We start from the raw sequence: 144,179 nt of genomic DNA, 5'->3' as shown, positions 1-144,179 counted from the left end.
GCCATGAGTGCGGCGCCGTTGCTGTGGCATGACTCGCCGCTCTTGCCGCGGCATGACTCGCCGCTCTTGCCGCGGCTCGGACTTGCCGCGGGGTGAGGGTGGATGACGCCTGGCCGCGCTGTCCGCGTCCGGCGGAGTTTGGCAGCGCTCGCGCCGCCTGGAGTGCAGGGTCGAGATCTTCATGGGTAGGCGGCGCTGCCCGGGCTGGCCAGGCTGCCCAGCGATTGGAGTCGGCCCTTGAGTCGCCGGACATCGTGGCTGTGGAGCGTCGGCGAGCTGGTTGGTGGAGAAGAAGCTCCGGCACACCCCTACCTGGCGTGCCAAATATCGGATGTGGGGTTCCGGCAAACCCTTAAGGTTCGAACACTGGGGTGCGCGCGAAGTCTTTCCCTCCTACCGATCTACGCCCTTGCTCGCTAAGGTCTCACGGACGAACTCGACGAACTCGCAACACAGAAAGACACGAGATTTATACTGGTTCGGGCCATCGTTGTGGTGTAATACCCTACTCCAGTGTGGTGGTGGTGGATTGCTGATGTCTACTACACAACCTTCTTCTTGTAGACGTTGTTGGGCCTCCAAGTGCAGAGGTTTGTAGGACAGTAGCAAATTTCCCTCAAGTGGATGACCTAAGGTTTATCAATCTGTGGGAGGCATAGGATGAAGATGGTCTCTCTCAAACAACCCTGCAACCAAATAACAAAGAGTCTCTTGTGTCCCCAACACACCCAATACAATGGTAAACAGTATAGGTGCACTAGTTCGGCGAAGAGATGGTGATACAAGTGCAATATGGATGGTAGATATAGATTTTTGTAATCTGAAAATATAAAAACAGCAAGGTAACTAATGATAAAAGTGAGCGTAAACGGTATTGCAATGCTAGGAAACAAGGCCTAGGGTTCATACTTTCACTAGTGCAAGTTCTCTCAACAATAATAACATAATTGGATCATATAACTATCCCTCAAGAAGCAACAAAGAGTCACTCCAAAGTCACTAATAGTGGAGAACAAACGAAGAGATTATGGTAGGGTACGAAACCACCTCAAAGTTATTCTTTCCTATCAATCCATTGGTCTATTCCTATAAGTGTCACAAATAGCCCTAGAGTTCATAGTAAAATAACACCTTAAGACACACATCAACCAAAACCCTAATGTCACCTAGATACTCCAATGTCACCTCAAGTATCCGTGGGTATGATTATACGATATGCATCACACAATCTCAGATTCATCTATTCAACCAACACATAGAACCTCAAAGAGTGCCCCAAAGTTTCTACCGGAGAATCAAGACGAAAACGTGTGCCAACCCCTACGCATAGGTTCATGGGCGGAACCCGCAAGTTGATCACCAAAATATACATCAAGTGAATCACGTGTTATCCCATTGTCACCACAGATACGCATGGCAAGACATACATCAAGTGTTCTCAAATCATTAAATACTCAATCCGATAAAATTACTTCAAAGGGAAAACTCAATCCATTACAAGAGAGTAGAGGGGGAGAAGCAACATAAGATCCAACTATAATAGCAAAGCTCGTGATACATCAAGATCGAATCACCTCAAGAACACGAGAGAGAGATCAAACACATAGCTACTGGTACATACCCTCAGCCCCGAGGGTGAACTACTCCCTCGTCGTCATGGAGAGCGCCGGGATGATGAAGATGACCACCGGTGAGGGATTCCCCCTCCGGCAGGGTGTCGGAACAGGGTCCCGATTGGGTTTTGGTGGCTATAGAGGCTTGCGGCGGCGGAACTCCCGATCTATTCTATTCCCCAATCGTTTTAGGGTATATGGATATATATATAGGCGGAAGAAATACGTCACGGGAGCCACGAGGGGCCCACGAGGGTGGAGGGCACGCCCAGGGGACGGGCGCGCCCCCTCCCTCGTGCCTTCCTCGTTGCTTTCTTGACGTGGACTCCAAGTCTCCCGGGTTGCTTTCCTTCCAAAAATAACTTCTCCAGAAGGTTTCATTCTGTTTCGACTCCGTTTGATATTCCTTTTCTTCGAAACATTGAAACAAGGGAAAAAACAGGAACTGGCACTAGGCTCTGGGTCAACAGGTTAGTCCCAAAAATAATATAGAAGTGCATAATAAAGCCCATAAACATCCAAGATGGATAATATAATAGCATGAATACTTCATAAATTATAGATACGTTGGAGACGTATCATCATCCCCAAGCTTAATTCCTACTCGTCCTCGAGTAGGTAAATGATAAAAGAAAGAATTTATGAAGTGTGAATGCTAGCAGGTGCACAAGTTTGATCAATGATAATTTCAATCACCTTTTCTAGCATCATCATATGTCATATCAGTAGCTCATATCATAAAACTTTGCACGATCAAGTCACAAACTATTCACATGTTCAAGTATAGATCATAACTTTCTTGAAAACTAACAAACCGTGTTATTAGTCATCAAACAATTACAATTCATCTTATTTTCAGGAAGAGTCTATGTCAGTGCTTTGATTTAGCAAACTCCACATACTCAACTATCATTTAATCTTCCATGATTGCTACCACTCAAAGCATATTTTTAGAACAAATAGTATTCATCGAACACAGAGAAAGATAGGGGCTTAATGTTTCGCCTCCCAAACCTTTTACCTCAAGGGTAATGTCAACAGTAATAATTCATGCTCAAATGTATTTGAATGGCCATATATGCCTAGATCTCTCCATCACATGATGCTTGCCAACTAAAGAGTAGGTTGGAATGAGAAGGAATACTACTGACTCTTGCATAAAAGTAAAAGATAGGCCCTTCGCAGAGGGAAGCAAGGATTTGCAGAGGTGCCAGAGCTCGAAGCAAAAACAGAGATAAAAATAATTTTGAGAGGTATGCTTTCATTGTCAACATAACGACCAAGAGTTCCCAATATCTTCCATACTACATACATTATAGGCGGTTCCCAAACAGAAAGGTAAATATTTTGACTCCCCCTCCACCAACAATCATCAATCCATGGCTTGCCCGAAACAACGGGTGCCTCAAACTAACATCAAACCTGGGGGATTTTTGTTTGCAATTATTTTTTATTTGATTTTGATCTTTTGATGATGGGACTGAGCATCCCAATTACCGGCCATTTTCTCGTGAATGATGAGCGGAGTGCACTCATCGTGAGAATAACCCACCTAGCATGGAAGATACTGCTAGCCCCTAGTCGCAACATGAGCGATTCAGGCATACAAAACAGATTATTATTTGAAGGTTTAGAGTTTGGCACATGCAAATTTACTTGGAACGACAGGTAAATACCGCATATAGGTAGATATGTTGGACACTCATGGAAGAAACTTGGTTCAAGGAGTTTGGATGCACAAGCACCGCTTAGTACAGATATTTTGGCTAGCAAAGGATTCTGAATAGCAAGCACCACATGTTAGAGGATCCATAACAATATAACTTCTATACAAATATACCCAAGCATAACTCATTATGTTGTCTTCCTTTTCCAACTTCAACTAATTTGCTCAGGTTTGAAAATAATTAATGGGGATCACAATCATAGAAGATGTCCAAGATAGTATATTTATGTGAAATCTCTCTTCCTTCAATATTCTTTCATGAATTGTTCAAGTGACCAATACAATGTTTGCTAACCTTCAATAAATTTACCACCTCTACTTCTTATATGTGAAGGCATTACTCCCCATGGGAAAGGCATATGAAACATACATAATTTCAGATTTATGACATTCAAATCATTCAACCATTTACTCATAGGATATAAGTGAGGCACACGAGTAAATGACAAACTACTCCAAAAAGATATAAGTCAAGATCAATGAGTAGTTAAATAATTATGTAGCTATGTGAAGACTCTATCATTTAAGAATTTCAGATCTTGTTATTTTATTCAAACATCAAGAAAAGCTAAAGAAAATAAAATGACGCTCAAAGCAAAACACATATCATGTGGTGAATAAAAATATAGCTCCAAGTAAAGTTACCGATGAACAAAGACGAAAGAGGGGATGCCTTTCGGGGCATCCCCAAGCTTAGGCTCTTGGTTATCCTTGAATATTACCTTGGGGTGCCTTGGGCATCCCCAATGTTAGGCTCTTGCCACTCCTTATTCCATAGTCCATCGAATCTTTACCCAAAACTTGAAAACTTCACAACACAAAACTTAACAGAAAATCTTGTGAGCTCCATTAGCGAAATAAAACAAAACACCACTTCATGGTACTGTAATGAAATAATTCTTTATTTATATTGGTGTTAAATCTACTGTATTCCAACTTCTCTATGGTTTATAAACTATTTTACTAGCCATAGATTCATCAAAATAAGCAAACAACACACGAAAAATAGAATCTGTCAAAAACAGAACAGTCTGTAGTAATCTGTATCAAACGTATACTTATGGAACTCCAAAAATTCTAAAATAAATTGGTGGACCTGAGTAATTTGTCTAGTAATCATCTTCAAAAAGAATCAACTAAATAGCACTCTCCAGTAAAAAGTTGAAGCTAATCTCGTGAGCGCTAAAGTTTCTGTTTTTTACAGCATGATCATAAAGACTTCACCCAAGTCTTCCCAAAGGTTCTACTTGGCACAGACACTAATTAAAATACAAAACCACATCTAAACAGAATCTAGATGGATTATTTATTCCTAAATAGAACCAAAAAGCAAGAAACTAAAATAAAATTGGGTTGCCTCCCAACAAGCGCTAACGTTTAACGCCCCTAGCTAGGCATGATGATTTCAATGATGCTCACATAAAAGATAAGAGTTGAAACACAAAGAGAGCATCATGAAGAATATGACTAGAAAATTTAAGTCTGACCCACTTCCTATGCATAGGGATTTTGTGACCAAACAACTTATGGGAACAAGAATCAACTTGCATAGGAAGGTAAAACAAGCATAACTTCAAGATTTTAAGCACATAGAGAGGAAACTTGATATTATTGCAATATGTAGAAGCATATGATCCTCTCTCATAATAATTTTCAGTAGCATAATGAATGAATTCAAGAATATAACCAGCACCTAAAGCATTCTTTTCATGATCTACTTGCATAGAAATTTTATTACTCTCCTCATAAGCAAAATTCTTTTCATTCGGAATAGTGGGAGTTTCATAAGAGACTTGAATACTATAAATTGTTTCCACATTAAAAGAGTAATGTTCAGAAAAAGGGTAATCATAATCATGGCAAGTTTTATAAGTATAGTCATCACTACTTTTTATAGCATAAGTTTCATCACAATAATCATCATAAGTAGCAACTTTGTTCTCATCATAATCGATTGAAACCTCTTCCGAAATAGTGGATACATCACTAAATAAAGTCATGACCTCTCCAAATCCACTTTCATAATTATCACAATAAGATTCAACATCCTCCAATATTGTGGGATCACTACTTCCTAAAGTTGACACTCTTCCAAACCCACTTTCATCAATATAATCATCATAAGTAGGAGGCATGCTATCATTATTATAAATTTGCATATCAAAACTTGGGAGACTAAAAATATCATCTTCATTAAACGTAGCATCCCCAAGCTTGGGACAAACATTAATTGCAGCAAATATATTCTCAAAAACATCATCTTCATCAAACACAGCATCCCCAAGCTTGGACCTTTTCATATCATAAGCATAATCACTCTCATCATTAATAGTATGGATAGCACCAATAGTATAGCAATTATCATATTCTTCCAAGCAAGTGCCAAAAAGATTTTCAAGATCATAAGAAGTATCATTATCTTCCAAATCATAATTATCACAACAAGCAATAGGCATAACGAGATCATCATCAAGTGCATCATCTTCCACAATTATTTTTGATTCATTTTCATGAGGCACAACAATAATAGGAGCAACATTATTTGGGAGAGATATCTTTTTACCTCTCTTCCTTTTTCTTTTCTTCTTCTTCACCACATCATGTGTGGGTTCAATCCTCTTTTTGGAGCTCCTTATTAATGAGATTGGTTGAATAGAAGGCTCCTCCTCGTTACCTGATTCATCATAAGAAATAATAGGAGGATATTGGGAAGTCTCTTCCCTTTCATTAGTATTCCTTTCATCTTCTATTTGTTTTCTTTTCTTCATGTAATTGGCAATATAAGGATTTTCAATGCAATTCACCGCACAATACATATAAATTTCCTCTAGATCAAAACCAAGAAGTTTATAACGGGCAAATTCTGAAAGATGCCTAGTTATATGTTTCATTTCTTCGCAACCCATAAGCAAGCTAAGTTCATTATAATGTGCAAGGGAAATCAAGTCATCACAATTTTTGGACACGATTAGATCATGAAACAATTTGCATCGAATAGCTAAATTTCATTGCAAAGTTCACAAGTATGGCCAAGAAAATTTAAATTTTCAGCACAAACATCTAGCCTTTCTTGCAACAATTTAGTTTCTAAATGCTTATGCCTCTTGCAATATCTATCTTACCTATTTGGTGTGTACTTGCAAACCCAATGCACTCCACAAAAATTGACATGTTTATACGAGACATTTTCATTGTAACTAGTGCAATCATCATTATTACTATGGATATTCAAAGAGTTCATACTAACAACATTGCAATCATGCTCATTATTCAAAGATTTAGTGCCAAACATTTTAATGCATTCTTCTTCTAACACTTTGGCACAATTTTCTTTTCCATCATACTCACGAAAGACATTAAAAAGATGAAGCGTATGAGACAAACTCAATTCCATTTTTTTGTAGTTTTCTTTTATAAACTAAACTAGTGCTAAAACAAGAAACAAAAAGATTTGATTGCAAGATCTAAAGATATACCTTCAAGCACTCACCTCCCCGGCAACGGCGCCAGAAACTGCTTGATGTCTACTACACAACCTTCTTCTTGTAGACGTTGTTGGGCCTCCAAGTGCAGAGGTTTGTAGGACAGTAGCAAATTTCCCTCATGTGGATGACCTAAGGTTTATCAATCCGTGGGAGGCGTAGGATGAAGATGGTCTCTCTCAAACAACCCTGCAACCAAATAACAAAGAGTCTCTTGTGTCCCCAACACACCCAATACAATGGTAAATTGTATAGGTGCACTAGTTCGGCGAAGAGATGGTGATACAAGTGCAATATGGATGGTAGATATAGGTTTTTGTAATCTGAAAATATAAAAACAGCAAGGTAACTAATGATAAAAGTGAGCGTAAACGGTATTGCAATGCTAGGAAACAAGGCCTAGGGTTCATACTTTCACTAGTGCAAGTTCTCTCAACAATAATAACATAATTGGATCATATAACTATCCCTCAACATGCAACAAAAAACTACATGATAGGCGCTCCCACCCCCACCCCGGCGATCGCCACCTCCTCCGATGATCTCCTCCCCTAGCCACCAAGTTTCCTTTCCTCTCCAATAGATCTCTCCGGCGCTCTGAGATCTCCGTTCTAATACCCATTTCCATGGGTTCTGCTGATGGATCCACCCTTGGCTTGGACTTCTCCAAGGGTTTGGTTTTTGCGGAAAAGGTTTTTCAATCTACGGGTTTTCCGGTGCACCCCATGGATGACACGGGCTTCTTCACCATGGTAATTTCTTTTGGCTGGCATGATTTTCGTTTGACTGAGGATTCGGTGGCAGCGGCACTTGAGGCGGCCATTGGAGGTTCTGCTATTGAGTTCATGGTTTTTATGATCAAGGATAGGGTTTTTGGTTTTCAAGTTTCGTGCAAGGCTGTGGCTTTGATCATTCTCAACCTCCGTTCTTTCTCTTGTGATCATTTTAAATGTTTCTTTCATCTTTGGGGTAATGGTGGCCCAAATTGGGGCCGTGAGTTTAAACTTTGGAAATTGGAATGTGATGCTGAATGGATCATTGTTAGTCCTTCCAAACGTCGAGCTACCCTTAGCATGTTGGCTATGCACACCAAGCCGCGTAAATCTTTGATAAGATCATCTCATGCCCCTGCCAAGAAGCTCTCTTTTTCAAAGTTCCAGAATTATCCTGCTTGTCATGGTTATCGTTATCCAGCCACGCAAAATTGCATCCAGACTGTTGAGGAGGCGCGGTACACGCTTTTGGCGCATGAGAGGGTGGTCATCCACCCCCCGCCGCCGGCTGAACTCCGATGGACGTCGATTACCCCCTCCATTTCTTTCGGAACGGTTAGGGATCTTCCAACAACTGCGGATGGGTCGCCATCTATCTCGGGCGGTAATTTTGGTTCTCCGAATGTGGACGTGCCATTCCATGTTGGGCCGTCATCTTCACGTTCCTCGGTCCTGGAGGAGCCGGGCTTATCTTATGGGCCTTCCATTCCTTCCTCTCAGCAAGCTGAAGAAGATTTTGATAACTTGGTATCGGGTATGGTGGACGAAATATTAACGTGTCAGTTTTGCTTGGCTAAGGGTCATTTTGCTGCGGCGTGCACGTCTAAACTACGTTGTACCTCTTGTTTGCGGGTGGGGCATGGTAAAAAGGACTGTAACAAGTTTGCAAGGATTTTGGGTCTGGTTTGGAAACCAAAACCTGGTAACGTTGCAACTTCCGAGGATCACGCTTCCACCGAGAATATCTCTCTGACACAGCTTTTACCAAACTTGGACTCCTCTTGCACTTCCGCATTTACTCCTTCGCCTTGTTCCATCAGTCCTGGTCCCAAAACACCTTCGACCGCGCCGCCTGAGACCCCTCCTCCGCCGGAGTTCTCGCTGTCTGCTTCCAGCCCGGGCTGTTCCCCTCCGATGGCCAACTTCCCTCTCGACCCCTTGCTGTATGTGCCGGCTGGCCATCACATTGTGGATGGTGGAGATGCTCGTTTGCCTCGGACCTACGTGACGCCACATACCCCACTTGTGCGCCGCCATGAGGAATTTATGCTTGCTGAGGTAATGCCCATTCCCCCTCCCGATCAGATTGGTGCTGCTAGAGAGGAAGTGGTTCAATGGTTGCAAGCTCATGGGGTCTTGGTGAGGTTTGCTCAGCCTTGGATTAGATCGGTGGGTCTTTTTGAGCTTCGGGATGCTGCAGTCAGGTTTTCTCTTCTTCAGATGCCGCCCCAACCTATTGGCAACGATCGTTTCGTGCGTTTTATGAAACATGATGAGGGGGAATCTTTTAGAGGTGCTCAGGGTTTCCGTCAGGGTCTGCTCATGTTCTTGGGGATCCCGCTTGATCTTCGCAATTCGGATAGCATTCGGGCAGCGGTCAACACTTTTGGGAAGTTTCATCATTGGATTAGTGAGGATCCATACCTTGTGCGCACTCTGGTCTTTGCATCTTTTCCAGAAGATATTTTGGTGCCACGAGATATAGTGTTCATGGAGTATGCTGCCTGGGGTGGTGCTCGGGTGTCTTGGACGGTGCCTCTGTATATCCTTGGAGCCAATTTTGCTAAACAGATGCCCCAGGATGAAGACTGGATGCCCATCAATGGCAATCCTCATCCTCTGCCTGGTGTTCCCTTCCCGGAGATGCCACCTTTTATTCTGCCTCCATTCCCGGCTCTGGGGTGGAATGATGTGCCGCCACCTCCGCCTGAACCTGCACATAATGAGGTGCATGAGGACAATTGGGGAAACTGGGAGGAACCTGCTGCTGTGCCTGCAGTCGACGATCAAGAATCTGTGGTGTTGAATGCCTCGGCCTAACCCAGTTCTGCTCACCAAAGTTCTGAAGCTCAACCTCAGGTGCCCCCTGCACCTATCGTTCTCATTGATGGGGCTCCACAAGACAACCTATATGATTTGATGGAGATTGCACCAGACCTGGAGGATGCTAGTAATTGGGCTATTGTGGTTTATCAACCCCCTCCTTTTGATGTCCAAGCTCTGGATCCGCCTGTGGTTAAGATCCCCTTTGGTCCCCCTCTGCCCCCTGAAATGATTTGGAGGCGCTCTTTTGAAAACCTGCTGAATGCTCCATTGATGTTCGAGGTGCCAAAACCTTTGCTGCCCAAACCCCTGTCACCTCTAATTTTGGCCAAGAGAAACTGGGACTTTGTGTTCCAGCAGGATGATCTTCCTTTACTGACATGGAAGGAGCCGACACCTGCTCGACCTGTGGCTAGAGCTTTGTTTGTTGATGATGCTGAAATTGTTGCGTCTGTTGTCCCTTCTCCTTCTGCGCGTGCACCTACGAGGAGGCCACGCAAAACTCTAGCGCCAACGCCTCTTGTTGATACATCTGTTCGAAGGTGTACCAGAAGTTCGGCCCAGCGGGATGGGTTTAAGCCCACTTTTCATGAGCTAGTTCTGCAGCCCAAGAAGAAGAAGCCCAAGGCCAAGCCCCTTTCTGCAAAGATGTCTGATGACCCAGCATTTGGAGATGCTCCTCCATCTACTCCCATCAGTCATCTACAAGCTATTGGCAAGGAGCTGGAGATTGATGCAACACTGCTCTCGGAGGATGCACTTATGGTGGACCCTGCTGCTGCTGCAACTCAAGCTTCCAATGAATAGTGTGCTCTTTTGCTGCTGGGTCTGGCAAGCCCATAAATCTGCTTTATGCGTTTGGTTTTCATTTTCTGATCCTTGGATATGTAATAATGTCGGTTTGGAACTTTTATGTGCTTTTGGGCCTCTGACACTGTGTGTCATATGCATGGGAGACTTGGTTATGTTATTCCTTTATGAATAATAACTGTAGAAACTGGAATGTCCTGTGCTGGAACGTCAGGGGTTTAAACTCTGAGGCTAGGCAACGAGCTGTTAGACAAAAGATTGACGAAAGTCACTGTGCTATTGCCTGTCTGCTAGAAACTAAATGTGCTTCATTCGATTCCAGAATGCTTAAAAGTTTTTTCCCCAAGAGATTTGACAGCTTTGCTTTCTCTCCTTCCTTGGGGGCCTCTGGTGGAATTATAGTTGTTTGGAACTCGTCTATTTTTGGTGGGACTTTATTGCAAGTCCAACAATTTGCAGCGGTGATCGAGTTTGTTTCCAGGCAAAACAATGAGCGGTGGACTCTTGTGGTGGTTTATGGTCCTTGTTAGGGGGAGGCTAGGGACAATTTTGTATCCTGGCTGTATCACCTGAACATTCCTGTGGATGAGAATTGGCTGTTACTGGGGGGGTTTTAATTTCTTCCGTTCTATGGATAATCGAAATCTACCTGGTGGTGATTTGAATGACATGTTCATCTTTAATGAGATTATTGGACACCTCGGCCTTTTGGAATTGCCCATCAAAGGCAGGTCTTACACTTGGTCCAATATGCAGGATTCTCCACTCCTTGAGCAGCTTGACTGGTTCTTTACTTCTGTCGATTGGATATCTGATTATCCCATGACTGAAGTGATACCTCTTGCCAGAACTGCTTCTGACCATGTGCCATGTATGGTTACAATCAAAACTTCTATTCCCAAGTCTAACATCTTTAGGTTTGAGAATTATTGGTTGGAGTTGGAGGGTTTTATGGACTGTGTTGATTCTTCATGGCAAAAACACTCCAGAAAGGGCCATATTACTGCCAGGATAGCTGACAAATTTAAGTCCTTGAGGATGTGTCTAAAGAGATGGCAGAAGAACATCTCCAAACTGAAATCTCTAATTTGTAAATGCAATAGTGTTATCTTGCTCTTGGATGAGCTTGAGGAATATAGACCTCTCTACAGACATGAATCTAATTTCAGGATAGTGGTCAAAACCCATGTTGAGAAATTACTTCACCTTCAATGCCTCTATTGGAAGAAAAGATGTACTATCAGATACATAAAAGTGGGTGGTGAGAGCACCAAGTTTTTTCATGCTATGGCCACAGAGAGGTATCGAAGGAATTCTATTGCTAGCCTAAAATTGTCTGATGGTACGGTGGTGACTGATCATTCACAAATGGAGGGTATTATCTGGAATTGTTTTAAGAACAGAATGGGTTCTTCCAGGGGAATTAATATGGATTTTGATCTTTCTTCCCTCATTGAACCAGTGGTGGGATTGGATACTCTCACTAAGCCTTTTGAGAAGGAGGAAATTGACTTGATTGTCAAGCATATGCCAGTTGATAAAGCTCCAGGTCCAGATGGTTTTAATGGTCTTTTCTTCAAAAGGTGCTGGCACATTATTTCACATGATTTTTATGAACTGGCCCAGGCTTTCTTTGAGGGTACTGCTCATCTGGAAAATATCAATGACTCTTACATAACTCTGGTGCCTAAGAAGCCCTCCCCTGAGGAGGTGGGTGACTTCAGACCTATCTCCTTAACTGGAATGGGTCTTAAGTTCTTGTCTAAGATGGTTGCCCATAGGTTTCAGGAGGTGATTATGCAGTGTGTTCACAAGAACCAATATGGTTTCATAAAAAGTAGAACAATTCAAGATTGTATTGGGTGGACCTTTGAATATTTGCACCAGTGCCACCAGTCGAAGAGACCTATTGTGATTCTAAAGTTGGATTTTGAAAAGGCTTTTGACTCCCTTGAGCATGAGGCCATTGTGCAAATTTTGAAATATAAGGGCTTTAATGACAAGTGGATCCTCTGGATGAAGCAACTTCTATCCACAGGTACCTCATCAGTTTTGCTAAATGGAGTCCCTGGTAGGAAGTTCAGGTGCAAAAAGGGTGTCAGACAGGGTGACCCAGTCTCTCCCCTCCTTTTTGTCCTAGCTGCTGATCTCCTGCAGACTGTAATTAATGACATGTTCAGAAGGGGCATTCTTCAGTTACCAATTCCCTGTCATGATCAGGATTACCTTGTGATTCAGTATGCTGATGACACTCTTATCATCTTGCCTGCGGTCAAGGACCATCTCATAGCTCTCAAGGACATGCTCGGGGTCTTTTCTGTGTCCACTGGTCTGGATGTTAACTATCATAAATCCTTCATTATTCCCATCAATGTGGACATTGTTGCCTTGACTGAATTAGCTTCTGCTTTTGGCTGCCAGATTGGGAAATGCCTTTTACTTATCTTGGGTTGCCAGTGGGAACTACTAGGCCTAAAATGGTGGATTTTATGCCATTAGTTGATTGCATGGAGAGGAGAATGACAGCTAGCTCATCCTTTTTGAATCAGGGGGAAAGGCTGCAGTTTCTTAACTCTGCTCTGTCATCTATGCCAATTTTCTTCCTATGCAGTTTGGCTGTCCCAGCTAGAATCCTTAAGCAATTGGGGAGAATCCAGAGACAATGCCTTTGGAGGAGGAATAGGGGTCAGCCTGCCCCATCCCTTGCTGCGTGGGACCTTATATGCAGGCCAAAAAACAGGGGAGGTCTTGGTATTCTCAACCTTGGCTCTCAGAACGTTGCTCTTTTGATCAAACATGTGAATAACTTCCTTAATAAAAAGGAGCTCCCTTGGGTTTCTTTGATTTGGGATTCCTACTATCATAATAGGGTCCCCCAGGGAACTTCTGATTGTGGATCTTTCTGGTGGAAGGATATTTGCAAGGTCATGCATCATTTTAGGGAGTGTGCTTGGGTTCAGATTAATGCAGGGGACACTGCTCTCATGTGGTCAGATAATTTGCAATTGGATGGTCAGGTGTCTACCCTCCAACTCAGATTTCCTAGGCTCTATTCCTATGTTAAGGACCCCTGAATCACTATTCTTGAGTTCTTGGACTCTTAGGACATTTTCCAGCACTTCCACCTTCCTTTGTCCAGCCAGGCTTTTGATGATCTAAATATTCTCCAGTCCATGTTAGGTGGCCTTAACAGAACACCTGGGTCCAAGGATATTTGGTTTTGGAAGGGCACTGCAAAGGGATACTCACCAAAGTTGTTTTACTCTCACACTTTTGCTTCAGCATCTTTCAACCCTTTGACTGCTTGGATCTGGAAGTCCTCTTGTACAATGAAAATCAAAGTTTTTGCTTGGATGCTTATTATGGACAGGTTGAACACCAAGGACATGGTGGATAGGAGACACTGGCATTTGGCGGATGGAGTAAACTGTGTTCTTTGTCCTTTGCAGACTAGGGAAACCAGGGATCATCTGTTCTTCAATTGCAACTTTAGTGTGAGAGTTTGGAACTATCTGCAAATTGATTGGGCTTCTGGTGACTCCATGGCTCATCTGGTTCTTAATGCTAGCAGGAGTTTTAGGAAGCCCTTCTTCACTGAAGTGGTGTTCATTGCTTGCTGGAATATCTGGATCATCAGGAATGCTAAGGTCTTCAGGCATGAGAGGGCTAGATTTAATAGATGGAGATCTGCTTTCATCCATGACATCATTTTAATGCAATATAGAGTGGAAGCTGCCTTCAAAGATGATCTTCTTCGCTGGATTTCATTTCTGCCACCTTGAGGCCAATAGTTTGTATCTTTTTAACTTGTACCTTTTAACTTGTTTTTTCTCCTTCTTCCCCTAGTTACTTTGATTACCTCTTGTAATCCTCCTTTGTACTTGTACTGTAACTCTTTTACTCAATAAAGTGATGATATGCTGTGGGGGTTTCCCCTATAGTTCCCAGTCGAAAAAAAAAACATGCAACAAAGAGTCACTCCAAAGTCACTAATAGTGGAGAACAAACGAAGAGATTATGGTAGGGTACGAAACCACCTCAAAGTTATTCTTTCCGATCAATCCATTGGGCTATTCCTATAAGTGTCACAAACAGCCCTAGAGTTCGTAGTAAAATAACACCTTAAGACACACATCAACCAAAACCCTAATGTCACGTAGATACTCCAATGTCACCTCAAGTATCCGTGGGTGTGATTATACGATATGCATCACACAATCTCAGATTCATCTATTCAACCAACACATAGAACCTCAAAGAGTGCCCCAAAGTTACTACCGGAGAATCAAGACAAAAACGTGTGCCAACCCCTATGCATAGGTTCATGGGCGGAACCCGCTAGTTGATCACCAAAACATACATCAAGTGAATCACGTGATATCCCATTGTCACCACAGATACGCACGGCAAGACATACATCAAGTGTTCTCAAATCATTAAAGACTCAATCCGATAAGATTACTTCAAAGGGAAAACTCAATCCATTACAAGAGAGTAGAGGGGAGAAGCAACATAAGATCCAACTATAATAGCAAAGCTCGCGATACATCAAGATCGAATCACCTCAAGAACACGAGAGAGAGATCAAACACATAGCTACTGGTACATACCCTCAGCCCCGATGGTGAACTACTCCCTCCTCGTCATGGAGAGCGCCGGGATGATGAAGATGACCACCGGTGAGGGATTCCCCCTCCGGCAGGGTGCCGGTACAGGGTCCCGATTGGGTTTTGGTGGCTACAGAGGCTTGCGGCGGCGGACTCCCGATCTATTCTATTCCCCGATCGTTTTAGGATATATGGATATATATAGGCGGAAGAAATACGTCAGGGGAGCCACGAGGGGCGCACGAGGGTGGAGGGCGCGCCCAGGGGGTGGGCGTGCCCCCTGCCTCGTGCCTTCCTCGTTGCTTTCTTGACGTGGACTCCAAGTCTCCCGGGTTGCTTTCCTTCCAAAAATACCTTCTCCAGAAGGTTTCGTTCCGTTTCGACTCCGTTTGATATTCCTTTTCTTCGAAACACTGAAACAAGGGAAAAAACAGGAACTGGCACTGGGCTCTGGGTCAATAGGTTAGTCCCAAAAATAATATAAAAGTGCATAATAAAGCCCATAAACATCCAAGATGGATAATATAATAGCATGAATACTTCATAACTTATAGATACGTTGGAGACGTATCAATTGCCTCTAGGGCTGATGATGAACAGTACAAGGGAAGAACAACCTCCTGAGGTTGAGGTGTTCTTGTGGCTAGGCTCTCGATCGGATTAGATCAAGCTAAGATGAGATGAGGTGAGACCGGCCGTTCCCCTCTCTTTGGTGGCTAGCTCTACTTATATAGGCCCCGGTCCTCTTCACAAATATTGAGCGGGAAGGGAGCCAACAACGGCGGGCAAATTTAAAGGGGGACAGCTAGTACAAGCTATCCTGACAAAAGTGGTCTTCGCCTGCGAAAAGCTCTGGTGGTGAACCCGTCTTGGGCTCCACGATGACCTCCGTCTTGCCGTCCTCCTGGTCTTGGTCTCGTTGCACCAATATAGCAAACTTTGCCTGATGCCTTGGTACTCTTCGCCTGTGCTGGCCTCCTTAGCACCAAAGAGGAAATAAGGACGCTGCACGCGCTGGCGCCCGCCTGGTGCCGTTCGTCATGGCTTACGTCACGAGAGCCTCGTGAGGTTTTGCCCTGCCTTGATATCTGCGCTCCTCGTGAGCCTGTCTGGCTAGGCTACTCAAGAGGAGGTCTTTCGTCATCCGCCTCGCGAGGCTTGGACCCTCGCGAGGGTCTTGGATGCCTTGTTGATGAAGATGGGCCGTACGGCCTGCTGCTTAGCCACGCTGTGGGCCGCAGGCAGGCAAGTCTGGGGACCCCCGTTCCCAGAACGCTGACAAAATCCGTCAATGATGGGATCAAGAACCAATGCGGCCGAACCGCCATGACGGATACAAGTGGGGTGGTCCCTGCGATCGAAAGTGATCGGACAAGAAGACCATGGGTTGAACTTTGGGGCGACTGGCTCCATCACATAGACGTCCCTTAGTGCGCGCTTCCATTCCCTCTTGGGAATAGGGGTTGCATATATCATGTTCACCGTTTTCACTTGGGGAGGAAATTTCTTATGTCCTCCTGTGTTCGCCGGCCAGGGCTCCACCTCGTCGACGCTATGCAGCCCCTTTTCCTTGTTTTCGGTGTTCAACTTGCCGGCCTGCTTGAACACCCAGCATTCTCTATTGGTGTGATTGGCTTGCTTATCGGGGGTGCCGTGAATTTGACACGAGCGATCCAGTATGCGGTCCAAACTGGACGGGCCCGGATTGCTTCTTTTGAATGGCTTTTTCCGCTGGCCGGATTTAGAGCCACTGAATCCGGCATTGACTGTCGTGTCTTCGGCGTTGTCGCTGTTGTTGCGGCGCTTGTGTCTGTTGCGACGTGGTCTGCCGTTGCTATCTTTGGCATCTGAATTGCCAGGATTTCTTGATGTGTTATTGCTGCGAGCCAGCGAGCTGTCTTCGCCCGTGCAAAAGCGGGTCATGAGTGTCGTGAGGGCTGCCATGGACTTCGGCTTCTCTTGGCTGAGGTGTCGGCCGAGCCACTCGTCACGGATGTTATGCTTAAATGCCGCTAAGGCCTCGGCATCCGGACAGTCGACAATTTGGTTTTTTTAGTTAGGAACCGGGTCCAGAATTTCCTGGCCGATTCCCCTGGCTGCTGGGTTATGTGACTCAAGTCATCAGCATCTGGTGGTCACACATAAGTGCCCTGGAAGTTGTCAAGGAATGCGTCTTCCAGATTCTCCCAACTGCCAATAGATTTTGCTGGCAAGCTATTCAGCCAATGCCGAGCCGGTCCTTTGAGTTTTAGTGGGAGGTACTTGATGGCATGTAGATCGTCACCGCGGGCCATGTCGATGTGGAGGAGGAAATCTTCGATCCATACCGCGGGGTCTGTTGTACCATCGTATGATTCAATGTTCATGGGTTTAAATCCTTCTGGGAATTCGTGATCCATCACTTCATCAGTGAAGCATAGGGGGCGTGTGGCGCCTCTGTGCCGGGCTATGTCACGACGCAGTTCGTACGAGTCTTGTCTGCTGCATTCAGCCCGGCCAGATTTGCTTTTAGTATATCCGGCGTGACGATCATCGTCACGCGCTAGGGCGCGCCCCCGTGATCCGTAGATCGATCTTGCATGTCCTGCTTTGTTTTCCAATACGTTTCGCAGGTCCTGCGTGTTGCCCCGGGCCTTGGTGTTTTTGTTTGACTGGCGACGGGGTGCGGGCTGGACTTCGGGTTGATATGCCATTCTGTCTCGGCCATGGGGTGGTCGATCAGCCGCATCATACGCTGGTAGTGTGGGGTTTAATGCTTCCTCCTCGAGTTGGGGCAGCAACCTGCGCTTTGGGTAACTCTTGGTTGGGCGCTCGAGTTCGTATTCCTCGGTTGCCAGGACCTCAGTCCATCTATCCGCTAGCAGATCTTGATCAGCTCGAAGCTGTTGTTGCTTTTTCTTCAGGCTATTTGTTGTGGCTATGAGCCGGCGCTTGAAGCACTCCTGCTCGACGGGATCCTCAGGCACGATGAATTCTTCGTCGCCGAGGCTCACCTCGTCTTCGGAGAGAGGCATGTAATTGTCATCCTCTGATTCTCCGTCTATTGCCTGTTCCTGAGGGCTAGCTTGTCCATCCTCCCGCTCGAGGCCTGGCTAGAGGGGATTGTCTTCGTCTTCGGCACTATCCGGAGCGTTATTGTCTCTTGTGCCGGTATCGCTGCTTTTGCTATGGCGGGACTTAGAGCGGCGCCGCTGACGCCGGTGCTTGGATTGCTTCTTGGGGGGATTATCCTCTGTTGCCTTATCTCCATCGCCTTCTTTGGGGGTGTCCACCATGTATATATCGTATGATGAGGTGGCAGTCCAGCGCCCTGTGGGCAGTGGTTCCTGTTCGTCTCCTGCATCGGCATCCATATCGTCGATGTCTTCGGAGCCGAAATCGAGTATGTCGGTTAAATCGTCGACAGTGGCAATTAAGTGGGTGGTGGGTGGGGAGCGAATTTCCTCGTCGTCCGCATCCCACTCCAGCCGGACATAGTTCGGCCAATGGTCTCCTGACAAGGAGAGAGACCTTAATGAGTTTAGCACGTCGGCCAGTGGTGAGTGCTGAAAGATATCCGTGGAGGAAAACTCCATGATCGGTGCCCAATCAGATTCGATAGGCACAGACCCAGGCGGTTCGGAGCCCGTGGCCGAGGACGAATCCAAGTGTCCGGCAACACAGGTCGCATAGGAGGTGAAGTCAGTATTCGGCTCTATTGCCGCTGAGTGTGCGGCCACCGTGGCGGGGTCCATCCACCCGTCCTCGGACGGCATGATCTGCTCCGGATTGAGGGCCGGAGTAGCTGCAGGTGTGATCTCCTGAACACTGTCCGACGATAGAGCTAAGTCATGCTCGTCGTGACCGTGCGGCGCACCTGACATCTGCTCGATTCCGTCGAAGATCAAGTCGCTGCGGATGTCGGCAGTATAGTTCATGTTTCCAAACCTGACCTGATGGCCAGGGGCATAGCTCTCGATCTGCTCCAGATGGCCAAGCGAGTTGGCCCGCAGTACGAAGCCGCCGAATACGAAGATCTGTCCGGGGAGGAAAGCCTCGCCATGGATCGCATCGTTGTCGATGATCGAAGGAGCCATCAATCCTTTATCGTGACGACACAGTGGAACTTTCAATGAAGCACCAATGTCGGTATCAAAACCGGCGGATCTCGGGTAGGGGGTCCCGAACTGTGCGTCTAAGGCGGATGGTAACAGGAGGCGGGGGACACGATGTTTACCCAGGTTCGGGCCCTCTCGATGGAGGTAATACCCTACTTCCTGCTTGATTGATCTTGATGATATGAGTATTACAAGAGTTGATCTACCACGAGATCGTAGAGGCTAAACCTAGAAGCTAGCCTATGGTTATGATTGTTGTTGTCCTACGGACTAAACCCTCTGGCTTATATAGACACCGGGGGGCTAGGGTTACACAGAGTCCGTTACAAGGGAGGAGATGTACATATCCGAATTGCCAAACTTGCCTTCCATGCAAAGGAGAGTCCCATCCGGACACGGGACGAAGTCTTCAATCTTGTATGTTCATAGTCCAACAGTCCGGCCAAAGTATATAGTCCGGCAGTCCGAGGACCCCCTAGTCTAGGACTCCCTCACCATTTTACATGCCGGGGGTCCAAGAATAAGGGGCAACGCTTTTTATAGGTCCTTGAAGAAAGTTTTGGTCTACAAAAATCCTTTGGAACTTGATACGTCTCCAACGTATCTATAATTTTTTATTGTTCCATGCTATTATATTATCTGTTTTGGATGTTTAATGGGCTTTATTATACACTTTTATATTATTTTTGGGACTAACCTATTAACCGAAGACCGAGTGCAAATTGCTGTTTTTTGCCTATTTCAGTGTTTCGCAGAAAAGGACTATCAAACGGAGTCCAAATGGAATGAAACCTTCGAGACAGTTATTTTTGGAACAAACATGACCCAGGGGACTTGGAGTGGACGTCAAGAAAGAAGCGAGGAGGCAGGCAGGGAGGCGCGCCTGCCCCCCTGGGCGCGCCCCCACCCTCATGGGCCCCTCGCAGCTCCATCGACCTACTTCTTCCTCCTATATATATCCACATACCCCGAAAACATCCAGGAGCACCACGAAACCCTATTTCCACCGCCACAACCTTCTGTACCCGTGAGATCCCATCTTGGGGCCTCTTCCGGCGCTCCGCCGGAGGGGGAATCGATCACGGAGGGCTTCTACATCAACACCATGGCCTCTCCGATGATGTGTGAGTAGTTTACCACAGACCTTCGGGTCCATAGTTATTAGCTAGATGGCTTCTTCTCTCTCTTTGGATCTCAATACAAAGTTCTCCTCGATCTTCTTGGAGATCTATTCGATGTAATTCTTTTTGTGGTGTGTTTGTCGAGATCCGATGAATTGTAGGTTTATGATCAAGATTATCTATGAACAATATCTGAATCTCCTCTGAATTCTTTTATGTATGATTTTTTATCTTTGCAAGTCTCTTCGAATTATCAGTTTGGTTTGGCCTACTAGATTGATCTTTCTTGCAATGGGAGAAGTGCTTAGTTTTGGGTTCAATCTTGCGTTGCTCGATCCCGGTGACAGAAAGGGAAACGACACGTATTGTATTGTTGCCATCGAGGATAAAAAGATGGGGTTTATATCATATTGCTTGAGTTTATCCCTCTACATCATGTCATCTTGTCTAATGCGTTACTCTGTTCTTGTGAACTTAATACTCTAGATGCATGCTGGATAGCGATCGATGTGTGGAGTAATAGTAGTAGATGCAGAATCGTTTCGGTCTACTTGTCGCGGACGTGATGCCTATATACATGATCATGCCTAGATATTCTCATAACTGTGCACTTTTCTATCAATTGCTCGACAGTAATTTGTTCACCCACCATAATACTTATGCTATCTTGAGAGAAGCCACTAGTGAAACCTATGGCCCCCGGGTCTATTCTTCATCTTATAAGTTTCCAATCTATTTTACTTTGCAATATTTACTTTCAATCTTTATCATAAAAAATACCAAAAATATTTATCTTATTATCTCTATCAGATCTCACTTTTGAAAGTGGCCGTGAAGGGATTGACAACCCCTTTATCGCGTTGGTTTCAAGGTTCTTATTGTGTAGGTACGAGGCGACTTGTGTGTAGTCTCCTACTGGATTGATACCTTGGTTCTCAAAAACTGAGGGAAATACTGACGCTACTTTGCTGCATCACCCTTTCCTCTTCAAGAGAAAAACCAACGCAGTGCTCAAGAGGTAGCAGAACTCCTGCCACACGTCTGCACCGCTTTCGCCTTGGAAGGAGAGGTTCCTTGAGAGGAATAGTCTTCAGCTATCTGTACGGAACCGGGCTCGATGAGAGTCCTTATAAGTCCGTAGGATGGATAGGTTTTAATGCACCTGTGGTAAAAGGGAAAAATAATTGACGAAAAGAAAAGGGAAGGCCATATAGGGTCCAACCGTACTATAGGCCAGTCCGTATGATGCCTCCGCCGATGCCCAAGGTATTTTGAGTGCATAATTATGCACGTGCAGTATGAATTTCGCGGATGTATGTGGTGATCGACGGAGGCGAGACTGCTAGTCTAGCTCTGGAGTTACCGAGCTGTCAGCGTGCGGGACTGATCGAACTTGTCTAACAAAGTCCGACGGTTGGATGGCCGCTAAAGTATGCGGCCTGATAGGACTGCTCTGTATTTCGGCCACAATGGCCGCGGTATGCTCCTCCGTATGGAGGGAGCGTTTCGTGTTTCCATTGCCTGTTATGACACCATGTGGGCCCGACATCTTGAGCTTTAGATAAGCATAGTGCGGGACCGCATTGAAATGGGCAAAAGCGGTCCGTCCAAGCAGTGCGTGATAGCCACTGCGGAAGGGGACGATATTGAAGCTCAAGTCTTCGCTTCGGAAGTTGTCTGGTGAACCGAAGATGACCTCCAGTGTTATTGAGCCCGTGTAGCAGGCCTCTAAAGTTAGTTTTAGTGGGCTTGATTCTTGAAGGATCAATTCCCGTTTTGCGGACGGTGTCATGATAAAGCAGGTTAAGACTACTGCCGTCGTCCATGAGGACTTGCGTGAGGTGGAATCCGTCGATGATTGGATCAAGGACCAGAGCTGCCGAACCTCCATGACGGATACTGGTTGGGTGGTCCTTTCAATCAAAGGTGATCAGACAGGCCGACCATGGATTGAATTTTGGGGCGACCGGCTCTATGGCGTAGGCGTCCCGTAATGCGCGCTTGCGCTCCCGCTTGGGGATATGTGTGACATATATCATGTTCACCGTTTCTACCTCAGGGGGGAATTTGTTCTGTCCCCCTGTGCTCGGTTGACGAGGCTCTTCGTCGTCATCCCGCTGGGCGGCCCTTTCCCCTTGTGCTCAGTGTTGAGCTTGCCGGCCTGTTTAAAGACCCAACAGTTTCTGTTGGTATGATTGGCAGGCTTATCGGGGGAGCCATGAATCTGGCAAGGCCGATCGAGTATTTTGTCCAAACTGGATGGACCATCTTCGTTTCCCTTGAATGGTTTCTTCCGCTGACCGGATTTAGAGCCATTGAATCCGGCATTGACCGCCATGTCTTCGGTACTTTCGTTATTGATTGGACGCTTGTGTTTGTTGCGTTGTGGCTTGCCATTGCCGTCCCTGGCTTCGAAGGTGCCGGGGTCGCTGGTGCTATTGCTTCTATGGGCTAGCCAGCTGTGTTCTCCCGCACAAAAGCGGGTCATGAGTGCGGTAAGGGCCGCCATGGACTTCGGCTTTTCTTGGCCGAGGTGTCTGGCGAGCCATTCATCGCGGACGCTGTGTTTAAAGGCCGCAAGGGCTTCGGCATCTGGACCATCTACAATTTGGTTTTTTTAATTGAGAACATGGTCCAGAGTTTCCGGGCTGACTCTCCGGGTTGCTGGACTATGAGACTGAGGTCATCGGCGTCTGGGGGCCGTATAGGTACCTTGGAAGTTGTCTGTAAAGGCTTCTTCCAAGTCTTCCTAGCCGCTGATAGAGTTTTCTAGGAGACTGTTTAACCAAAGCCGTGCTGGTCACTTAAGTTTTAGGGGGAGGTATTTGATGGCATGTAGATCGTCACCGCGAGCCATGTGAATGTGGAGAAGGAAATATTCAATCCAGACTGCGGGATCCATCGTACCGTCATATGATTCGATGTTCACGGGTTTAAACCCTTCTGGGAACTGGTGCTCCATTACCTCATCGGTGAAGCATAGGGGGTGTGCGGCGCCACTGTATCGGGCCACGTCACGACGCAGTTCGGATGAAGTCCATGTGCGACTTTCAGCCCGGGTGAGGTTATGCTTACCGCGCCAGGCCTGATAGTCGTCTTCTCGCGCTGGGGCACGCCCCTGGAATCCATAGATTGATCGGGTCTGATCGGCTCTATTGTCCAGGTCTTGTCGTAGGTCGTAGGTGTATCCTATAGCCGCTGTCGGTGCGCGCTGGTGTTCGGCTTGAGTTGCCACTCTGTCTCGGCCACGTGGTGGTCGGTCAGGTCCGTCAGCAGCATTTTGCGCTGGTGGTATGGGCTCCAGGGCCTCATCGTCGAATTGGGGTAGCAGCTTGCGCTTCGGGTAACTCTTAGTCGGGCGCCCGAGGCCGTATTCCTCGGCTGCCAGGACATTAGTCCATCTTTCATTGAGCAAATCCTGATCAGCTTGAAGCTCTTGCTGCTTCTTTTTCAGGCTTCTTGCAGTGGCTATTAGCCGGCGCTTAAAGCGCTCTTGTTCGAGGGGTTCCTCTGGCACGATTAAGTCTTCGTCGCCGAGGCTTACATGATCCTCGGAGAGTGGTAGATAATTACTATCCTCCGAGTCCTCGTTCCCGACCTGTTCGCCAGGGTTAATTTGCCCATCCTCCCCATCATCCTTGTCGCGACGCGATTTTGAGCGGCGTCGCTGACGTCAACGCTTCGGAGGTGCTTCAGCAGGCCTGTCCTCAACCGGATTCTTCTCACCATCGCCGTTGTCCTCTTTGGGTGTGTCTACCATGTACACATCATATGTGGAAGTGGTCATCCATCGTCCGGTAAACGGCGGGTCTGGCGCTGCTCATCTCTGACATCGTCGGTCATACCGTCGATATCTTCGGAGGCATAATCGAGCATGTCGGTTAGATTCTCGACAGTGTCTATGAAGTCGGTGGTGGGTGGGAGTAAAATTCCCCGCTCTCAGCCCCTAGCATGGTCTAGGAGTAGTTCGGCAGCGATTCGTCTGCAATGGCGAGGGATCGCATTAGGTCCAGGGCCTCGCTTAAAGGCGAGGGTTGGACGGGGAGAGAAGAGCTAAGGTCTTCTGGGTCGTGCCCGCTTGCCATAGTCCTCGAGAGTCCAGAATTAGGATCTGGGGACGAGTCCGGCCCTTTAGTGACGAGGGGAGTCCGGCTAAGCGCCGGCCTGCCGACGACACAGTCCTATCTAGATCTGAGGTAACGAGCTCAGTAATTGTGGAGAGTCCGGTGGGATACGCACTCCCATCTTCGGACCTAGCAGTTTGCTCGGGACCTAAGGCTAGAGCGGCGGTTGGCGTCGCGAACCCCTCGATGATCAAGTCTCCTTGGATCTCGGCGACGTAGTTCAGATTTCCAAAACTGATTTGATGACCAGAGGCGTAGCTGTCGATCTGCTCTAGGTGGCCAATCGAGTTGGCCCGCAGTGCGAAGCCGCCGAATATGAAAATTTGTCCGGGGAAAAAAGTCTCCTCCACGGCAGTATCGTTGTAGATGATCAGTGGATCCATCGAGCTTTTTGAAGACGGCACAGTGGAACTCTCAATGAAAGCACCAATGTCGGTGTCAAAACCGGCAGATCTTGGGTAGGGGGTCCCGAACTGTGCGTCTGAGGATCGAAGGTAACATGAGACAGGGACATGATGTTTACCCAGGTTCGGGCCCTGTTAATGGAGGTAATACCCTACTTCCTGCTTGATTGACTTTGATGAGTATAGGGGTTACACGAGTTGATCTACCTCGAGATCGTAATGGCTAAAAAGCCTGTATGATTATGATTGCCTCTACGGACTAAGCCCTCCGGTTTATATAGACACTGGAGAGGCCTAGGGTTGTACAGGGTCAGTTTACAGAGAAATGAATCTTCATGTCCGAATGCCAACCTTGCCATCCACGCAAAGGAGAGTCCCATCCGGACACGGGGAAAAGCCTTCTGTCTTGTATCTTCACGGCCCACCAGTCCGGCCCACGTCACATAGCCCGGATGCCTGGGGACCCCCTAATCCAGGACTCCCTCAGCCACAGCCGGCGAGACCACCCTGAAGTGGGCGAAGGCGGACTACGTCTGCGAGCAAGTTGCGCGCTAGTGCTGGGAATACGAGGAGATCAAGGCCCCGCGCCGCAGACGTGAGGAGGGCGGCGTCGTCGTCCTCGACAGCGACAAGAAGGACGAGGCCGGGCCGTACACCCCCCCGCGCGTCGGCAACCCTGGTCAGGGGTGCAGTAAGGATGGTAGCGGCTCCGACGGGACGCATGGCAGCGACGACGGCGACGGCGGCGGCGGCGACTACACCCGGTTGTACACGGCATAGCAAGGCTAGGCGTAGTTCTAGGTGTAGTTTGTATGTTTCTCTATTTTTTGTACAAATTTCAATGAAAACCCGCCGAGTTTATGCCAGATTCATATCCGATCGCCGAGTTAGCACGATTTTGGGGTGACCTTGGGGCGACGATTGGGAACGCAATCGCCCCCCACGCCGAAATCAAACGCCGGGTCGGCCTGACGACGCGTTTTCGACGTCCTGAGGGGCCGAACGGCTGGAGATGCTCTAAACGACAGCCAACTGTCTCGCGGTCCAGTGTTGAGACAGTGTATCGTGGCGTGGCCAACGCTGTTGCTGAGTGTACATGGCTTCGACAGCTTCTTCATGAGCTATGTCATCCTGTTCACAAAGCCACCCTGGTCTACTATCTCTGTACGTGTTATATATATAGGCACCCATAAGCTGAATACAATTATGTTGCACCAAATATTTCTTCCACAGGCCGGACAGATTGAACGACATAAAAAACGGCTGAACGACAATGACCCCGCGTGACCGTCGAGGCGACACACGGCAAAAGACGGCCGCTCGATGCATCGTGGGTACTTGAGCCAGCCCAGCCCGAACCCGTCCCCCCGCCCACTCCCACTGGCACGTGCGGCTCGCTCCTCTTGTTCTCGGGAAAGCCAGGGCTGTTTTATTTCCAGCCATGTGGTTTTGCATGGCTGCCGTCGTGACTTAAAGCGATTGCTCCCATGCGACATCCTCTATGCGTTGCGTGCATATCCCCTTGAACCCCCGATGCGCCACTGAGCACTTGGATATGCATAACTAGTTCCACTTGCGGCCTCCCAACCCAACAAATTCCTATATAAGCGCCTCCTTCCGAGGATTCAGTTCAAGCTCAGTTACCCCACTGCTCGCTCAGCAACCATCAGACATAGAGTCACTGGTAGAAAAAGGCCCATTTGTCCTGGTTTATAAGGCCCATTTGTCCCGGTTCGGGAACCGGGACTAAAGGGTCGGTACTAAAGCCCAATACCTTTAGTCCCAGTTCTTATACCAACCGGGACAGATGAGGCTCCACCTGGGGGGCCTTTTGTCCCGGTTGGTAGCACCAACCGGGACCAATAAGCGTCCATGCGTCAGTAGTTCAGGGGCTAGGGTTTTTGTTTTTTTCTGAAAAGGGGTGGGGGTTTTGGGGGGTTTTGTAGGGTTAATTTAGAGGTTTCATATATTGTGTTAGCTAGCTAATAGAGAGAAGTGTCCTCTCTTATCTCCATGCTTGGTCGACGCTACGTACTATACGTATAGAGAGGACTCGACACGCTAGCTAGTAAGCAAATGAAGGAAACCATTAAGTACAGAAGATCGACATGAACATATACAGATAGAAGTGATCGACCTCTCCTTCTCCGAGAGATTGGTCGAACAACAAGTTTTCATATATCTATCCGACGCTAGTTGGTACATATATATATATACACTGTAAGATCCCTTACAATCCCCTAGCATCTGAACTCAAGTTCCACATAGTATGCTCCGGCTTTATTGATGACGTGGTCAAGAAAGAATCCCGCCAATTCCTCTTGAATTGCTTTTTATGCGATCTTGTGGTAGGAGTTCATCCCGCATCTGCCACATCTAATTTGAAGAAGGGGGTCAATACATATATACGAATGAAACTCAACACAAATGATGGTAATAAAATAAAATTGTGAATATTATTGCTTATGCACTTCAAATTGTCTTTTAGAGTAGCCCCGCTTATTCTTGGCCGTCGCGTTGTAGACGAACTCGCAAACGTAGTATCCACAGTAATTATTCCCGGATTCCTGCCACAAGCACTTTACGAGAAATAGAGGTCAATCAAACTGATAATGAAGCATTATAAATGGCATTGATGAAAGTAGCTAGAATCAACGGGAGATGCGCGGAACTAGCTAGCTAGTAGTACTTACTTTCGGGTATGTCCATCGCAGCTCCCTTGGCAGTCCTGGAGCTTGTGCGGTGAATACTTTCTAAACCCTGCGAGACAAAGAAAACAATACTTGATATCAGGAAATGAACAAAGTTGCCGATATGGTGCGATAATGATCGATTGAACTTACTTATCGAGCATTTTAGCCATGTCCGCATAGTCCTCGGGATCCTTTCGTCTCGAGTCTAAGACGATTACTAGTCCCTGCTCAAGCTTAATCTCTAGGAGAATATAGTGGAACCTGCGCACGCATGCATAACTCATCAATTACATTACTGTAACCTCGAGTAATAAGGGAAACCAAATATGCACAAGACAGTAACACTCACTTAAAGTTGTAAGGAAAGAGTATTTTATCTTTGTTTTGATTTATTACCAACGATCGTAGCAAGTTGGCCTCGGTTTCTTTGGCATGAAATGTAACCGTAAATTCATCTATGAGATTTCTGTTAATGAAGCCAATATCATAGATTTGTGCTTTTCTGCATTCGACGATCTTCAATCTGCATAATATAGTGAGGATAATTATGTATACATGCAATGAAAGAGCTGAGCTATATATAGAGACTTAATGACAGAAGTAGTACTTACAGACAGTAGCAAGTGACCGTTAATTTATCGAGGGCCTTTTGATTGAAAAACTGGAAGAACTCCTCAAATGGAACAGACAACAGATCAATTCCTACGAGGTTGTGCTCCTCTTTAACTCTCAGCGTCGAAGTATCCTTCCCAGACTCTCTGCAGGTTTTCATATACCAATCATGGAATCTTCGCATCATCGTTGTTAGAGGAGGACTTCCATCTTTGACGAGAGGCTTCCCGTACTGGCATCTGAATTTGTCCACCTCCATTATATCAAAATGTGCATCGTCGTCGTGCATGTAATCTGCAGGATTGGTTCCGGGCAAGATCCCCGGATGATTAGCAACGATATCGCTAGACACCTTGAGCGGGGGGCACAATTGGTTCGCTTGTTCACCGAGCTGGGGAATTTTTTTCCCACTTCTTCGTTATGCTAACATTCCATCACTGCAAGTACTTCCCGACCACTCCGCTTCGATATATGACCTTTCAATAATGCGCTCATAGTTGGTTTTCGGCGGAGACGGTGGTGGTTTTTTCAGGGCATCGGTAGTGCGCTTTGCTTTCACCGGATCTATCTGCCCCTCCGGAGGTGGATGTTTCTTAGCTCTTTGCGTTTCAAAGAAGTCCCTCACTTGGGCTTGATAGATCTCCGCGTTTTCCTTCTCGGTCATCTCGTATGGTAACTTCTCTAGAGGCTTGAGAGATGGACCGAATCTATATTGCCTCCCACCTCTGGTTGTACTGCTAGATGCTGGAGCAGACAGAGCGGCTGCGGCTGTCTCCTTTCCTTGCTTACGAGGCGGAGAAGAAGGACTACGACGCACTGGAGCAGCTGGAGCAGCGGCAGCTCTCTTCCGCCCTTGCCGACGAGGCGGAGGAGGAGGCTGGCTGCTCGGACGCGCCGGCGCAGGCGGAGTGCCGCCACGCGGCGAAGAAGGAGGCGGAGTGCCCTATCACTCGCCGGAGGAGGAGGCGGAGGAGGAGGCAGAGTGCCCTGACTCGCCGGAGGAGGAGGAGGAGGCGTCCAGTTCAGAAGGTTGATGAGCTCCTTCCGCCATAGACATGGAGTCTTCAGAGCACAACCCAGCCGAGTCTCCCCTTCACCGGTAGGGTGGTCAAGCTCGAGCTCCTCAAATCGCTTTGTTATTTCATCCACCATCACAACATCATATCCTTCTGGAATCGGACGGCAGTGAAAAGTTGTGCCGTGTTCAGGAGGTAGAACAGAGCCAACAGCCGCCTTGACTTTGAAATTCATCCATTGCGTCATAAGGTGACAATCTTGAGACTCCGTGATAGCATCCACGGGATAGCTAGCAGGAGCTATGAAGACAGGCTCCGAAAGCAGCTTGGTGGAATCCACACTGCTTCTCCGCTGAGATGACGGGGTAGCTTCGGGGGTAGCTTCGGCAGGTCACTTGCTCTGAATTGCTTCTCGTTCCTCTAGCGTTTGTACCCTTGCATGCAGCGCCTGCAGTTGGGTCTGCTCCACTTTCCTTTTCCTCTCCCGGCCTTTGTAACCGCTTGCGTCGGGAAACCCAGCCTTCCATGAAATGAGCCTGGCGTGCCTCGTGTTCGTCCAGGGTGTTGGGGATCGTTGCAGAAATTAAAAAATTTCTACGCATCACCAAGAACAATCTATGGAGTCTTCTAGCAATGAGAGGGAAAAGTGCATCTACATACCCTTGTAGATCGCGAGCGGAAGCGTTCAAGTGAACGGGGTTGATGGAGTCGTACTCGTCGTGATCCAAATCACCGATGACCGAGCGCCGAACGGACGGCACCTCCGCGTTCAACACACATACGGTTGGGGAAGACGTCTCCTCCTTCTTGATCCAGCAAGGGGGAAGGAGAGGTTGATGGAGATCCAGCAACACGACGGCGTGGTGGTGGAAGTAGCGGGGATCTCGGCAGGGCTTCGCCAAGCTCAGCGAGAGGGAGAGGTGTCACGGGAGGGAGAGGGAGGCGCCAGGGGCTTGGGTGCGGTAGCCCTCCCTCCCCCCTCTTTATATAGGGGTCCAGGGGGGGCGGCGGCCAAGGGGGGGACTTGCCCCCCAAGTCAAGTGGGGCGCCCCCTCACCCCTAGGGTTTCCAACCCTAGGCGTAGGGGAGGCCCAAAGGGGGCGCACCAGCCCACCAGGGGCTGGTTCCCTTCCCCACTTCAGCCCACGGGGCCCTCTGGGATAGGCGGCCCCACCCGGTGGACCCCCGGGACCCTTCCGGTAGTCCCGGTACAATACCGGTGACCCCCGAAACTTTCCCGGTGGCCGAAACTGGACTTCCTATATATAATTCTTCACCTTCGAACCATTCCGGAACTCCTCGTGACGTCCGGGATCTCATCCGGGACTCCGAACAACTTTCGGATTTCCGCATACTAATATCTCTACAACCCTAGCGTCACCGAACCTTAAGTGTGTAGACCCTACGGGTTCGGGAGACATGCAGACATGACCGAGACAACTCTCCGGTCAATAACCAACAGCGGGATCTGGATACCCATGTTGGCTCCCACATGTTCCACGATGATCTCATCGGATGAACACGATGTCGAGGATTCAATCAATCCCGTATACAATTCCGTTTGTCAATCGGTACGTTACTTGCCCGAGATTCGATCGTCGGTATCCCAATACCCTGTTCAATCTCGTTACCGGCAAGTCACTTTACTCGTACCGTAATGCATGATCCCGTGACCAAACACTTGGTCATATTGAGCTCATTATGATGATGCATTACCGAGTGGTCCCAGAGACACCTCTCCGTCATACGGAGTGACAAATCCCAGACTCGATTCGTGCCAACCCAACAGACACTTTCGGAGATACCCGTAGTGTAGCTTTATAGCCACCCAGTTATGTTGTGACGTTTGGCACACCCAAAGCAGTCCTATGGTATCCGGGAGTTGCACAATCTCATGGTCTAAGGAAATGATACTTGACATTTGGAAAAGCTCTAGCAAACGAACGACACGATCTTGTGTTATGCTTAGGATTGGGTCTTGTCCGTCACATCATTCTCCTAATGATGTGATCCCGTTATCAATGACATCCAATGTCCATAGTCAGGAAACCATGACTATCTGTTGATGAGCGAGCTAGTCAACTAGAGGCTCACTAGGGACATGTTGTGGTCTATGTATTCACACATGTATTACGATTTCCGGATAACACAATTATAGCATGAACAATAGACAATTATCATGAACAAGGAAATATAATAATAACCATTTTATTATTGCCTCTAGGGCATATTTCCAACACAGGGTGCTCAGGATTCCCGAGGGCCTGTGTGAGCTCGTCGTTCTCTCTATCGGGAACGAACATCCCTTGCTGGGCTGCAGCGATATACTCCTGAAGCTTCGTGACGGGTATTCACAGTTGCCCGTTCGTCCAAACGCACTTCCCTGTTTCAGGGTCCAACGATCCCCCAACCCCGAAGAACCCAGTCCTTGAACGGTCTGGCCAGTGCAATGTCTCTGGTTCGACCACTTTATCAAGCATGTCATTCTCAGCCTTGTCCCACAACGGCCGGGCTTTGAGGTAGCCATCTGACCCCGTGCGATGGTGAAGTTCCTTCTTTGCGGCATTTTTCTTGTTTGTCACTGACATCTTCTTACTCTTCTCCGATGTCTTGTGGGCGACAAATGCGTCCCAGTGATCTCTGATCTTCTTAAATCAGCCGGTGAATTCTGGAGTCTCGTCTTTGTCGAAAAACGTTGATTTCAGCTCATTCTTCCTCCTCCTGAATAGATCTGCCATCTTCTTAAGAGCATGAGCCTTGACCAATGGTTCTATAACTGGCTTCTCCGGATCCTTCTCTGGCGGTAGGGTGAAATTTTCCTTCAGCACCGTCTAAAGATTAGCTTTCTGCCTATCGTTGACATAAGACAGCTCAGGGTCTTCATTCTTAGGCTTATACCATTGGTGGATGCTGATCGGGATCATGTCCCTAACAAGAACCCCGCACTGAGTAGGAAATGCTTCCTTGGTCCGGATGGGTCCAATCGGTTGGCCATCGCGCGTGATTTCTGTGATTGTGAACCTTTCATCCTGGCGCAACTTTATCTTCGGGCCTCGTCTTGTTACCGAAGCTTGGCTCGATCCGGAGGGCTATAAAAGAAGAAAGAAGAGAGTTAATATGTGTACATACCAAAACAATTAATGCATTAATTAGCTATAGTCAGCACAGGCTTAATTAATATATGTACCTGGCTGAACTCTGTTCGGTCACCGGAGCCATCATCACGGTGTCCTTCCACCGGCATTCGGTCACTGGAGCCATCATAATCATGTCCTTCCTCCTCTATTGTTTGATCACCGTAGCCTGCTTCACCCTCTCCTTCCAGACCATCGGTGTCGTTGAGATTGTATGAGACATCACCTCCGGCTATGATTATGTCCCCCAACACCTGTTCTGCTTCCAAGTCTCGGTGCTCCATAGTTTCTGCAAATATTACAACATGGCAATTATTATACAAAACATGACAGATGGACATATTAGTGGCAAACGTAGACCTAGCTAGCTAATCACAACAAGGAATCATATTAGTGGCCTCGATGCTTCTCTAGGGTTCGGGGTGGCCTCGACGACAATGATCTTTTAACTTGGTAAATTTGGGCGGCCTCGGCAGCGCTTCTAGGGTTTGGGCCAGACCGCCTCTCTCATGATTGTTCGACGTCCGGACCGACAAGGGATTTAAAAAAATGGCGCCATTCTGGATGTGCATAAAATGGTCCATATTTTTCCTGATCTCATCTACCCTTCTATATGTCACGTTGTCTATTGTCAAAGAATTCAAGAAAACCATGACTTCATCATTAGCAGGAAATGATAGGCGCATAATGGTACGAAGCTCTTCAAAGTTGTTTTGGAATGGAGTTCCCGATAGAATAATTCGCTTTTTGGTACAAATGTCGGCAAGAGCCTTCCGAATATCGCTATTTGGAAGGCCTTTGCTGAAATTCGTACCAAAAGGTGAATTATTCTATCAGGAACTCCGTTCCAAAACAACTTTGAAGAGCTTCGTAGCATCATACGCCTGTTACTTCCAGCTAATGATGAAGCCATGTATTTCTTCAATACTTTGACAGACAAAGTGACATATAGAAGAATATATATATATAGATGAGATCAGAAAAAATGGATCAACTTGTGCACATCCATAATGGGGGCATTCTTGATAAATCTGGACCCTCGACCCAGGGAAGACCCTCGACCCAGGGACGACCCTCGACCCTAGACCGCTCGGCGATCCACGACCCTCTATACCCTAGTTCCCGACCCTCGACCCCCTCATGTCATATTTTTCTAGTGTCAAAGGATTCAACAAAACCATGTCTTCATCATTAGGCGAAAGTAACACGCGCATGATGGTACGAAGCTCTCCAAAGTTGTTCTGGAACGGTGTCCCAGATAGGATAATTCGCTTTTTGGTACAAAGTTCAGCAAGAGCCTTCCGAATATCACTATTAGTAAGGCCTTTGCTGAAATTTATACCAAAATACGAATTATCCTATCAGGGAGTCCGTTCCAGAATAACTTTGGAGAACTTCGTACCATCATTCCACGGTTACTTCCGGCTAATGATGAAGCCATGGATTTCATCAATACTTTGACACTAGGCAACCTCTCAACCGCTCGGTGGTCCTCGACCCTTGGCCCCTCGAGGACCCTCGACCCTCGAACCCTCGGCCCCACGACGACCCTTGAACCCTCGACCCTCGACCCCCCGGTGACCCTCGACCCCTCGGTGACCCTCGACCCTCTAGCCTAGTTCCCGAGGGTTCGAGGAGAAGAAGAAAAAAAAGAGGAGAAGAAGAAAAAAAGGAGAAGAAGAAAAAAAAGATTAAAAATAATCTATTTTTTCTTCTTCTCCTCTATTCCTTCTTCTTCTCCTTTTTTTCTTCTTCTTCCTCTTCTTATTTATTTCTCCTCTTCTTCCTCTCCTCTTCTTCTCCTTCTTCTTCTCCTTCTTCCTCTTCTTATTTTCCTTTTTTCCTCTCCTTTTTCTTCTTCTTCCTTCTTCCTTCTTCCTCTTTGCTTCCTTTTCCTTATTTTACTTTTTCCTCTCCGATCCACTAACCTAAAATCTACTAACCTAAAATGCACTAACAGTACAACTAATAACCGAAAATGCACTAAATCAACTAACCTTAAATGTAACTTTTGCAACACAATTTTTTTTCTAAATATGCAAAATATATATGAACATATACATAAATTGACAAAAAAATTATATGAACAAAAAAATCTTACATCAATGCATACATATCCATGGATCATACATACATCTGCATATATATACATATACATACAACATCCATATATACATACATCAGTGCATGAACAAAGCAGAGAGCAGGCCGGGGCGGCGGCGGCGCGCGGCAAAGCAGAGCAGGCCGGGGCGGCGGCGGCGCGCGGCAAGCAGAGCAGGCAGGGGCGGCGGCGCGGGGGAAGGGAGGGCTCACGGGGCGGCGACGGCGAGGTCGGGGCAGAGGGCGGCCATGGCGAGGTTTGGGCAGAGGACGTCGACGCGCGAGGACGGGGCAGAGGACGGCGACGGCGTCGATGGCGAGCTCGATCGGGCAGCCTGGCGGCGGCGGCGGCAACTGAAGATGAAATCTGAAAAATGCTAAGTGTTGGTTTATATAGCAAATCCATTGGTCCCGTTTCGTGGCACACACCGGGACCAATGCCACCCTTTAGTCCCGGTTGGTGCCACCAACCGGGACCAAAGGTCTCTTTTCAGCAGCCAAAAGGGCGGGAAGCAGAGACCTTTGCTCCCGGTTGGTGGCACTAACCGAGACTAAAGGTTGGCACTGGTCCCGGTTTGTGCCACCAACCGGGACCAAAGGTTGTTATTGGTCCCGGTTGGTGCCACTAACCGGGACGAAAGGGGGTGCTGCTGCCGCGGCCAAAACTTTAGTCCCACCTCACTAGTTGAGAGGGGCTCGGAGTGGTTTATAAGCCCCACTCCCGCTACCCTCTCGAGCCCCTCTCAAATGCAGGCTTACGGGCCTAAACACATTATATTTGCCTATGGGCCTACTGGGCCTTCTACGGGCCTGAATCCTGGCCCATGGGTAGGTTTCTAGTCGTATTCAGGCCGTGGTGGCCCAGTAGGTGGCATTTTTTTTTAATTTTTTCCAGTTTTTTTGTTTGTTGTTGCTTTATTTTTTTATTTTGTTTCTACTTACAACAAAATACTTACCGTTGCTATTTTTATTTATTTTATTAAAGTTTATTTTATTTTAATTCTACTTATATTTTTATTTTTTTTCTACTTATTTATTTTATTAAAGTTTATTTTATTTTGTTTCTACTTATTTATTAAAGTTTATTTTGTTTCTACTTATTTATTTTATTTTCTTTTTTGCTTTTTTATTTATTTTATGAAAATTCTTTTTGCTTTTAATGTTTTGAACAGAAAATACTTTAATAATTTTAGTTGCATTTTTTTTATAATTTTAGTTTCAATAATACAAGAGGTTTATAAAAGCTTTTTAGTTGATTCCTTTAGCTATTAGAGTTTCATTAAAGTTTTCTAGTTCATTCTTTTTTCTATTAGAGTTTCATTAAAGTTTTCTAGTTTATTATTTTTGCTATTAGATTTTCATAAAAGTTTTCCAATTCATTCTTTTTTATATTAGTTTATTCTTTGAGCTAAATGACCCTGAAATTGAAAAGCACTTCAGATGAACTCTGAAGAGGTTGAAAATTGGCATGGTATCATCATTTCAACCACATAGCATGTGCTAAAAAGTTGAGAGCGTTACGGCAAAAACTGGATGCACTTCGTGTACAAAACGGACAATTTCTTTCAAAGTATCAGGGTTTCATACGGAAACTCATCTGTTACAAAGGGATTTCATTTTTTTGACTTATTTGAACTCCAGACTTTTTGTGTGTTCAAGATGCACCATTCAAAGCCACATCATCAATTTTCAACCCTTTCTGACTTCATTTGTTATTTTTCATGCATTTACCGGTTTTTTGAGCTATATGACCCTGTAATTGAAAAGCATTTCAAATGAACTCTGAAAAGGCTGAAAGTTGGCATGGTATCATCATTTCACCCACATAGCATGTGCTAAAAAGTTGAGAGGGTTACGGCAAAAACCGGATGCACTTCGTGTACAAAATGGACAGTCTCTTTCGAAGTATCAGGGTTTCGGACGAAAGCTCATCTGTTACAAAGGGATTTCATTTTTTTGAACTTATTTGAACTCTATACTTTTTGTGTGTTCAAAATGCACCATTCAAAGCCACATCATCAATTTTCAACTGTTTCTGACTTCATTTGTTATTTTTCATGCATTTACTGATTTTTTGGAGCTATATGACCCTGAAAATGAAAAGCAGTACAAATGAACTCTGAAAAGGTTGAAAGTTGGCATGGTATCATCATTTCACCCACATAGCATGTGCTAAAAAGTTGAGAGGGTTACGGCAAAAACTGGATGCATTTCATGTACAAAACAAACAATCTCTTTCGAAGTATCAGGGTTTCATACGGAAACTCGTCTGTTACATGGATATTCTAGATCAAAGGCATCATCATAATAGTTGTGGAGAGAAATTCTTCACTTTTTCTTCGCTTGTGTCCTTTGCTTATTGCGCTATAACCATGGATAATTTTCATCGTTTAACAGGGTGCTTGGGTCAGCCTTGACTTTGAAGGGAGGAATTTCATGAAACTTTTCATCATCTTCGGACATGTCTGTCTTGCCCTCCACTCCCACGATGTCTCTTTTTCCTGAAAGAACTATGTGGCACTTTCGCTCATTGTATGATGTGTTTTCTTCCTTATCTTTTCTTTTTCTCGGTTTGGTAGACATGTCCTTCACATAGAAAACCTGCGCCACATCATTGGCTAGGACGAATGGTTCGTCTGTGTACCCAAGATTGTTTAGATCCACTGTTGTCATTCCGTACTGTGGGTCTACCTGTACCCCGCCTCCTGACAGATTGACCCGTTTGCACTTAAACAAAGGGACCTTAAAATCATGTCCGTAGTCAAGTTCCCATATGTCCACTATGTAACCATAATATGTGTCCATTCCCCTCTTGGTTGCTGCATCAAAGCGGATACCGCTGTTTTGGTTGGTGCTCTTTTGATCTTGGGCGATCACGTAAAATGTATTCCCATTTATCTCGTATCCTTTGTAAGTCAATACAGACGAAGATGGTCCCCTGGACAACGAGTACAGCTCAGCAGAAACAGTGTTGTCACCTCTGAGACGTGTTTCCAACCAACTGCCGAATGTCCTGATGTGTTCACATGTAATCCAGTCGTCACACTGCTCTGGGTGTTTGGAGCACAGACTGTTCTTGTGTTCATCGACATACGGGGTCACCAAGGTAGAGTTCTGTAGAACTGTGTAGTGTGCTTGAGACCAAGAATGTCTGTCCCTGCATATTATTGAGTCCCCTCCTAGCGTGCCTTTTCCAGTCAGTCTCCCCTCATACCGCGATTTAGGGAGACCAATCTTCTTCAGGCCAGGAATGAAGTCAACACAAAAATCAATGACATCCTCTGTTTGATGGCCCATGGAGATGCTTCCTTCTGGCCTAGCGCGGTTACGGACATATTTCTTTAGGACTCCCATGAACCTCTCAAAGGGGAACATATTGTGTAGAAATACGGGGCCCAGAACGACAATCTCGTCGACTCGATGAACTAGGACGTGCGTCATGATATTGAAGAAGGACAGTGGGAACACCAGCTCGAAACTGACAAGACATTGCGCCACATCACTCCTTAGCCTTGGTATGATTTCTGGATCTATCACCTTCTGTGAGATTGCATTAAGGAATGCACATAGCTTCACAATGGCTAATCGGATGTTTTCCGGTAGAAGCCCCCTCAATGCAACCGGAAGCTGTTGCGTCATAATCACGTGGCAGTCATGAGACTTTAGGTTCTGGAACTTTTTCTCAGGCATATTTATTATTCCCTTTATATTCGACGAGAAGCCAGACGGGACCTTCATACTGAGCAGGCATTCAAAGAAGATTTCCTTCTCTTCTTTGGTAAGAGCGTAGCTGGCAGGACCTTCATACTGCTTTGGAGGCATGCCGTCTTTTTCGTGAACATTGCAGGTCCTCCCGTGCCACCGGTGTATCTTTTGTCTTCCCATACGCGCCCAAGAAGCCTAGCAGGTTAAAGCAAAGGTTCTTCGTCACGTGCGTCACGCTGATTGAAGAGCGGACCTCTAGGTCTTTCCTGTAGGGTAGGTCTCAAAATATAGATTTCTTCTTCCACATGGGTGCGCGTCCCTCAGCGTCATTCGCAATAGATAGTACGCCGGGACCCTTTCCAAATATTACATGTAAATCATTGACCATAGCAAGTACGTGATCACCGGTACGCATGGCGGGCTTCTTCCGGTGATCTGCCTCGCCTTTGAAATTCTTGCCTTTCTTTCGACATTGATGGTTGATCGGAAGAAATCGACGATGGCCCAGGTACACATTCTTCTTGCATTTGTCCAGGTATATACTTTCGGTGTCAGCTAAACAATGCGTGGTATCCCTTGTCTGTCTGTCCTGAAAGGTTACTAAGAGCGGGCCAATCGTTGATGGTTACAAACAGCAATGCATGCATGTTAAATTCCTCCTGTTTGTGCTCATCCCACACACGTACACCGTTTCCATTCCACATCTATAAAATTTCTTCAACTAATGGCCTTAGGTACACATCAGTGTCTTTGCCGGGTTGCTTAGGGCCTTGGATGACAACAGGCATCATAATGAACTTCCGCTTCATGCACATCCAAGGAGGAAGGTTATACATACATAGAGTCACGGGCCAGGTGCTGTGATTGCTGCTCTGCTCCCCGAAAGGAATAATGCCATCCGCGCTTAAACCAAACCATACGTTCCTTGGGTCACCTACAAATCAGCCTGGTACTTTCTCTCGATTTTTCTCCACTGTGACCCGTCAGCGGGTGCTCTCAACTTCCCGTCTTTCTTACGGTCCTCTCTGTGCCATTGCATCAACTTGGCATGCTCTTCGTTTCTGAACAAACGTTTCAACCGTGGTATTATAGGAGCATACCACATCACCTTGGTAGGAACCCTCTTCCTGGGGGGCTCGCTGTCAACATCAGCAGGGTCATCTCGTCTAATCTTATACCGCAATGCACCACATACCGGGCATGCGTTCAAATCCTCATACGCACCGTGGTAGAGGATGCAGTCATTAGGGCATGCATGTATCTTCTGCACCTCCAATCCTAGAGGGCATACGACCTTCTTTGCTGCTTACGTACCGTCGAGCAATTCGTTATCCTTTGGAAGCTTCTTCTTCAATATTTTCAGTAGCTTCTCAAATCCTTTGTCAGGCACAGCATTCTCTGCCTTCCACTGCAGCAATTCCAGTACGGTACCAAGCTTTGTGTTGCCATCTTCACAATTGGGGCACAACCCTTTTTTGTGATCCTCTAACATGCGATTGAACTTCAGCTTCTCCCTGTTACTTTCGCACTGTCTCCTTGCATCAACAATGACCCGGCGGAGATCATCATCGGGCACAATATCGTCTGGTTCCTCTTGATCTTCAGCGGCTTCCCCCGTTGCAGCATCACCGTATTCCGAGGGCACATAGTTGTCATCGTCCTCTTCTTCTTCGCTGTCTTCCATCATAACCCCTATTTCTCCATGCTTGGTCCAAACATTATAGTGTGGCATGAAACCCTTATAAAGCAGGTGGTGTGAAGGATTCCGATCAGAGTAAGACTTCGTATTGCCACATATAAGGCATGGACAACACATAAAACCATTCTGCTTGTTTGCCTCAGCCACTTCGAGAAAATTATGCACGCCCTTAACGTACTCGGAGGTGTGTCTGTCACCGTACATCCATTGCCGGTTCATCTGCGTGCATTATATATAATTAAGTGTGTCAAAAACCATTACAGAACATCATGAATAGATAAGTGACCAAATTAATAGACGTTCATCATCACATTAAAACTAAAGTACATACATAGTTCTCATTGAACAACATATAGCTCTCCAGAGCATCTAATTAAACCATACATTGAAAATATGAAAAACATTTCAATGCCACAACAAATGCGATCATAATTGCAAGCAAGGTAACAATTGATCCAACGGCATAATGATACCAAGCCTCGATATGAATGGCATATTTTCTAATCTTTCTAAACTTCAAATGCATTGCGTCCATCTTGATCTTGTGATCATCGACGACATCTGCAACATGCAACTCCAATATCATCTTCTCCTCCTCAATTTTTTTATTTTTTCCTTCAAGTAATTGTTTTCTTCTTCAACTAAATTTAACCTCTCGACAGTAGGGTCGGTTGGAATTTCCGGTTCACATACCTCCTAGATAAATAAAATCTATGTCACGTTGGTCGGCATAATTGTCATAAACAATAAATGAACCAAATAGTTATATAAGATAATATATACCACATCCGAATCATAGACAGGACGTGGGCCGACGGGGGCGGATACCAAAACCATCGCACTATATAATAACAAGCAATAATAAAAGTAAGAAAATTAGATAAGTATCTATCTAATCATACAAGTAAGAATTTTTTTTCTTTCCAAAGGAAGATAAGAACAAGAGGCTCACCACGGTGGTGCCGGCGACGAGATCGGTGCGGGCGATCGACGGCGGTGAAGACGGGGACGGGACGTGACGGACCGCCAAACCTAGACAAATTTTGAGGAAAATGGAGCTTGGAGGTCGAGCTTCGAGAGGAGAAAGCTTAACTAGTGTGGCTCGGGCATTTCATCGAACTCCTCATGTGCATAGGAGGTGAGCTAGAGCACCACAAAACTCTCCCCTCGCCAGCCAGAAAAAATAGAGCAGTGTGGAGTGCTCTGCTCGCCGGCGAGGGGGTATATATAGGCACCTCATTGGTCCCGGTTCGTGGCTGGAACCGGGACTAAAGGCCCCCCTTCTGTCTTGGTTCCAGCCATGAACCGGGACCAATGGTGTGGGCCAGGAGCAAGGACCATTGGTCTCGGTTCGTGCCTGGAACCGGGACAAATGGGTCCAGACGAACCGAGACCAATGCCCCACGAGGCCCGGCCGCGCCCCTGGGCTCACGAACCGGGACATATGCCTCCATTGGTCCCGGTTCGTGACTGAACCGGGACTAATGGGCTGGCCAGGCCTCAACCAAAGCCTGTTTTCTACAAGTGAGTACATGGTTTGATTCGACACTTCAGGAGAAGTAGAAGCATGGCGACCCTGTGGAGGCAGCCGATCCTCGAGTTCGACGTCAAAGTCGTCCGGGTCGCCGGCATCCAGGCATGACTCGAGGGTGGCCTCTTTGTGAGGTACTACGTCTCGGCCGGCGACGGGAGGCGGCGGATCCGCGTGGACACCCGCGAGGTACCGTGCGGCACCAGGGGCGACGGCGTGCTCTGGGGCGAGCACGTGCGCTTCCAGCTGGCGGGCAACGGCGGGCTCGTTCCAGCGCCGGGCAAGGTCGCGTTCAAGCTCCGGTGGAGGTCGCGCCCGTCCTTGTCCGGCCTCGCGACATTCTTTGGGATAGGGAGGCCGTCGTCGTGCGTGCTGGCATGGGCCGAGCTCGCTTTGTCGGCGCGCGAGTAGTCGGCGTCGGCGGAGAGCTGGCTGAGACTCTCGCCGGCGAGCGAGGAGCTGGGCGGCGGGTGCAAGGTGCCCAAGTTGCTCGTCGAGGTCAAGGTCGTCCACGCCGCAGCGGTTGCCGATCGCGTGGCCGTTGAAGCGAGGAAGTTCGACGGCGAGAACGAGTGCTGCCGTGGCGGCGAGTGATACGTCTCCAACGTATCTATAATTTTTGATTTTTCCATGCTATTATATTATCTGTTTTGGATGTTTAATGGGCTTTATTATACACTTTTATATTATTTTTGGGACTAACCTATTAACCGAAGGCCTAGTGCAAATTGCTATTTTTTGCCTATTTCAGTGTTTCGCAGAAAAGCAATATCAAACGGAGTCCAAATGGAATGAAACCTTCGGGAGAGTTATTTTTGGAACAAACGTGATCCAGGGGACTTGGAGTGGACGTCAAGAAAGAAGCAAGGAGGCCACGAGGCAGGGAGGTGTGCCTGCCCCCTGGGCGCGCCCCCACCCTCGTGGGCCCCTCGCAGCTCCACCGACCTACTTCTTCCTCCTATATATATATCCACATACCCGGAAAACATCCAGGAGCACCACGAAACCCTATTTCCACCGCCACAACCTTCTGTACCCGTGAGATCCCATCTTGGGGCCTTTTCTGGCGCTCCACCGGAGGGGGAATCGATCACAGAGGGCTTCTACATCAACACACCATGGCCTCTCCGATGATGTGTGATTAGTTTACCACAGACCTTCGGGTCCATAGTTATTAGCTAGATGTATTCTTCTCTCTCTTTGGATCTCAATACAATGTTCTCCTCGATCTTCTTGGAGATCTATTCAATGTAATTCTTTTTGCGGTGTGTTTGTCGAGATCCGATGAATTATAGGTTTATGATCAAGATTATCTATGAACAATATTTGAATCTCCTCTTAATTCTTTTATGTATGATTTTTTATCTTTGCAAGTCTCTTCAAATTATCAGTTTGGTTTGGCCTACTAGATTGATCTTTCTTGCAATGGGAGAAGTGCTTAGCTTTGGGTTCAATCTTGCGGTTCTCGATCCCAGTGACAGAAAGGGAAACGACGCGTATTGTATTGTTGCCATCGAGGATAAAAAGATCGGATTTATATCATATTGCTTGAGTTTATCCCTCTACATCATGTCATCTTGCCTAATGCGTTACTCTGTTCTTATGAACTTAATACTCTAGATGCATGCTGGATGGCGGTCGATGTGTGGAGTAATAGTAGTAGATGCAGAATCGTTTCGGTCTACTTGTCGCGGATGTGATGCCTATATACATGATCATGCCTAGATATTCTGATAACTATGCACTTTTCTATCAATTGGTCGACAGTAATTTGTTCACCCACCGTAATACTTATGCTATCTTGAGAGATGCCACTAGTGAAACCTATGGCCCCCGGGTTTATTCTTCATCATATAAGTTTCCAATCTATTTTACTTTGCAATCTTTACTTTCAATCTTTATCATAAAAAATACCAAAAATATTTATCTTATTATCTCTATCAGATCTCACTTTTGCAAGTGGCCATGAAGGGATTGACAAGCCCTTTATCACGTTGGTTGCAAGGTTCTTATTTGTTTGTGTAGGTACGAGGTGACTTGTGTGTAGTCTCCTACTGGATTGATACCTTGGTTCTCAAAAACTGAGGGAAATATTTACGCTACTTTGCTGCATCACCCTTTCCTCTTCAAGGGAAAAACCAACGCAGTGCTCAAGAGGTAGCAAGAAGGATTTCTGGCGCCGTTGCCGGGGAGATCTACGCCAAGTCAAGTCAAGTCAAGACATACCAAGTACCCATCACAAGCTCTTATCCCCCGCATTACATTATTTGCCATTTGCCTCTTGTTTTCCTCTCCCCCACTTCACCTTTGCCATTTTATTCGACTTATTTTTCGTTTGCCTTTTTCTTGCCAGATCTATTGTTTGCTTGTGTTACCCTGTGCCTTTTATTTGCTTGCTAAAAATCTATTGATATGGATCCACTTAAATTGTTCTACTTGGATTATCTTCGATCCTTATGCGCTCGTGCTGAAACCCCAACTAGCCTAGTTGATGGGAAATCTTTAGATGAGCCTGCTCATTTTGTGCATCACCGTTTGTCTGAAAAAGGGAGACTCTTATGGGATAAAATAAACAGATTGCTATGTTATGCTTGGAATATTTGTGAAATTTATGATTTTACTTGTTGCTCTAAGAAATCTAAAAAACACCTTCACTACCCATGTGAATTTAATGTTAAAGAAATCTTATCTTCTTATGCAAAGGGTGTTTATAGTTACTATGATATCGAACAAATTGAAGAATTTTTTGCTTTTAAGGGTGCTTATGAAGTTTCTTCTTTGATTCAAAAGCATGATATTACTCTCTATGAATCTGAAAATTTTGACATACATAAATGTTGCTATGAAAACTATGCTCATAATGTCTATGTCAAAGAATTTACTGAAAGAATGACCGTTGCTTCTGAAGAAAATAATAATATGCATGAATCTATTGATAATGATGATTCCCATGATTTGATTGAAATTTCCCTTGATGAACATGATGCTTGCTATTCTTGTGGCCATGATGCCAATATTTATGAAGATGAATTTGCTATAGTTCCTTATGTTAAACATGAGATCGTTGCTATTGCACCCATACTTGATAGTTCCTTCGATAAAAAGCATGATTGCAATGATGTTATTATAAATTCTCTTGATGTCAATTGTGCTAATAATATGCAAAACCCTAAGCTTGGGGATGCTAGTTTTGCTATGTCTACTACTTGTTGCAATGATCATGATTGGGGCGATTCTTCTTATGATCTTGAAAATTTATTTAAGCCCCATGATGAATATGAGATTGATAATAATGTTTGCAATAATATTGAAAGTGGGTTTAGAGAGGTCATGACTTTAGTTAATGATATTCCCACTATTTTGGAAGAGTGTCAACTTTGCATGCATGTGGATCATGTAGAGAAAAGTTTATGTGATAGCTATATTGTTGAATTTGAATATGATCCCACATGTAATTATTATGAGAGACGAAAATATGGTTGTAGAAATTTTCATGTTACAAAATTTTCACTCGTTATGTTGAGATTGCTATTGTTCCTTTCTTCTTACATGCATATGATAGTTATTGCTTGTCTTGATAATTTGTTTGCTTCTAAAATGCCTATGCATAGGAAGTATGTTAGAATTAGATGTGTTTGTCACGTGTTTTGTGATGCTCTCTTTGTGCTTCAATTCTTGCCTTTATGCCTAGCTAGGGGCGTTAAACGATAGCGCTTGTTGGGAGGCAACCTAATTTTATTTTCGTTTCTTGCTTTTTGGTTCTGTTTACAAATAAATATTTGATCTAGACTCTGGTTAGATGTGGCTTTATGTTTTAGTTAGTGTTTGTGCCAAGTAAAACCTATAGGATCTTCTTGAATGGTAGTTATTTGATCTTGCTGAAAAAATCAGAAACTTTCTGCTCACGAAAACAATTGTTAAAAATCACCAGAACGTGATAAAATACTGATTCCAATTGCAGTAGATCAATAAACAAATTATATAGGTCTTCCTATTTTGGTAGAATTTTTTAGTTACAGAAAGTTTGCGTTTGATACAGATTACTACAGACTCTTCTGTTTTTGACAGATTTTGTTTTTCGTGTGTTGTTTGCTTGTTTTGATGAATCTATGGCTAGTATCGGAGGTTATGAACCATAGAGAAGTTGGAATACAGTAGGTTTGACACCAATATAAATAAATAATGAGTTCATTACAGTACCTTTAAGTGGTGGTTTGTTTTACTTCGCTAACGGAGCTCATGAGATTTTCTGTTGAGTTTTGTGTTGTGAAGTTTTCAAGTTTTTGGGTAAAGATTTGATGGATTATGGAATAAGGAGTGGCAAGAGCCTAAGCTTGGGGATGCCCAAGTCACCCCATGGTAAAATTCAAGGACAACCAAAAGCCTAAGCTTGGGGATGCCCCGGAAGGCATCCCCTCTTTCGTCTTCGTCCATCGGTCACTTTACTTGATGCTATATTTTTATTCACCACATGATATGTGTTTTGCTTGGAGCGTCTTGTATGATTTGAGTCTTTGCTTTTTAGTTTACCACAATCATCCTTTCTGTACACACCTTTTGGGAGAGATACACATGAATCGGAATTTTTTAGAATACTCTTTGTGCTTCACTTATATCTTTTGAGCTAGATAATTTTACTCTAGTGCTTCGCTTATATCTTTTTAGAGAACGGTGGTGGTTTTATTTTATAGAAATTATTGATCTCTCATGCTTCACTTATATTATTTTGAGAGTCCTTTAGAACAGCATGGTAATTTTCCTTGGCTATAAAATTAGTCCTAATATGATAGGCATCCAAGATGAGTATAATAAAAACTTTCATAAAGAGTGCATTGAATACTATGAGAAGTTTGATACTTGATGAATCTTTTGAGATATGGAGATGGTAATATTAGAGTCATGCTAGTTGAGTAGTTGTGAATTTGATAAATACTTGTGTTGAGGTTTGCAAGTCCCGTAGCATGCACGTATGGTAACCCTTGTGTAACAAACTTGAAGCATGTGGTGTTCTTTGATTGTCATCCTTATGAGTGGCGGTGGGGGACGAGTGATGGTCTTTTCCTACCAATCTATCCCCCTAGGAGCATGCGCGAAATGCTTGGTTTTTGATGACTTGTAGATTTTTGCAATAAGTATGTGAGTTCTTTATGACTAATGTTGAGTCCATGGATTATACGCACTCTCACCTTTCCATCATTGCTAGCCTCTTCGGTACCGTGCATTGCCCTTTCTCACCTTGAGAGTTGGTGCAAACTTCGCCGGTGCATCCAAACCCCGCGATATGTTACGCTCTATCACACATAAACCTCCTTATATCTTACTCAAAACAGCCACCATACCTACCTATTATGGCATTTCCATAGCCATTCCGAGATATATTGCCATGCAACTTTCCACCGTTTAATTTATTATGACATGCTTCATTATTGTCATATTGCCTTGCATGATCATGTAGTTGACATCATATTTGTGGCAAAGCCACCATGCATAATTTATCATACATGTCACTCTTGATTCATTGCCCATCCCGGTACACCAACGGAGGCATACATATAAAGTCATATTTTGTTCTAGTATCGAGTTGTAATCACTGAGTTGTGAATAAATAGAAGTATGATGATCATCATAAATAGAGCATTGTCCAAAAAAAGAGAAAGGCCAAATAAAAAAAAGAGAAAGGCCCCAAAAATAAAAATAAATAAAAAGGGACAATGCTACTATCCTTTTTTCACATTTGTGGTTCAAAGTAGCACCATGATCTTTATGATAGAGAGTCTCTTGTTTTGTCACTTTCATATACTAGTGGGAATTTTTCATTATAGAACTTGGCTTGTATATTCCAACAATGGGCTTCCTCAAATGCCCTAGGTCTTCGTGAGTGTAACATCCCAAATTTTCAATTTGGAATGTTATACATTAGATCATCATTGCCTAGCATATTTTATTGCACTTTGGCAAAATCCTCGAAAATCCTAAGCAACTCAAGGACCCTCGGAGAGAGTTGGGGATTTTTCGCAGTTTTCATATTTGGCTTTTATCAAATAATGAAACGAGGATTTTAGGTTTTAATTATTTTTCTCTCCGAAAAATATTTTGTATTAAAATAAATGAGAGGAGAAAATATGACTTCTCCAAAATAATTGAAATATTGGAGGAAAAATATTAAAATCAAATATTTGATTTTATTCGGATTTTATTTGCAATTTTATTTGCATTAGAAAAATTGCACGTTTTTAGAACTGCATTTTGGGCCAAGAAAATGTTCATCTCGTCCTAATTATTTTAATTAGACGGTGAAAATTTGTTTTGGCATTTTTGGATTTTTATTTATTTTTCTACGATTTTTTTTAGGTTCAGCGAAATTAATTTAATTAAAAAAACGCGCGAGCGCCCGACTGGGCCGAAGCCCAGCCGCGCGGCCCAGCCCACCCCGCGAGCCGTCTCCCTCCTGGAGACCGCCGCCGCCGAGTCCCGATCGAGGACGACTCCCACCACCGCCCGTCGCCCCTCCCCCACGGCACCCCCTCCCCCTCTTAAATACCGCACCCCGCCGCCCCTTTCCTCACCCCGCCCCCGACCCGAAGCCGCCGCCGCCGAGAGGAGCCGCACCGGAGCCGCCCGACCCCGCCGCCGAAGGAGCCCGCCGCCGCCGCCACGGGAAGCCGCCGTTCCGCCGCCCCTCGTCGCCCCTCGCCGCCCCGACGACGCCCGCACCCCGCCGCCCCTCGCCGCAGCCCTCCGACCCCGCCGGAGCCCGTCCCGAGCCTCGCCGGAGGTTAGCCGCCGCCGCCGTTCGCCGTTCGTTTTTTTTTTAAAACCGCCTCGGTTTATTTTTTCCGAAACCCTAGGTTTATTTTTTTAATAGATCGGTTTATTTTTCTTCTGTTTAGTTAGTTAGCGAACGTTCGCCGATCCGTTCGTTTTAACGAACGTGTTCGCCGGTTAGTCTCAGTTAACGAACGTCTGTTCGTTTAACTGTTCGTCAGTTTTCTTTTTCGTCGGATTATCCTCGATTTTCCCAGATCGCGATTTCTGATCTGTTTTTCGTTTTAGTTTAACTTTTCGCTCGTTTATCGGAATCAGGCGATTCAAGCACCTAGAGTTTCGTCTCGAAATTCTCTTTCCGTTTAACCAACTCAAACAAGTTTTTGCTACTGTAAAAATTTGACCTAGATCCAGATTAGTAAACGAAGCTTGTTTCTTTCGCCGTTTGACTTTCGTTGCTTCGTTTGATTTGATTCTTTTTGCAAACCGGAGTTCTTAAGTTGAACCTTCTGGTTAGTTCTTTTATTTGAGTTTTACCTGTGCATTAGTTGAGTGCTTATTGTATGCTTGTTTGTTTGCGATAGAGTACCCGGAGTGCGCCGCTTGCTACTTCGAATCTCTAGGTTTCACGGATCATCAGCAAGGCAAGTAACACTTTGATCATACTTCTTTTACTACCCAGTTTTATTGCATTAGACCAATCCTCAAACATTGCATGATTAGGATCTAATTAAATTGTAGGTATTGGGAAGTAGTTGAGGTAGTACCTATCACCTGTTTATTATCAAACCTTTGGGAGTTACTTCTACGTTTGCTCATATTGCTATGCCATGCTAGTAGACGTGGATTGGGTTTGAGTGTTACCATGACAGATGTGAGATTATTAATTAATGGTTAACCTTAAGGTGGCAACTAAAACTCACATCTGGGTGGATTGAGGTACCTGGGTATTCCAGGATTGCCTGTTTTTCTTTCGGACCGCCACCCAGGTTCAAAGGGATCATGAGATTATTCATGCTAGAAACTTCCATGTGCAGCCACAAGCTATTATGGGCTCTAGCATAGTTGAGTAGGTTACATGATCTCTTGAAGAGGTGGGCTAGCAGATGTAGGGGAAAGTAGGTGTAACTGTCCACCCGGAGTAAAGATTTATTGTTTCTGAAAGACTGTGTCTCGGTCATCCATTTCTCAAACATCATGTAGTGCGAGAATCAAGCGGAGGCGATCGAGTCTTGTGGGGAAAAGTGCACAAACCTCTGCAGAGTGTATAAACTAATCATGGTTAGCCGTGTCCCCGGTTATGGACATCTTGAGTATCTAGCACTTGGATTATCATGTGAATCTCATCATGTTACTTTAATTAATTTTGTTGGGTTTGATGATGATACTTAATTGGGATTGAGAATGCTGTCAACCATTCTCAATGTTTAACAACCACCATGATAGTTAAATAAAATGTATTCCTTTGCAGTAGGGAAAAATTGGCTTTTCGCAAAACTGTAACCATAGAGCCTTCTACCAGCCATAAATGCATGTAGTATAGCATTATTATGTTCATTACTCTCTATGTGTTACATTGCCAGCATATTCCATGTGCTGACCCGTTTTCGGGCTGCAATGTTTCATGTTGCAGACTTTTCAGACGACGAGTAAGGTGCCTTAGGTCGTGGTCTTATACTCAGTGTTGCCATTGGAGTTGATGGACTCACTTATCTTCCAAGTCTTCCGCTGTTATCGTTTTAGATGGCCTTAAGCCATATTTGTCATACTTATTTCTCTCTTGAGATACTCGATGTAATAAGTGTGTGATTGCTACTCTATTATAAATCCTCCAAGTACTGTGCGTGTCAGCATTACTGATCCAGGGATGACACTGGTGCACGGTAGATCAGACTATTTGATGTCTGGTCGCTACAGTGAGCAAGCAAGTTGGATGCACACCCACTTAGTTTCTTTTGTTGAGCTTTCATACATTTATAGCTCTAGTGCATCCTTTGCATGGCAATCCCTACTCCTTGCATTGACATCAATTGATGGGCATCTCCCTAGCCCGTTGATTAGCCGCGTCAATGTGAGACTTTCTCCTTTTTTGTCTTCTCCACATAACCCCCATCATTATATTATATTCCACCCATAGTGCTATATCCATGGCTCACGCTCATATATTGCGTGAAGGTTGAATTTTTTTGAGATTACTAAAGTATGAAACAATTGCTTGGCTTGTCATCGGGGTTGTGCATGATGAGAGCATTCTTGTGTGAAGAAAATGGAGCATAACCAAACTATATGATTTTGGAACTTTCTTTGGCCATGTTATTTTGAGAAGACATAATTGCTTTGTTAGTATCCTTGAAGTATTATTACTTTTATATCAATATTAAACTTTTAGATTGAATCTTTTCGGATCTGAACATTCATGCCACAATAAAGAAAATTACATTGAAAAGTATGCTAGGAAGCATTCCACATCAAAAATTCTGTTTTTATCATTTACCTACTCGAGGACGAGCAGGAATTAAGCTTGGGGATGCTTGATACGTCTCCAACGTATCTATAATTTTTGATTGTTCCATGCTATTATATTATCTGTTTTGGATGTTTAATGGGCTTTATTATACACTTTTTAATTATTTTTGGGACTAACCTATTAACCGAAGGCCCAGTGCAAATTGTTGTTTTTTGCCTATTTTAGTGTTCCACAAAAAAGGAATATCAACAGAGTCCAAACGGAATGAATCCTTCGGGAGAGTTATTTTTGGAACAAACGTTATCCAGGGGACTTGGAGTGGAAGTCAAGAAACAAGCGAGGAGGCCACGAGGCAGGGAGGCGCGCCTGCCCCCCTGGGCGCGCCCCCACCCTTGTGGGCCCCTCGCAGCTCCACTGACCTACTTCTTCCTCCTATATATATCCACATACCCCGAAAACATCCAGGAGCACCACGAAACCCTATTTCCACCGCCGCAACCTTCTGTACCCGTGAGATCCCATCTTGGGGCCTTTTCCGGTGCTCCGCCGGAGGGGGAATCGATCACGGAGGGCTTCTACAACAACACCATGGCCTCTCCGATGATGTGTGAGTAGTTGATAACCCACAAGTATAGGGGATCGTAACAGTTTTCGAGTGTAGAGTATTCAACCCAAATTTATTGATTCGACACAAGGGGAGCCAAAGAATATGCTCAAGTATTAGCAGCTGAGTTGTCAATTCAACCACACCTGGATAACTTAATATCTGCAGCAAAGTGTTTAGTAGCAAAGTAGTATGGAAGTAACGGTAACGGTGGCAAAAGTAACAGTAGCAGTTTTGTAGTAATTGTAACAGTGGCAATGGTAAAGTAACTAAGCAAAGAGCAATATGTGAAAAGCTCGTAGGCATTGGATCGGTGATGGATAATTATGTCGGATGCGATTATTCATGCAACAGTTATAACATAGGGTGACACAGAACTAGCTCCAGTTTATCAATGTAATGTAGGCATGTATTCCGAATATAGTCATACGTGCTTATGGAAAAGAACTTGCATGACAGCTTTTGTCCTACCCTCCCGTGGCAGCGGGGTCCTATTGGAAACTAAGGGATATTAAGGCCTCCTTTTAATAGAGTACCGGACCAAAGCATTAACACATAGTGAATACATGAACTCCTCAAACTACGGTCAATACCAGGAGTGGTCCCGATTATTGTCACTTCGGGGTTGCTGGATCATACACATAGTAGGTGACTATAGACTTGCAAGATAGGATCAAGAACTCACATATATTCATGAAAACATAATAGGTTCAGATCTGAAATCATGGCACTCGGTCCCTAGTGACAAGCATTAAGCATAGCAAAGCCATAGCAACATCAATCTCAGAACATAGTGGATACTAGGGATCAAACCCTAACAAAACTAACTCGATTACATGATAAATCTCATCCAACCCATCACCGTCCAGCAAGCCTACGATGGGATTACTCACACACGTCGGTGAGCATCATGAAATTGATGATGGAGGATGGTTGATGATGACGACGGCGACGGATACCCCTCTCCGGAGCCCCGAACGGACTCCAGATCAGCCCTCCCGAGAGAGATTAGGGCTTGGCGGCGGCTCCATATCGTAAAACGTGATGAATCCTTCTCTCTGATTTTTTTTCTCCCCGAACGTGAATATATAGAGTTGGAGTTGAGGTCGGTGGAGCACCAGGGGGCCCACGAGGCAGGGGGCGCACCCAGGGGGTAGGCGCGCCCCCACCCTCGTGGACAGGGTGTGGGCCCCCGGCCTTGATTCTTTCACCAGTATTTTTTATTATTTCCAAAAATAATCTCCGTGAAGTTTCAGGTCATTCCGAGAACTTTTATTTCTGCACAAAAATAACACCATGGCAGTTCTGCTGAAAATAGTGTCAGTCTGGGTTAGTTCCATTCAAATCATGCAAGTTAGAGTCCAAAACAAGGGCAAAAGTGTTTGGAAAAGTAGATACGACGGAGACGTATCAACTCCCCCAAGCTTAAACCTTTGCTTGTCCTCAAGCAATTCAGTTGACAAACTGAAAGTGATAAAGAAAAACTTTTACAAACTCTGTTTGCTCTTGTTGTTGTAAATATGTAAAGCCAACATTCAAGTTTTCAACAAAAATTATGAACTAAACATATTCACAATAACACTTGGGTCTCATGTTTACTCGTATCAATGGCATAATCAACTAGTGAGCAATAATAATAAATCTCGGATGACAACACTTTCTCAAAACAATCATAATATGGTATAACAAGATGGTATCTCGCTAGCCCTTTCTGAGACCGCAAAACATAAATGCAGAGCACCTTTGAAGATCAAGGACTGACTAAACATTGTAATTCATGGTAAAAGAGATCCAGTCATAGTCATACCCAGTATAAATTAATAGTAATGGATGGAAATGACAGTGGTGCTCTCCGGCTGGTGCTTTTTAATAAGAGGGTGATGACTCAACATAAAAGTAAATAGATAGGCCCTTCGCAGAGGGAAGCAGGGATTTGTAGAGGTGCCAGAGCTCGATTTTAAAGCAGAGATAAATAATACTTTGAGCGGCATACTTTCATTGTCAACATAACAACCGAGAGATCTCAATATCTTCCATGCTACACACATTATAGGCGGTTCCCAAACAGAATGGTAAAGTTTATACTGCCTCTCCACCAACAAGCATCAATCCATGGCTTGCTCGAAACAACGAGTGCCTCCAACTAACAACAATCCTAGGGGAGTTTTGTTTGTAATTATTTTGATTTTATTTGCTTAGAGCATGGGACTGGGCATCCCGATGACCAACCATTTTCTCATGAGTGAGGAGCGGAGTCCACTCCTCTTGAGAATAACCCGCCTAGCATGGAAGATACAGATAGCCCTAGTTGATACATGAGCTATTCCAGCATACAAAACAGAATTTCATTTGAAGGTTTAGAGTTTGGCACATACAAATTTACTCGGAACGGCAGGTAGATACCGCATATAGGAAGGTATGGTGGACTCATATGGAATAACTTTGGGGTTTAAGGGATTGGATGCACAAGCAGTATTCCCGCTTAGGACAAGTGAAGGCTAGAAAAAGACTGGGAAGCGACCAACTAGAGAGTGACAACAATCATGAACATGCATTAAAATTAATAAACATTGAGTGCAAGCATGAGTAGGATATAGTCCACCATGAACATAAATATCGTGGAGGCTATGTTGATTTTGTTTCAACTACATGTGTAAACATGTGCCAAGTCGAGTCACTCGAATCGTTCAAAGGAGGATACCACCCTACTATACCACATCACAACCATTATAATAGCATGTTGGCATGCAAGGTAAACCATTATAAGCTCCTAGCTAATTAAACATGGCATAAGCAACTATAATCTCTAAGTGTCATTGCAAATATGTTTATTCATAATAGGCTGAATCAGGAACGATGAACTAATCGTATTTACAAAAACAAGAGAGGTCGAGTTCATGCCAGCTTCTCTCACCTCAATCAGTCCATCATATATTGTCATTATTGCCTTTCACTTGCACGACCGAAAGATGTGAATAATAATAATAGTGCACGTGAATTGGACTAAGCTGGAATCTGCGAGCATTCAGTAAACAGGAGAAGACAAGGCAATATGGGCTCTTCGTTAAATCAACAATAATGCATATAAGAGCCACTTCAACGTTTTAATTATGGTCTTCTCCAATCAACCCCCAAAGAAAAGGAAAGAAATAAAACTATTTACACGGGAAAGCTCCCAACAAGCAAAAGAAGAACAAGAAATCTTTTTGGGTTTTCTTTTAATTATTACTACTACAAGCATGGAAAGTAAACTAGCAAAAAGCTACAAATATTTTTTTTTGTTTTCTGAATGTTTCAAAAACATACAAGGAGAAAGCGAGAAAAAGAAAATAAACTAGCATGGATATTACAATGAAAAAGTATGAGCACTGACAACTAGAATGAGTGTGTGAACATGAATGTAATGTCGGTGAGAAATACATACTCCCCCAAGCTTAGGCTTTTGGCCTAAGTTGGTCTAGGGCCATGGCTGGCCTGGCGGATATCCAAAGTTGTAACTGGGGTCGTACTGAGATGCAGCGGCTATTGCATCGTGGGCTGCAGCTTGGAGGCGAGCTGCCCTCGTACTCATTTTCCTCCTCCCTGGTTATGACATAACTCCCCTTTGCCTGAAAATCAAAGAAAGTAGGAGCAGGGAGAACAATATTGATAGCGTGACGCCTGTCAAAGATTAGTCGGTACTAGAGAGGTGGTTCATTCCTCTCAACAAACTGATGGTGAACGTGGCATTAAAATCTAGATAAGCAGGAGGCAATTCCATATCATAATCACGAATAGGTATCTCAAGATAATTAGCTAAATGGGTTGCATAAATTCCACCAAACAAATCTCCATTTATACTGTTATTATGCAACCTACGCGCCACAATAGCTCCCAAATTATAATGTTTATCTCCTAATATAGCACTCCTGAGAACACTAAGATCAGGAACACACATGTGGCATGCCTCATCCTTACCGTTTATGCATCGGCCTATAAAGAGAGCAAAATAATGTATAGCAGGAAAATGAATGCTCCCTATGGTAGCTTGTGTTATTTCTCTAGGTTCGCCCACTGTGGTACTAGCAAGAAAATCTCTAAACTCAGATTTGTGGGGTTCACTAGCACTAACCCACTGCGGGAGTTTACAAGCAGTAGTAAAATCCTCTAGGTCCATGGTATAGGATTTATCATAAAGATCAAACAGGACCGTGTGAGAGTTGCGTGATGATGAAAATCTAAATCTCCTCACAAAGGAATCAGTAAGGTAGTAGTGTTGGAGCCACTTATCTGACACGAAGCCCTCCAAATCAGTGTTACGCACATATGCCTCAAATTCCTCCTTAATTCCTGCTCGGACCATGAAATTTTCTGACGGCCATTCACAGGGCCGCACTTGAGCTTCTCTTGGTGGTTCATGGTCCGGCTCACGTATTGCAAGTCTGGGTCCTTGCTTCCTTGAAGAACCACCTTGGTACATCTTCCTAAACATATTTCTTCCTCTGAAAAATTTCAGAAATTTTTTGAAACTTCAAATAAAAGTGAACCAAACTCAACAAAATTAATAGCAACTACTCCCACAAGTGCCTAGAGATTATATCATGCATTAGAACTACTTGGGACCATATGAATTTGACATGCAAGCTCAAGAACAGGGTCAACTAGGCAGAAAAAATTGCAATGAATAAAGCATTAGAATAAAAACTAATTGGACCATTGGAGGAATCACATACCGAAGAACAATCTCCCAAAGCAGTTTTGTGAGTGGAGCTTTGAGCTAGGAGATCGAAAATAGCAGTAAAATGAGCTAGAACTCGTGCTTGAACTGGTTGGTGATTTTTTTGGGAGGAAGAAGGAGTGTGTGCACTACAAAAAAAATACTCTTCCGTGATGATACCTGTTTGTCACAGTAGGTCGCGTTTTTTGTCATGCATGTACATCCATGTCAAATTTATGACAGAATCAAGATAGTCATACCTGTGCTGTCGTAGAAGTGTTCCATGACATTACCAAAATTATCATCACGGAAGTGTCCACTTCCATGACGATAAATCGCGCATCACAAAAGTGCTTTCGTCAAGGGTGACCGACACGTGGCATCCACCGTAACGGAACGCCGTTAAGCTATCGGGTCGGGTTTTGGACCCGATAACCCGTTAACAGCCCCGGCCAATGGGGATTTTCCACGTGTAAAATCTTCATTGGCTGGAGGAGACACGTGCCAGGTCCGCGTCGGCACAGGTGTCACTCATCCAATGGGCGAGACACGCCTATGATATGTTGACATGTGGACTGGCCCATGAAGTTTAAATGGGCCGGCCCAACTGAAGGCCCATAAGATTTTGCGGACCATAATGGGCCGGCCCAGCTAAAGGCCCACGAGATTTTGCGGACCATAATGGGCTGGCCCAGCTAAAGGCCCACGAGATTTTGCGGGCCATAATGGGCCGGCCCAGGTAAAGGCCCACATGATTTTTGTGTGCCATAATGGGCCGGCCCAGGTAAAGGCCCACAAGATTCTTGCGGATCATAATGGGCTAGCCCAGCTGTAGGCCCACAAGATTTTGAGGACCCTAGTAGGCCGGCCCATTAACTGGCTGCCATGTTTTGGGCCAAATGCCGGCCCATATTTGATCTGGTCCATTAATGGCCTGCCACGCTCCGGGCCTAATAGTGGCCCGTATGAGATCCGGCCCGTTAAAAGCCTACCACATTCTGGGCCAAATTACGGCCCAGATCAGGTCCGGCCCTTTAAGAGGCTTTGGGCTCAATTATGGCCCATATCAGATTCGGCCCGTCAACTGGACACTATGCTTTTGGGCCCACTTGCTAAAGGCCCACTTAGTAATTCGGACTGATATTAGTTTTGGCCTGTTAAAGGCCCGTTTAACATTTCGGCCCTATATTAATTTCGGCCTGTTAAAAGCCCGTCATATAGTTGGGCCTAACTATGGCCCGGTTTGCATCCGGCCTGCTCGCAGCCGATATCTGATTGGGTCAAACAAGGACCGAGACAATTTTGGCCTGTTAAAAGCCCGTGATTTGATTAGCACAATCATGGGCCGGGGTTCATTTCGGGCTGCTGCCGGCCCGTGAGCTGTTCGGCACGTTTCAGGCCCAACTTACATCGTGATTGCATGACCGCCCGATTATGTACCGTAATTTTACGGTTTGGCCGGTTTACAGCGAAGACAGGATATATATACAGTAAAATAACTGCAGCATCGTGAATAAGAAAAAACCTAGACTATACAATAAAGAAATTACGACATATTACATCCACTTGGCATCAAAGTTCGCCACTATGATAATAAAGCACAAGCAGACAGCAGATTACATACACTGGGCATCAAAGATCGCCACCAGTGCAAATAAACACGCCGACAAAATAATATACAAAACCGACAGCAATTCAATAGAGTTCAAGAAAGGTTAGCCCTGCTGGGGAGCTGCAGTGCAAGCAGCTGAGCAAGATGATGAGACTGCGCTTGTTCAACACTTATATCTTCCTCACTCTGAAAGATAAACAAGCAGACAGATGACATGTTTTGCACATAAAAGTATCAGTGCTGACAATTCATCACATTTCTTACTGACGAATAAAGTGACACAGTTTAAAATTGCATTAACGCAATATGGTATTGTTCAGGTCAAGACATGGCAGGAAATGACATTGTGAAGGAGTTGGCAGCTTCACGACACCACTGGATTACAGATCAAGAACTCATAAGTATCAATGGTTAGTGTGCTGTCAATTTATACCATTTCAGATTGGCAAATAAAGAGACGGTTTAAATAATAGTAGAATGATATGACATTGTTCATAGTTAAGACATTGCAGAATATGACATTGTGTTGTAGTGTGTAGGTTCACCACAGCACTGGATTACGGATGAAGAACAGAAGCATACATGCAGTGCAAAAGAAGATCACTTGCTCTGTATAGTTTAATTTACATGGTATGAAGAAGGAACTTGGTTGTACAACTGAAAGCTTAAATTGAGAAAGGACAAACTTTTGTTTATGAACTACATAATAAACTTTAAATAAGCAATTTGATGCAAACACCAAAAATAAATAGCTGTTGCAGTCATGCCTAACCAAATATATACAACAAAGTTTGAAGGCTTGAGATGGACAAACTTACATTATTGGTGAAGACAGGCTCTATGAAGGCCTTGTCCATGCTGATGGGGGGGGGGGCAATTCAAGAAGTTTACCACAGAATCTTCTTCAAAAGCATTGCCTTTATTCTACATTTTGTTAAGAGTAAATATAGATGTGATAATATACGAAAAAATGGAGAATATTTAAGATAAGATGAAGAGTGATGCTACATAACCAAGTAGCTATAAATGTAAGTGCAGCGATACAGGCAAAAGGTACAGCCAAGAGCAATGCACAGCTAAACTTCTTCAGTACCAACCTTATGGTAAGAGTAAATATAGATCTGATGTGTAGAAAATGGAGGGCAAAGGAAAATAAGCTGCAGAGTGATGGTACATGAACAACTACCTATCATTATAAGTACACTGATAAAGGACAGCATGTACTGACAAGAACAATGAAGAGCTAAAAAAACATTGGCATTGGATATATTCAACACTAATGTAACCATTCATACAGATCAGATAATTTGGAGCGAACAATTGATAAGCAAGCTATTATGCATACTGCTGTCACATAATGAACCAGGTATGTATGCAAGTATAGTGATACAGGACAACAGGTACTAACAAGAGCAAAGCAGCGGGCAGCATATTTGCGATATTCTGTCGTTCTTGTCAAACTGGAATTCTTCTTCGAGCAGATTTCCTGCAAAAAAGATCCGAAAGGCACATGCGGAAAATTAGAAGTTCAAATTGTCATGTGATTTCATAGACAGTACCTCATCCTGGGAACGAGACCAGTGCATAACAAGGTTTTTCCATTCAATGTCTTCTAAGTTTAGCACACGAGACTCCACCGGAAATTCGTTTATAGACTTGCCATCAAAGTGTGATTTCCTCAGGTAACACCGATACTGCTGCAATGCTTCCTTGAAAAGCACAAGCAAGCTTTGCTCGTCATGACTATCCAGATTGACCCTCACCTAGTTACAACAATGTAATGTAAATCATTGATGTGTTCAATCAGCAGAAAACAGGAAAATAATAACCATGAATAATAGCACTTACACGTAAGTTGGACAGGAAGATGTGAAAATGGTGTTTGTCTTCACAATAATCTTCCCATGACGGGAATATATGCACGTAGTCCCTAACAACATTGAAAGCATTGTCTTTCAAACTGGGAATAAATGGAATGGGGTTCCAATCTGCATGAATTGGCCGTCTCTGCAGTTGGGATAGGTCTTCGGCCGGTGGACTTGCTATACTTTTTGCTGGAGTGGGATTTTTCTGTGGTACAGCTGGTGCTATGGCAAATGAAATCGGTATACCTTTTGCTGGAGTGCAGGTCCTGTGTGGTGGGGCTAGTGGTGTCGCCAGTGAAGTATGGGTACAGTCTGCTGGAGTCGGTCCTACGTTTTGTGTCACCGGTTGTACAACCAATATAAGTGGGGTGCTGTATGATTTCTCCGGCACCACCACGTTTTCCAAGGACTTTGCTGGTGCTCCTTCAGGTTCGGCAATCACCCTCTTCCTTTTTGATGTCTGATGCACTAGAACAACATTTGAGTGGAAAAACATGGTATGATGATAGATGGAATATGTATTGATAATGGATGGGCATGGCATCTCGACATATATGATGAGTAAACTAAGCAGATGGCGGTGCAACAAAGTAGAAGAAATGCAAGACAACATATGCAAGATACCTGCAATCAATAAAACATTGCCAAATTAGAACAGGCACCTTGATGGGTGAATAGGATAGGCCATCTGCCTTTCACTCCTCGAGGTTAGAATAGTCATTAGGATCATATTCTGAACAAGAATCAACAGGTGGGGAGCGTATGAGTTTCATTGCATCCAGAATGGCACTCAATGCCTTGGTGCCAATTTTGTAAGTCATTGCAGTGTTTAGCTTCAAGAGTGGACTGCTGCTAGTGCGACACAAAGCAGCTACATAGATCATAGTGTAGATATAACGGGAAAACCTTAAGCATCAGAGTAAAATCAGCAAAGTGGAACTTGCTGGAATATATGTGCTAGTATTGTCGGTACGGCTAGAAAGGCTTCGGATACCAGCTCTCTTCAAGTGAAGGTGCTGTACTGTTAATATCAGTGTAACTCTCAAAGGCGACACAGCTCCCCGCATTTCCTTGCTATTCTTATAGGATTCAAGTGGGCAGGCCACTACAAATCCTATTCCTATGTTTACAAGATCCTACGAATCAAAGAGGCTCAAAGTGTCAATCACAACCGACCGTATAGACTTCTACACTGCAAATGTCCCTGCTCATCTTCAGTACAAGGAACATACTGTACTACTATCATACTCCCTCCGTTCCAAAATATAAGTCTTGGTAGAGATTTCCACTATGGATCACATACAGATGTATCCAGATACATTTTAGAGTGTAGATTCACTCATTTTGCTCCATATGTAGTCCATGGTGGAATCTATACAAAGACTTGTATTTAGGAATGGAGAGAGTACATATTAAAGAAGAACGGAAGAGGAACATGGTAAAGAAGAGCAAGCAGATTTTGGATAATAAAATGTTGGTTGCGCAGTGCCCACACATGATGAACCAGAGCGCATTAAGAATGCAACTCCCAGCTGTCTCTCGACCATTTCAGGCGGTTGGATGAAGATCCTACGTCTCCTAACCCTTCTTCTTCCTCGTCTCTGATTCTTCCCATACAGAACACCGCACGGGCCGCCGGCCGGACCACCGGCCCCACCGCTTGTGTTCCTCCGCCACCCCCACCCCCACCCCCGCCCCAACCCCCACCCGCGTTGAGTTTTCTTCGTTCGGCGAGGCCCCACAACCACCCAAGCCCCTTCGATCGCACCGGCGAACTCCGGCGAGCTCTGAAAAATCGACTGACCCAATTTTGAAATTTAGTCTACTGTGATTTAACTAGTGTGGAATATAAAAGGGGAAAACCATAAGCATTGGGAGTATAGTGTTGAGCGTGCCATGGCGGATCTGAAGGTGCAAACTGGACAAAGGCAACTTTGCAACCAAGGCAAGAAATCAGAGTAAAGCAGTGGCGATCTATTTTCTTGCTGCGATAAATAAGTTGAGCAGATACGAAAGAGTACGCCTCTAGTGCGGCGCCGTGTACGCATCTGCTGAGAATTTGACGGTGCTGCGGTAGCGATGGCTGTCGGCAGCGTGGAAGCAGATCTAGGAGGGTAGACGGTGGCGGCGGGGCACGGTGGACGAGACGGTCGTAGGAGCGGCGCCGACAAGGTGGACGACGGCGGGGATGAAGCGAGAGGACGGGATACAAGGATCCCGGTCCGAAGCCGTGGATGAGAGAGGTCGATCTCTTGTAATGGACTACGGCATCGGGGTATCAGCTCCGGCATGGTGGAGGAGGACGGCGATGGATGGGGTGGCGGACGATGTCGGACGGAGGAGGGTGGGTGGAGAGGGTGTTTTGGCGCCCACGGAGTACGAATGGGGAAAAGGGAGGTAGAGAGGAAGGGGGGAACCATGTATTCAGGGCGCGCTTGTCTCAAATGTGAGGAAATTTACAAACTTAGCCCCCGTTTCAAATTTCTACTACATCACAGCAACATTAGTCAGTTGGGGATAGGACGGTAATCTCGCATACACCGAATATTTGCCGACGAGACCTTGTTTTTGGCGCCCACCGTGTATGAATATGAATCGGGGAGGGAGTCGATTTCGGCCGAGGACACACTGTGTTTTGGCGCCCACCGTGTATGAATCCGGGTGAGAGGTGGTTACGTCACATTTGGGTGAAATTACAAACCTACCCCTATCGAAACCTATAGAAATCCAGCAGATAGGCTTTGCGTGGCAGGGATAGGCAGTAGTGATTTCCATCTCGCAGATTTTGGTTTCGGGCAGTTACTGCGACTTTCCCCGCTTCGTTCAAAATTTTCAGAGTGCACGTTTATCGTGCCAAATCAATTCGAATCCCGTTTGTATTCTATTTTTTCAGGCGGGATCCATTTTCAATTGGAATTACATTCTATATACATCATTTTTTATATATACTTTCAAAAGCACAACACCATTTATACATAAATATGGTTTACAAATGGCATGATCTCAGATTCATAAGGTTGTATCCATCAATTTGGGATTTCAAATATTTGAAACCACTTTATGTTGAAATCCAATGTATGCATTCCTCGCTAACTGTCTCCAATTAATGTGTGTTTCATGCGGGTTTTTTTTACTTCTCAAACATGTATAATGTGTTTCACACACGCAACATATAGTGTAATCCCGTTTAGACATTAATTGCATATAAACCATGCATTGTTTGTAATTGAAGAATCTATGGATCACCAATATTGATAAAATATATAACATTACACGTGTGCCCAAATTTAAATGAATATGCATGTTTGATACACCAATTTGCGCTATGATATTATCGATGTCGTGATCTCCAGTTTAAATATTTGAATCCCCTTTAATCCAGATATTCATCTCATATAGCTATCACTCATGCTTATATAGGACTATCTCTCTGGACCTATACGCGTTCATCATCTCTCAGGTATCTCTCGTGCTACCTGTATGTCGACAATGATCTTTTATCTTTGTAACACACTGACGGTACTCTCTGCCTCGACCTTCATCACTCTATCTATCTCTAAGTATATCTCGCTCCCTGCTATGTGTCTCTAACTATGATTCTCCATGTGGAATCTCTTTCTCTCACACAAACACAAAACTTTGTCTCCCGGGGTCTCATTTCTCTCTACTATTCCCATGTGTGCCACTCGCACACCCCTCATATAGATATGTCTTTCGCTCCTTAGATATGAGAACCTACGACTCTTCCTCTTCAATATCTCTTTCTCACACACAAACACAAACTCTGTCTCCCAGGGTCTCATATTTCTCCATTGTTCTCTTGTATGTCGCTCACACACACCCTCTCTCCCTAGAGATATCTTGCGTTCCCTCGTATGTCTCTCTAGTTGTGAAATATCTTTCTCTCTCGCAGACAAAAAACTCTGTCTCTCTGGATCTCATTTCTCTCTGATATCTGTTTGTATGTGACTCACATGCACCCTCTCTCTATCTCTCTCACACCCACACACATAACCCAACCTTCTGATCCACTCGACTCCTATCTCTAACGCACACTAGCTAGCATATTTATCTTTCTATTTATCTGTTTCTCCATCAACCTTCTTTCTCGCCCTCACTCTTGATTCCTATCACGCACACTACATATGTTTCTCTCTACATGCAGTCAAGTGCCCTCTCACACACATATATAACTTCACCCTTTGAACCACCCGACGGGCATCTCCAACACCCAAACTAGCGGATGTCCCTCTAGCTAGTATCTCCATCTCTGTATCTATCTGTAGTTTCTCCGTCAACATTTCTTTCTCGCAAGGAGTCTTTCTTCCTATCACCCATACTATATATGTCTCTCCATACATATGCATTTATAGGTTGGTCTCTTTTGCACAATTGTTGCGCCTCACTCCCTCTGCTCGCCATAGATGCATGCTCCAGCCCACGCCACTATCTCTTAAAGACAAAAACACATGCTCAATTGTCGGGCCTTCTTCCCTGCATTCTCACATGCATGCATATTGTCATACCGATCCGTCTCTCCCATGTCGTTGATCTTATGACTTATGTCTTGTTTCTTTTATCTCGATCATGCGCACGCGCACACACACACATCCCACATATACATGTATACCTCTCACACATGCACGTTCAAGGTCTCTATGTCTCCATACGTTTAATTACACTCAATCCTAACGCCACATCGAATCGTTCTCCTCTTTTGTGCACATAACTTCCGCCTGGATGGGTAAAACACACACTCACACTTAACAATCTCCTTCTAGCTACCCCCCCCCCCCCGCCTCTCACTCTTCCCCTATATCCCCGAAACCAATAAGACCATCCCTTTGTTTAATTCCCGCCTACATGCACCATCGATATATAGTAGTCTTCCTTGGTGTCTCTCGAACAAACACGTTCTCTCGATGTCGACTCCTCTCACACGCACACACCTTCTCTTCCCTCTCTACGTGCATTTTCTCTCTCGCGCCCCATCGTTGGTGGCCTCTGCCATACACATCACCTCTCTATGATGAAGCCATGCACACTTAAATTACATCCTCCACAGAGGACCCCGCGACACACACACACACACACACGCACGCACACACACACGCACACACGCACCCCCCCACACACGCACACTAAGACTCCATCTCTCTCTCTCTCACACACACACACAAACTCACACACACACACGCACGCACACCCCCCCCCACGCACACTAAGACTCCATCTCTCTCTCTCTCTCACACACAAACTAAGACTCCATCTCTCTCTCTCTCTCACACACACACACCCCACACACACTAAGATTCCATCTCTCACACACATGCTCTAGGCGGAGCATTTGTTCCTACCACCCTTCATCCAACCTTACCCGTATGATAAACAATCACCTTTATTTACTTGCATAACATGGACAAATTCCAATTTACTTTAGTAGTCAGCAAACTTATCATCTATACCCTTATAAAAAATGAGTTGGCGGTGATGGTGTGCCTGCCATCTTGTAATACAGACCGTATGATCTATATCTAAGGATAGAAAGCAAACTATGATAATTTTACAAAAGATACCCGCACCTCTCTCCACATCATTATCTCCCGCAACCTCATTACTCAGCAATTAAAAAAGGAATAAGTCTCTAGAACAATCTAGCATGCATGGTGGCCTCCGCCCATTCCGACCACCAGTCACCACCACGCTCCACTCCTCCTCGCCTTATCTCTCATCTTTCATTTTTTCGATGACATTCTCGAGATACCAGTTTTCCGATAAAATTCTCGAGATACCATTAGTTTTTACACATGGGATTACTCCTGCATGGGTCAATCACAACATGTGTTCTATAAAAAAATGCATATTGATGTTCCGTGCAATGCACGAGAATCTTGCTTGTAATTATATAACGCAAATCACGAGCAGGAAGTGACATTTTTTTGACACAACCACATTAACATGGCCACGTAAATCACTAGCTAAAGTAAATACCATTATACTTATATCCCGATGCAAAAGGTTGAGTACATGTCCGAAGAGTAGAGTCGCACACACGCACTCTGTCTCTCAGAATCTCTCTCACACACACACCAGTTACGTGACTCCCACTTAAGCAGACACGTATGTTACAATTTGTGCACCCGCGGGTACACGTGATGCTGCGCATTTATTTAAGCCGGAAGGCGAACCCAAACAGTAGCTGCATTCATTCCCCTCCCGCCGCCTCTTCTCTGGTCGCCGTCGCCCGGTAGCCATGGGCCGGCCGAAGGTAGCAACATAGGCCATACTCCCGCCGGAGCGGCGCTTTAATATGGAAATTTTAGTGGTCATGCATGCATCTTTTTGTGCTAGCACTCCTATTTAAGGGTTGACCGGTCGCTTCCCGTGGACGTGCGTGGGCGGTGGAAGAGGAAGGAGAAGGGAAGCGGGCTGTGGAGTAACGTTTTTTACCACAATTTCTTAGGAAACTAAGTGCAATAATTGAGAAGTTTTGCAAACTACTAGTACTAAACCTGAAACAGTCCAAAACCTGTACTCCCTTGCCAGCGCACGCTTCCCGCATGAAATGGTCAGCGTCACCCTGGAGCGTCAGTGCCGCATTAATGCCCGGCCAGAGTGAAGGCGACCTCTCACTGGCGCCGGCTTTGAAGTGGCGCGACAGCCGAGAGAGCACCGCTTCCCGGTGCACGTGACTGCTCCGCGTCGAGACTGGCCATAGGCCCTGTTTGGATCCATGGGTTAGAGTTAGTTTGAGCTAGTTGGGGATCAAATAGCCCTAAAGTATCCAAGCATGAGGGTTTAAATTGGAGCAAGTTGCACCGAACCCACCAAAAAAACTATCCCACCCAAGAGGTGCTAACTAGAGATAGTTCTCATTGGGACCACTGAAAAAATCACTTTTCTCTCTCCATGAAGTGCATTTATTGTCAATCTAACCCTGTCACCCAAACACCTCTTTGGCTACAGTTAGTTCAGGGTTAGTCATGAGTTAGTCTAACCTCTAGCTAAGTTAGAGTATCAAACAGGAGCAGTATAGGACATGCAAGTTGCTCAAGGCATACAGGCAAATTCGTACGTGAAAGGATTTTTTTCTTTTTGAAAACGGAACGTGAAAGGAATTTTTTTAGAATGCTCTTGGCATGTCGCTAACATGTGATAGTTAACCGACCTCAATAGACGGCAGAAACGCCAGCCCGCCGCACTTTGATAGAGACGAGGAGGGAGAAGCGATACAGGCTGCTGAATTACTAGAGATAGGTGTCGCACGGAAGCCAAGAAATATGGTGATAGCGTGGGTTAGCCATGTACTAGTATTATGTAACTACACTGGGCTGCCGTGTTTCGTACTCTTCCAGTCCATTGTGGAGATGATTGGTTAATTTTATATCGCTGAATAATATTAAATATTATGAGTGCAGACGCTCCACCACGAGGTTCCTTGCTCCTTCTCGGTTGTCCGGAATCTATGTTCTTCGACTCTATTTTTTTACGTGAGCTTTGTTCATCCTTTTGCCAAGAAGCGAGACATCTAGCATCAAGGTGCACGTGTTATGCAAGGATAGTTCCATCTATATGAAGAACACGTGGGACTGGAACTATGAGACGAACATGTAGCCAGGAGTGTACATACGAACCTGAGTAATGTAGCGCAGTAAGTGAAGTAGAAAGGCACAAATGGTATGAAAATGCGTGGCATATAGGGTGTGTTTGGTTGCGTTCTTGTCTCAGCATAGTTGTTCCCTCTTCATGCATGCTCAACTCAACACCCCTCTTCATGCATGCTCTCTTCATGCATGCTTCTAGTGTATTTGTGCTAAACTAGTGTGGACTCATGCACCCTAAGTACTCTACTACTACTATATTAGTTGGAGGCACATATTAACTTTTATATTTGTTTACGTGTATGCCCCGAGACCTTCCAACTAGACGTGTCTTTCTCTCTAGGTCGCACTTTGTATCGTTCATACCACTAAGTACTACTACGTGTGGTCTCCGACCCAGAAGTGGAGACGCTCTTCCTCGCTGTTCTTTTACGCTGGGCTCTACCACGCTGTTCATGTCCCACTCCTTTCGCTGACGTGTGGTCTCCTCGTCATAAGAGTTGAAACGCTAGCATTCATCAGAAATAAAAAATCATTATAAATCGGCAGTGATACTATTTTTTTGCGAACCAATCAGCAGTGATACTATACCACGCGGTTTCCTTGCTCCTCGATATCGGAAAGAATACTTCCGTTCGCCAACATGTGGGACGTCGACCATCCTGGTTCACTTGCCATGCACGCAGAACTCTAAGGGAGAGTCACCCAGGTCGTCGCGCCGCAGTAACAATGACTAATGAGCCGTCAAATCACAGGCCCACTTCCCACTTTGAAGTTGCTCCGACGAAGGAACCATCATGACTTCATTGAATTCCGCTTCTTGAAGAAAACTACTGTACCAGCAGTACTGCTAGCTACAGTAGTTACTCCAACAGAGGCCTCCTTTCGTTCATAGGATAGGAATATGAAAATCTTAGGAAGTGAGATGACATGCATCTCAATTCCTATAGAGAAAGAGATGCCATTTTATGCTTCGGATAGGAATTTTTCCATTTAGTCTAGGCTAATGTACTGGTAATTTGCTCTAAAAACTACAGTAGTAACTAGTAGTATTGGTACATGCTCGTACTCAGACACAGACACACACACTAACTACTAGTACTACTACTTCTCACATGCTGGCCAGACACCATCGTTCTCCTTCCCAGCTTTGTCGGCGACACCCCACCGTGCTTGGATCTCCGCCGACCTCTCCGCAGCAGCGCGTGCGTCCTTTTCTTTCTTGCGGCGGCGGGCCTCTCTTTTCTTGAGTGCTTTCTGACTTTTCCACTCCATCTGTGCGGCTTTGGCCGCCTCTTGCTCTACCGCCCATTCGGCCTTGGCATCTTCAAATTCCTCTCACATAGTTGTGAGGTCGCGAGCGGCGATGAACTCGGCACGGTGGGATGCCATCGCTTCCCTACCATTTTGTGTGCGGTCGTGGGCGGCGAGGAACTCGGCGCGGTGGGATGCCATCGCTGCCTTACCGGTTAGTGTGAGGCGCGGTGGCATGAACGACGCTTGGTGAGAGCTCTGGGTGGAGTGGCCGGACAACCATATAGTGCATTGGTTTGTCAAGAGCTCAAGGACAGAACACGAAGCAAATTTGGATTCCCCTTCAATCCTGGTCATTTATTACCAAGTAAAATGCATTGGTGGTCATCGAACTTGTCTTGATAGCTCACTTTGATCATTGTATACGAGATATGGTGATTATACGGTCACTGGCTCAGCGTATAGCTCCGTATTTGTCTAGTTGACCAGTCAAACAGTCCGCATGCGCCTCATCAGCTCGTGTTCTTTATCTATCTACGCGGGCCTACCTGTCAATGGAGAAAGAAATACTGTAAAAACCAAAATTATGCGTATGTGGGGAATCAAACCACCGACTCGTCGCTGCAACGCACCCTCGTCAGCCAAATGAAAATGAAATACTTCGCGTCAGACACTCACGCTCACGCTGTCAAAGCATGCTAATGCATGCACGTCGCCCTCTAAATCAAAGTCCTGCTCATGGCGCAACGCAAACGGCGAGCCCATCACTTGCGCGCCCCGGCGGTGCCTGACATTACTGTTTAGACGTTTGATGAAGGCCTACGCGAACGCCGAGCATGTATTCACCTGGCTCAACACCAACAGTCATACTCGGACCGCCTTGCTCATGTATATCGTCCATCACAACGACAATCTATAAAACAGCCTAAGCTAGAGAGGGTACTATGGTAGTATGGTACGGAGTATGTACTATCGTGAGCGACCGATCTTAGTGCCACTGCACACCGAAACCCCTTCCATCGCTAGCACGCGCTTCCCGCCTGAAACGGTCACCGTCTCTCCAGAATGTCAATGCCGCATTCACCGGACTTAACTGCAGGTGCAATTGGTGTGTCACTGACATGCGGGCCAGATGCCCGTTGGGCCCACATGTCAGTAACCCAAACGCATCTGCAGGTAAGTCACTGAAGCAGCGTCCGCATTCACGCCCGACGAACCTACTCCGGCGCCAGTTGTCCATCCGTCTGCCGCGGCTCATTGCCATTCGCCCGCTATATTAACTTGAGCCCCAGCTCCCAGCCATAGCCAAAGACCCACACTTATTCTCCTCCGGTCCCTTCCTTCTGTCGGCACCATTTCAACCATGGCCTCCTGGCGCTCCGAAGCTCTCTTGGACGTACTATCGCAGGAGCAGACGAGGGACATCGGCGGCTCCGCTTCGGGCGCGCTCCAAAGCTCTCTTCGACGTACTGTCGCAGGAGCAAACGAAGGAGATCGCCGGCACCCCCCGGCCGCCCTCCGCCACCACGACCACGAAGCCGGCGCCCGTGCGCGAGCGCAGCCGGCAGCGAGGAAGGGTAGTACACGGTAGGTCGCTGCCGCTCTGGTCCCGGGAAGGCCACCGCTACTCCACTAAGTCGACGCCAAGCTTGGTGGGGTAAACATCGGCGGCCGATTAGCCACTTGACGGCGACGTGGAGGCGGAAATCTTCAGAACCTTGTGCTCCGGAAGAGGAGGTTATCGAGGCGGATGAGCAGGAGGCAAAGGCAATGGCCGACTTTCTCGGGTTCATGGCCGGACATGGCGGTCGGGCGCCGGCGATCGTTTAGATTAGGTTCACAGTAGGTTTTAGTACGGTTTGTGCGAAATATGTAATGAATTTCGTCCAGTTTGTAGGAAATGTTTTCGAAATGTAATGAATTTCATCCGGTTAATTTGAAATTTGCTTTGTTTGCACAAATTTCGTCCGGTTAGTTCATATAGTTGTCGAAAGGTATGCGGGCAGCATCGGATGGCATCCATCAGTGTCCTCGGACAGATGTCGGTGTAAATTTGTGGGCCAGCGCTGCCCGAACTATCATGCTATAATCGCTAACAATCCTCCATTATTTGGCAGGGAACAGTTATCCCTCGATCAAAATCAGATCCGCGGTGTTTCGCACTCCTCCCGCGTAAGAGTGTAAACTCTTGCTTACATAAAAATGGAGCAAGTGGACGGCACTGTAGCACGTCATATCACTCGAACTAGCCCGCCTAACGAGCGGGAAAGCACCGCCCTCGTCATTTTGTTCTGGATTTCTATCGATCGATCGCGTGAAAATGTTACGCTTCGCAAGTTCTAAAGGAAAAGGCGGCACACTTACGACTCGTACACGTCGCAACCCCGACAGTCCGGCTCGCACGCCGCTCACCAGAGGGGACACGCGTTGTCTTGCAATTTCACTGACATGTGGGACCGTAATTGAATAAACCGTCGATAGCCGAAATCTAATCGCTCGGCGGGCGTCGGCTGAGAAGAGAGAAATGGGGGAGGGAGAAGAGATCGCCCGCCCGCCGCGCACCGACTCCAAGAAATATATGGTATAATGTGAGGTGGGCCATGCTGGAGTCCGGACCGCTTCCGGAGCCCGCTCTCACCGCCCTGGCCCCTCAAGACGCCACCTGCCCGCCGCATGCGTGCATAGCAAGTAGTACTCCTTATGTGGAGGACAGAGAGGCATTGACAAAGTCAAGGAGTGGGCTCTGCAAGAGCCCGTCTCTACACGTGCTCCTAGGTATAAAAAATAATTCTAAAAAAGGCATAAAAACAATTGTGTCTTAAAAAAAGAAAGGTAAAAAACATTTGAGAGGAAATAGAAAGAGAGAAAGTGAGAAAAAGCTGTAACCTGGGCATTACATGAGGAAGGAGGGAGTGGTGCACATGCCAAGTTCACTGGGCTGCCGTGTTTCACACTCCTCCGTCGTAACAGTGGAGACAATAGCTTTCATCAACAATAAACAATGAATACTTGTTGCTCGTCCTCTATATTGGCAAGAATACTTTCATTCGCCGACATGTGGGACGTCGACCATCCTTGTCCACCTGCCATGCACAAAATTATCCTGATCTACCCCGATCGTATCGTAGGCCCAACCTTTCCCACTGTAAGTTGTTCGGACGAAGGAACCATCATGACTTCATTGAATTCCGATTCTTCAAGAAAACTTACTGTACCCGCAGTACTGCTACCACACGCGAAGACTGGACGGCACTGTACCACGTCATATCACTGAAACCCACTAGGCAAAACTAGCCCGCCTAGGTCATCTATTTTGGAATGGAGGGAGTACGTCTCTGCACTGCTATGATTTTGTGTTGCACGTTCTCTGTACTTTTGCTATGATTTTCCTACCCTATGAACCAAATGAGGCCTGAATGTATGTCGACTATTGTCTGATCGATCGCTAAGCCTATAATTTTAGGAGCTAGGGCTATTGGTCGATCGACGAGGGATAAGTATAAGCATACCACGAGCTCATCAGCCCCAATGTTTCTCTTTGGTGAGTGTTTTGCAAGTACTATAGCTCGCACAGTAGCTAGCCTACTAACACCAAGAATCATCAAACAAGCCCTGCTGATATGATAAACAGTTCAAACTTACATCTAAGCATGCCATATATTACATCAAAAACTGGTGAGGATACATCTGTTTCCATAACTCGGAGAGGGTTCGCATGATTCATCGCATGATTCACTATCAAACAAAAGTAGCAAGATCTGCCCACACAAGATAGTACACTAGCCATAAGATGGTTTGATAACACGCATCGTTCTGGTAATTAAACACAGGGCAATGCAAACTACCCTGAAGTATTAGCGCGACCAACTATTTCTTGTCATCGATCTCTCGGGCAATGACCACAGCACGGACAGCGGCATGGGAATTGATTTCTGGGGCGATGTCCACATGATTGACCGCGACATTGGAATCGATCTCTGGGGCGATGTCCACAGGATGGACAGCGGCATCGGAATCGATCTACGGGGCGATGCCAACAGGACGGGCCACGACATCGGAATCATCAAGGACGTCCACCAGCACCTGCACAACCCTAACATATTAGCAAGCACATTGCAAATAATCAAAAACCACAACTATGGTAATAAGCCATTATTTTTTACCTTGTGCAGCTCACCGGGGGATCTCATCCCTCCGGGGGCCATCTCTTCGTCCTCGATGGGGGCCATCACCTTGCCAGGGGAATACTGCTTTTCAACGACGACTATCTCCTCAAACTCGGTCTTAAGCCTCACATAGGTGGCAATCAGAGTTCCTGGGGTAGGCACGGTGGGGCCCTTGCTGTTCTTCCAACTTTCTTTGATGAGTTCGTCCGCCAACGTCCTCAACTCTTTGGCCAGTACTTGTTTCTTGGAGTTCTTCGTCTCCATGGGTTGGCTCGCCAACATGGTCAACTCGTTGGTCGGTGCTCGCTTCCTGGAGATCGCTGTCTCCAGTGGGTTGTCCGCTGGCAACTCTTTGCCTAGTGCTCCAGGATCCATCAATGAACTGACAAACAAAAAGCAATCGAAAGGAAACCACACTCGCAATGAAAACGGGAAAAGAATAGGATGTGAGAATCGGTCGGTGCTTCGCAAAAAGAAGATTCTTGGAATGAAAATATAGCAGCATAACTGATTCGCCCACCTTTCCTTCATCGGTACAGAAGAAAAATGGCAGAAGTGAGTAGCCTGGAGTGAGGTTTTCTTCAAGAAAGGGAAGAAAGGGCTTGAACGAGCGTTCCAGTGAAATGATGGTTGCTTCGTCCAGTCCAACTTGGAGGCCACCTTACCACTGCTGGTAAAGGTGTGGGTTTTGTGATATGACGGGCCATGATGGCCACACCGGGGTGACAGGTGAGTCTCGACTGTAGCACTTCGCTGTGATTTGGTAGATGGCACGCGGGCCCGGATGCTTTGAAATGTCCCGCATGTAGATAGAGCGGCTAGTCATATAGGAGTGCTCAATATTGTGCACCGCGACCAAGGCAAAGAGGAAAACGAGAGAACTACGTAATTAATGCATAAGTTTAATTAGGGTAGTTTTGTAAAGTACGAGATACATTCCTCCAATCGCAAAATGCCTTGGTTCATGAGATTTGAGATTTGAGCCCTATAAACCGGAAGGGAGGGAGTACTGCACACGGTGTAGTCTAGTCACTTGTTGAAATCTGTAGAAAGGCAAATATTCCTTTCCGGTTTACAGGGCTATACTACTCCCTCCGTCTAGGTGTGTAAGTCATCTTACGAAAACCAAATAGTCCCAAAACACTTAGGTGCGGTGCATTAACTTCTACCTTGTTTCTTGTTTCTTGACATATCAACCAATAAGAGATGAGAGGTGTGCATGCTTTTAATGACTTGCAACGGCTAGTTCATTGCATGCAATGCTATTAATTAGCAAATAAACATTGGTGACCCAGGAGGAAACGGTGCTAAGCGCGTGGACCTATGCAGAATGAGTATCAACCAATGGATAATGGAGTTTAATTGTTAAACAATAGCAATTTTGTCTCATGCAAGAGCCTGGCTAGTACTCCAAGGAACCGCACCACGCGAGCGTTCGCAACTGCCACGTTCGGGTTGCGCTTGGCTCTTCGCCTCTTCGAGAAGACGAACAATGATGTTACTCCTACTTGTACAGTATCAAATCCACTGCTGCATGTCCGTCCTGCTCGTGCGGGAGGGATAGCGTGTAGTGAAAGCTTCTACTTACTGCTCCTGCCTTTGCGTCTATGACAGGTGGGCCCAACAGGTGGTTGGCCCTCCTGTCATGCAGCTAAAGGCAGGTGCAGTTAAGGCATCGGAGCTCAGTCCGCGAGGGAGAGGGCGTTTTAGTAATCAAATTTCTCGGTCTTGTATGAGTTGACGCGACACATCAAAGCACTTCACTCGATATAAGTCTTTTCACACATTTCAAATGGGCTACTTCGTATGTAGGAGTAGACATATTCTGTTTCGTATGTAAGTCACTTGTTGCAATCTCTAAAAAGACTTATATTTGGAAACGGTGGGAGTACAACGTATGCATGCATGCCATGACTTTCCTTTTGATACTTGCATGTGTTGATTTGATGCACCTTGCCAAATTTTAACTATAAATTTAACTCACCAAATTTTCATGCATGTCACAAAAAATTACGGGGCTGTTTGGACTGTGACTATGTTTGTCTTATGTTGCCACATTAATTTTCCCACACTTGCCACACTTGCCTAACCTGAGTTGCTCAAATTGTTAGACACACTTTGGCTTGCCTAAGGGAATCTCGCCACAATTTTTGTGTCTATGACATGTGGGGTTCACTGTTAATAAAAAAATTCTTGTCTTAGGTGTGGCTTATAAAAAAGACTTATATTTAGGAACGAAGGGAGTAGAAAATATAAATAATAATGCATGTTGGGGCAACCCACGTTTCCGCTAATTTTAGCCGTGGGCTTGTTCACAATTTTTACGAGGGGGTGGTTGTTCGTTTAATGGAGGGACTTGTAGTACCAGACTTGAACGATACAAAGTGCGACGTGGCACACCATAACACCACTTGGAACAAGTGGGTAGCTATCTCAAAAAACAATCAACAACTAAAAAAACCGCGACCTGGCATGTAGTAGTACACAATGAAAAAGGAAAACTACCCCACTACGTATATATAGGCCGGAGCCTCCGCGCTTGCTTACTAGGGTTGCTCTATTCACACACTCTCATCCTCTCCAGATCTAAACAAGATAGGGGTAGTAACACTGTCTTTCTCCCTTCAAAAAACACTGGCTTTCAATCCTCACCGCTGGTTACAGATCCGGACGTATCCCCCTCCGCCGGTGAAGGGGAGGAGGGGCAGCGTTTAGGCTGTCATCGACAGCGAGGGAGGAGATCCACTGCCGGCCGCACCGTTATCTCTGGCCGAGCGCCGGCGCGGGAGGTCCTCCGATCCCTTCGTCGTTGCCTGTGGGCGGATCCGGCCTCCCGCCGCCCACCTATCCACATCCCGACGACCTTCAGGTATATCTTCGTTCGAAACCGCCTTAGCTCTACTTCCCCAGCTCGCTACGTCGTTGCATGTGCATCATTTTCTACCTCTCAGCCCCTCTCGATCGGATGGTCCAACATCACATTTTTTTCCTTCTATTTTTAGAGGTAAAGCTACTTCATGGAGTCGAATCTTGTACTCCCTCCGTCCGGAAGTACTTGTCATTGAAATGGATATATCTAGATGTATTTTAGTTCTAGACACATCCATTTTGATGACAAGTAATTCCGGACGGAGGGAGTACTTGGTTCAAACAAGAAATAAAGTGGGGGTGGGGGAATTTAGTATGTACATAGGACTTGGTACAAACAGGAAGGAAAGGGGGTGAAAGTAGTACAGACTGGTCATCCAACCAGTCTCTTGGTCGAAAAGGGAAATATAGGGGTAACGTTGTACACAGTGGTATGACCAGGACTAGATTTGCTATCCACACATAGGAGTAGGTGGCTAGAGTGAACAAAAACGGGACCAACCCAGATATGTTTCTTGGATGTGTGTTTCCCGGGGCAACAAACTATGAATCACCACTTTATGCCCCTGTTTACGTACATGGTGCTGGACTACTGGTGCACCCACTGTCCCATGCCCTTATACCAAATATTTAGGCTCCGTTCGGAATAAAGGGGCAAAAAACATAGGTCTTGATGAAAATAGAGGAATAGGAAAGGAATGTAGGTATAAAACTATGGAATAGCGAACCGGAGGAAACTCTCAAGAGAATGTGTTCGGATGGACTACGAAATGTACAGATTTGTTTTTTTAGAGTAGCATGCTTGGTAGTATGAGGTGCTAGTTGTTTATTCAGCTGCACAGTGACTACTCTTGTCCTCACCTCACGTACCACACATAGGTTGATTTTTTTATTCCAGCAACACAACAGAGCAACCTGTCTAACGCATGGCAGCGAGCGCTTGCCTCGTGCTTCCGCCCAAAAAATGAGCAGCGCGTGGATGTTTCTAATCCTATGGAATCAGTACTACCAGACCATCTTTCCTATGAAACACTATTCACCTTTCCCGTGTTCCGAACGGTTGGAAGGGAAAGAATACCGTAGGAATTGTGTTCCTACGAAAATCCTGCACCAAACCTGTGAACCGAACGCAGCCTTAGCTGTTCTTAATCTAATGTCCCTGGTAAAAATGAAGCCATGCCACTGTTATAAGCCATGACAAGTTTAGCCAAATGTTTTTGCCTGTAATTGTTTGAGACTCTGACTATTTCCTCTGTGCCTTTTTGTGCAAACAGGGATATCCAATTCACCTGGTTGCTGTTGTGACCTTTTGGTGCACTGCACAAAACTCTTCTTAAAAGAAGTGACTTTTGTGTTGTTTAACTGGAATGTCAAAATGGAACAGTTGGTTCATTTTGGTGGAACTTCACAAAGGGAGATCTGTGTTCCAATCCTCATCATCCATATTGGCGCCATAACCTTCCTTTAGGTAAGAATGATATTTAATGCATGTGTTCATCTCTATTTTCCGACTGCCATGAGAAAATAATGTTGTTTTTTACTAGTACACTTGTACTCCCTCACTGACAAAACCAATTCTGAATTAGAAGGCCAATCATGTACTTGGTTTCACCAACTGGTGAGGAGAAAGAGAAACAGAGCAAGAAGAGGAAGAAGAATAAGAATAAACAGTGCCAAGGCGATCTTGCTGAAGCCAGAGGCCTCAGTCGAGGCCATTCAAGGGCTCTGGCAACGACTACCTTACATGTGAGACGATCCTCCAGGCAGCCCTTCCACTTCTGCTCTCTCACTTAATTAATTAGGAGTACTTAAGTACCACTAATTTATTACTACCTAATTTTCCTGTTGGAGTTAAACAAATCCTTAGTAGGACCCTATGCTGAATCATGTACGTGTGTATGTTTGTCAATGGAGGTGAATCATGTGGTGGAGCAGGGAGGGAATATTATTAGTGTCATGACATAATAGTGCTATTGTTTTGCATGTCAATTTATTGGCATTGGTTCAACGAGGCAATGTTTTGCGTATTGTCCATCATGAATTTGGTGCTACTGTTTGAGTAATATGCTAATGTCTTCCTATCCTTTCTCACTAAGCTAATGAAGGTTTCACCTTGTTCCTACTTGTGCAAACAGGGATCATGTTGTGCCAATCATACATTTTAGTGGAACTACACAAGACAATACAATGAACTGTATCTCAGCCAGTGCTTTAACTCTGCTGGAAGTTCTTGATAATCTTTCGATATAATCTCAGCGCTGGTAAACAAGAGTGATTTCAAACACACATTTGAAGTGCACAAAAATATATACTATTGTGTGATTCCTGTGAGTGATTTATCATCTCTTATGGGACTACATGAATAAGCTTTTTTTCTTAGGTTGGTACGGGCCTAAGGCCTTCATCCATATTAGTTTGCTGTCATCTCTATTTATATCGTGCTACTGTCATTAGAAACTCCTTTATCTTTGCACGTTAAAGTTTTGCAACCTATGATAAATGGCAATGCTTTGGGTGTTGAGTTGAGCTAATTGGCACTGATTAAATAAACTAATACCTCTCTTTAAGCAAGACTACTATGTTGCTAACTTTACCCATTAAGATAATGAGGGTGCTTCTATTTGTTAGTGTATGTTTCATCAACTAGTCCCACTATGACAGTAATCTCACTCTCTCAATATATGTGCCAACAGGGATGCTCGATTTTGGTGGAACTGCACAAAAACTTTGGGTGCTTCATTGCCTCGACAGCTTTCGTCCTTTCCTGTCAGTCGCTAATCTCCGCTTGCTTTCTTCCTTTGCTGTCAGTCGCTTGGCTTATCTCGGCTTCCAGTCAAAGGAATTAGTAATTGATATGCTACCTCACATAGGTTTGTACTGGTCTTTATCCTGATTATTGTGCCTGTCATATGTATTGGTAACTTGGTATTGTGCTACTGTTTGCCGATTTCATAAAGGAGTAATTTGGAGCCTGAACTCGCAGGCAAATCATTACATCTGGTGATTTCAGTAGAACTGCACAAAATGATCAGATGGACAGGTACTTATGCTGCTGCTATGTACTCCAAAGTTCCCTCAGACAAGCATCGATGTTGACAAGAAGTGCCTATATTCATTCGAGTATCAACGGGCGTCAACCAATTGTCAAAATCCAAGTATTAGGAGAGTGAACGCCAAAAATATTGCTTGGTGCATAGCCCAGAAAAACGCAGTCCAGTCTTTGGTCCCAACTTGTGCCTTTTGGTTATCGGCACATATGGTAGCGAACTATATGGCATGGAGTCTAAAGATTCCAGACAAGTTGGTTGACGCGTATATTCATCTGGCACTTAATCAGTCTGCACGCCAAGGATGCTCCATTTCAGTTGAACTGCACAAAAAAATTGGGTGGTTCATTTTCTCAACCGCCTCCTTTCTCGTCTGCAATGTAGAATTTTGGCGAGATGCAGGACCAAGATGAGCCAGTAAAGTAGTTGGATGAAAGTAGTGGCCAAGTTGCTCAAACCTCCCTCGGCACGAGGCCACTATTTGAGGATAAACATACAAGCAAAGTTCAGATTGTCTGTGCTGCCTCTTATGTACTCGAAAGTTTACTCGTACAAGAACTAATTTTAGCAAGAAGTACCTCCGATTGAACACCATTTACCAGTCTGTATCCTAGGTAATTAAAGTTTGTCCATGGATCATATTGGCTGTGATCTCAATCATTTGGATGCATAAACATACTGAACATGTGTATATCTGAATCTTTTTGTGAATTATGTATGAATATTGTCGTGTGATCTATCAATCATTTGGATGCATAGATATGCTGAGCTTGTGTATATATGAATCTTTTGAGTTGTTGATAGTGAATGTTGGCTATGAATATGAACGTGTCTTGTGAACCCGAGTTTGATATGAATGTTTACCTTTTCTATTGTATTTGTGTGTGAACTTGTTAGTATGCCTAGTGTGGGGTATAAAACGCAGGTCTCTTATAAAAGTGCTCCTGTGTCTAATTTATGTTTTCCCTTCTAACCACATTATATATATTTATATTATTACTATTATCGTATATTTATAGAGACTTATATATACATTATAAAAACATCCCACGTGTTATTAACTTATAAAAGTAAATGTTTAATGGAAGTTGGCAAGGAAAATCCTGGTTGTTTTTGATTCACAGGCAAGGAAAATCCTGTTGATTGCGTACAAAAGCTTGCGAAGATTTTAAGGACCAATTTAATAATAACGCACTCATTTTTATTTTGAGCAATAACTCGCTAATTTCTTAATTATATATATATATATAATGTGCCTCTCTGGTTTATTCTTTGATATTAATTGCTCCTTCTAACATAACATTATATATATAACAAGCCCACCTAATACGTGTATTTCAAGGAAGTGCAAATGGGCTGGGATTTCTTAGAAAATATAAATGGGCCTGATTGACGCGAAATTATTTGTTCACCCAGCCTAGCAAATGGACTGTACATTCTAGAAAACATGGGTTAAATATATGCCACATTTTTGCAGGCTGACATGTGGGCCAATAGGTCGAAGCCTACGCAGGGCGTTGTCAACTTGGTCAACAAATGATTGTGTCATCCACAGCCATTGGATTTATATATATCCAACAGCCGGCATGCACCTTCAATCTCTCGTCTTCTTCCTCCAGCGTCGCCGGGACCGCCTGGTCCGGCCTCCGGCGGCTAGCAGCTCTGCTTAGCACGCATCGCTGTGACACCCAAAAATTCATTTGGATTTTTCAAAAATTTTATTTGACTTGAGGGAGGTATTTAAAATTTTTCTTCAAAAGAACCCTCCCTTTCAAAATATTTGTCTTCATGGCAAGAGTTTTATTTGGATTCACCCAAGACTTGTGTTGGTCTTGGAGGTTCTTTCTTTTGTTTGGACTCAAACCAAAAATGCTTTGCACTTGGGAAAAATGCCTTTTGGAAATTTCTTTGAAAATGCTCTAGGGCTTTTGGAATGGTGTCTTGCTCCTTTCAACAAATCTCTCATGCCATGACCTTAGTGCAAATCCACTCTCCTAAACCTTCCCTCATCTTTGGATCATGATTTGCATCAAATCCAGCAAGTTGAACCTCCCCATATGATTATTTTCCATTTAAATCTCATCAAAACAATTTCTGCCTTCTATTCTAGCCCTTGGAGATTTACAAAGGAGCTACCATTTCTGTTTTGATTTTTGCCCCCAAACCAATTTCCCGTCCTAGTCCTTTGAGCCCTCAACCAAGATCCATGAAGATCCACTGGTCTCGAGTTCAAATTTTTCAAACTATTCTTACGGCAAGTTTGGACCAGATTTGCCAAATTTGATGAAATTCATTCAAATCTTTCTCCATAATTTCTGAGTAAAATCAGGCAGCCTCTGGGTGCATTGAGAGGTCACCTCACCAAGTCCCAGCTCTAGGAAAAATTTCCTTCACACCAAATCATTATGTCGAACACCTGCAGAGCATTGTCAATGTCAAGTTCAGAGATTCAGAAATACAGTTCAGTGATCTACTGTCGTTTTCTTCAGAACCTGTTGTCGATCTCGACAGTGCCGCGTTGGAGCCTTGCTCCCCGTCCCCTCCCCCTTGTCCCTGCGCCGCACGAGCGCCTGGATGTTTGCGGGCGTTGGCGACGAGCTGGAGGAGGTGCGCCGCCCCGTGACCGACGCCAGCGGCGGCTTTGCGGCCGCCAGAGAGAGGCGCGGCGCAGACGGCGCCACTCAGCGCCGCCCAAGCCACCAGAGATCGCCGCGTGGCCACCCACTCCCCAGTGCGCGCTGCCACCCTCGTCGTGAACCACTGGGCGCGGAGCGCGCTCTCTGCCGCCGTCATGCCCGTGCGGCCACCCCACCGTGGACCGGCGCCATTACGCCAAGACCGCCCGGGATTAGCGGGGGAACGGGACCAGTAACTCCCACTGATGCTGCCTGGCCACCTAAACCCCCTGCCAATCCGCTGCCTCGCCGTAATTGCTCGCCGGAGATTCTCCGTTCACGGCCACCCCCTCGATCCGCCTATAAATAGAGGCCCCGAGCTTCAACTCGAACCCACACCACCTCTGCACTCCACCTAGACCACACCAAGCCACTGGAAGAGCCCCGAGGGAGCTTTCTTCCCCGACTCCGGCCGCCGCGACCCGCCACGTGATCCAGCTCGATTCGCTCCCGTGCGTGCACCTCTACCTCCCATCTCTTGCCAGTAGCTTCCCTATGCATCCACTCTCCTGACCCGCGCTTCAATTCGGAGTTTGCAGCACCCACCGGAGTTCTCCACCATCACCCGAGCCGCCGTCCGCCGGAGAAAGTGTCGCCGTCGACGTGGTGCTCTCCGTCGGTCGAGTCCACCACCCACCGACGCGGAAGGACACGCTGAAGCTCTTGGTACACTCAGATCTCCCTGTCTCGCCGTGGTTCGACGCCGGCGACCACCACAGCCTTCGGGCGCCGGCGAACTTTTTAAACCTGACATGTGGACCCCCTGTCAGCCTCTATTCTCTTCTCCCTCGAAACATTTTCTGTTGGCGCCTTCGGGCAAATACGTTTTCCCTTTGAGCTGGCGCGTTTCTTTCCGAAGCGTTTTCTGTTTTCTCAGTTAAGCCCCTGGAACTTTTCTGTTTCATTACAGATGAGTCCCTGGACAGAAACTCTTATAACTTTTTAATAAAAAGTGATTTTTGAGTGATTCTTTTTCTGACAATCTTATAATTTTGTCTAGTTTTTATGGGATTTATTTGGAGAATTTTTGGAACAACTTTTATGCACGCGTTGGTTTTCACGTTAGTATACTTTTTCGCTATGCCGTAGGTTCCGGAAGAGGTGACGGAGCTGCGAACTTCGCCGAGCTAGACTCCGATTTCTCCGAACCAGGCAAGCATGTTTGAACCTTTGATATGATAGGTGTTTTGCATGTTTGCGTGAGAGGTTCTGCGTGACATATGAGTATCGGTGAGTACCTCGTTGCTTGTAAGGCAACTACCCGCGTGTTCCAAAGTTGCGATGATCTCTGATGAGAGATGGCCTAATCATGTGGTAGCATGAAGGGCAGCAAGATGGTACTGTTGTAGCATGCCATCCTTGCGTCATCCGACAAATTCCGACGTTAACGTGGACAGAGTCACGTTATCGTTCTTTCCCCTTCCGTGCTACCACTTGTTTTCTGCCAGAATGCGGTTTAGTAAGTTGGTAACCTCTTTCCGTGTACACACCAAACAGAGGGGCCGGGATGATGGTTCCATGGCCCTGGATTAAAGCCAGTCATCCGGTCAGGGGGCATGGGTGTTTCCGGTTGGGACCGAGAGGGGGGCACCCCTTAGAGCGCGCGTATAGAAATTTGATCCCATGCTACACGAGGTTCTAGCCTCCCCGTCTCAAGGTTTTTCTTGAACGTTGCCAAGGGTGATTCCTGGCTTCGGATTGTTGAATGGGTGTGTACTGGTTAGATGTGTTTCTTCCAAAACACCGTAAACGGAACTAGTCCCCGTGACTACTGAAATCCGTTGGCTGTGGTTAAAGTACAAACTCTGCAGAGTCAAATCCTTCCGAGTCATCGTATCCATGGTCAAGTAACGTGATCAGTGGATCCATGTCTATGTTAAACCCTCGCGTTATATTTCCTTCCGGTAAGCATGCGGGAGTAGTAAACTTGGCTGAACGTTATTCCTGTGGATGGACTAACCCTGTTGTTTACCTCATGACTGATTATTCTCTTGTTATGATTTAAATTCATGAGCTATTGAGTTATGAATATAAGCCCTTTATGTGATGTCGCTCAGACGTCCGACTGTGGCATGTTTGTCTTTTACTTTCAATATAAGCCCTTTATGTGATGTCGCTCAGACGTTCGACTGTGGCACACACTGTGTTTTATTTCCTGTTATAAGCCCTTTATGTGGTGTCGCCCCGACGCCCGACTGCGGCATTATTATTCTTGCAGTTTCCTCTCGAGGAGTCATTCAGACCCTCGTTTGGCACCCGCGGTATTATTATTCTTGCAGTTTCCTCTCGAGGAGTCATTCAGACCCTCGTTTGGCACCCAGTAATTCATTTTGGGATTTCGGGAGGACTACCGCCCGACTTCTCGGTTAATTTCCCATGCATTATGATCTCTATGTCTGAACGCACTTGTTAATCTGTTCATATGCTTCATGTTTACATTTGTTATATCTTATGTCCGAACTGTCTTGCGAGTACTTTCATAGTACTCACCTAGCTTGTTGATTTGGCCAGGTGTTGACGAAGGCGATCTCTTGGATGAAGAGTTTGATAGTGAGTCCGACGCCTAGAGGAGTCCCAGTCAGTCCCGTGCGATCCTGGATATTGGTCACTTGTTTTATATACGCTTCCGCCACCCGCAATAAGTCTCCTCGAGCCTCACTCCGACGCTCGAAGAGCTGTAGTTTTCAGGAGTCATATCACCCACTCCGCTGTGATATTTCCACCACCGTTGTTATCGTGAGTTAGTAGTTATGCCACCCTATCCGCCGATATGTTTTATCGGTGTGTTTGTAATAAATTGTTGAGCAGTCTCCGCTTAACCTTGTATCATATCCAGTTATCCTGGTATTTTTCTTCTGTGACCAAGATATTGTCTACCAGTGAGAAGGAATTCTTCTTTACTGGTCCATAAAAGGGATTGGTCTCTCAATAAATGTTTTATTGAAAAACCGGTCGTGACAATCGCCGGCCAGCTATCCCTCCACCCCTCGACACCTCCTGCTATTCTCCATAGACTACAGCCCGACGCCGCAACAGAACCAGTTATAACCCTTCTCCTCCTCTCAATCTGCGACTCCACTGCCGCGTTTTCCCATCTCCGAGTCGTTCCCGTCCGGGCCTCGCCGTCGTCCACCGCCTCGCTGCGTTCTGTGCGGCGTGGTCAACAAATGAGAGTCATCGGAAGAGGACTGTACGTGGAGAGCCTGACGGCTGGGACCCACGAGGTCCATGGTTGCACGCAAGGAAAGTTCCTCCTTATTAAGCTGAAAAAAATGTTTCCTCCACCCGACAGCTAGGACCCACCGGCTGTATCTTCGCACGGAAGGAAGTGCCTCCTTGTTTTGCGAAAAAAATTGTTCGTCCCGTTGACAGCTGGGACCCGTCAGCTTTGGTGACTGACTTGTGGGCCTACTAAGCGGACGTGTACGCACGACTTTGTCAACTTAATCAACAAATGATTCTAGCAGCTGGACCGTTGGTTGTTAATCCAACAGCCGTGCTCCTTCTTCAACCTCTGTTCTTGCTCCTGTCTCCCGTGGGCGGCACCGCGGCTGTGCTGCCGCGCACCCGAACCAGTGAAGTTTCCCACTCCTCTCCATCTGCGACTCCACTGCCCCGTCTTCCCCATCTCCGGGTCGTTCCTGTCTGGGTGCGCTCGGCACGGTGTGGTCAACATGGTCAACAACCGAGAGTCACCGGAAGATTACTGTACGTGAGAGGCTGACAGTGGGGACGCACCACGCCCATGGACGCATGCATGCAACGGAACGCCGCAAGGTCAACGTGGTCAAGGAACGACTTCCATCGGAAGTATACTATACGTGGAGAGTCTCAGCTGGGTCCACGGCCGCAACAAGTAAGTGCCTCCTTATTACGCGGAAAATAATGATTCCTCCAACTGACAGCAGGGACCTACTGCACGGGCCACCGTATTTTGCGAAAAAACGTTTGCCCCCTGACTGCTGGGACCCACCTGACGGGCCACCTTATTTCGGGAAAAAAACGTTCCCCCCGCTGTCAGCTCAGACCCACCGGAAGTGCCTCCTTATTACGCACAAAAAATGAATACTCCCCCGGCTAGCTGGGACCCACCTTGGTGGGACGCTGACTTGTGGGCCCACTAAGTTGACGGGGACGAAGGGCTTTGTCAACTTAGTCAATATGAACGATTCTAGCTCCAGTGACCGTACGATGTCCATCCAACGGCCGTAGTGCTTCTTCAACCTCTGGTCTTCTTGCTCCAGCCGCCCAAAGCAGCGCCGGTCGTGCCGCATGCTCCTGCCTCCCGTGGCCGGCTGTGCTGCCGCGGAGGCCTCACCGCCCCCTACTATTCCCACCGCTGGTCAGGCCCTGCGGCGACGGCAGCCTCACACCGCAGCCGAACCAGTGAACCCTCGTACTCCTCTCCGCGCGGGCTTCCACTGCCGCTTCTTCCCCGGCTCCGCGTCGTCCCCTTCCTAGGCCTCGCCGTCGTCCACCGCCGTGGTGCTCTCTGTGCGGCGTGGTCAACGTGGTCAAGGAACCACTTCCATCGGAAGAGTACTGTACGTTGAGAGGCTGACGGCTGGGTCCACGGCCACAACCCAGTTTTTTTGTGATTTGCCAAGTAAGTCGCTTTGTCAGGCCTGTTGGGCTGCAAATCTTTCAAGACGAGGAGAGCTTTCATTCGGCTGGCCGAGAAAATGGCCCATCAGTAAAGAGAAATGGGTTATACATTTTTAGAACACATCAAACAGGCAATTAGTTTCAAATATCTTTTTTTCATTTCAAGATTTTAAATTACATTAATTTTTATGCATGGAGAATTTGTTGGATTTTATATTGATATACATTTACTTTTAAAATCAGTTTGAATGTGAGTCAAAATTTCGGGATTAAAAACAATTCGGACCGCACCGAAATATGCAAAATTTCGTATAATTTTTTAACCGTGGCCACAATATGGGTTGTAATGCTAACAAAAAGAATATGGGCTCCAAAAAAACCTTAATAATTAGCAAATGGGCCATAAATTATTAGAAATAATGGCAGATGGGCTGTATGCTGTTTTCCACAGATTTGAGGCTTTCCTAAAAAAAAGGTTGACGCACAAGTAGTGACTATTGGATGGCCATCCAACGGTCGTCGTGCTTCTTCAATCTCTGCTCTTCCTGCTCCAGCCGCTCAAACAAGCGCCGGCGGGACTGCCTGCTCCAACCTCCCTGCGGCCGGCTCTGCTGCCGCGCAGGCCTCACCGCCCCACCGTACTCCCATCGCTGGCCTAGCCATCCCTCTACTCACCCACACCTGCTGTTATTCTCCGGCAACGGCAGACAAACCAGTAAACCCTCGTACAGTCGTACTCCCCTCCGCGTGGGAAACAACTGCCGAGTCTTCCCTCCCTCCGTGTCGTTCCCTTCCTAGGCCTCGCCGTCGTCCACCGCCCTGGTGCTCTCGGCGTGGCGTGGTCAACGTGGTCAACGACCGACATGCATCTGAAGTGGACTGTACGTGGAGAGGCCGACAGCTGGGTCCACGGCCGCACGCAAGGAAATGCCTCCTTATTACACGCAAAATAATGATTCATCCACCTGACATCAGGGACCCACCGAAAGGGCCTCTGTATTTCGCGGAAAAAATGTTACCGCCGCTGACAGCTCGGACCCACCAGCTATATCTTCGCACGCAAGGAAGTGCCTCCTTATTACGCACAAAAAAATGAATACTCCCCCTGTTAGCTGGGACCCAGTATAGTGGCATGCTGACTTGTGGGCCTACTAAGTTGACGGGGACGGAGGGCTTTGTCAACTTAGTCAATATGCACGATTCTAGCTCCAGTGACCGTACGATGTCCATCCAACGGCCGTAGTGCTTCTTCAACCTCTGGTCTTCTTGCTCCAGCCGCCCAAACCAGCGCCGGTCGTGCCTCGTGCTCCTGCCTCCCGTGGCCGGCTGCGATGCGGCGGAGGCCTCACCGCTCCCTACTACTCCCACCGCTGGCCAGGCCATCCCTCTACTCACCCACACCCCCTGTTATTCTGCGGCGACGGCAGCCTCACACCGCAGCGAACCAGTGAACCCTCGTACTCCTCTACGCGTGGGCATCCACTGCCGCGTCTTCCCTGGCTCTGCGTCGTCCCCTTCCTAGGCCCCTAGACGTGGACTGTACGTGGAGAGGCTGATAGCTGGGTCCAGGGCCGCAGCAAGGAAGTGCCTCCTTATTACGTGCAAAATAATTATTCCTCCATCTGACAGCGGGGACCCACCGGACAGGCCACCGTATTTTGCGCAAAAAAACGTTTGCCCCTGACTGCTGGGACCCACCAGCTACATCTTCGCATGCAAGGAAGTGCGTCCAGGCAAAAAGAAAAACGATTCGCCCACCTGACTGCTGGGACCCACCAGCTACATCTTCGCAGGCAAGGAAGTGCCTGACAGTCGGGACCCACCTGGTCGAAGTGTACGTAGCGTTGTCATTCTGGTCGCGAACGTGTACGTACATATATACTGGTGGATGTAGAGGCGCGCACGTGTCGTAGTAGAGGCGTGTACGTGTCGTAGTAGAGGCGTGCACGTAGCATGTACACGTACGTACAATGGCCAGGGTGCAAGAAAGAAAATACGGCCACGTATGTGTACATACGGGCGGGGTCTCGAACGCCTACTCGCGCATACGTACGGCCAGGGCTCGCATACATGGCTGGGTCGGAAGGGAGAAACATCATCGTCGTTGTGTTCATGGGGAGGCAACAGAATGCGTCGTGTTCACGGGGAGGCAACGAAATGCGTCGTGTTCATCAGGAGGCAACGGAACGCGTGGGAGCCAACCGGCTGGGTCGGAACGGAATGCGTGGTCGTGTTCATCGGGAGGGCTTGGACGGAACAGGCGTACCGCACAACGGAGGAAACGGACCTCCTACGTTCGGAACGGGGTCCTGTTGATCGGGAGGGGTGTGGCGTACCGCAAAATGGAGGAAACGGACCTCCTACGGTCGAAACGAGGGTCCTGTTGATCGGGAGGGGTGTGGCGTACCGCAAAACGGACGAAACGGACATCCTACGGTCGAAACGGGGGTCCTGTTGATCGGGAGGGGTGTGGCGTACCGCAAAACGGATGAAACGGACCTCCTACGGTCGAAACGGGGGTCCTGTTCATCGGGAGGGGTGTGGCGTACCGCAAAACGGGACTCCACGGGATACAGTTCATCTCCACCGTCGACCTCCTCCAGCCTCCACGGGCTACCGTCGACCTCCTCTAGCCTCCACGGGCTCCTGTTCATCCAGCCTCCACCGCACGCTACTCCACCGGCTACAGTTCAACCACCCCTCCATGGGCACCCCTCCACCGTCTACTGTTGATCCAGCCGTCCACACCACGGGGTCCTGTTCAACCACCCCTCCACGGGCACCCCTCCACTGTCTACTGTTCATCCAGCCCTCCACCACACCACGGGGTCCTGTTCATCCAGAGGCAACGCCACCGCTCACTGTTCATCCAACCCCCCCCCCCCCGCAACACTCACTGTTCATCCCAGAGGCAGCATCGATCGGCTTCAGTTAGTAGCAGTAGCGAAGGAATCGCTCGATCGGGTTCAGTTAACAGCCATCGATCGATCGCTCGGGTTCAGTAACGCGTAGCCTGCAGTGCAATCGCTCGGATTCAGTTAGAGCCCAACGCCTCGCTCGGGTTCAGTTAGAGCCAACGCCTCGCACACACGCGCGTACGTGTACGAGAGAAACGCGCATCGCTCGGCCCCCGACCTCCCACCATAATCGGGAACTCCCCGAAATTTTCCTCGCCCTCGCTTCTACCACGGTTTTTTCCGTCATGGACGACCCAAAGAATGTCATGCAGCTGCGTCTCTGGCCCGCCCAGGACGAAAAGCCCATTTTCTGTCATGATTTTTTGTCATAGAAGTAGGAGCCCACCACATCTATGATGATACCTGGTTTTGTCACAATTATCGTCATAGAAGCGTCATATGTATGACAGAAAAAAATTCGTTCGGCCCAAAATGTCACGGATGTGTCTTTTTTTGTTGTAGTGGTGGCTGGAATAAGTGGAGGGGAGCCACCATGGGCCCACGAGGCAGGGGGCGCGCCTAGGGGGTGTGGGCGCGCCCTGGTCCCTCGTGGCCAGGTGCTTGCCCCCCTGCTGTGTTCTTAGTGCTAGATATTCTCAAATATTCCAGAAAAAATCATATTTCATTTTCGAGGCATTTGGAGAACTTTTATTTTCGGGGTATTTTTTATTGCATGGATAATTCAGAAAACTGACAGAAAATACTATTTTTGCTTTATTTATTCTAAATAACAGAAAGTAAAAGGAGGGTACACAGAGTTGTGCTTTCTAACTTCATCCATCTCATGCTCATAAAAAAGAATCCACTAACAAGGTTGATTAGGTCTTGTTAACAAACTCATTTTGAATAATATGGAACTGGAGAAATTTCGAATAACACTATGTTACCTCAACGGGGATATGCACATCCCCAATAATAAGAATATCATATTTCTTCTTGACAGTAGGCAGAGGAAATTCAAAACCTCCAATAGTAATCGATGGAATTTTTCCAATAGAATTGATACTGTGGACTTGAGGTTGTTTCCTCGGAAAGTGTACCATATGCTCATTACCATTGACATGAAAAGTGACATTGCCTTTGTTGCAATCAATAACAGCCCCGGCAGTATTGAAAAAGGGTCTTCCAAGGATAATAGACATACTATCGTCCTTGGGAATATCAAGAATAACAAAGTCTGTTAAAATAGTAACATTTGCAACCACAACAGGCACATCCTCACAAATACCGACAGGTATAGCAGTTGATTTATCGGCCATTTGCAAAGATATTTCAGTAGGTGTAAACTTATTCAAATCAAGTCTACGATATAAAGAGAGAGGCATAACACTAAAACCGGCTCCAAGATCACATGAAGCAGTTCTAACATAGTTTCTTTTAATGGAACATGGTATAGTTGGTACCCCTGGATCTCCAAGTTTCTTTGGTATTCCACCCTTCAAAGTATAATTAGCAAGCATGGTGGAAATTTCAGCTTCCGGTATCTTTCTTTTGTTTGTAACAATATCCTTCATATACTTAGCATAAGGATTCATTTTAAGCATATCAGTTAAACGCATACGCAAAAAGACAGGTCAAATCATTTCAGCAAAGCGCTCAAAATCCTCATCATCCTTTTTCTTTGATGGTTTGGGAGGAAAGGGCATGGGTTTCTGCACTGATGGTTCTCTTTCTTTACCGTGCTTCCTAGCAACAAAGTCTCTCTTATCACTACGTTGATTCTTTGATTGTGGGTTATCAAGATCAACAGCAGGTTCAATCTCTACATCATTGTTATTGCTAGGTTGAGCATCAACATGAACATCATCATTAACATTATCACTAGGTTCATGTTCATCACCAGATTGTGTTTCAGCATCAGAAATAGAAATATCATTGGAATTCTTAGGTGTGTCAACAACAGGTTCACTAGAAGCATGCAAAGTCCTATCATTTTTTCTTTTTCTGCCTCTTAGAAGGACTAGGTGTATCAACATTAGTTCTGTGAGAATCTTGCTCAATTCTCTTAGGGTGGCCCTCAGGATACAAAGGTTCCTGAGTCATTTTACCCCCTCTAGTCATAACTCTACCAGCATTATCATTTTTCTTATTATTTAATTCATTGAGCAAATCATTTTGAGCTTTGAGCACTTGTTCTACCTGAGTGGTAACCATAGAAGCATGTTTACTAATAAGTTTAAGTTCACCGTTAACACTAGACATATAATCACTCAAGTGTTCAATCATATAAGCATTGCATTTTAATTGTCTACCAAAATAAGCATTGAAATCTTCTTGCTTAACAAAAAAGTTATCAAACTCATCTAAGCATTGGCTAGCAAACTTGGTAGGCGGGATTTCAGCTTTATCATATCTATAGAGAGAATTTACCTTTACTACCTGTGTTGGGTTATCAAGACCATGTATTTCTTCGATAGGTGGTAAATTAAGGCCATGTATTTTTCCAACAGGAGGTAAATTCTTGACATCTTCAGCTTTAATACCTTTTACTTTCATAGATTTCTTTGCCTCTTGCATATCTTCAGGACTGAGAAATAGAATACCCCTTTTCTTCGGAGTTGGCTTAGGAGTTGGTTCCGGGAGAGTCCAATTGTTTTCATTCGTCAACATATTATTGAATAGAATTTCAGCTTGATCAACAGTTCTTTCCCTGAAAACACAACTAGCACAGCTATCCAGGTGGTCTCTGGAAGCATCGGTTAGTCCGTTATAAAAGATATCAAGTATTTCATTTTTCTTGAGAGGATGATCAGGCAAAGCATTAAGTAATTGGAGAAGCCTCCCCCAAGATTGTGGGAGACTCTCTTCTTCAATTTGCACAAAGTTATATATTTCCCTTAAAGCAGCTTGTTTCTTATGAGCGAGGAAATATTTAGCAGAGAAGTAATAAATCATATCCTTGGGACTATGCACACAACCAGGATCAAGAGAATTAAACCATATCTTAGCATCACCCTTTAATGAGAACGGAAATAATTTAAGGATATAATAGTAGCGAGTTTTCTCATCATTAGTGAATAGGGTAGCTATATCATTCAATTTAGTAAGAAGTGCCACAACAGTTTCAGATTCATAGCCATAGAAAGGATCAGATTCAACCAGAGTAATTATCTCAGGATCGACAGAGAAATCATAATCCTTATCAGTAACAAAGATAGGTGAAGTAGCATCAGCAGGATCATATTTCATTCTAGCATTCAGAGATTTTTCTTTCAGCTTAACTAATAATTTCTAAAGGCTACTTCTATCATTGCAGGCAAGAAAATCTCTAGTAGTTTCTTCATCCATAACATAACCCTCAGGCACAACAGACAATTCATATCTAGGGGGAGAATCTTCATCATCACTTTCATCAATATTATCAGTTTCAATTATTTCATTCTCTCTAGCCCTAGCAAGTTGTACATCAAGAAATTCACCTAGTGGCACAGTATTATCAACCATAGAAGTAGTTTCATCATAAGTATCATGCATAGCAGAAGTGGCATCATCAATAACATGCGACATACCAGAATTAATAGCCAAAGCAGGCTTAGGTGTCGCAAGTTTGCTCAAAACAGAAGGTGAATCAAGTGCAGAGGTAGATGGTAGTTCCTTACCTCCCCTCGTTGTTGAGGGATAAATTTTGGTTTTCTCGTCTTTCAAGTTCCTCATAGTGACCAGCAGATACAAATCCCAAGTGACTCAAAGAATAGAGCTATGCTCCCCGGCAACGGCACCAGAAAATAGTCTTGATAACCCACAAGTATAGGGGATCGCAACAGTTTTCGAGGGTAGAGTATTCAACCCAAATTTATTGATTCCACACAAGGGGAGCCAAAGAATATTCTCAAGTATTAGCAGCTGAGTTGTCAATTCAACCACACCTGGATAACTTAATATCTGCAGCAAAGTGTTTAGTAGCAAAGTAGTATGGAAGTAACGGTAACGGTGACAAAAGTAACAGTAGCAGTTTTGTAGTAATTGTAACAGTGGCAATGGTAAAGTAACTAAGCAAAGAGCAATATGTGAAAAGCTCGTAGGCATTGGATCGGTGATGGATAATTATGTCATATGCGATTATTCATGCAACAATTATAACATAGGGTGACACAGAACTAGCTCCAGTTCATCAATATAATGTAGGCATGTATTCCGAATATAGTCATACATGCTTATGCAAAAGAACTTGCATGACTTCTTTTGTCCTACCGTCCCGTGGTAGCGGGGTCCTATTGGAAACTAAGGGATATTAAGTCCTCCTTTTAATAGAGTACCGGACCAAAGCATTAACACATAGTGAATACATGAACTCCTCAAACTACGGTCATCGCCGGGAGTGGTCCCGATTATTGTCACTTAGGGGTTGCCGGATCATAACACATAGTAGGTGACTATAGACTTGCAAGATAGGATCAAGAACTCACATATATTCATGAAAACATAATAGGTTCAGATCTGAAATCATGGCACTCGGGCCCTAGTGACAAGCATTAAGCATAGCAAAGTCATAGCAACATCAATCTCAGAACATAGTGGATCCTGGGGATCAAACCCTAACAAAACTAACTCGATTACATGATAAATCTCATCCAACCCATCACCGTCCAGCAAGCCTACGATGGGATTACTCACACACGGCGGTGAGCATCGTGAAATTGGTGATGGAGGATGGTTGATGATGATGACGGTGATGGATTCCCCTCTCCGGAGCCCCGAACGGACTCCAGATCATCCCTCCCGAGAGGGATTAGGGCTTGGTGGTGGCTCCGAATCGTAAAACGCGATGAATCCTTCTCTCTGATTTTTTTCTCCCCGAAGGTGAATATATAGAGTTGGAGTTGAGGTCGGTGGAGCACCAGGGGGCCCACGAGGCAGGGGGGCGCGCCCAGGGGGGTAGGCGCGCCCCCCACCCTCGTGGACAGGGTGTGCCCCCCGGCCTTGATTCTTTCGCCAGTATTTTTTATTATTTCCAAAAATAATCTTCGTGAAGTTTCAGGTCATTCCGAGAACTTCTATTTCTGCACGAAAATAACACCATGGCAGTTCTGCTGAAAACAGCGTCAGTCCGGGTTAGTTCCATTCAAATCATGCAAGTTAGAGTCCAAAACAAGGGCAAAAGTGTTTGGAAAAGTAGATACGACGGAGACGTATCAGTAATTTACCACAGACCTTCGGGTCCATAGTTATTAGCTAGATGGCTTCTTCTCTCTCTTTGGATCTCTATACAAAGTTCTCCACGATCTTCTTGGAGATCTATTCGATGTAATTTTTTTGCGGTGTGTTTGTCGAGATCCGATGAATTGTGGGTTTATGATCAAGATTATCTATGAACAATATTTGAATCTCCTCTTAATTCTTTTATGTATGATTTGTTATCTTTGCAAGTCTCTTCGAATTATCAGTTTGGTTTGGCCTACTAGATTGATCTTTCATGCAATGGGAGAAGTACTTAGCTTTGGGTTCAATCTTGCGTTGCTCGATCCCAGTGACAGAAAGGGAAACGACACATATTGTATTGTTGCCATCGCGGATAAAAAGATGGGGTTTATATCATATTGCTTGAGTTTATCCCTCTACATCATGTCATCTTGCCTAATGTGTTACTCTGTTCTTATGAACTTAATACTCTGGATGCATGCTGGATAGCGGTCGATGTGTGGAGTAATGTAGTAGATGCAGAATCGTTTCGGTCTACTTGTCGCGGACGTGATGCCTATATACATGATCATGCCTAGATATTCTCATAACTATGCACTTTTCTATCAATTGCTCGACAGTAATTTGTTCACCCACCGTAATACTTATGCTATCTTGAGAGAAGCCACTAGTGAAACCTATGGCCCCCGAGTCTATTCTTCATCATATAAGTTTCCAATCTATTTTACTTTGCAATCTTTACTTTCAATATTTATCATAAAAAATACCAAAAATATTTATCTTATTATCTCTATCAGATCTCACTTTTGCAAGTGGACGTGAAGGGATTGACAACCCCTTTATCGCGTTGGTTGCAAGGTTCTTATTTGTTTGTGTAGGTACGAGGCGACTTGTGTGTAGTCTCCTACTGGATTGATACCTTGGTTCTCAAAAACTAAGGGAAATACTTACGCTACTTTGCTGCATCACCCTTTCCTCTCCAAGGGAAAAACCAACGCAGTGCTCAGGAGGTAGCAGCGAGCGTTGCGGTGGCTGCGGCTGGGTCGGAACCGAGGATGACATGTTCCTTGCGGCGATATTTACTCAATAGCAGCCGCAAGATTGTAATGGTAGGTCAATTTCGTAGGAAGGAGGTGCACGGTACATATATGGTTTTGTCATTTTTCTAGTTCTTCCTGTAAGAAGTTGTGGATTTTTTTCTCGAATAAGCATAGCATTCGTATCTTGCATTATAGAGAGAAAAGGGTAAAGAACCCTCCACCAAGGGTGTTACAACACACCCATGCCACCGTACATCAGCCTAGCCCTACGTCTCGTCAGTTGCCCACATGTGGATCCGCCCAAAGAAGTGCTCCATGTACGTCCTTATGAGGCCCGCCATCTTCCAGGCTCTACCCTCCGTAAGGCACCTACCAACTAGTCTACTAAGCGAAGGGGAATCCCCGTCGAACACAATCCCGTTGCGGTGCTTCCATAGCTCCCAAAGAGAAAGTATGATGATGGCCCGCACGTCCTTATCCGGCGTGCCCTCTATGTTCTTCTTAAGCAACCACTCCCGCAACGTGTCGTTTGGTCCTGGAGTCCACCCTGGTTTGCCCAACGCCGTGCAGATCTGAAACCAAAAAGCCCTGGAGAAAGCACAGTGCAACATGATATGACTCATCGTTTCCTCCTCCTGGTCGCATAGTGGGCCAGCGTCCTGGTGCGGCAGCCCCCTCCTAGCCAAGTGGATTTGAGGTGTGTAACTATGAAGCGATCTTGAACCAAGATCTCTAGTTTTGCATCACTCTGTTTGAGTATTTTTGAGCATCCTCGTTACCCTTGGACTGGATGTGTGGCTCACATGCACGTGTAGACGATGCTTCTTCTGTGCTGCCTGGCGCTGGGCTCTGCGCTGTGCCGCTGTGTGCACCTCCGAGACGCAGTGAAGCTTGAGCATAAATTAATACGGGGTCGAACTAAGTGGATTATGCACTAACTCCTTTTTTAGTTAAGATTACGATAGTTCCAAGTTGGGTTTGGCATCACGCTAGATCATAAAAATCTCGTTTCCCCGTTCAATTTTATTTTAGCGTAGTGCTCATTTTTTAGCGTATATTTGACTTCATTTCACTTACTCTTGCATCAATTTTGCACACAAAATATATAAGAGCATCTTCAACACTGACCCGTAAATTGGCTCCGGCATCTGTCCGCAGATAGGGGGGCCAGTCCGTGGACATTGATGCCGGAGGCCGCAATCCAAGGCTGCTCGCATACATTTTAACAACATTTGGAACTAATGGGATTAAATTCATGCAAACACGGCATATTTAATTTAAGTTTGGTTATAATTTAAATAGAAAGGTTGATATTTTGATCATTTAACAAAAAAGCTAGAAAATACATAAACCCTATACCGGACGACCACCTCGTACGCGTGCCGCCCTGCCCTGCCGCACTGTCGTTTCCATTCGTGTCATCGTCGTCATCGTGGTCTGTCAGGACCCCGATCCTAAGTCACACTGATCTAGCATGTAACATATCATATCACTTTGCGGCCTCACACACAGTATTCCCACGGGTGCCACCTTACCTGGCCCGGGACCGTTTGCGCCTTTTGGCTCACGTATATGATAGTGTCGCTAGCATCCATATGACAAAGAACCCGGGCCGACATGATTAGTCGTAAACCCAAAGTGGCACCAACTTACAGGGACAGGCATACATGACCCAACAACGAACGTGTCGGTCATCAGCGAGTGAATCCGGGCTATAGCAGCTAGGCTAACAGGACTCCGGAGAATTCGGGCTGTAGCAGGCTAACAGGACTCCGGTAGACACCGTGTGACATTTCCCCGAAGGGACAGACACAGGAACAAAGAAGGACACATGCCGGCCAGCCTAAGTGTTCCGGAGCAGTAGAAAGCTACCATGGCTCAGTGGAAGCACTTGGAGACATTTCCCGGTAAGAGAGGCTACCAAAGATAAACAACTAGGTTGTTGGATCCCACAAACACCAAGAATTTCAAATCATACACACAATATGCTCGATATGTGCAAATACAACATGGCATCACAAGAAAACTCTACAACTCAAAGCATTTATTCATTAGGCTCTGAGAAGCCAAGTATTACAAACATGGGTCTGATGACCCAACATACAGAGCATACAAGTAACAAGCGGAAGCATAAACATGTCTGAGTATAGACAACTAAAAATGATAAAGGCTGAGAAGCCTGACTATCTAAAAGACCATGCCGAGGTACAAGATCGTAGCTGAGGTAACAAGCTAAACGTTGAAGTCCACGCGAAACTACTAGTGAGACTGAAGTCTCTGTGCAAAAACATAAATTAAGCACACGTGAGTACAAATGTACCCAGCAAGACTTACATCAGATCTAGCTACATATGCATCAGTATCAACAAAAGGGGGGTGGAGTTTAACTGCAGCAAGCCAGCTTTGACTCAGTGGCTATCCTGAACTACGACTGTAAGTAACTCTTTGAGGTGGCACACACGAGTCCACATATTCACCATATCAATACAACAATGTGGATCCGCTCCCGTCTCCCTACGAGAAGGCCATCCATAGCACTCACGCTTACTTGCGCATTTTAGAGTATCCACTTTCACTTGTCTATGAACTGTACAGGCAACCCAGAAGTCCTTTACTGCGGACGTGGCTATTCGAATAGATCATTAATAACCCTGCAGGGGTGTACATCTTCACACATGTTTCCACCACTTAGCGTCTGCACACGACATGTGCTCGGCAGACATCAAGCGAAAGCCGACGTGGGTGTAGGCCACGACCTGACTAACCACACAAGTCCCTAGTCTAGGTTTAGCGCCTATTCAGGTTCCATCCGCAGGGAGTCCGACCGAGGTTTCCACATACGGCCCCGAACAATGTGTGCAGGGTTCCCGGGTCACCGAACGGGCAACTCGGTACACCGGGCCACGTGCCTACCGCATCACATCCCACCCCTCGGGTCAGCGCTGCGCACGGCCTCCAGCATACTACAAACACCAGAAACTACTTGCAACTCCTAGACAGAGGACAGGGGCGGTTAATAAGTCGAGTGGGGTCATATTTCAGGGCCCAACATGTGGTAGTAGCTGTTCATGGATTACAAACACATAACTCAATTCCTGAGGACAGTTTCAACGAGACAACCCACCATGTACTCCTACATGGCCTCTCACCGCTACCTTTACCAAAACGTGTTCACACACTTAGCTCACACACAGTAGGACATGTTCATCACCATTCCAATTCATCCCCGATGAATCAGACCTGACTCAACTCTAAGAAGTAGCAGGCATGACAAACAAGCATGAATGAGTAGGCACATCAGGGCTGAAACAACTCCTACTCATGCTAGTGGGTTTCATCTATTTACTGTGGCAATGACAGGTCATGCAGAGGAAAAGGGGTTCAACTACCGCAGCAAGTAACAGATGAATCATTGTTATCCTAATGCAGTAAAAGAGAGCAGGAGCGAGAGAGTGGGATTGTATCGGAATGAACAAGGGGGTTTTGCTTGCCTGGCACTTCTGAAGATAGTATAGTTCTTCATCGGTGTCATCGATCTCATCGTTGGAACCACGTCTACTGAGAGGGGACAAATACCGACAACAGAGAAGGAACACAATCAATGCAATGCAACAATATGATGCATGATCATGATATGGCAACATGCTATGATTTGAGCTAATGCAATAGAGTCATTTTGACTGAAGTGGAATTCAAAGCTAGATCAAATTCCAACTCCAAATCTATTATCAAATTTGTCCTAATCATGTTTCATCCTAAACAGTGAGGTTAACTTGCTCAAACATGCATGAAAATGGTACAGATGGATAGATTGGATTTTTCTGATAATTGTTCATATATAAATCTTTTCATTTTGAGCTATAGATTATTTTCTATGATTTTCTGAAGTTCATAACATTTTCTGGAATTTCCTAGTTATTTAAAATAAGCTAAATCCAGAAAATGCTTTATTGCATCAGCATTACATCATTGCGACATCAGCGAGTCAACTGGCGCGGTCCAGGTCAAACCTGACCAGTGGGTCCCACTGGTCAGTCTCACGGTGCTGGCTCGAGTCACAGACAGGTGGGACCGGTCAACGGCCACGTCATCAAAGTCAATGCTGACGTGTGGGTCCCACTGGATTATGAACTAATCTAAACAAAAAATTAAATTAAGTTAAGTAGGCACAGGGCCCACATGGCAGTGGCACTAGGGGTGTTTAGCGGGGTCATTAGTGCTAACTAAACCGGCGCCATGTCAGCAGTTGACGCCGGCGACCACAACAACGGTGGGGACTTGCCGGAGTTTCTCGGGACGGAGATACAGAGCACCACTTCGCGCGTGATTTGCGGCTATGGCGAGCTGGCGGTGCGGCGCATCTAAAGGAGGCAGCGGCAGGTGCCGGGGTACAGTGTAGCGGCAGCGGCGACAGGCGGAGCGGCGGCCGGAGTTCGGCCGTGAACGGGGAGGCGGTTCTGACGCACAGCAGGACGAGCGAGTGTGTGCGTTCGGCTCCTGGTAGCGTGCTGAGCACGAAGACAAGCTCGAACGTGAGCTTTGCTAGCTCTGTCCATGGCGGCCTCATGACCGGCAGCGAGGAGCTTCGGTCACGGTTGGGGATCGGGGCTAGAGCACGCGCGGAAGTGAGCGGACAGGGGGAAAGAAGGAGGAGCTCACGGCGATCTCGATGCCATCGTCAGCGAGCTCGGGGATGCACTGGGGTCGACGAGGCAGCGGTGGCGACCTCCGGTGCCCGGGGTAGAAGACGACCACGGTGACGGTGTTCGGAGGCGTCCGGTTCCGCGTGGCTCAGCGGAGAGGGCTAGGGCGAAGAGGCGGAGCTTCTGGACTGCTCGAGGGGACAAGGGAGAGGTGATGGCCGCGGTGGTGCTCGTCGGCGGTGGGGGGCACGTTCGGTGTGGTGGGGAACATCGAGGGAGAGAGCAGGGGGATAGTGAGAGAGGTCGGTGGATCGGGATGACACCGGGACGTTCATCCACGCGTCCAGGGGCTCGGCGGCAAGCAGGACGTGGTGAGGCACGTGCTCGCGTTCGGCGGCCACACACGCTGTCCTCCTGGCGGGAGGTAAGTGATGACTGGCAAAGGCCAGTGGGCTGGGCCTCTGCTAGGCCACCAGGTAAGTGCCCGGTTCTTTCTCTCCCTCTCTTTTATTTTCTGTTTTCTAATTATTTTGATTTGTTTTGAATTAGTAGAAATACTAACTCATTTTGTAAAATCCTGAAAATAATTGTGGGCACTATTTGAATTATTTCCAACAGCCCCCAATTGTTTTCATAAGTATCGAAGCATTTAAAATATTTATAGGCATTAAATGCTCCAATTCAAATACAATACTATTGAACTCAAAAATCCATAAATGGCCAAGAAATATGCTCATCATTTTTGGCAGAGGTTTTCATCCTTATCAGAAATCATGAACATTTTCAAAGGCATTTTGGGTTATTTGAAAAAGATATTACTTGAACCTATTTGAATTCTTTATGGTGCTAGGGTTTGATCAATCCCCATTCCAAATTTACATAAAATTTAAACATGATACAACAGAAAAGTATTAGCCTAGTGCAAGGTAAAGCTAGGGATGTGATAACTCACCCCCACTAAACAAGAATCTCATCCCGGCATTCAAGACGTGAGGTAAGTAGAAAGAGGGGACACAAAGCTAACACGATCTCATGATCCACCTTCCCTTCTCGAAGATGTTGATTCATTGCTTCATATTGATCTTGACGTCCTTGCTTTCGAGATCTTCATCCAATACGATGACGATAGATGGAAATTGTCGTGGTTTTGTCATGGCAGATGTCCTAGAGAAAGGACTTAGTCGTGGAGCCATCATGACGGCTTAGCTTAAAGGGGTTAAAGAGGACAAAGGACGCAGAGAGTTTATACTGGTTCGGCCCCTTGCGGTGAAGGCAAAGGCCTAATCCAGTTGTTGTGGAATTGCTAGGGTTTCGATGACCAGGGAGCGAATTCGCTATGCCTGGCTCTCGAGTTGTTTTTTGTTGTCCCTAAACCGCCGCCGGGTCGTCCCCTTATATACATGGGTTGACGCCCGTCGGTTTACAGGATCCCGAGGCCGGCTCATAAACGTGTCCGGCCCGGTCTCTGCTCTTTCTATCTTACAACGCAAGTATACATTATTGTCGGTTTACGTCTACAGGCCTTAACCCGCCTCTGGGCCATGGGCCTCCATAAAGCGCCATCGTCTTCATCTCCTCGGGCTTCAAATATAGATAACTTGTCATAGGGGTAACCCGGCCTCTCCTGCCGTTTTACGCCTAGTAATATCCCCAACATTAGGCCCCGGATTGATCTGAACTGGTTCATGTCAATCTTCAATACTTAAGAAAATTTCTTCTTCAGCACTTTCGCATAAATCTTGTAAACCGCCCTGACATCATCTTCCAGTATCATGATAGACCACCATGACGCCATCTGTATTTAATAATTGCATATAACTCACCTTCATTAATGAGCCTCCGACAATCGAGGCGACAACTCCGCCACATATCCAGCTTTTGGGCTGCTCGACTTTCACGCCTGTCACTTATCCATTCACCTTATAAATAAAGCTGAGGGGTCCTCTTCATTTTTCCCCTTCGTGCCCCTTCACTTCGTCCTCTTCCTCGCAACGCCCGACCATTGGAGCTCCGCCGCCGCCGTCGACCTTCGCTTTTGCCCCAACGTTGGCTGCTGCATCAACCTGACCGTACCAGAGAAACGCGACACTCCACTACTCCGTCAGCTTCAGTAAGTTCCTCCTTTCCTTGCTTTAGATCACCATTAGGGTTTCGGTGTTCATCAGAGTTCATTAGAGCTTCGGCGCCGTTCTTCCCTGTTCTTCTTAGTAGCATCATCAGCTAGTTTGGATCTGATTACTTCTTGTGCGGCCGTAGCCATAATCCCCTTTTTCCTCATTAGAACATCTCCGTTATAGAGGAAAACTCATCCGAACTTGATGAACTTCTTAAACACCTGAAGTTTAGGTCTTAATATAATCTAGCTTTCCGTCATACTGCAGATCTGAAATTATCATGCCAACTTGTGAAACTTGTTTTTCCCTCACTTAAGTATTTTTAGATCTGTACCTTTCATACCAATATAGGCGGTTTATCTTTTTGAAAAATGATAATCCAGTAGGTACCATTAGTCCCCTATTAAACTGCCGATTCATTTATCTCTGCATCTTCTCCATTGTCAGACTCCGGTTTAGTAATATGAAACTCCGATTTAACAATATGCATATACCTCTGTGTCTGCTTATCTTGCATTGCTGTATGCTTGTCCCTTATAAATCTTAAACCGGCAATAACTATGTTTCAGCTTTCCATTGAAATGGACAAACAAGTTTATGAGTGCAACTGGGTTCCTTCCCGGGTTACGGAGGCACAGCTAGAGGGATGTGTCGCCACTGGCGCTTTAGCGAAGAAAGAAGTTATCCAGTGGAGGGTTCCTGGTCTGGAGAATCCTCCTAAACCTAAGGATGGAGAAGTAGTCATTTTTGTTGACCATCTGGGTCGAGGCTTTAGTCCTCCCGGTTCAAAAAATTTCCGAGACGTGCTTGCCAGCTTTCAACTCCACCCTCAGGACATCGGCCTAAACTCTGTGTTCAACATGTGCCATTTCCAAGTCTTTTGTGAGGCTTATCTTCAAGAGGAGCCCATAGTTGAATTGTTAGGGATTTCTTCCATTTAAACCGTCGCACAGAGTTCACAGATGGGCCCAATACTGAGCTTGGTGGAATGGCGGTTCAAAAGAGGAAGGATGTCAGTTTCCCTCATGCCAAGCTTCACAGTCACCCCAAGGAGTGGGACCAGACTTTGTTTTATTGTAAAGACACATCTCCAACTGATGAAAACCCTTTGCCGGGCTACCTCCCTCACCGTCTTAGCAATACACATCCCTTTCCTCAGAGATTAACTGCAAAGGAAAGGTCCAACTATGCTCCACAACTGTCAAAGCTTAGAGCCTTCATGGCAAACGGTTTAACAGGTGTTGACCTTGCTTGTTGTTGGATAACTTGGAGCATATTGCCCTTAAGCCGACGCCCCGGTTTAATGTGTGAATACACCGGGACTTTGAAGGACCCTCAACGACACGTTGATATTCAGCTTACAGATGCTGAAGTTACTGAGGCTGTGAAGAAGATACTGAATGAACCGGAGGCTGTCTGTAGCCAGACCGGATTAAATCCCTTCTGCACCTCCAACAAACCGCCAACTGTAAGGATCACATAACTTTTTTGTTCTAACTTGCTTCTTTCAAATATTCTCTCAAAATTTTGTCCATCTTTGACAGGGCGATGATCCGTTCTCGAAGAAAAAACCACAGGATAAACCGGCAAAACCGCAAGATAAACCAGCAAAGCCACTTCGCCAGAAGACCAAGGTAGTTAAAAAACCTGCCAAGAAGAGGACCACTGCGTCTTCCGAGCCGAATGCTGATGCCCATTTTGCTAATCCGGACTCAGAGGTAGAACTTGACTCTCTTGGTTCATTTTTCATACATCTCATTGACAATGACCCTTATCAGGACGATGCCGAAGGCAGCCAAGCTGATGATGTAGAGGTAATTATCCTTTCCTCTGGTTCTGATCCTTTGCCAACACCGAAAATCCGTCGAGCAAACCGGAAAGTAAAATTTTCTCACCCCCTGCTGACTTGGATCCAAACATTCTTTTGAAGACGCAGCAACACGAAGCTCGCCGCACAACCCGGCAGAGTGGACAGGTAGTCACCTCAGCCGGTTTACCAAATACTCCAGTCCGGAAACGTCAATCAGAGGTCTCTTACATTCCTGACCCTTCTTGTCCCAAGGCGGGTTGTTCCGTCAGCCTCTTAATCCGTCTGATTCAAATTATCAGGGCACGCCTCACTCATCCTTTGGCGAGTCAACAGCCACACAGCTTCCAGCCCTCAAGACAGTTCCTGGGTAAGCTATTCTTAAATTTGTTCTTTAATACTTATATTCACTAGACGTATTGATCTTTATGTTTATTCTTCTCAGTGCCACGCCTAGACCCAGCAAGAAGGCTCGGTTAAACAACCGTCAGACGAAAATGTGGTTATTGAACCGGAGACCAATACTGACGCTCTACTTGATGATCCGCCACCACATGATTATGACTTCGTTGTTGAACGAGTAGAAGTTGACACCACAGGTCACACTGACAAACCGACTAGTCCGGCTCACACGGATGATAAACCAGCCAGTCCAGTGAAGGCTGCTGATAAATCATCCACTCCAGAGAAGGCTGATGATGATAAAGAAGATGATATTATGATCACTGGCGTCAGCCACACTGCTCCTGGCAACCCGGTCGCTTTATGCAAGCATAGCGCCAAGGATGAGCTTTTTGCTATGAGCGCCAAGGTAAATGGAACACCGATTTGTCCAGCTACGCCCATCTCAATGCCCAAGACATTCACTCTGGCTTCTTGAACCGTCTGTACACCAGTCGCGACTATGAAGCTGGTTTAGTAAATCTGATGAAGGAGCAATATGAGGTAACCACACAACTGTTTCACTTTATGTCCAATTTCAAATGTCAACTCCAGTAGCCCCCAAGGGCCTGTTTATGATGTTAATCTAAACCGGGACTTTGTAATATCTTAACTTTGTATGCTTAGCCTCCAAGGACCGGGTTATCTTTTTAAGATGAACCCGTACTTTTATAATACTGTAACTTTCACTAGTGTGGTCCCCAAGGTCCGGTTTAACTTATCAAGATGAACTGGAACTTTTAGAAGGATACCCATAATGTTATTTTGAGCAAACATACATTAGTCCCCGAGTGCCAAGAGCAATACTTGTATTGTGCTTGGGACTTGTAGAAATTTCCGAGAATAAGCAAATATGCATTAGCCCCCAAGTATCAGGTGCATAACTTGTTATGTGCTTGGTACTTCAAATATGTACCGTCAAATCATGATATGTCTGTCTCTTATAGGCTGAACTGAGCAAAAAGGAAACTCAAACCACCGATCTGCAAGAAAACATCAAGTCCCAGCAAGCCGAAACCTCCAAGGCCAAGGATGAGCTGACCAGCGCTTTAGCCGCTATGGAAAAACTGAAGAGAGTTTCAACAAGGAGCGGGCGGATTGGGACACAGAAAAATCTGCTTTGCAAAAAAGAGCCGAGGACGCAGAAGCAGCTCTTAAACCGGTAGTAGATGAGCTGACTGGCGTAAAGCGGCAGATACATGCCATGACGGATGCTGTGTTTGGTAAACATCCTTGCTTCACATTTTAAACATATCTTCCCATACGTTGCCGGTTTACTGATGCTTGTAAATATGCAGGGACTCGCATTAGTCATCTGGGCTCTAACGTACGGAAGAAGCTGAAGGCTGCCTATACTCTTATAGAGCAGTTATATACCGGCGCGCAACTGATCATCTGTACCGCTTCACACAACAAGCCTACCCCCACTTTAATCGAGGAAACCTTAGAGAGGTTGTCTATGCTGCCTGCCCGGGTAGAAGAGCTAAAGAGGTCTGCTGCAAGGGCGGATGCTCTGACCGCACTAACCCATGCAAAAGCATGGGTGCCTGACCTTGATCTGGTGGAAGTGGCTAAAGGCTATCCCGGCTTAAAAGAAGACGGATCAGAATTTGGCATTGATGACCTCCGAGCCATAAACCGGGAAGTACGTCCACTGGCTTGTCAACTGGCCGAAGAGGCTGATCTCTCATATTACCAGGCGAGTTATGATGACAAAAACAAATGGGTTGCTGCACCAACCCCTGAAGCGCAAAATCTTATCCCGCCAATTCGTAAGCACACCTATGCCCCTGACATTGAACCGTCCACCCTTATAAGCGACGAAGCTGTGTTCGAACCTTTAACTGGGATCGACTGGGCAGCTATTGACTTCCAGCCGCTGGATAGAGACGAGGAGGATGAACCGGTGCAAGATGATCCGCAGCCGTCAAGTCAACCTGGTGACGAATCATGATCCGGAGACCGGGTTAGCCTTCCGTGAGCCACAACATTTGCTGAAAAACAATTATTCCTTTGGGCACTGAAACGCCTTGTAATAGGCTAGTTTAAATACTTGGCCTGTTATGCCTTTGTGCATATTTATTTTGCCTGATACTTGTTAATTCGCCATGCTTAAGATATGTGATATTCATAATCCGTAGCTGCTCCTGCATATAAGAAGTTGAAAGTGTCCTGGCGGTTTACCGCCGGACGGGTCATGATGCCCAGATACATAGCCAGGGTTTATAACCAAGGCTTAAAAAGATAATCAAATATGAAAATAATTGATACATGTGACCTTGAGTCATAATGTTGGCTGAGCCACTATTGCAATGAGGGTGATAACCCTAATCTGGAGTAACAATAACTCCTGTCACATTATGCCGGTTTATGATAAAACCGTTCTGGGTTGTGATAAACACCGGTTTATTCATATTCAATTCTGGCGACTTATAGTCGAAACCAGACCGGGTTAATAATCCCCTGATCATATACTGACAACTTGTAGTTGAAAGTCAAGTCGGGTTACTGAACGCGGTTTATCAAAACATTATAAATGTCACCAAAAGAGAAAAACTTGGAAAATAAAAGCATATGAAAAACTTGTAGTCGAGGCTTTTCACGGGCTGCCAGGCCCCAAATTCGAGGCTTTTCATGGGCTGCCAGGCCACTGAGTTAAACCATTTCACAAAGCCTTTTTAAGATGGTCCTCAATCCTTAACCAATCATCATTTTAACTTTGACAAGTTCAGGGTCTTATGAGATTGACTTGTCGAAGTTCGGCGGGTGATACCAGGTTTACCTGGACGGAGTGACTTACTTAAAGAGGCAGGCTAACTCGGGGTTTTAGGTGTATACACTAGGCTTCCAAGCCGTGGCTTGATAGCCTATTACCAGTGTAGATTCTTTGTTCATTGCGATAACAAAGAATCCCCAAGCAATATTTTGAGCTGTGCTCAGTGGGTGCCTATGTTTGAGTTGTTCTTTAGCAACACTCTCTTTGGCCCCGAAATAATTTGGCTTTGAGCCGATCAAGCGGTGTGACTATGGTTCGAATACGACCAAGCCCACAAGTGATTTTTCTGGTGGCCTTGCGCCGATCAAGAGGTGTAGCTATGGTTAGTACAACCAAGCCCAAAAGTGATTTTTATATAAAGCTTTTATAAGCTGAATCAAGGGGTAAACCGGACGCCGCTTTATGAAATAGAAGCCCCCATGTAACCACACATGATGTAAAAAACAACAGATACCCCGCTTTAGCTGAGGCTCCGGTTTATTATATTGATCATAATATATACATTGTCATAACTATGTACATAAGCAGAGCCTATGGCTCAAGTATAGTAAGGCCAAAAATGAGCGATATTCCACGGCCGGTGGGTCTCCTCCTCCGATTTACGTGAGTCTTTGTGCTCTCGAACATCTATAAGGTAGTATGACCCATTATGCAGATTCTTGTTGACCACAAAGGGTCCTTCCCAAGGCGGGGATAACTTGTGCATATCTGTCTGATCCTGGATGAGTTGGAGCACCAGATCGCCTTCTTGAAAAGTTCTGGTTCTAACCCGGCGGCTGTGATAACGACGCAGATCTTGCTGATAAATCGCCGAACGGGCTGCTGGAATGTCACGCTCCTCGTCCAACAGGTCAAAGTGCTTCCTGTCGTGCCTTCTCATTGTCAGTTTCAACATACGCCGCCACACAAGGCGAGTCATGACGGATGTCACTAGGGAGAACCGCCTTCGCTCCGTAAACCATGAAAAAAGGTGTGTAACCTGTGGATCTGTTGGGCGTGGTATTGATGCTCCATAACACAGAAGGTAACTCCTCCACCCAACAACCCGGCGTCCATTGCAAAGGAACCATAAGCCGGGGCTTGATGCCTCTCAAGATCTCTTGATTGGCTCTCTCTGCTTGACCATTAGACTGGGGGTGAGCCACGGATGATACGTCAAGCCGGATATGCTCACATTGACAGAACTCCTTCATAGCACCTTTTGACAGATTGGTACCATTATCAGTTATAATGCTGTGTGGAAAGCCAAACCGGAAAATCACCTTTTTGATTAATTGAACTGCCGTAGCTGCATCACACTTACTGACTGGTTCTGCCTCCACCCACTTAGTGAACTTATCAACCGCCACCAGAAGGTGGGTCTTCTTGTCCTTGGATCTCTTAAAGGGCCCAACCATATCTAGCCCCCAAGTCGCAAACGGCCAAGTGATTGGAATCATCCTCAACTCTTGAGCCGGTACATGAGCGCGTCGTGAGAATTTTTGACATCCATCACACTTTTTAGCCAAGTCCTCGGCATCAGCATGAGCCGTCAGCCAATAGAAACCGTGATGAAACGCCTTGGCTACTAGAGATTTTGAACCGGCGTGGTGACCACAATCTCCTTCGTGGATTTCATGCAAAATTTCACGGCCTTCTTCAGGAGATACACAATGTTGAAATGGCCCTGTTACACTGCAATGATGTAACTCTCCATTGATAATAGTCATGGACTTGGACCGCCGGATTATCTGCCTGGACAAAGTTTTATCCTCTAGTAACTCGCCCCGATTCATATACGCCAAATATGGAACCGTCCAATCCGGGATAACATGAAGAGCCACCACCAACTGAGCCTCTGGATCAGGAATAGCCAAATCTGCTTCGCTAGGGAGCTTGACGGACGGATTATGCAGCACATCCAGGAAGACATTGGGTGGAACCGGCTTACGTTGGGAACCCAAGCGGCTTAAAGCGTGCGCTGCTTCATTCTTCTGCCGGTCCACATGATCGACCTGATAACCCTTGAAGTGACCTGCAACAATATCCACCTCTCGACAATATGCTGCCATGAGTGGGTCCTTGGAATCCCAAGTATCAGACACTTGTTGAGCCACCAGATCCGAGTCACTGAAGCACTTAACTTGGCTTAGATTCATCTCTTTAGCCATCCGAAGACCATGGAGTAAAGCCTCATATTCAGCTGCATTGTTAGTGCAAGGGAACATTAAACAGAGAACATAACAAAACTTATCACCTCGTGGGGAAGTTAATATGAATCCAGCCCCCGAGCCCTCCAATTGCCTGGACCCATGAAAATGAATAGTCCAATAAGTATGATCCGGCTTTTCTTCTGGCGCGTGTAATTCTGTCCAGTCATTGATGAAATCCACAAGTGCCTGAGATTTGACCGCCGTCCGGGGCATATATTTTAACCCGTCAGGCCCAAGCTCAATAGCCCACCTAGCAATCCGACCAGTTGCTTCCTTGTTTTGGATTATATCCCCCAAAGAGCAGAGCTGACCACAGTGATGGGATGACCTTGGAAATATTGCTTAAGCTTCCGGCTTGCCATAAAAACTCCATACACCAGCTTCTGCCAATGTGGGTACCGTTGCTTGGACTCAATAAGTACCTCGCTTATATAATAAACCGGCCGTTGAACCGGATACTCCTTTTCGGCCTCCTTGCGCTCCACCACAATAGCCACGCTAATAGCCCGGGCGTTAGCTGCCACATATAGCAACAATGGCTCTTTATCAACAGGAGCAGCAAGAACCGGCGGATTAGCCAGCTGCCGCTTTAAGTCCTGAAATGCTTCATTGGTGGCGTCACTCCAGACGAAGTCATCCGTTTTCTTCAGCATTTGATATAAAGGGATGGCCTTCTCGCCAAGGTGACTGATAAACCGGCTCAAGGCGGCAATCCGGCCTGCCAGGCGTTGAACATCATTGATACACTTCGGTTTAGCCAAAGAAGTTATAGCCTTGATTTTCTCCGGATTAGCTTCAATGCCCCTGTTAGACACAAGAAAGCCCAAGAGTTTGCCTGCCGGTATACCAAAAACAAACTTGGCCGGATTAAGCATTATTTTATAAACCCCGGAGGTTATCAAAGGTCTCCTTCAAGTCATCTATCAATGTCTCCTTCTTTCTGGATTTTACCACAATATCATCCACATCAGCATGAACATTGCGGCCTATCTGATTATGAAGACAATTCTGCACACAACGCTGATAAGTCGCCTGGGCACTCTTGAGCCCGGAAGGCATAGACACATAGCAGAAGGCTCCAAAAGGAGTTATAAACGTTGTCTTCTCTGGGTCCTTAACTGCCATTTTGATCTGATGGTAACCAGAATATGCATCCAAAAAGCTCAAACGCTCACAACCCGCCGTAGCATCAATGATTTGATCAATACAAGGGAGAGCAAAAGGATCTGCCGGACAAGCCTTGTTCAAATATGTGTAGTCCACACACATACGCCAAGTGTCGTTCTTCTTTAGCACCAGCACCGGATTAGCCAACCATTCAGGATGAAATACTTCAACGATGAACCCAGCCGCCAAGAGCCTGGCTACTTCCTCACCAATAGCCTTGCGTCTTTCTTCATTGAAGCGACGAAGAAATTGCTTGACCGGTTTATACTTCGGATCGACATTGAGAGTGTGCTCAGCGAGTTCTATCGGTACACCTGGCATGTCAGAAGGCTTCCACGCAAAGATGTCCCGATTCTCACGGATGAACTCGATGAGCGCGCTTTCCTATTTTGGATCCAAGTTAGCGCTGATGCTAAACTGCTTGGATGAGTCGCCTAGAACAAAATCAACCAACTTAGTCTCGTCAGCCATTTTAAACATCAAGGCCGGATCATGCTCTGTAGTTGGCTTTTTCAAAGAAGTCATATCCGCCGGATCAACATTGTCCTTGTAGAACTTCAACTCCTCTCTTGCACAAACCGACTCAACATATGCCGCATCACCTTCTTCACATTCCAAAGCGATCTTTCGGCTCCCATGAACCATGATGGTCCCCTTATGACCCGGCATCTTGAGCTGCAGATAGACATAACAGGGCCTTGCCATGAACTTAGCATAAGCCGGCCGTCCAAACAGGGCATGATACGGGCTCATGATTTTCACCACTTCAAAAGTCAACGTCCCTGGCCTTGAATCATGCTCATCTCCAAAAGCAACCTCCAGGGCTATCTTACCAACTGGATATGCCGATTTACCAGGCACCACACCATGGAAGACCGTGTTGGACGGTTTAAGATTTTTGTCTGTTAACCCCATGCGATGGAAGGTTTCATAATAAAGGATATTGATACTACTCCCTCCATCCATGAGTACCTTTGTGAACTTATAACCTCCAACCTGAGGTGCCACCACCAATGCCAGATGACCCGGATTATCATCCCGAGGCGGATGATCCTCTCGACTCCACACAATGGGCTGTTCAGACCAGCGCAAGTAACGAGGCACCGCCGGTTCAACGGAGTTCACTTCCCTTTTATGAAGCTTCTGATCACGCTTACAGAGGCTGGTGGTGAAGACATGGTACTGCCCACTATTCAACTTCTTCGGTTTGCTCTGGTAACCCGACAGCTGTTGTTGCTGCTGACTGCCCTGATGATTATAACCACCTTGGTTGCCCTGATTGCCTTGATTGCCATGTCCGTTCTGATTACCGTGAAAACCCGAACAAGAACTGCGTCCACCGTAACCTGGCCCATGAGATCCGGGGCTTGAACCGCCGCCCGGTCCATGATCATACCGAAAGTCTGAAATTTTGAACTCCTGCATAATATAACAATCCTTCCAAAGGTGTGTGGTCGGTTTATCCCGTGACCCGTCCTTCGGCAAGGCTGGTTTAACAGGTAAGACAGGCGCTCCGGATTGGTACTTGGCACTCCGCCACGCGGGGGCGGTTTACCCTGACGACGCTGGCCTTTGTCCTGCGCGCTGGTATTAGCCACGAAATCTAAACTATTATCCGCTTTACGCTTACCGTTATTTCCATAACCCGCCTGGTTATGCTGCTGCCCCTTGGTGCTACCGCTCTTCTTTCCCATCCCTGTCTTGTCATCGTCAGACTCGGGGTCCTTGGTACTATCAGAATCGGCATACTTCACCAGAGCAGCCATAAGGGTTCCCATGTCATTGCAATGACGTTTGAGCCGTCCCAGCTTCAACTTCAGAGGTGTAAATCGGCAATTGCCTTCCAATGTTAAAACCGTTGTATTAGCGTTTATGCGGTCTGATGAATGCAAAATTTCCGAAACCCGGCGCACCCAATGGGTTGTTGATTCTCCTTCCTCCTGGACACAGGCAGCTAAGTCCACAATTGACATGGGTTGCTTGCACGTGTCTTTGAAATTCTGAATAAACCGGGCTCTTAACTCGGCCCATGAACCGATGGAGTTAGCTGGCAAGTTCTTCAGCCAAGTGCGAGCTGTTCGTTCCAACATCATGGTGAAGTATTTAGAACACGCCGCATCATCTACATCCAGCATCTCCATCGCCATCTCATAAGACTCAACCCATGCCTCGGGCGATAAATCGGCAGTGTATTTGGCACTTTACGCGGGCCCTTGAAATCCTTGGGTAGCCGCACATTGCGTAACACTGGTACGAGACACGGCAGCCCCAAAAAACTAGAGGTCACCCCTGGTTCCACCGAAGTTGTTGGACGAACCGGAGTAAGTTGGCGGGCTTCATGCTGCGCCACCAACTCGGCCTCTCGACGTGCCCTAGCACGATCCACCACATCCTGAGCATCACCACCGCCACCCACTGGGTTATGTCCACGGGGCAGATTACGTTTTCGCGCACTGCTTGCCACGGCCGATTCATCCATATGCCTACTGTAACTCCGGCTTGGGCGGGGAGTAGAATGGATCCTTTCGCGGCTATATGAATAAGCCTGCTACTGAGTCAAAGCTGTCTGAAGGAGCTCCCTAGCCCGTCGCGTCTCGACCACCACTGGGGACTCACCTTCGATCGGGAGAGCCACGAGTCGTGAAGCGGCAGCGACAATGTTATCCATCAGGTTAGAGTAGGGACCCGGTGGTGTTGGGACGTGTTGTGACGGAACGTTGTTCAGACGAGGCGGATCTGTTGGACGCGGCTGAACCGGTGCCCCCGTTCCTGGCGCCTCCGCCCGGTTTACCACTGACGGATTACTGGTCCCTGCTCCTGGGGTATTAAAGAGATTCCTGGCCTCATAAACCGGCGACAGGTGAGACCGGTACCTTCTCCTCATGACATTGTTTGACGCGCTCTGATCCAACATAAGCCGGTCAGCCTGTGCATCCAATGCGGCCCGTTCCATAGCCATCCTGGTGTCCTCAGCTGCCAGGTCAGCCTTGGCCTGAGTTATCTGATCTTTCACCTTTGCGATTTCCGCATTATGCTCATCTTGATTCGCCGGGTTAACTTCCGCCATCAGTGTTGCCAAAGCGTCAAATAAATCAGGTAAAACCTGAGCCGACGGTCGCACGGGGCCTCCTGGCCCGGCCGCTGTCGCTGCTACTGATCCGGAAATCATTGCCGCTGCGGTCGAAGAGTGGAGCGCTGGCTGCGTACTAGCCATGAAGATCGCAACCCGGTTTGGCGGATCAAAGGGGTCCGGAATACTGTCACCATCGGAACAGCCCCCAATCCGGCCATCTTGCAACTGGTACAATGACTCGGTCTATCCGGTCGATGACTCATCGTCAGAATAGACGACTGTCTCACCACCAGATGCTGATCTATCTTCAGACTCCGCTCCATGGATGACTCCCACGAAGGCACGCTTCATGGCAGGCTGAACCCGGGTAGGTCTCGCACGCTGAGCCGTCTCGACGATGTTGGTGCAGTTGTCCGGCTCAGGGCCCGGTTCGCCGATCTTGCCAATGAAAACGTGGATGCCGCCGAAGGGGACCCGGTACCCGTACTCGATTGAGCGGGCCTCGGGGCCCCAACCTGCATCGTCGATGTAGAGCTTGCCGCGACGACTCTTGGTCATCCGGCCCACAGCGTATCCCTTGAGCCCTTCGAAGCTGCCCTCTAAGAACTCAAAACCATCATGTGATAGCCCCACGGTGGGCGCCAACTGTTGTGGTTTTGTCACGGCAGATGTCCTAGAGAAAGGACTTAGTCGTGGAACCATCGCGACGGGTTAGCTTAAAGGGGTTAAACCGGACAAAGGACGCAGAGAGCTTATACTGGTTCGGCCCCTTGCGGTGAAGGTAAAGGCCTAATCCAGTAGTTGTGGAATTGCTAGGGTTTCGATGACCAGGGAGCGAATTCGCTATGCCTGGCTCTCGAGTTGTTGTTTTTTTGTTGTCCCTAAACTGCCGCAGGGTCATCCCCTTATATACATGGGTTGACGCCCGTCGGTTTACAGGATCCCGAGGCCGGCTCATAAATGTGTCCGTCCTGGTCTCTGCTCTTTCTATCTTACAACGCAAGTATACAATATTGTCAGTTTACGCCTACAGACCTTAACCCGCCTCTGGGCCATGGGCCTCCATAAAGCGCCATCATCTTCATCTCCTCGGGCTTCAAATATAGATAACTTGTTAGGGGTAAACCGGCCTCTCCTGCCGGTTTACGCCCAGTAGTAATATCCCCAACAGAAACTCTACGGAAAACGATCTCCTCGAAGATCGAGCACTCAAGATCAACTCATGGAGTGAGACGTTAGAACATCTCTTGAGCTGAGACATGAAACATAGATCAGGAGTGATGGAAAGAGGTAGATGACAAGGTTCTACTGGGTAGGCAAAAATTCCACGCTGAAGAGGATGGTGCACTAGTTTCAGGGTAGCGAGGAGTTAATTGTCCTTCATACCATAATGGGGCACCTTAGAGGAGGTGATCCATACAGTTATTCCCTTAAGTGGCAAAAAGAATTACTTTTGATATAGAGATCATTGGGACTCTTTATACCAGCCTAAGGCAATCACAAATGATCGTGTGAAGGAGCTTGAAGAAATGGCATACTCATATTAGAATGCATGATGCGGACTACCTTGTTGAGGACAATGCAATGGATGATTTTCACTTATCATCGGAAATGGATGGGACCCATGGTAGGACCACTTTTGAAGATCATCCTGAACAATAATTACTGAGGGGGCAGCCCATGGGAAATTGGCACAATGGCAGTGCAAGCTGGGAACAAAATGCAAGTGTTGGGAATGTTCCAACCATCATATGTGGCTGAGATTCAGATCCGATTGGTGATAGGATACTTCAGCCTTAGCATGTTTGAAAACAAAGTTTGCAACATAAATCGACGAGATGACGTTGCAAGATTCCTCGGGAAATGAACTACAATAGCAAGCTCCAAAACATGAGCTGGTTCTGCTACACACATGTGAACACGCTGTCCCAGACAAGCATGACCACAGTAGTCTTACAACGAAACACTACCGAGTTCAGGTGGGAACCATCATCGAGGATATCGAAGTCTTGTGCATTACTATGGATTAGCACTTAACTCCTTTTCCTAGAACAAATCAGTCAGTGGCTTTGTGTGCTACGGAATTCATATGGAGCGAAGATGATCAGTCAAACAGACCACAAAATACTTTGCGCATGCATGGCTGACTTGGGATGATTCTAGAGGAAGTAAAAACAAGCCTTCTCGAATTCACGATGGCATCTTGCATCAAATGCACATGAATTACAGTAAGTCACTTCTTACATCAAAACATCTACTTCATGAGCTAACATAGAGATGATGCTTACAAAAGTTTAAAACACTAGCTTAATGTTCAACATGAATCATGGAGAAGATAAAATGCTACTGATGGGCTCAACAACAAGTCATCAAGGCTTCCATATCGATGGAATTCCACAATTAAGTGAACACGGTGTTAGCATTGGTCAGACCAAAGGATGTAATGGTGTATGCTTGAGGGATCAACCACGAGTAGACAACATTATGAACATCATTGGTTCTGATTTGATTTGAGGCTAGCCCACACTCAAATCAAAGTTTGGACAAGATAATAGATCCAACAATTTATCACGAGGATCAATCGATGAAGATATCACCATTCTTCAACACACACACAAAAAGATATCCTTAGTGATGAACTAAGTCGGACAAGCTTCCATCTTCCAACTCTCCAAGTTGTTGTTTAGCTCAACCAACTAGTTCAGGGTATCCAACACAGAATCTTGGAGAAAGGGTGGTTTAGTGGGATAAAACAACTTGATCACGAGCTCAACATAACGGTCACGGGCCAACCTGGTGATACTTTCGAGAAGATATTCGGAAAATCGCGGACCACCGATATATTACTAAGCTCGAGAATAATCTTGCTTTTCCGGGCAAGACGATATGATCACAGGAGCGAGGGATTGCCACAATCCTAACTCATTGATCGAAGAGTGCACCAAAAGTAAGGGCTAGGTAGCACAATCAATCTTAGAATGATAATTCAATAACGGACACGTTAAGAATGAGATTGTTGTCCATTATCTTTCAAGCAACGGAGTTGCTAGGAGTATTGATTTCACGCCTCACAATTCACTTGTCGGTATTCCGGTTACAATAACACGGAGACCGGGGAATGAACGATGATGGCGAGGAGTATCACTACGGCAAGTATCCATAAGAGGTTGTGCAATTCCTATGATATTCCTGACATAAAGAGAGTAGCACTCGAAGGTAGAACAGAACAAAAGCTGGTTAGCATTTTGATCTGCGGAATACAACTATTTTGACCAAATCCTAGAAATGGATGAGGTACGGGAGTTTGTTTCTCCTAAGCATCCTGGAATAGGATCACTTGACAGACCACAAGAATAATGGGCATCGATAACACGAATGCACAACTACTCTTGACTATCAACTGATAGATGATGCTCGAAATACAATTGAAGAGGGACAACTCAAAGGAACATATAACTTTCTGAGTTGTGGATGCATAGATTAGTATGTCGAACAAAGCTCAACATATTTCTTCCGGATAATCCATGCAGAAAGGTAGAACTGGCAGAGTCACAACATAGAATCGGGAACTCATCAAGAGCACTCTGGTTGTGATCTTTTGGTTCAGGAGAACTTTTGCCATGATGGTTCATGGTATTGGAAGAATGATATACCACGGACCTCGAGGACTATCGCAAAGCACTACAAAAAAAAGACACATCCGTGACATTTTGGGCCAAACGAATTTTTTTTCTGTCATACATATGACACTTCTATGACAATAATTGTGACAAAACCCGGTATCATTATAGATGTGGTGGGCTCCTACTTCTATGACGAAAAATCATGACAGAAAATGGGCTTTTCGTCCTGGGCGGGCCGGAGACGCAGCTGCATGACATTCTTTGGGCCGTCCATGACGGAAAAAACCGTGGTAGAAGCGAGGGGGAGGAAAATTTTGGGGAGTTCCCGGTTACGGTGGGAGGTCGGGGGCCGAGCGATGCGCATTTCTCTCGTACACGTACGCGCGTGTGTGCGAGGCGTTGGCTCTAACTGAACCCGAGCAAGGCGTTGGGCTCTAACTGAACCCGAGCGATTGCACTGCAGGCTACGCGTTACTGAACCCGAGCAATCGATCGATGGCTGTTAACTGAACCCGATCGAGCGATTCCTTCGCTACTGCTGCTAACTGAAGCCGATCGATTGGATGAACAGTGAGCGTTGCGGGGGGTGGATGAACAGTGAGTGGTGGCGTTGCCTCTGGATGAAGAGGACCCCGTGCTGTGGAGGGCTGGATGAACAGTAGACGGTGGAGGGGTGCCCGTGAAGGGGTGGTTGAACAGGACCCCGTGGTGTGGAGGGCTGGATGAACAGTAGGCGGTGGAGGGGTGCCCATGGAGGGGTGGTTGAACAGGACCCCGTGGTGTGGAGGGCTGGATGAACAGTAGACGGTGGAGGGGTGGTTGAACAGTAGCCGGTGGAGTAGCGCGCGGTGGAGGCTGGATGAACAGGAGCCCGTGGAGGCTGGAGGAGGTAGACGGTGGAGAAGAATAGTATCCCATGGAGTCCCGTTTTGCGGTACGCCACAGCCCTCCCGATCAACAGGACCCCCGTTTCGACCGTAGCACTCCAACACAAGTCCGTTTCCTCCGTTTTGCGGTATGCCACACCCCTCCCGATCAACAGGACCCCCGTTTCGACCATAGGAGGTCCGTTTCCTCCGTTTTGCGGTACGCCAGACCCCTCCCGATGAACAGGATCCCATTTCGAACGTGGCCGGTCGAACACAAGGCCGTTTCCTCCGTTTTGCGGTACGCCAGGCCTCGTTTCCATCGCCTGTTCCGTCCAAGCCCTCCCGATGAACGCGACCACACATTCCGTTCCGACCCAGCCGGCTGGCTCCCACGCGTTCCGTTGCCTCCCGATGAACATGACGCATTCCGTTGCCTCCCCATGACCACGACGCATTCCGTTGCCTCCCCATGAACACGACGACGACGCTGTTTCTCCGTTCCGACCCAGCCATGTACACGAGCCCTGGCCGTACGTATGCGCGAGTAGGCGTTCAAGACCCTGCCCGTATGTACGTACGTGGTCGTATTTTCTTTCTTGCACCCTGGCCGTTGTACGTACGTGTACATGCTACGTGCGCACCTCTACTACGACACGTACGCACCTCTACTACGACACGTGCGCGCCTCTACATCGACCAGTATATATGTACGTACACGTTTGCGACCAGAATGACAACGCTACGTACGCTTCGACCAGGTGGGTCCCGACTGTCAGCCACTTCCTTGCCTGCGAAGATGTAGCTGGTGGGTCCTAGCAGTCAGGGGGGCGAATCGTTTTTTTTGCCCGGACGCACTTCCTTGCGTGCGAAGGTGTAGCTGCTGGGTCCCAGCAGTCAGGGGGGGAATCATTTTGTTTTTTTTTTGCCCGGACGCACTTCCTTGCGTGCGAAGATGTAGCTGGTGGGTCCCAGCAGTCAGGGGGGGCGAATCGTTTTTTTCGGACGCACTTCCTTGCGTGCGAAGATGTAGGTGGTGGGTCCCAGCAGTCAGGGGGAAATGTTTTTTTTGCAAAATACGGTGGCCCGTCCGGTGGGTCCCCACTGTCAGGTGGAGGAATAATTATTTTGCGCGTAATAAGGAGGCACTTCCTTGCTGCGGCCGTGGACCCAGCTGTCAGCCTCTCCACGTACATTCCACGTCCGATGGAAGCCATTCCTTGACCACGTTGACCACGCCGCGCCGAGAGCACCAGGGTGGTGGACGACGGCGAGGCCTAGGAAGGGGACGACGCGGAGCCAGGGAAGACACGGCAGTGGATGCCCATGCGTAGAGGAGTATGAGGGTTCACTCGTTCGGCTGCGGTGTGAGGCTGCCATCGCCGCAGAATAACAGGGGGTCTGGGTGCGTAGAGGGATGGCCTGGCCAGCGGTGGGAGTAGTAGGGGGCGGTGAGGCCTCCGCGGCATCACAGTTGGCCACGGGCAGCAGGAGCAGGCGGCACGACCGGCGCTGCTTTGAGCGGCTGGAGCAAGAAGACCAGAGGTTGAAGAAGCACTACGGCCATTGGATGGACATCGTACAGTCAGTGGAGCTAGAATCGTTCATATATTGACTAAAGTTGACAAAGGCATCCGTCCGAGTCAATTTAGTAGGCCCACAAGTCAACCTCCCACCAAGGTGGGTCCCAGCTAGCAGGGGGTATTCATTTTTTTGTGCGTAATAAGGAGGCACTTCCGGTGGGTCCGAGCTGACTGAGGGGGAACATTTTTTTTGCAAAATACGGTGGCCCGTCTTGTGGGTCCCAGTAGTCAGGGGGAAACGTTTTTTTTTCATGAAATACTGGTGGCCCGTCCGGTGGGTCCCTGCTGTCAGGTGGAGGAATAATTATTTTCCGCGTAATAAGGAGGCACTTCCTTGTGGCTGCCGTGGACCCAGTTGTCAGCCTCTCCACGTACAGTACTCTTCCGATGGAAGTCGGTCGTTGACCACATTGACCACGCCGCGCCGAGAGCACCACGGCGGTGGACGACGGCGAGGCCTAGGAAGGGGACGACGCGGAGCCGGGGAAGACGCGGCAGTGGAAGCCCGTGCGGAGAGGAGTACGAGGGTTCACAGGTTCGGCTGCGGTGTGAGGCTGCCGTCGCCGCAGAATAACAGGGGGAGTGGGTGAGTAGAGGGATGCCCTGGCCAGCGGTGGGAGTAGTAGGGGGCGCTGAGGCCTGCGCGGCAGCACAGCCGGCCACGCGAGGCGGGAGTAGGCGGTCCCGCCGGCGCTGCTTTGGCGCCTGGAGCAAGAAGATCAGAGATTGAAGAAACACGACGGCCGTTGGATTGACATCCAACGGTTACGTCTGCTAGAATTGTTTGTTGATGTATATATTAACTAAAAAAATCTTGCATACGCGTCAACTAAACAGGCCCACAAGTCAGACCACTCCCTCTTTTTTTTAATAATTTGTATATAGCTCATGGCAACTTCTTATGCAATTTATTGCAGTCATTTTTTTGGTTGGCCAGGGCCAATTTCGCATATTTCTGTGGGTTCCAAACTATTTTTAATACCGAAATGTCGAGCCAGTTTTAAAGTACTTTGAAGATATATTTAAATTAGGTTAATGCCCAGTGAAATAGGAATCTCAAAATGTGAAAAAATTCAGAAATTATAAAGTAATTGCCAATTTGTCATCTGTTTTTATATTTACAACCCATTTCATATTACTTTCAAGATTTGTAGGCGTCTTGAAAGAGTTGCAGCCTATCAGGGCGTAGAAAAATAAGTAGGCCTGGATTGGGTATTCTTCAGAAAAAATAAACTAGGCTCATTTTCACAAAGAAAAAATAGCTGGGCTGGTCACATGGTGAACATAAAATATAAGCCTGGGCTAGACGGGCCACAGCCCAGTTCAAACCCTGCTCCGTCTCAACAATACCAAACAAAAAAAATACTGCTCGAGTAGCTACGTCCCAGGTGTCAGCCGATCTTGTGTTGTTCTCTTATCTATTGACTATATAGGCTCACAATGTCGTGGGTCCCAGATGTCAGGAAAACACTAGGAGGAAGCATTTTATTTTTCCATACGCTGACGTGGTGGGCCCCTACTGTCATCCTCTCCCCGTACTTCTGCCGATTCCTGTTGTTTGTTGACCATGTTGACAACGCGAGAGGGCGGCGCCGCGGCGAGCGCACCAAAGCGCGCGGAGGACGTCGGCGTTAACGATTTAGGAGACGGTGGGGCGGCGATGCGTGCGCTGAGGCGCAGCCAGCCGTGGGAGGCGGAAGCAGGCGGCCCCGCCGGCGCTGGTTTGGTTTTGGCGGCTGGAGGAAGACAGGACTGAAGAAACACGGCAGACTATAAAAGCAGCAGGAGTACTTAACAACCTTAACTGAAACCAGCAGGGGCACTTAACAACCAAAGCTGAAAGCAACATGGTCAATAAACAGGATATTCGCTTTAGAGCCATGGAAAAGCATGAACATAATCTTCTGTCCTATTCTCCAAGATGGACGGGCCTTCATTATTTGAGACCACCCATGAATAAGTATCTTTTCACCTCCAAGGGGAATTGAGTAGGTCGACATAAACATCATGTTGTGACCAAGCACAAGTCTGACCCGACCATGGTCAGGCATCTGTATAGGAACAATAGAACTCGGCAGTTCCTGTTTCAAGAAGATCACAGCTGTAAAACTGTGTATAAGCAATAGTTTATGAATAACATATATAACAGAAAACAGCTCATACCATAAGTTTCTCGACATAGTTGGACCTGTTCAACGAGTGCAGTAGTGGCACACATATCCCACGTGGCCTTCCACCATTGAAACGCCCCACAAGGACGTCAAGACGATCAATAAAGTGTAGGAACTTGTGGATGTCGATCCATTCAACTTCAGTGCCATTAGTTACAGCCGAGTTATTACAGAGTAACAAACGAGCAGACTGCTTAACTCTGAAAAAACCTACACGTGCCACCAATTATAAGAAAATATTAGTTAGAAGTAGCATCTTCATGAGAGATTCGTTGCTACTTCTAAAGTTAAATTGTGATTAGTTAGACAGAATAGGTGGATTAAGAAGTAATCGAGGCAACAAGCAAGAACCAGATACAAAACTAACATGGATGAATAATTGGAACGACGTTGGGGTGGAAGATCGCAGTGAAGATGAGACCAGGTTCTGCTATTTCCATCAACATTCGTGCGCCAACTTCCAGTCTGTAACACTTGAGAAAGTTTATCCAAGTTCGGCCATAAAAAAGCAGCGATCTTCTTGGTTCATGAACCCAACTCGGAACTTATATCCATGGCTTGTCTTCACTGTGACCATTAAACTAGTGTATTCAGTTATGGCAAGGCCGAGCATCTTCAGTACATGTGTTCTGGCAGAGCAAATAATACACTGGAGGAAAAATAATATGAGAACACAACATGTTCAAAAAAACCCCACCCTCCCTGATAGAAAAGAGGATTCTAGGAACATACTGTGCGCGTTTCAAAATGTTGTGTTAGGATGAGAAGGAACAAGTGTGGCGTCTCGCCGAGGGCGCGGAAACCTGTAGGGTACTCGCACTTTGGGCACTGCAAATGAAACACACTAGATTCAGTAGGAAGAAAAATGCATCAACGGCGGCGGCTGCCATCCTAGGATTACCTGCGACCAAGGGACTTGGATTTATCGGGGATGGATGAAGAATTCGTACCTGGTTCTCCATGAGAAAACCCTATGCAATCGCCGTGAGGGGGTTTTCTCTGAACAAGCAGACGAGGGAGAAGGGGATTCAGGCCCAGTGAAATATTGCCGCTTCGTCCGTCCAGCTTACTGCTAAAGCTGGAAAGGGGGGTTGTGCTTTGACGTCTCATTGGGCATTACTGCGGCGCTACGACCGAGGTGTGTCTACCATGAAGTTGTGCACTCTAATTTGTGCATATGGCACGTGGACCCCGTTGTCGGTTGCCCCACATATCAGCGAAAGGAAGTAGAAAGACAGGAGTAACTAGTTACACATAAATATATTTTTTGACAACGAGATACTCCCTCTGTAAAGAAATATACAAATCTTTTATATCACAGGCTCACCTTGCCGAGAAATAGACTCCCTCTGCAACGCACGGGCATTATGGGGGTTCAACTTTTTTTATGGGGGTTCAGCTGAGAATATAATACTCAGATAGGCTCACGGTTCTGGACTTTGGGCCGCAGGCCGACCCTGCATGTTTGGGGGCCCATGTGTTCTACCTCAACGCTTTTCATATTGCAAGCGATCGGTACGGCGCTGGTTTTAGATGCTGTCGCAAGGCGAATACACAAAATTGAATAAAGCACAGCAGCTGTTGGAATGAAATCGAACGACAGTTCCTAACCAGCAATCAGAGTTGCAATTCTATCAACGATATACCATGTGATAAATAATACTGTCGTACTACTTGTACACACAGGACACTTGTTTCACCATGCCAGATTATTACATCAAAATCTCTCGGAGGATAGATCAGTTCGGCAGTTGCGTGCTGCTACTGAAGAATTTCAAAGTTGATTTGGACCAGCTCTCCTTGCCGAGAAAGTTCGATTTTGACATCATCCCCTACCGCAAGATATGATTTAGACTTGAACCTTGACCATCCTTTAGCATCAATCATCATGCGACTATCCTTTGTACTTACGGTATATTGAGCAGGTTCATTCACACCAAGGCTGCGCATGGTAAGAGAAACTTGGCCGCGGTCGCCTGGATTGTTGAACGACTCCCTCGTTGCTCTAGGAATTCTCTGTTTGCAAACAAGAAGACATACCCAAACAGTTAGATCAACACAGTGAATCATGTTAAACAACATGGAAAGAAAAAAGAACGAAGCACTTGGGCGGCCAATGCTTACCAAAAAGGTGGACATTTCGGTTTTTGTAAGGACTTTGGTATATGAAGTGCGAACTGCAGCCCAGTCTGTTGCCGGTGCAACTGCATGGGCCGGAGCAGATGCAAGTGCAAGTGTTGGTGCAGGTGCCGAAGCCGCCGCTGCTGCCGGAGATGGTGCTCCTTGTAGAGCTGGTGCCGGTGTCGGAGCAGGTGCCGGTGTCGATGCCCGATCCTCCGGTAGATCAGACTGATCCGCTAACGCGGTCGGTGCCCAATCCTCAGCTGGATCAGACTGAGCTGTTGCCGCTGTCAGTGCTAGAGCAACTGCCGGTGCTCGATCTGTGCGAGACAACGGCGATCGTGTCTGGTCTGCTATGATCAGCTTTCTAACTTGACTAGGATCTGTGACCGTGATCCAGTTTTTTCTTCATTTCTTTTAAACGCGAGAAGGATTAATTGTGGCGTTTTTGTTAAACCAAACTGCAGTTCATCATAGGGATTCAGCTTGTACTCAGACAACAGACTGATCCAATTTTTTCCAGTAATATAAGTGATGGACAGTGCCTTCGTTACTGACACGACATAAGAAGTGAAACCTGCAAAAATAGCCATCGTAGAGCAAACCAAACGGTTTATTCTGTGATGAATGTCACATGGCAAAACCTGCATCGTAAAATTGCAGGAAAAGAAAGAAAACATGACATTAAATCAATAAGATTTAGACAGTAAATCAATAAGATTTACTTGATGTGACACGAGTGAATCCTTACCAAGAAATCACTATGTTGAAGTACTAAACAGAAGATTGATCGTCCAACTACGCGTGGCATGCAGGGGCCCCGCCTATTCCCACAAGCAGGACAGTCCAAAGGTCGTGACAAATCCTATGGACCGAACATCCATGGGACTGGAAATCCTGGTGGGTGCGATAAACCCTACAATGCATACAAATATTGGAGTGTAACCATAATTGATAAACCGTCCTCACAAAAGATATGATCTAGATACTTCAAAATATACAGACTGAATTGAGTGGACAGACATTAACATAGACCGTTCACACACCAAAAGCGGCAGTACTAATAAACAATACAGGGTTCAGAAACACAAATCAAGTACTGAACAATAGTACTTACTATAGACAAGCAAAGTTGCACTAACTAAACTCTGCAGACTATTTCTTGCCACCGACCTACGGGATGAACCCCGCATAACTGACTAGGCCATGGACTTCGTGTGAGATGTCTACATGCACCATCACCATCTTGTCAACCTTGGAGAACCTAACAGAGTGGTCTTTCCACTCATAAACATGATGATGAAGACAGGTCGCATCAGATTTGTTGGGAAGCTTTACAAGAACCACACCCTTCGTAATCGAAGGCACAGCCAGGAAATTGTTGTGGTCAAGTACAGCCTCGAGAACACGCCTGACAACAATGCTATAGGAAAACACTAGTCCAGGACACGTGGCGACAAGGACACAACAGCTGGATAGTTCAGCAGTAGAACTCATCATCAGGTCTTCTAGTTCACACGGCATGACTTTGAGAACTTCATCTCCACCACGGACCTCGTTCTAATTCAAACAGAAACCATATTTATTACTACCTCCGTTCAGAAATATAAGATGATTTTCGATATTATACTCCATATATGACTACATATACACACAGAAATGAGTGAACAAAGACACTAGAACATGTCTTCAAAGGCATGAGAGCAGAGGGATTACATGCAATATCCATAACACAAGTTACTGAGGCAAATATACCCTCTTAAAAGGTAGCATTGATGTTCAGAAAGTACTCCCTCCGTCCCAAAATTCTTGTCTTAGATTTGTCTAGATACGGATGTATCAAGTCACATTTTAGTATTAGATACATCCGTATCTAGACAAATCTAAGACAAGAAATTTGGGACAGAGGGAGTAGTTGAAAGTAATCTATAAGAAATCAGTGTCAACCTCTCGCATGTTTTGGTCAAAAGAAGAATTTAGAACCATCATTTGGCACACTAAAATCACATGCAAGATCACCCAGAAAGTTGTACTACCAGTACTAGTACTGCGTGTTAGATGAAAAAACACGATCAAGATCGAGAAAAAGATCGTCAACAAGAGACATTACTTGGACTTGCTTAATGAGGGATCCCGGAGAGGGGGGCTTGGACAGGGAGATGGCTTTGAGCTTGTCTGCGGTAGTCTCGGCGGGGTGCTTGCGCTTCTTCGTACCATGAGCCTCAACGGTTTTGGCCAGAGCCATATGTTGAGGATATAACCATTAGAGTCATCCACCCAGGAGGGGCCGGGTTACGTTATAATGATCATCACGTGAAGCCCAGTACCAGGCTAGAGGATGGCGGATCAATAGTGGGCTTAAGACCCGGAGGCGGCTTAAGGCCCGTAGTTATGAACCGCCGTTATGGCAAGACTTGTAATGTAAGGCAACAGTAGTTAAGAGTCCGAGCCGGATACTGTTATAAGCTGGCCGGGACTCTGAGAGCCGCGGGGCGTCAACCTCTCTATATAAAGGGACGACCCAGCGGCGGTTCACGACGAGAGACAACAGATCGAGAGCCGGGCATAGCGATTAAGCTCCCTGGTCATCGAAACCCTAAGTAATACCACCTCAACTGGACGTAGGCTTTTACCTTCACCGTAAGGGGCCGAACCAGTATAACCCTCGTGTTCCTTGTCCCGTTTAACCCCTTTAAGCTTCCTAGCTGCGATGGCTCCACGACTAAGTCCTTGCACGAGGACATCTGCCGTGACAATTCCACGACAGTTGGCGCCCACCGTGGGGCCAGCGCACGGTGGATTTGAGTTCTTGAAGGGCAGCTTCGAAGGGCTCAAGTGATACGCTGTGGGCTGGATGACCAAGAGTCGTCGCGGCAAGCTCTACATCGACGATGCAAACTGGGGCCCCGACGCCGGCTCAATTAAGTACGGGTACCGGGTCCCCTTCGGTGGAATCCATGTCTTTATTGGCAAGATTGGTGAGCCGGGCCCTGAGCCGGACCTCTGCGCCGATCTCATCGAGACGGCTCAACGTGCACGACCCGCCCGGACCTTGCCTGCCTTGAAGCTTGCTTTCGTGGGATGCGTCCATGGAGAACTCTCTGAAGGATCTGGATCTGGTGATGAGACGGCCGCTCGCTCTGACGGTGAGTCATCCATAGAGGAGACCGATTCGTTGTACCAACTTCAAGATGGCAGGCTCAGGGGTTGTTCCGATGGCGACAGTATTCCGGACCCCTTTGAGCCGCCGAGCCGGGTTGGAATCTTGATGGCTGGCGCGCAACCTGTTCAAAACCCCACCGCCGGGGCAGGAAGCCATGTGCCCTCGCCGGCTCAGGTGCTGATGGACCTCACAGACAAGATGACGGCCCTGTTAACCGCTATGGTCGCCCCAGCGGATCAAGCTCAGCATGACACGGAGGTGGAAAAGTTAAAGTTGGATCTAGCAAAAGCCAAGGAGGATCTGGCGGCGGAAGGGATCAGGATGGCTGCGGAGAGGGCGGCTCTCGACGCCCAGACTCAGCTGATTCAGGCACAGTCTTTCCGGCTCACGATGGATCAGAACGCGTCCAATGAGTTCATGAGAAGGAGGCATCAAAAGGCCCAATCTCGACTCCCTCCGGTTTACGATCCTCGAAACCTCTTCAACACGCCTGGTGCAGGGCCCAGTAACCCGCCAGAGATCACGATGCCCGCGGCTGGAACGTCAATTCAGCCTCAAGTAATGGGGCCTCCCCGGGTGAACGCTGCCCCGCCTCAGTATGTGCCAATACCACCGGGTCATTATGCCAACCCGTTGGAAAACATGGTCGCCGCGGCGGCGCGACTGGCGGCTCTCCCAATCGATGGCGACTCTCCAACGGCGGTTGAAACCTGCCGGGTTAGAGAACTCCTTCAGACGGCTCTGGCGCAGCAAGAGGCATATTCTTATAGCCGGGACAGGATTCATTCAACCCCTCGTCCAGGCCGGAGCCCGAGTTATAGCAGACACATGGTGTCAGCGACCGGCTCAAGCAATGTCCGACGCCATGACTTGCCTCCTGGCCACGGCCCGGCTCATAACGGAGCCTTTCACGTGGTAGACCAAGACAGAGCACGGCAAGAGGCGGAGCAGGTGCCTCAGTTGACGGCTTACCAGCCACCCCCGGCTTATCCGACGGCTTCTATTGATGAGGGTATACCTACGAGGACTGGAGGTGTCCCTTGTGTGGTGCCGGCTCTCCGCAATGAACGTCTGCCCAAGGATTTCAAAGGGCCTAGGAAGGTACCTAATTACACGGCTGATTTACAACCCGGAGCATGGATCGAGAGTTACGAGATGGCTATGGAGTTGCTGGAGGTCAGCGAAGCGGCAATGGCCAAGTACTTCACCATGATGTTAGATGGGACTGCCCGCACTTGGTTGAAAGGACTGCCACCGAACTCTATCGGGTCTTGGGCTGAACTAAAAGCCCGGCTCATCCAAAACTTCAAAGATACATGTAGGCAATCTATGTCAATTGTGGATTTGACTAATTGCAAGCAGCAGGAGGGTGAGTCTACGACCCATCGGGTTCGCTGGGTCAAAGAGATAATACATTCATCTGATAAGATGGATGCCGGCTCTGCAGTCTTAATGTTAGAGCAGAATTGTCGTTTTGCGCCCCTGAAGATGAAGCTCGGGCGGCTCAAGCGCGATTGCAATGATATGGTACGCTGATGGCGGCTCTGGTCAAGTACGCAGACTCTGATAGTACCAAGGATCCCGCGTCGGATGATGAAAGGACAGGGAAGGGAAAACGGAATGGCAATGGCAAGGGCCCCCAGCATAACCCGGCGAACCAAGGAGGCAACAAGCATAAGGCTGATGGCAGTATGGAATTTGCGGCCAACACCAATTCACAGGGTAACAACCACCGACGCAAGGGGAGACCACCTTCCCGAGCCGGCGGATCAGGCCCGATGCTTGAGCAGTTGTTAAATGAGCCCTGCCCGAGGCATGGCTCTAGGGAAAAGCCGGCCACTCATCTATGGAAGGACTACGCAATCATGAAGGCCTTTAAGAATTCCAATGCTTTCAATGGCAATAATGGCCCGGGCGGCGGCTCATGCGCCGACGGCTTTCATGGCTCGGGCGGCGGCTCAAATTCCAATTCTCAGAACGTTCAAGGGGGCTTTAATCAGTAGTCCGGCCAGGGTCATCAGCAGCAGCAGGGGGGATACCAGACCAATCCAAAGCAGCTCAATGGTGGACAGTATCATGTGTTTACCACCAGTCTGCGCAAGCGAGATCACAAGCTTCATAAAAGGGCTGTGAATGCTGTTGAGCCGGCGGTTCCACGCTATTTAAGATGGTCTGAGCAGCCTATTGTGTGGAGTAGGGAAGATCACCCTCCCCGGGTTGATAATCCGGGTCACCTGGCACTAGTGGTGGCTCCTCAGGTGGGGGGATATAAATTCACTAAAGTGCTCATGGACGGAGGGAGCAGCATCAACATCCTCTATTATGAGACCTTCCGTCGTATGGGGTTGATTGATAAGAACCTCAGCCAGTCCAATACTGTTTTCCATGGTGTGGTGCCTGGTAAGTCGGCATATCCAGTTGATAAGATCGAGCTGGAAGTGGCTTTTGGAGATGAGTACAACTACAGGGCGGAAAAATTAACCTTTGAGGTGGTTAAGATAAGAAGTACGTATCATGCTTTATTTGGGCGGCCGGCTTACGCCAAGTTCATGGCACGGCCGTGTTACGTGTATTTGCAGCTCAAGATGCTGGGTCACAATGGGACCATTACGGTTCATGGCAGCCGAAAGATAGCCTTGGAATGTGAGGAAGGTGACGCGGCTTATGCTAAATCTGTTTGTGCGACAGAGGAGTTGAAGTTTTACAAGGACAATGTTGACTCGGCAGATATGACGTCTTTGAAAAAGCCAACCACGGAGCATGAGCCGGCAATGAAATTTAAGTCAGCTGATGAGACTAAGCTTGTTGACTTTGTTCCAGGTGACTCATCTCAGCAGTTCAGCATCAGTGCCAATCTGGATCCGAAATAGGAAGGCACGCTCATCGAGTTCATCCGTGAGAACAGGGACATTTTTGCATGGAAACCTTTTGACATGCCAGGTGTACCTAGAGAACTCGTTGAGCACACTCTCAATATGGATCCGAAATTTAAGCCAGTCAGGCAATTCCTTCGGTGGTTTAATGAGGAGAGGCGGAAAGCCATTGGTGAGGAGGTGGCCGGCTCTTGGCGGCCGGGTTTATTGTTGAAGTTTTTCATCCAGAATGGTTAGCTAACCTGGTGCTCGTGCTCAAGAAGAACGGCACCTGGCGGATGTGTGTGGACTACACGGATTTAAACAAGGCTTGTCCGGCTGATCCTTTTGCTCTCCCCCGTATTGATCAAATTATTGATGCTACGGCTGGTTGTGAGCGCTTAAGTTTTTTGGATGCTTATTCTGGATACCATCAGATTAAAATGGCAGTTGAGGACTAGGAGAAGACGGCGTTCATCACTCCCTTTGGAGCCTCCTGTTATGTGTCTATGCCTTTTGGGCTCAAGAGTGCGCAGGCGACTTACCAGCGCTGTGTGCAGAATTGTCTTCATAACCAGATTGGGCGCAATGTTCACGCCTATGTGGATGATATCGTGGTTAAATCCAGGGAGAAGGAGACCCTGGCAGATGATCTTAGAGAAACCTTTGATAATCTCCGGGTTTACAAGATGATGCTTAACCCGGCCAAGTGTGTTTTTGGTGTTCCCGCAGGCAAGCTCTTGGGTTTTCTGGTTTCTCACAGAGGCATTGAAGCTAACCCGGAAAAGATCAAGGCAATCACCTCTCTGGCTAAGCCGGCGTGCATAAACGACGTCCAGCATCTGGCGGGCCGCATCGCTGCTTTGAGCCGGTTTATAAGCCGTTTGGGTGAAAAGGCCATGCCACTGTACCAGTTGATGAAGAAAACATATGACTTTGTCTGGAATGATGCTGCTAATGCTGCTTTTGAGGATTTGAAGAGACAGCTGGCTGAGCCCCCAGTTCTTGCTGCTCCGGTTGACAAGGAGCCCTTATTGCTGTATGTAGCCGCTAACACACGAGCCGTCAGTGTGGCTGTGGTGGTGGAGCGGAGCGCAAGGAAGAGGGTAAGGAGTATCCGGTTCAGCGGCCGGTTTACTACGTCAGTGAAGTGCTCATTGAGTCGAAACAATGGTATCCACATTGGCAGAAGCTTGTTTACGGGGTATTCATGGCAAGCCGAAAGCTTAAGCATTATTTCCAGGGTCACCCTATCACTGTGGTTAGTTCTGCTCCCCTAGGAGATATCATCCAAAACAGAGAAGCCACAGGAAGAGTGGCTAAGTGGGCTATAGAGATTGGGACTCATGGTCTGAAATACGTGCCACGCACTGCTATCAAATCTCAAGCATTGGTGGATTTCATCAACGATTGGACAGAGCTGCAGGTGCCTGAAGAGACTGGACTATTCACTTCGACGGGTCTAGGCAATTGGAGGGCTCGGGGGCGGGAGTTGTGTTAACTTCCCCACGAGGTGACAAGTTTTGCTATGTGCTACGGTTGATGTTTCCCTGTACTAACAATGCGGCTGAGTACGAGGCCTTGCTCCATGGTCTTTGGATGGCTAAGGAGATGACCTTGAGCCGGGTAAGGTGCTTTGGCGACTCAGATTTAGTGGCTCAACAAGTGTCAGGCAAGTGGGATTCCAAGGACCCTCTCATGGCGGCTTATCGCCGCGAAGTTGATGCCATTGCTGGACACTTTCAGGGTTACCAAGTAGAGCACATTGATCGCAGGAAGAACGAGGCGGCTGATGCATTAAGCCGGCTGGGCTCTCAGCGAAAGACGGTGCCGCCTAATACTTTCTTGGACATTTTGCATAACCCTTCTGTTAAGTTGCCTACAGAGGAAGACTTGGTTGTCCCTGACCCGGAGGCACAGTTGGTGGCGGTTCTCCACATCACCCCAGACTAGACAGTACCATACTTGGCTTACATGACCCGGGGAGAATTGCCTGAGGATGAAACTTTGGCCAGACAAATAACCCGGCGGTCTAAGTCAATGATAATTATCAATGGTGAGCTGCATCGTCGCAGTGTCACTAGAACTTTCCAGTGTTGTGTTTCCCCTGAGGAAGGTCAAGAAATTTTACGTGAAATTCACGAGGGGGATTGAGGCCATTATGCCAGCTCAAAGTCCCTTGTGGCCAAGGCTTTTCGTCATGGTTTCTATTGGCTGACGGCTCGTGCTGATGCAGAGGATTTGGTCAGTAAATGTGAGGGTTGCCAGAGGTTCTCGCGACGGGCTCATGTGCCGGCTCAAGAATTGAGGATGATTCCAATTACTTGGCCATTTGCGGTCTGGGGGCTTGATATGGTTGGGCCTTTTAAAAGGTCCAAGGATAAGAAGACCCACCTCTTGGTGGCGGTTGACAAGTTCACAACGTGGGTTGAGGCAGAGCCAGTTAGCAAGTGTGACGCGGCCACAGCGGTTCAGTTCATGAAAAGAGTGATATTTCGCTTTGGTTTTCCACACAGCATTATAACTGACAATGGTACCAATCTGTCTAAGGACGCCATGGAGGAGTTTTGTCAACGAGAACATATCCGGCTTGATGTTTCATTAGTGGCTCACCCTCAGTCAAATGGTCAAGCTGAGAGAGCCAATCAGGAAATCTTGAAGGGCATCAAGCCCCGGCTTTTGGTCCCTTTGCAACGGACGCCGGGTTGTTGGGTGGAGGAGTTACCCTCCGTGTTATGGAGCATCAATACTACTCCTAACTGGTCTATTGGTTACACGCCTTTCTTCATGGTTTATGGAGCGGAAGCAGTCCTCCCTAGCGACATCCGTCATGACTCGCCTCGAGTGGCGGCTTATGTTGAGGCGGATAATGAGCGGGCGCGCCAAGATGCTCTTGACTTGTTGGACGAACAGCGTGATGTGGCAGCAGCTCGCTCGGCGATTTACCAACAAGACCTGCACTGCTATCACAGCCGCCGGGTTAAGTCCAGGGTCTTCCAGGAAGGTGATCTGGTGCTCCGGCTCATCCAAGATCAAACAGATGCACACAAGTTATCCCCGCCTTGGGAAGGGCCCTTTGTGGTCAGCAAGAACTTGCACAACGGCTCATACTACCTTATCGGTGTTCGGGAGCACAAAGATTCACGTAAGTCGGAGGAAGAGACCCGTCGGCTGTGGAACAAAGCTCAGCTTCGGCCTTATTACACTTGAGCCGCCGGCTCTCATAATGTACATATTTCTATAGCCATGTATATATTATGATAAATAATAAAGCAGGACCTCTGTCCTTTTCTCCTTTAAAGGTAAATGTGTTATTTCCATTACAACATTACATGGTCACTTGGAGGTGGATCCGGCTTACGATCGTATTCGAATCTAGCCGTTAACAATATGATCACCTGGGGGCTTCCTGTTCAAACATAGGTCGTATTCGAACCAAAGAGAACATAGTTGTCGATGCCCACTTGATTGGAAAATTGTCGAGCTCATTGGGGAGTTTTTCTTGATCATATTTGAATCATAGCTTAACCCCCTTTGGGAACCGACGTGGATCATATTCGATCAGCGTCGTTAAACAACTCTCAAGGTCATTTGGGGGCTTCTTGTTCAAACATAGGTCGTATTCGAACCAAAGAGAACATAGCTGTCGGTACCCTCTTGATCGGCAACGCCAAAGCCACTAGGGGCTATATGATCGCATTCGAATCTTAGCTTAACCCCTTTGGGACGGTTCTCTGGTCGTATTCGAATCAGAAGCCCCTAAGTTTTGATCTTTTGGTTTGCAACAGGTCGTTTTGATCATATCAACAGCATGCAAGGGCGGTTCTTACTCCGCCAGCTTAACTTCGGTTAACAATGTTGAGAGCACACAATAAGCATTATCGATGCTGGGGAACCGGAGTTGAGTTCTCAACCTCATTATTCGGGTCACATAAACCGGAAGTATACTTGAAGGCTTGTAAGTATGCTATTATGGTTACCTCGAGGATATAATTGAGGGCCGGTCTTTGGTGACTTTGGTTCGTATTCCGGGTTATATGTAAAATATATGACTCTCAGTGCGGTAAGCCGCCCAGAGACTTGTGATTTGTTGTCTATGCAGGGCAATTAAAGACAACTCTTTAACTTAAGGAAAGTAGATGATCGAACATAACCCGGAGGAATATAAAGGAGCAGCTTCAATGGAGTTAAGCATTCTACACGTGCACGATGGCACGAAAAAATTAAGTGTTTGTCCTACTCTATTACAAGACTCCCCGAGTCCAAAAGGTGAGGCATTGTTTTCAAGGTGTAACCATGAGCCGCCTAAAGAAATCAAGACGCTTGTTGGGTTGAAGCTCCCGGCTCATCCCTCTCCGCTCCTCCGGCTGTTTCCATGACCTGGAAGGTTGATGATTTCCAGTCAATGCCACTCAAAGCTTCAAATTGAGCTTCGTCATCAATTAACCCGGCCGGGTCAACTTCTGGAGCGAAGGTATGCTTACGAGTCGGAGGGATCAGGCTGATTGCTTCATAGCGTGGAGTGGGGATCCTCTGATTCTCCGCGTCATAGCCCGGCTAATATTTGGTAAGGTCGGTGTCATTCCCAATCAAGGTGGCCACCGGGCGCACGCTCTTCACATAGGCGGCAAAGTGTTTCTGGTCAAAGGGGGTGCCGTCTTCCTTCAGGCTGGGGTATCCAAGAGCGATGTTGGCCGGGTCTAGCTCCGGGAGAAACGCCTTGGCCCGGTTCAGAGCAGCTATCGCTCCGGCTCTTGCAGAAGCCCGTCTCAGCTCTTGGAAGCACTGAGGAAGAACGGCAAGCCGCCTGAGCACATCTGCCAGGTGGGTGGGAACCTCATTGGATAGAGCCACAACGGCTAAAGCACGTTGTGACCCAGTGTAGAGTTGCTCCACCAAAGTGTAAACAGCCTTCAGCTTGGTCAGCATGTTCTGATTCAGATTGGAGCTTCTGGGACCTGCATAATAGCGTCAGGTGAGCCGGTGGCAATGGTGGGACTTATGAGACATGAAGAATGTAAATTTGTTAAAAGCCTGCAGAATGACTTACCGAAGATTGTGGAGACCATCTGTGACACATGGTGTTTTAAGCCGGAGAGTTCAGCGGTTCTTTCAGTAAGAGCAGCCTCCGCCTGTTCGGCCTGGCTGAGCAAGGCAGTCTTCTCGTCGGCCCAAGTTTTCCTTTTTGTTTCAAATTTTTTCTTCAGTTTTTCTTGTGCAGCAACACTGAACTCAAACTTGGCATTGGCCTTCCGGGTTTCAGTTTCCTGAGTCTTCAGGCGGTTCCTCAGCTCAGAGATTTTCGATTCAAATTTCTTGCAGGCAGCCTGTACAAATTCTGGGTTACAGTTTGAGTGGTTATCATGTAACATTAAAGTCCCAAGCACTTTGCAAGCAAAGACACTTGGCACTTGGGGGCTAATGTATGCTGAACGATTCTATTTATAAGTGCCGGTTCATGAAGGTAAGCCGGAAGTTAAGTCTACAACATCTTCTATCATAAGTAATAGACTTGGGGGCTAGCATAGTAAGGATGACTATCGAGTAAGCAAGAGAGTTGTACCTCGGATTTTTGCTGTATCTGCTTCACCATGTCAATCTCCAGGTCTCGGCTGTTGTGCACTTGACCAATATAACCAGAAACAATGTCTCCAATGCTCAAGTTAGCATAGTCAGTGATATCCAGTCTGGCCCTGCGGCGCTCCAGCAGTTCTTCTGTAGCAGAGCATCTGGCCAGCACAGTGGGTCTTCTCGGCTCAACGTATTCGGTCTGGGTAATCACCACATCCGGGTCATCGACCGGTTGAGCTGAGCTGGGGATCTCCGGGTTGTCAGAACTTTCCATGGCTTGTTGTTCAGTTGGAGCGGTGGTTTCTGGAGATGGTGCAGACGGCGGCTCAGAAGCAGAGGCGTTGGGTTCAGTTAAGTCCGGCTCTTCGACCGGTTTACTTTTCTTTGCCCTCTTGCTGAGCTTCGCTTGTGCACTGAAAGTCAAAAGGTTAGTGTAAAAAACATAAATAAGATAAGCACAATATGAGATGATCATCATTACCCGGGTGCAGTCTTGAAAGCCGGCAAGTTAGATTGCATGGAGTCACCGGAGGAAGGTGAAGTTTCCTGATAGTTTGAATCAGAAGAATTGATTGGTTGGCGAGTGATGCCCGCCAAAGGATGAAAAGGATATAAGTTGGAGATAACCTCGGTCCGGCGCTTCCTCGGTGCTTCGGGTAAGCCGGAGGAGAGGTCTGCATCCTAGCTGGCCCGGGTTTGCCTCCGGCTCTCATGAATCTGTTGCTTCAAAAGAAATTGAGGATCTTGATAAGCTAAAGGATGGGAAAATCTTACTTTCCGGGTTACTCTTCGGACTTTCAGCCTTGGCAAGGGGTCCGAGTCGGAGGAAAGTATAGTTACCTCTTCAATCACCGGGTTACTCGCTCCGGTGTCCTCCTGCTGACAATCAATGTCAATAAGATGGTTAAGAACAAACAAAAAATAAGAGAAGAGCGTAAGAATGAAGGGTTACCTCTGATTCGGAGGAGTCATCCAGCTGAAGCAGCTCTGAGGCGCTAGGCTTACTCCCCTTCTTGCGGGGAGCGGCTCTCCTGGCGGCCTTTTTAGCCTTCCTGGCTTTTTTAGCAGCTTCATGGTCATACTTGACCTTCCAGAACAGATCATTAGCCTGAAAAATACAACAAATATTTCTTGAAGTTAAGACGAAAATTGTTAAAATGGAAAGTAAAGTGCTCAGATCAGTAGCTTACCGCCGGAGCCGGGTTAGCTTTGCAGAAGGGATTTAAGCCGGTCCTCCCACAGTCTGCTAAGCTCTCGTTCAGAAGGGACTTGGTCATGTCATCAATGACGTCTTCAGGTAAGTCGTTGGGGCTGTGCCGAAGAGGATCATCCTTCCGGCCCGTGTAATCACACATTAAGCCGGGGCGGCGGCTCAAGGGAATCACCCGCCAAGCAATCCAGACCCGAACCAGATCAACGCTATTAAGGCCGTTTCCCAGAAGAGCTTTGATCTTGTTGATGGTGGGGATAAGGGGTTGACGCTCAGCTTGAGACAATTTGTCTGGCAGGGGGTGGTTTGACTCCAGACGCAAGGCGCGAAAGCCGGGCAGAGGGTTCTCATCAGCCGGAGAAGTATCCTGGCAGTAGAACAATGTTTGATTCCAGTCCTTTGGGTGTCTTGGCGGCAGCATAAGGAAAGAGGCAATCTCTCCGTCGTTGGATTGAAATTCCGCCAAGTTCCAAGCTAGGCCCGTTGGCACACTCGTTCTGGCGGTTCAGATAAAACAGCTCCCTAAAGAGCAGTAGGCTGGGCTCTTCTTCGAGATATACCTCACAGAATACTTGAAAGTTACAAATATTCGACACGGAATTGGGTCCGATGTCTTGAGGTCGCAGGTCGAAAAAGTTCAGAACATCTCTGAAGAATTTTGAGCCAGGAGGAGCAAAGCCCCGGCTCATGTGATCAGCAAATATCACAACTTCTCCATCTCTTGGTTGAGGTCTTTCTTTCGACAGGTCAGGGGCACGACAGGACATGACCTCCTTCTTAGGCAGGTAACCCATCTTCATGAAATCATCTAAGGTGTCATCAGTAACGTTGGACCTCACCCAGTTGCACGTAATGGGTGCCTTGGGAGCCTTAGGCGGCATTGTGAAAGACGAAAGCCTATGACAAAAGGAAATGTCTGGTTCAAATATAAGCCGGAGGAAGATTCCAGTTCAGTATTCAAGATGGCAGCTTATGAAGGGGCCTAATGATATATGGCTAATTGTGTCGGGTTATCTAAGCCGCTGTGGGCATCATGAGCAATTCAAGTTGTTTAAAACTCTATCATAAATGAGCTGGAAATTTCACAGCGCATGGCCTCTTTTAAACCGGAGATATGAGCCGCCATAGCTAACAGATGCAATTTTTGACTAAGTGTGGCACAAACAGGTTTCACAGATCGCAGTAATTATTTTGGATCAAACGGTCGTCTAGAAAGGAAAAATTTTCTAGACCTAAAAACTGGCACAGACAAGTTCATAAGTTCTAATGAGGCCTTTTTGCAAGCAAGAGGGGTCTGCTAGTACTAGAAATGGGTGCGAAACCACTACCGCAGGAGTTCTATCCTGTTTTCTGGATCAAAAGAGGTCGCGGTGGCGGAACTGTGAAGAACTTGGGATGAACTACGAAGAACAGGGGAAGAACGACAGAACCCTAATGCGAATCTACTGTAGGGAGGTGCAAGGACTTACTGGCGCTGATGAGATGCGGAGGTCGCCGCCGTTTCTTTAGACCAGTTCAGGGTGATGCAGCGGCCAAGGTTGAGGAAGACAAGGGGCGCGGCGGCGGCGGTGGAGCTCGAGCTCTTGGGCGTCAGAGGAGGAAGACGATGGAGGAGAGGAGTGAATGAAGGCTTATGGGCCGGGCCTATTTATAAGGGTGGCTGATAAATGGGCGCGAGAAACAAGGAGGCCAAGACGTGATTATCTCGCCACAGAAACGCCTCGATTTTTGGGATGGTCATTAAAGATAAGATCCGTTGGGATATGACAGAATAAAAAATGAATTTAATGGAAGATGATGTCACGGCGGGTTACCAAGAATCCAGAAGATGACGTCACGGCGGGTTATAACTTTCGCACAAGCAGAAGCCGGAAGATTTTCTTTCAAAGGGATCGAAGATTGACATGAACCGGTTCAAATCAATCTGGGGCCTAATGTTGAGGATATAACCATTAGAGTCACCCGCCCAGGAGGGGCCGGGTTACGTTATAATGATCATCACGTGAAGCCCAGTACCAGGCTAGAGGATGGCGGATCAATAGTGGGCTTAAGAGGCGGAGGCGGCTTAAGGCCCGTAGTTATGAACCGCCGTTATGGCAAGACTTGTAATGTAAGGCAAGAGTAGTGAAGAGTCCGAGACGGATACTGTTATTAGCCGGCCGGGACTCTGAGAGCCGCGGGGCGTCAACCTCTCTATATAAAGGGACGACCCAGCGGCGGTTCACGACGAGAGACAACAGATCGAGAGCCGGGCATAGCGATTAAGCTCCCTGGTCATCGAAACCCTAAGTAATACCACCTCAACTGGACGTAGGCTTTTACCTTCACCGTAAGGGGCCGAACCAGTATAACCCTCGTGTTCCTTGTCCCGTTTAACCCCTTTAAGCTTCCTAGTTGCGATGGCTCCACGACTAAGTCCTTGCACGAGGACATCTGCCGTGACAATTCCATGACACCATAGACATCACGTCGGCCGGTGCTCCGGCGTCCATCCCAGAGAGGAAGTTGAGAGAGAAGAGTGAAAGGAGGAACGAGATGAGGGAGAATCGAAGCGAGTGGGGGTTTTCTTCAAGAGAGGAAGCTGAGAGAGAAGAGTGAAATGATGGTTGCTTCGTCCGTCCAACTTACTGCTGGAAAGGAGGGGGTTTTGTGATTTGATGGCTCATTGGGCATTACTGCAGCGGTTCGATGGGGGTAGTCTACCGTCACTCTACTACGGAGTAATTTAGTGCATGGCTGGTGGACCCAGGTGGTGGCTGTCCCACACGTCGGCGAAAGTGAGTAATTTAGTGCATGGCTGGAGGAGGATCCGCACGGTAGAGCGTGTCCACTGTTTTTCTGAAGAAAAAATGATTACATCAATCGTTTCCACTCTTACGACGGAGGAGTGCGAAACACGGCAGCCACTTGAACATACACAGTGCTCCTACTACTAGGCATGTGTAGTGGTTCATACGTCAGTACTACACAATCTTGTTGCTAGGGTAGTAAGATATGAGGATAACAAATGATGTTGTGCGCATGTCAACTACTCCTATATGTAACATAGTACCGCTTTTTCGACTGCCCGGTCGAGAATGAACGGTGAGATCAATGTTAACAGAACTAGGTCCACAGCGCACGGAGAGTACGGTGCTACAGTACTCCACGAAACATGAACAATATGAAGCACGAATAGTGTTAGGCAGGGTGTATGAAGGGTGCACGGGATGGGAGCAAAAGTTCCCTTCTCGACCCACTTTTGGGTGTTTGGCAGAGTGCATGAAGGGTGCATGAGTCCACACTAGTAGGTTCACAAAAATACACGAAGAGGAAACAACTATATTGAGATGAGAATGCAACCAAACACACCCACACGCTTTGTGCTACAGTGACTGATCTGCACCGTCTGAGTTTGATCCAACGGTCATGTTGCGCCGAGACATGGACATGCCCATGTAGAGGGCGCCTAAACACCACCGAAGTCCCTCTGCTTCTCGAGGCGCACGATGTTGGTGATGCAGGGTGCAACCGCCCGCAGAGCCTGCTCCCGGTCGACGGGAGCTAGCTCGTCAAAGACGGCGTCCAATGGCATTAATGGATTCCGGTGACGGAGCCCTGAAAGGATTCTCCCGGCAACGGCGATGGCAGCCCGCAACCCCTCCTTGTCCAGCTCAACCCCCACCATCGTGCGGAGACGGCTCAGCTCCTCGGAGATATAGGTGAAGAAGGAGACCAGGTCAGGAAGCCGCAGCTCGTTGAAGTCGACCGGGTGGTCGAACGGGTTTAGCCCGACGGCCGGCATCGTCGCGCTGGCACGATGGTAGGCATCGCGCAGCCGCAACACGTGCGTGGCAACTTGGTTCACCAAGTGGCTGAGGTGATCCTGGACCTCGTCACGATCAGCCCGCTCGCGCTCCAGCCGGCTCCCTTAACGGCCTATCGTATCTCCCGCTTTCTGCAGCAACGCCGCCGACGCCTCGAGCATCTTTGTGGTGGACGCCTGCCGCTTTTGAAGCTCTGTGAACTCCCGCACATAATGGAGGAGCATGGCACTCCTCTCCTCCTTGAGCTCACGGAGCTCCACGTCCTTGGCCCTGAGCTCCGCATCCTTGACATGGAGCTCCTGTGTTAGGCACCTCACCTCGGACTCCGTGATCTGCTGGCCGCCATGGCACCAGGTAGGAACAATGGGGAGAGGAAGCAAAGGGGGCGAAATGGCTGAAAGGCAATGCAATCTACGGGAAGGCGGAGGGAGCGGGGAATCTTTTGGTTTTCACCATGGTAAAACACCAGTCGACGACTTCTCACATCAGGGAGCAGTGGGTTTTTACAGGCGGAGTTATCGTGACTAATTGCTGCCACGCCTGCTCCTGTCAATCAAAAAATTAAAAATCCTGCCGCGCCTGCTCCCGTCAATCAAAAAATTAAAAATCCTGCCGCACCCAAACACCAGAGCAACGCCGCGGTGGATATTTAAATTTAGCTACCGGCAAGTAGATAAAAAAGGGGTTAAAAACAAATGTGGCTGCGGCTTAGCTAATCGGTCAAACTAGCCCAACTAGCTAGCCACCGTGCTTCACTGATGTACTCGGCGGGAAAGGTGGTCTTTCGTGATTTGACGACTCATTTACTTGCTTCGGCGCTACGACCGAGGAGGACCCAGAAAACGCGCGGTAGGGCGTCCCACGTCAGGAAGAATATATGCGTGCACCACCCGGGAGGACCCCGAAACCGCTCGGTAGGGTGTGCCACATCTCGGCACGGAGGAAAAATGTGCGTGTAAAAATATACTATATCAGACGTAGTACCTATGTTCGACCTCGGGACCCAGCCAGTCGGTCGAAAACACCCCACTAGCCACACAGCTTCATCATGCAAACGTGGCACGGAGGATAGATGTGGTTAGCTCCGTCTCGACCAGCCACAACGTCTCTTGTTCTAGGCGATTCTTCTATTTTCCAAGCTTTTTTTAGTTGTAATAACACCACGGCAAGCTAGCGCCGCTCTTCGTGTGTGCCCGTGCAAAGGTTAGACGATGGAGAGAAGAGAGATTGAGATCGCTGACCTGGGACCCACCAGTAAGTGAGACAACGGTCATGCACGTGTTGACGAGGCACTCCCTCTACTCTACTCAACGCAAGTACTGTATAAAATCAAGTTATGGGACAAAGCCAAGAACCGTTCCTTTTTTCAGGCTATCGACTTACGCTTTGTAGTCCAGGTTGCCAGTTCGAATCTCGTCTTTCAGATTTGTTAGTTTTAGGTCCAAATTTGATTAATGTCATGTGGGACCCCCGTGTGTTGTTCCGATATTTCAGTGTAGGATGGTTTTTTTGAACAAACACTTTGCGCGGTTAGACAAGTAACGGCACGAGTTACACGTATTTTGCAAGTTTACGAACAAAAATGACAGCGGCATAGAATATAACATCCACCCCGCAGCTTAGATACTATGGTGATACGAGTTTTTACACCGTTGGGAGTGAAATCCAATGGCTTGGGAGTAGTCTTTGTAATTATGCGCAATTTCCAAACTCTCCAAAGGTTTTTTTGCAAATAAAACATTCAGGCCTCGTGTGTGCCACTGCACCTTCGATCCAACGGCTCCCCGGTGCTCATATTAGGTGCTCCACGTAGCTTAATTACCCGCTACGGTGATATGAGCATCTAGGTTGTATGATCAGTGATCAGATGGCACATGTGTAGTACTTGTACTTTCTGCCCATTTCCCAAACTCTATCAGTCGTATATTGCAAAAACATTCAAACCTCCTACTGTGGGCCATTAGATCTCAATGAACTCGTATCACCATAGAATCTACGGTGCGGGAGCACCTCATACTCTCCCGTGCGAGAAAACATAAGGTGCTATCGCAGCTTGGATGCTACGGTGATACGAGCTTGGAGGTCGTTTGATCTGAGATCCAATGGCATCTGAGCAGTCTTTGTGCTTGTAAGCAGTGGCCGAACTCTTTTGGGGCTTTTCTGCAAAAACCATTCGAACCACCGAGGAGGTGTTGGGTCCAAATCCAACGCCTCCGAAGAGCTTGTATCACCAAAGCATCTAAGGTGTGGTAGCACATATTATTCTTACATACAGGAGAATATGATGTCCTCCTTCATCTTAGATGCTACGGTGATACGAGCTTCGAGGTCATTGGATATGGGATCAATGGGCATCTAAGTAGTTTTTGTACAAATTGTGTGCAATTCTCAAACTCATCAAGGTTTCCTGCAAAAATATTAAGACACATCATGTGAGCTGCTATATCTCAAATCTACAAGCTCCAAGCAACTCGTATCGGCATATAGCATCTAAGGTATGGGGGCACATGATATTCTCCTGGGGAGGAGGGGTGGGGGCTGCACAACCAATCGGTGGTTGGGAGGGTGGGGACAAATATAATCTAAACAACCCTAAACAGACCTCCACAATTTTATCTAAGGTCGAGGGGTTGACCCCCGACAATCATAGCTCCGCCTAAACACAACATTTGCATGTACTGTAGTACTAGACTTAATATTCATGTTTCAGTTTCATGTTCATTTTAAATATTGAACTGAGGAACATGGATGTCTTACATTTTACTCCCTTCGTTCCTAAATATTAGTCTTTTTAGAGGCTTGAAATGGACTGGCACATACGGATGTATATAGACATATTTTAGAGTCTAGATTCACTCATTTTGCTCCATATGTAGTCACTTGTTGAACTCTCTAAAAGACTAATATTTAGGAATAGAAGGAGTATTTTTGAATTCGTGTCATACATGCATGGTTTGGAAAAGTAGATGCACTATACTTATTGGATTGTTGTTGTGTTCGTGCGTGTGTGTCTCTGTGTGTGTGTGTGTGGTCATATGCTTGATACATACAAAGTTTTCTCACCTCCATATTGTTCATCTTTTAAATTTGAATTTGCATTGGAAAACTTACTAGGGATACCATGAAATGTGAAATCCACGTTGAGATCACTATATCACAAACTCACTCTAATTCAACAACTCGTCATAAATCAATTACCACGTTGAGATTAGTATTTGCAAGGAAAATACGGGTATTGTAATAGACATAGATTTGTTCGGCAATTTAAAAGGTTCCTTTCGTATTCTCGAATGGTAGGACCCAACGGCGTACCAGCCAGACCTTGGCTCGTGTTGATCCTAAAAAAACCGGGCTCGTGTCCTTCTGTGGCGTGCGTGGTACGCACATTAGGCAACCCCAACCAGTCGAGCCTCAGCGTTTCAAGTCAAAATATCTGGCGGCCAGAATTCCAGCCCTAGGAAATTCCCCTCATGTCCCCGGTCCATAATGACTACCGATGAACAACGGAGGGATGCTTTAGTAACTAGACAACGTTACCTACCGTGCCGAGCACGGTTCAATTCCCTCGGTCGCCGCTCGTCAAGGTCACCCGTCAACTGCATTGCCTAGTACTACTACTACTACACCAGGATGAGCACAGAATTGAGCCCGTTTGTTCGTGCCTAGTACTTGAGTTAATATATCAGGCAATGCACTGGAACAGAGGGATTATCCTTTTACTCTGCATCTATAACTTGTTTGAAGTCTAACTAAGCAAAATGTTTGACCAAATCCTTTCTTAAGAAATACAACAGGACGGATGTACGGCTTGAAAATTTATTGCATGAAGCAGGTTATGATATTGTTTCGAATCCTGGATCTTAAATTTTGGAAAATCCAAAAGTGAGCATAAATTCTTGAAACTAAGCATGGTCACGTGATATGGCACAAATATTACTTCGTAAGTTTTTTCTTCAATTTGAGACAAGCTGCTTATGACAAGATGCACAAATGAAGAGCCAAGGTATTTTGGAACAAAGACCTGTCAAGTTAAGGCGAACGCTTTCACTATTGAAACCGTGGGCGTTTACCTGCCGCCACGAGTCCCCGCTTCTCATCGGCAGGTGCCGTCCAAGCAAGCATGTGAGTCGACGGGAGGCGTGCGAGCAGACCGCTGCACCGGCTGTCAGGGAGGCGTGCGAGCAGACCGCTGTCCAGGCTCACCGGAAGGCGAGCCCTTTGACCAGGCTCCGCCGCCCACCGTCGTCCCAACTGCTCCCACTTTTAATGTCGCCGGTGACACAGTTTAAAATCAACCCCGCACTACCCGGTATCGCTACAATCCTCTCTCTTCCTCTCTGATTCTCCTG

At 46.6% G+C, this 144,179-nt stretch overlaps 1 pseudogene; it reads left to right on the top strand.

Moving 5' to 3' along the window:
* The first annotated feature begins 41,326 nt into the window (after positions 1-41,326).
* On the top strand, positions 41,327-94,701 carry LOC109740337 (uncharacterized; annotated as a pseudogene).
* The last annotated feature ends 49,478 nt before the right edge of the window (positions 94,702-144,179 follow it).

This window comes from Aegilops tauschii, chromosome 2 (assembly GCF_002575655.3).
Source record: "Aegilops tauschii subsp. strangulata cultivar AL8/78 chromosome 2, Aet v6.0, whole genome shotgun sequence".
NCBI lineage: Eukaryota > Viridiplantae > Streptophyta > Magnoliopsida > Poales > Poaceae > Aegilops > Aegilops tauschii.
The sequence above is the reverse complement of the archived record's forward strand: the minus strand, read 5'-3'. Positions and strand labels throughout refer to the sequence as shown.